This window comes from Perca fluviatilis, chromosome 20 (assembly GCF_010015445.1).
Source record: "Perca fluviatilis chromosome 20, GENO_Pfluv_1.0, whole genome shotgun sequence".
Lineage (NCBI taxonomy): Eukaryota > Metazoa > Chordata > Actinopteri > Perciformes > Percidae > Perca > Perca fluviatilis.
The window spans coordinates 27,274,320-27,418,498 of record NC_053131.1 but is presented as its reverse complement, the minus strand read 5'-3'; the positions used below and the strand labels follow the sequence as shown (position 1 = coordinate 27,418,498).

General features: G+C 38.9%; 5 protein-coding genes across 12 annotated transcripts in view; 3 read left to right on the top strand and 2 right to left on the bottom strand.

Moving 5' to 3' along the window:
* Positions 1-21,647, top strand: part of alk (ALK receptor tyrosine kinase) — a 396,857-nt gene extending 375,210 nt beyond the window's left edge. For both annotated transcript variants that reach the window (XM_039787011.1, XM_039787012.1), the window contains exons 18-29: positions 2,668-2,823; positions 3,895-4,008; positions 6,103-6,289; positions 7,089-7,179; positions 7,343-7,407; positions 7,495-7,624; positions 7,857-7,954; positions 10,930-11,022; positions 15,918-16,019; positions 16,289-16,423; positions 17,407-17,497; positions 18,651-21,647. In XM_039787011.1, coding sequence (XP_039642945.1) covers positions 2,668-2,823; positions 3,895-4,008; positions 6,103-6,289; positions 7,089-7,179; positions 7,343-7,407; positions 7,495-7,624; positions 7,857-7,954; positions 10,930-11,022; positions 15,918-16,019; positions 16,289-16,423; positions 17,407-17,497; positions 18,651-19,712 — 2,324 coding nt within the window. In that variant the 3' untranslated portion in view covers positions 19,713-21,647. The remainder of the gene's footprint in view (positions 1-2,667; positions 2,824-3,894; positions 4,009-6,102; positions 6,290-7,088; positions 7,180-7,342; positions 7,408-7,494; positions 7,625-7,856; positions 7,955-10,929; positions 11,023-15,917; positions 16,020-16,288; positions 16,424-17,406; positions 17,498-18,650) is intronic.
* Positions 21,648-46,555: 24,908 nt separating this feature from the next.
* Positions 46,556-80,322, bottom strand: LOC120549426 (CAP-Gly domain-containing linker protein 4-like). Of its 5 annotated transcripts, none has more exons than XM_039786336.1 (16): positions 80,212-80,322; positions 78,294-78,337; positions 76,518-76,649; positions 74,187-74,326; positions 73,553-73,646; positions 72,682-72,843; positions 70,811-70,929; positions 67,973-68,221; positions 63,064-63,199; positions 62,645-62,776; positions 57,358-57,543; positions 57,048-57,182; positions 54,955-55,078; positions 49,524-49,588; positions 49,302-49,380; positions 46,556-48,977 (listed from the first exon to the last, which is right to left on the bottom strand). In XM_039786336.1, exons 1-16 carry the CDS (start codon positions 80,241-80,243, stop codon positions 48,611-48,613), a joined length of 2,196 nt encoding a protein of 731 aa, XP_039642270.1. In that variant the 5' UTR covers positions 80,244-80,322; the 3' UTR covers positions 46,556-48,610. The 5 variants fall into 5 exon arrangements, with proteins under 5 accessions (XP_039642270.1, XP_039642272.1, XP_039642271.1 ...); XM_039786338.1 differs by lacking the exon at positions 80,212-80,322 and adding an exon at positions 79,216-79,288; XM_039786337.1 differs by lacking the exon at positions 78,294-78,337.
* Positions 80,323-81,455: 1,133 nt separating this feature from the next.
* c20h2orf50 (chromosome 20 C2orf50 homolog) lies at positions 81,456-84,095 on the top strand. Its single transcript, XM_039785266.1, has 3 exons — positions 81,456-81,770; positions 82,308-82,347; positions 82,838-84,095. Exons 1-3 carry the CDS (start codon positions 81,541-81,543, stop codon positions 83,033-83,035), a joined length of 468 nt encoding a protein of 155 aa, XP_039641200.1. The 5' UTR covers positions 81,456-81,540; the 3' UTR covers positions 83,036-84,095.
* Positions 84,096-85,115: 1,020 nt separating this feature from the next.
* slc66a3 (solute carrier family 66 member 3) lies at positions 85,116-94,631 on the top strand. The gene is made up of 7 exons (XM_039785891.1): positions 85,116-85,398; positions 88,155-88,237; positions 90,030-90,099; positions 90,208-90,265; positions 90,975-91,095; positions 92,926-92,967; positions 94,176-94,631. The coding sequence occupies exons 1-7, from the start codon at positions 85,253-85,255 to the stop codon at positions 94,274-94,276; spliced, it is 621 nt and encodes a 206-aa protein (XP_039641825.1). The 5' UTR covers positions 85,116-85,252; the 3' UTR covers positions 94,277-94,631.
* A 125-nt stretch (positions 94,632-94,756) lies between these two features.
* Positions 94,757-140,889, bottom strand: rock2a (rho-associated, coiled-coil containing protein kinase 2a). 3 transcript variants are annotated; one of them, XM_039785888.1, is made up of 33 exons: positions 140,089-140,889; positions 122,476-122,557; positions 121,539-121,639; positions 120,981-121,118; positions 120,381-120,641; positions 118,757-118,901; positions 118,431-118,569; positions 117,972-118,063; positions 117,575-117,734; positions 117,401-117,455; positions 116,270-116,358; positions 116,107-116,155; positions 115,517-115,652; positions 114,278-114,369; positions 113,632-113,878; positions 111,046-111,152; positions 108,415-108,574; positions 107,961-108,121; positions 106,374-106,558; positions 106,186-106,255; positions 105,620-105,723; positions 104,509-104,695; positions 104,122-104,215; positions 103,939-104,033; positions 103,519-103,710; positions 103,138-103,306; positions 102,200-102,270; positions 102,017-102,105; positions 101,803-101,881; positions 101,044-101,302; positions 100,126-100,339; positions 98,830-98,877; positions 94,757-96,876 (listed from the first exon to the last, which is right to left on the bottom strand). In XM_039785888.1, exons 1-33 carry the CDS (start codon positions 140,185-140,187, stop codon positions 96,873-96,875), a joined length of 4,173 nt encoding a protein of 1,390 aa, XP_039641822.1. In that variant the 5' UTR covers positions 140,188-140,889; the 3' UTR covers positions 94,757-96,872. The 3 variants fall into 3 exon arrangements, with proteins under 3 accessions (XP_039641822.1, XP_039641823.1, XP_039641824.1); XM_039785889.1 differs by lacking the exon at positions 98,830-98,877; XM_039785890.1 differs by lacking the exons at positions 94,757-96,876; positions 98,830-98,877 and adding an exon at positions 98,885-99,360.
* Positions 140,890-144,179: the final 3,290 nt, after the last annotated feature.

The following is a 144,179-nucleotide window of genomic DNA, read 5'->3' as shown; positions in this document are numbered from 1 at the left end:
AAGAGATGTGTGTTGTTGATTTAATAGTGTGGTTGTCACGATCAAACTCTGTAATTACATTTCAGCCCCACATATACCGGTAGATGCACTGTATGTTGGCAAGGGGTTTAATGCTTTTTGGTGTCTAAATATTTTGGCATATAATTACTGCAAGCCACACAGCTAAACTACAAGGCATGGTGAAATGAGTATGGTTAAATCAGGTGCATGCAGAGGCAAAGCACAGCGCAGGTATACGTCATCATTGCTTCTAGCTATGTTACATACAGCTGTTATCTCATTCAGTGTTTCCCACAGAATTAGATTCTATTTGTGGTGGTAGCTGACTCAGGGGTGGGGGGTCCACGCACGGAAAGAGGTGCAGAATTCTTATATTAATTGTACTGCAAATATTTTTGGCAACTTTGTATAACAGCTTAAATAGACAATCTACCCACAATCCCATCCTCAAGGCTATAAGGGTACAGGGGCAGTTACAGCACACAATGTAATGTTTCAACAAACAAAAGAAAAAAACATAAATTTGCTCTTTGACGAAACAAAAGATAGCTCTTCACCTCATTGTGACCTTCTGCATGCAAGACAAAAAAATACAAACTTAAATGTTACTGTATATGTTGTTAACTTGTTGAGCACTTGAACAAAATTGAAAACAAAATGTTTGCAATTTACCAAATTACCCTAGAGGGGATTGTTTTGTGTCTTTTACACATAAGTCGATATTGACTAGCAGGTAATGTTAACGTTACAGCATGGTAGCCTCGACAACGCAGCTGATAACATGTGCTAATGTTATATCCTTACTAGCTAACGTTGGGCGTCTTACATTACTAATAACATGCAGGCATGTGAACCGCGGATTCATAACCATCATAGTGTGAAATACAGTTTAACTGATCGTGTTACTCAGCAGAGAGGTGGAGCGAGACGACGTCTCTGCAACTTATTCTGGGGGGGGGTCAAGTCAATGCCGCTAAAGCATTCAAAACTTTGAGTTTCATGCGTAGGCTACTCCCATATGGCTCGCATCACCTGTGTTAAAGGTGCTCTAAGCGATGTTGGGTGACGTTACTTGTTGACGTTCAAAGTATTGTCAAACAAAACGAGGGCTAGCTTGCCCCTCCCTCCTCCTCATCCCTTCCCCTCCCTTCCGTGCTTCCACGCACTAACCCCCCAATCCCCACCCCAAATCCTTCTTGTCGGTTATAGGCTGGAACACTGTTTGTTATGTTTCGTGATGCAGGTTGGCGGAGTTTGTTTTTGTTGCCATTTGTGGAGCCTGGGCTATCTACAGAGACCGCGGCTTTTTACAGTGTGTTCAGGGGACAGGCAGCTAGCGGATAGTGAGGAGATGTTTGCTGTATGTGACAAAAAATTGTGTAGCCTAAAAAATGCGTGACATCGCTTAGAGCACCTTTAAAATGAACTGTACTAAAACACGGAAAAAAGGACTTAACGCCACGTTTTCATTTTTACAGGTTATGAAACTGTCTCAATTTAATACTGATAGATTAAGAGGACAGCGTAGCCCACCGTGCAGACAGACAGCAGTCGGAGCTCCTGCGGACAGAGAGCTCTGCGTCCAACAGCAGCGGTTTCTCGCGGTTTTCTCTCAGCTAACCATTAAACTCCGGATGGAAAAAGCGTGTGTGTGTTAAGTGTGTTAATTTGAATAAATAAGGTTTAAGGTTCATACCGCCATCTACATTACTGTATTGGAGTGTGTAGAATAATCAATGGCATTAATGAATCTGCACGTAGGAGCTATTCACAGTCGGGTCTGTTGTGTTTGTGAGAGAGAGAGAGAGAGAGAATACGGCAGTATGGTGGTCAACATTGATTGTGTGGTGGGCCACCACAAATATATCAATGTATGGGAAACACTGTCGTTGGTTGAGATTTGAAAGGTCGGTGGCAACTGAGGTCATAGTTAAAATAATTTGAACTTTGAGCGCAGTGCTTGGTTGCAATTCCTCTTAGTGGTGTGCTACTGCTCTCCCCATTGGAAAACAATGGCACAGCCAGCACAGAGCAGTTTTACCGCTGATTATGTCTGGGCAGTGTAAGGGTTTGTTGTGTCTCTTTTAATTGGTTTTAAGCTTTCATGGGCAAGCACTTCTGAACAAATAACACACTGTGGATATTCCACAATGTTTTTGGCTATGAATGTAATTCTATATTACAGAAAGTCCAGCTGATATTTCCAAAGCTTGTTGGGAGCTCAGGGTTCTGTTTGTCAGTCATGTCCATGCACACTTTGACTCTCACAAACGCACTCAAATAAAATCTAAGGCAAATTGTATCACTGGTAGAGGTGATCTAATGTAAAACCCATTGCCCAGTTAAAAATGTTAATTTAGTGTATTGTTTTCTCCACAACCATCTGGCAACCCCCAGAAATTGTCTTGTGAATCTCTTAGTTGAGAACCACTGATCTACTATATGGTTCATGTAACTGGCTGTAAACTTGGTGATTATGCTGGTGAGAATTAAACCTAGAAAAGCCATCCTCGTGCATTCATTAATTAAGTTTATTTCTAGTAAATTACATGTGTACATTTTAACATCCTGGAGATCAAATCAAAACTCTGTTCATTGTGTGTGTGTGTGTGTGTGTGTGTGTGTGTGTGTGTGTGTGTGTGTGTGTGTGTGTGTGTGTGTGTGAAGCTATGGAGGGGGATGGTGAGGTGATCATCAGTCCAGTGCAGAACTGCAGCCACTGTGAGAGCGGCGAATGCCACGAGACCAAGGACAGTATCGTCTGCTACTGTGATGATGACCTGATCCTGGCACCAGACCGGGTGTCCTGCATCAACGCTACAGGTCTGACGTATAGTACTGTACATGCACACACATACTTTACAATCTGTAATGAAGAACCTTAGTCGTTTTCTCCACACAAGTATATGACATTAATCCAAAATGAGTTAAGCTGAATGTAATTGTACCTGTAATAGACTGTGACTCAGTGAATGGATAATGAATTAATCTGCAGATGTAATTAAGCCTGGGAGGCTCTGTACTTTATTGAATCTTTATCTAAGGAAATGCTTTTTTTTAATAGGTCCTTAATCATTCATAATAATAATCAATCTGTAGGATAACCTAACCTGTTAATGAAAATGAATATACCTATTGCAATGTCAGCTGGTTGAGTCCTGCTCTGTGATTTATCTCTGTGCCACAGTCAGATAAAAGCTCTTTATCCTATCATGTCAAGGACGTAGGTTAAAATACTTAACCTGTATACTCATGTAGTGATATTGTACAATGGATTCTGAATCATCCTAAATTCTTGTGACTGGCAATAGATTAAGTCAACCTTGTCTAAAAATCAGTTTTCACGTGTGCCGTGTCTTCTTCTTGAGTTAAACTGCAACAAAGGAATGTAGACAACCTCCTCTGGACCTAGAATTTCCTCCTTAATAATGATTAGTAATCTCAGATGAATCATGAGTATATGAATGTAGATCTGAAATGAATTAATATGGCAGGATGTCACTTTATAATTTGAAGCAAAATAACAGGGCTATTACCATTTCAATGCTATCTTAATGACCTAGAGTGTCTCCTTGCCCTATGATTTGCAAATCTGCTCTCCGTAATGACAAGCAGTAGATAATTCTATGATGCTAGGTCATAAAAGGTCACCATCTCAATATGGTCTCTCTCGGTGTGCAGATTTGTTCCTCAGCTTAGACAAGTGAAATGAGATCTTCCCTTGCCATTGAAAAGGGAATTGACATGCACCGGTCGTCGCTGCTCCTAAGCTCTGTTGTGTCATCGCTTTCACATCATTAATTAAGTGGGGGATCAGAGTGGCGAAGTGAATGTTAATACTCCTCTGGGGAAGATAACAACTGTGCAACGCTGTTGTTTCCCCTTGTCTTGCAGAGGTGTCCCTGCTACCTCCCCAGCCGTCTCTCCCCAACCTGGCACTGGGTCTGTCTGTGGGCACCTCGGCCCTCATCGCCGCCCTGCTGCTGGCTGTGTCAGGAGTCATGATAAGTAAGTCAGTAAATTATTATTCGCACTGGATTAGTATTACCTGGTGACTTCTAGTCATTTGTAATAATTACGGAGGTTGTCTGTGACCTTAATCCTGTTCAAATTGGTCATAATCGGTCTGTAATTTGTCAAGTAAAAATTTGAACATTGACAACATGATACCAATCCTGTGCGAATAGGGTTTAAGGATAGTTAAATCACAATTGGTGCGAATTAACCATTGTACCTCACTGTAAAAGTTGATCTGATGTCCTTAGAGGACAAAAATGTCTGTATAAAAAAAAAAATTATATATTAATATTATTTTACCAATTTCACTGAGTTAAATCTTTTAACCAACTTCAATCCTGATCATAACTACCAAATATTCATTCATTTTCAGAATTCCAACACATTAAATGCTAGTTTATACATAATGCCACTGTTGCAGGCATTGATTTTGATGCACTGCATCAACAGTGCTCCATAATACAGCAGCAATGCCCCTGGTAGAAACCGGGAAAATGGCACATATTTTCCCCATAGGGCAAACATGAGAAAATGGCTCAATCTGGTGGAAAATAGTAAAAACTACAATTTTGAAGCCAGGAATCTAGATTGAAAGCCTGATATAATAATGCATGTTTTTATGTTGTAATGGCATTTTGTCCTTAAGGGTTTTGTCTCTATGTCTATTTTAGCTACACAGTTTATTATAGACTTATTATAAGAGCTGAGGTTAAACTTCCAAAATTTTAAAATCAATCTCACAAAACGTGAAAAAAAGAAAAATGTGTTCTGTTGTATAAACTATTTCTTTTTTTCTACTGAAATCTTTTTTTTTTTCTTGTATACTTGATAGTTTTACGGCTTCAGATCACTAACAATTACTGAGATTAAACAATTGGAGATTGGAGGTGAATATCACTTACTTTGTGTTTACAACTCAAATACATATGCAAATTGTGACAAATGGTCATAAGTATCCACTGAGAGTAACTGGCTCAGGAGAACAAACACATATAACATGCAGTAACTTAACACAATGAAGTTGACAACTACCAAAATAAACATGGAGAAAGCGAACTAGTTGTTACTGAAACTAAAGAGCCAAACTGTGCTGCTTAATGCCTGAGAGGTTCACATTACACTAGTTTTTGTATTTTCTGCTTTTGTCTTCTGTTTGCACAATAGACACAACCCTCTCTCTCTCTCTCTCTCTCTCTCTCTCTCTCTCTCTTTCTTTCTCTTTCTCACACACACACAGTTCTCCAGTGTCTGTCCCGGTCCCTCTCAGACGGCCCTTAGCAGGTTGTTGTCAGAGTGGGAAGTGAACCTCGCGGCCAGTGCAGACATCCGTCTGCTTGACTGCTTTCAGGCTATTACAGCCAGACAAATGCACTCATTGAGCCATCATCTCCTCCACACATACCCACGCTCACTCTCACACTCTGAGACATCCAGATTCCCACCTACACTCTTGCAGACACGGCGGGAGCTGAAGGGGTGTGGGACTACCTCTGTGATGAATGAAATGTGCTAATGATGGATGAATGCTTAGCTGGCGGCTGACAGCACTCGTACATTAGAAAGCACTTGGTAAATAAATAACTCCCTTACACACACATAAGCATACACACATAAACAATTCTCCCCGCAACTAATGTGTTCCCAGCTCAGGTCGAGGCTTTGAGAACTATAAAGTATGTGGTTTTGTGTTTGTGTGAAAAAGAGAAAAGGCAAGTGTCCTATGCAGTGAAATGCATTTATTTGCAATATGAAGGGAATAAGCTGTCTTGGTTTTGTGCATTCTCTTGCCATACATGTGTGATTGTGTCTAACATGTACACATCATTCTGAAACATTATGTATCTAAATATTTTAGAAAAACAAATCTGGCATCAGATAGAGAGGAACCAATATTTCACAGACACAAAGGATTTTTTTTTTTTTTTTAAGTTCTTTAGAGAAATAATAACTGTAGACACTTTCCATTTGGTATGCTTTGGCTGACAGCAGTAATTATCGACAAGAAGATGGGTCCAAGGTTTTGTTCGCTTTTTAAATTGTGGATACCTCAGTAGTGGAATGAAACTTTCATTTTCATCTCACCAGTGTACCGACGTAAACACACAGAGCTGCAGTCTATTCAGCTGGAGCTGCAGAGTCCAGACTGCAAGCTCAGTAAGCTGCGGGCATCCACCATCATGACCGACTACAACCCCAACTACTGCTTCGCCGGCAAAACGGCGTCGGTCAACGACCTGAAGGAAGTACCGCGCCGCAATATCTCCCTCACCAGGTAAAAGAGCCTGGATCCAAGGTCCACAACCAACATTCTTGTTACTTGGGACATTTTGATCTCATCATGAACAAATTCAGTATGAGTTGAATACACCTGTCTACATCTGTGGTGAGATGTGAAATGTCTGACTCAAGGATAACAGTATCTGAGCATACATGACATATAAAGCAGTTCTGTAACTAATGAAAGTCCACTTGTACAAACTGTTAAAATGGGCTGGACTCATAAATACAGCACGGTGTGAAAAGTAGCAGTTTAAATAAAGCCTGAAATAATAAAGTGGGAGGTCTCAGTGGGTGTACTGTGGGAAATAATTTTTTTGCAGGGCTCAATTTTGAATAAATCTTTCATGTGTTTATAGTTCACCAGTTTATCATTCTGGTTCTTAATCTTTGTGAGTCATTATTTTTTTGTGGACCCATGAATATATTCCACCATCTAGATTTAAGTCATGAATCTATGCATTTGCTGAAAGGATGCTGCAAAATCTAAACTATAATTTTGTGTCAAAGTACACCACTTTGATATTTGCAGCAGGATGTCACACGGAGACAGTTATTTGCATTTGTGGGCTGAAAAAAAAACTGACTACAGTAGCATCTCATTTCTTTAGTACTTAGCTCCATAGGTGATCATTCTTTAGACACAGAGGGTTTATTGTTCTACTGCTGGCTGCTTCTAATGTCTTCAGTCTAGATATCTCAGGTATTGGATGTCCCCCCTGTGTGAAAGTTTCAGCTTAATGTCTAAAATATAAATGTAATTGTAAATAATAAATGCGTTTGTGTGCCTTCAGGGGTCTGGGTCATGGTGCTTTCGGTGAAGTCTATGAAGGGCTGGCAGTGGGAATACCGGGTGAACCGAGTCCACTGCAGGTGGCAGTGAAGGTAAGTTCTCACCCAGTGTTTTTTAAAGGTCAGACTTCTATAGGGGCTTCTAAACTAATAACACATCATCCACTTTAATACTAAGAATAGTAAAAATAAATATTATAACTACTTTATATCAAACGTATAACAATTCATTTATTTTAATTTTAATTTAAAATAGACCCTTCCTGAGGTTTGCTCTGAGCAAGACGAATTGGACTTCCTCATGGAGGCTCTAATCATCAGGTATGAGCCACTTGGACAATTGACTAAATTAAAAAATAAAGCCATTTAATAATACACATTTCCCATGCTGTGTTTCTGTCCCTGCAGTAAGTTCAGCCACCAGAACATTGTGCGTTGTATTGGGGTCAGTCTGCAGGCCATGCCCAGGTTCATCTTGCTGGAGCTGATGACCGGAGGAGACCTCAAGTCTTTCCTGAGGGAGACCAGACCCCGGCTGGTGAGACACGCTGCTGTATCACGCTCAAGTGCCTGACTAGTGCTTTTCTTTTTTTAACACTTTAAGCTACAACTGCTGTTCTTGAACACACTATGATCCAAGTTAGATCAGTCAGACTTTCATCTACATGTTTTTCTTTCCAACCACAATGGGTACTACCTCAGGCTTTTTCCAAATCTGCCTCTGATATATTCATTAATATTGCATTCTGGGTATTTCTCTGTTTGATTAGGAGCACCCGTCCAGCCTGACCATGGTGGACCTTCTCAATGTGGCCAGAGACATCGCCAAGGGCTGCCAGTATCTGGAGGAGAACCAATTTATACACAGGTACTTCACCAGATGATCATATATTTTTGCATATGCAAAACCACCAGTGTGTTGGCATAAACGAATACAGCACATGAAAGGATGTATTATATTCTGCTGCACTATATTCATCCTACCTAAACAGATTAGCGAAACAGAGGAAAACAAACAATATGCAATACATATGGTTATGCATAAACATATGGATTGCAAATGTGCAATGGAACAAACTGACAGTCCACATTTATTTGCCGACTTCTACTCAGAATTATTAACTGACTGCATTTGTCCAAGCGTAACATATGGACTCTGCATGCCTTTTTTTTTTTTTTTTTCTTATGATAGCAGAAAGGACAAGTGACGGGTTTAGCATCAGAGCAGCCAGATGGGGTAGCCGGCTTGCCTTTTTACGGTCTGTATCCAAGGCACAAATGCCCTTCTGTATCCATATTCACAGCGGTTGGTGAACCGGAGGATGTGACTAAAGAAATCCTTCTTTTGAATCTGTCTTGCAAAGATCCCCTTCATGGATGTCTGTGAGGAAAGTCAAGTACATGTCAAAAAAGGATCAGGTCAAAATTGCTCTCACAATTACATCAAGACAATTACAGTGCATCCCTCTTCCTTCATGTCTCTCTTTGACTTCCTAGGAATTGGCCAATGACAAACGAGGCCTATTAAACCTTGTTTGCCCCAACGTACAGTAAAGCCCCATCAATCCATCTAATGGCTGACTCTTCTCCAGAGGCTCATGAGCTTCTACACAGCCTGTTTTTCTGCCTTCAAACCTGTATTAAAATTCATCCTAACACTGTCCTTGAGGCTAATTTCAATTTTTATGGAGGTGTTTTTACTCTAGGTTGAGTAAAGGGCAGCTGAATGAGGTAGGGTGGAAAAGTAGCCGCTACTCAGAAAATGCAGCTTTTTTTCAGGTATTACAGGGTTGAATGATGAGCTGTGGTGTTCTTCAACATGTTAAATCACAGCTTTAATGAAGAATGTACTCTGGCTTTTTTGAGTTTCTATGCTTTTCTGTGGTGGTATTCATCCGTTTTTTTCTGGCCAGTGGATCAAGTAATGTTAATCTTACATTACTGTATTTAACAACAAGCTTTTTACTCACATTGGAATTGTAGCCACCTGAAAAGAAACGCTGTGCTGAGGAGAGTCGGGTAGTTTACTGCAACCTCAGGTGTTAAAATAGACTAATAACAGAGATAGTTCTTTAAGTGCTGCAGTAAAATGGGTCTTTAAGCTGCTGCAGTTAAGATTTGCTGTAAATAAGGTCTACAGTATGAAGCCAGTTAATAACAGCCTGCTCTCACATTACTGCGCTGCATGTACAATAGCACTGTGTCCTTCCCTTAAGCCCTCAGCCAGTAGTCTGTGACAGCTACTGCTGCATTTCTCGTTGTTGCCTACAAGCAAAAGCAAATCATTTGCATGGATTCTTTTAAGCCATTTAACTTAAGGACTTCTTGGATTTACCAATAGCACCTCATGAGAACGGAACTTGTTAAAGTATGCTGATTGTAGTCATACCATGATAGAAATGATTTAGATTTTTTGAGATGCCCCCAAATAGATTAATTCATTCACTTCTTGAATAGAAAGTGTTGTGGTGTGATACCACAATTTAGGAAACTCTCTGTAGCTGGTTTGATAACTCAGTTTACTCATTTAACTGATTTTGTCTAAATTTGATTCAAACTGAGAAGCAAATGGATGCCCTAGACACAATGTTGACTTTATTTCATACTAAATTATTTAATATCAAACTTGGAGTAGTACTTTAATATTACAAGTTGAATAGTTCCAAACACTTCTGGCACATTGAAGTGGGGCAACCATGCATCGTGTATTCCCTGCCTTAGAAAGCTCTCAGTTTGAATCAGTCTTAACTTTTACTTTATCCTCGTTGTGTCGTTTCACATCCCCAGTTCATCAGAGTGTGGAGGCTAAAAATCAAAACAATGTGTTGCTGTTTACACACATTCAGACTTTAGTTTTTCATTTCCAGCCTTGCCCCTATCTCATGATCTAGTTTTAAGCACAGTGTCACTTTATGTTATTTTAATGTTATATTTGGGGTTTTTATTGTCCAGAGTGCACACTTGTCTTTAGTGTGATGAGGAGCAATGTGCTCACAACGTTTGATGCTTGGGGAGCAGAGTACAGTGTGTGTACTCTATTTTCTTTTCCCCAGACAGGAGCAGAAAATCCTGTGGGAACTACTGCATTTTTCTCAAAGAATAACCAACCCCACTACAGTCCATATATGGTTGTTATGAACTTTCTCTAACACACTCTGCCTGCAAATACTGTGGAACATTCCAATTTTTCCTCTGAATGCACCATGTGGGCAGAGCTATAAAGGCACTGTAGGAATCTATACACTTTACCAGCTTGCCCAGTGCAACTTGGTTGTTACACTGAACTTCAGATCCCACAGGGGTCTGTAGGAGTTTCACACATGGAGCTCTCTTATAGATGCAAAGATATGAAACTAGTCAAGAGACATGAATGTCATGTTCAGTAACTCTTATATACAATGTTCTAGGGTTTAATCCTTAGAATACACATCTAAACTATTTCCTGTTTCCTGAGACATATAACAACAGGAAAAAGGGAAAAACGTGTTACTTTCAGGCGTAAACCAAATAGGCTAATACATACAAAATATACGTATTAATACAGGAAGTCCTTTACGTACTCCAGCTTAATAGAATGGCTTTTAAAAAGTGCCAAATGACTTGCTTTACCGAATTTTGTTTGTTTATAGTATGAAACTTTGTCAAATATCACTTCTATTCTCAGCAGACAGATCTGAAGCAACTACCTTGGCATTTCATATTCCTGCAGCTATGACAAAGTTCAGCTGCATGCGAAGTTTACTGTATATTATGTTCAGTGTAATGTTGATTTACATAAATGGTGTCAATCCAAGCAGTAAGTACATGCAGTGACCTGACCGATGTGTTGTTTTCATCTTTCAGGGACATTGCAGCTCGGAATTGCCTACTGACCTGCAAAGGACCAGGCCGTGTGGCCAAGATTGGAGACTTTGGAATGGCTCGAGACATTTACAGGTACAGTTGACTGACTGATGTATGACCAACTTGGCTGGCTCAAAATCAAGACCAGGCTCAGTTGAACTTGAATCTAAATAAGTTCTAAAGGGGGTGGAGACCAAGTAACAGAAATAAGAAAAAGAAGGCATGAATATTCGTAAAAACAAATATGTGGGGGAACATAGAGTGAGCATGCACTAGAAAACCAGTTCTATGGGCTGAACAATGGCAGTTGTATTCAAACCTTATAGTAAAGGTATCAGAATCAAATCAGTTGTGTTCAACATTTACACTGAATACCCAGGAATAGTATTATTATTGAGGAATAGTATTATTATTGTGTTGCAGAGATATACTGTATCAACACCTAATGAGCCTTATTGCTGCACTAAGGAAGATATCTTTGTGAAAATGCAGCATTGCCATTACAATGTTTGGCCGCAACAGAGAGAACTATCCCAGCCTTCCTAACCAACAATTATTAATCAATGCATACAAAAAACACACATTAATTAACACCCACGAGTATTATCTAACCTGGCAATCTTATGGTTAAAGTGTAACCTAATCGCAGGCTTTCACTGCCCTCTCTGGTTAAGTCTGTTGCACCTCTGAGAACGCCAGCATCACTCCTGGATGTAGTTTGGCTGAGGTCAGAAGTGTGTGTGTTTGGTTAAAGTTATGAGAAGATCTCCTTATTGGTCACAGGAAACAAATGGTGACTGCTGTGGTGAGATGGAAAGTGAAAGTGTCCAGTAACAGTCTCCCTTCACATTTTCTGCTTTGGCACTGAACATCAACATAGCTCGTCTTAAGCCGTTTGAACAAATAACTACTGTTGTTGTTTTCTGAACAGTTTCACCTTAACTAAGACCAACCCCAATAGTTTTGAGTGTGACATTCTGGGTATTCAGATGTTAAAAAACTCTAGTGTCTGTCATGACAGAAAATCGTCTTAGACGTGGCTCACAATGGACAATTCTCCAACCAGAGGACACTGAGAAAGAGAAAGCTGGACTCAGTGCCGGAGACAATGTTAGATCTTTTTCACTTTATTCCCTGTTGTATTATTTGGTATAAAGACAACTGGCTAGTCTGATTAACATGAGCATGCAGTGTGCAATATATTTGAATGGCATGGACATAAAACTTACTATATATATATATATATATAGACTTTTAAACTGCTGAATCACAGCTGTGAAAGTGCTTTTATTCATCATCACACTGTCATACCGATGCCTTCCGTTAATCTACATCAGCTAATCTGTAGCCCCAACGGCACCTCATTATTCTTAGCTGAAACTTTTTAATATAGCTACCACAATTTCACGTGACACCGTTTAAATGAATGCACAATCCAGCAGGGAAATCTCCCAAGCCTTTCATCTGGTAAGAAAATAGAGTAAGGGAAATATGTCACAGCATTCAGCCATATCAACGCAGCACTTTCGAATTATCCGATGGAAAGTCACACGAGAGCAAAGTCACTCTCAGAGCATCCGGAAAAGACTGTTGCACAATACCCCTGGGGAGCCGCATTAGGAGCGCTTGATTTAATTGCCGATGTCAGTTTTGCAGGTGCCTCGATGTGATTTTGTTTTTATCTCTCAGCCTGGAGCCGTGGTGCCGGGACTTTTTTTATTATCATTGTTATTATTTTCAGAGGGAGGGATGGTTGTATTGTGCGCTATGCCGTCGGTGTGTTATTTTTGCTGTTTCATGATTTGGCCCTCCTGCTATGTGACAAGGGACACAGGAGTTTCTTTGAGGCCATCGCAGGGGATGCGCGTCACAGTGAGGGACCAGGACAAGGCTTAATGTCAGCTTTTTATATTCTGGGAGCAGAGCCACAGGCATACTTGCACATGGTATTCTATGGACTTCCTCTAACACGCATGCTTGCACACCAGTAATGCAGCGGTAGATAAAAAGCTGGGTAAACAAAAGTTTCCAGTCAGTAATCATCCCGAGGTAAACAGCTGCTGAGAAATTAACTTTCAGAAAAGAATTGGTATTTTGCCTCAAATGACCATATTCTCATAGGACCTATTAACAATGATGTATAGCATGACTTTAGGTTGTATTTATTAATGTCTGGTGTGCACACACAGTAAATGCAGAACAAATACATTCAACTCAATGAACAGACAGACAGACAGTATTAGGCTCCACATTGTGTCTTCAAGTGCATGTTTTTCTATCTTCCTCTCCATTCAACACAGTCTGCTCAACACCTCGGTCGCTTACTGTTAGTTTTTGCCTCTAATGCTCTCTATCTTCCAGCTTCCCTTCTGCACACTGAATTGCTCACACAGGAAAAGACACACACATATATAAAACACCTCCATTTGTGCTATAGATTTCCTGGGACTGTATTTAAGCCTTCCTAATCTGCAGCTCAGCTTTCAGTCTGTGTTGGTGCTGTTAGCAGTAGTAATGAATATGTCCATAAACCCCAATGCTAAAAATAAGAGATTGATCCAGTGATAGGAGGATTATCAGTCTTATGGTCTCCATTTTACCATCCCTCAATCTTTTCAAAATATCCCAGTATTTTCTAATGGGCAGATAACGGAATGAATAGCAATGTACAAAAGTTTCATGTGTCATGGTCATCTTTTTTTTAAAGATGTGTTTCACTTGAAGAGGTCAGAAAAGATGGCGGCTGTAAATGTATTACAACAAAGAAGTCTGGTTTTTGTGGACTCCTTAACACAGAAATCAGCCTTTTAACAGCAACAAAAGCAGGATCAATTGAGAGCACACTGCCACAGCTGTTTGATCTAACGGCATCTTTTTGAGGATAGCCCACTATTTATTTTATTGGGATAGACAGGAGGGATTATTAGATTAAAAAAAAATAGAGGGATACTGGTAAAGTAACACAGTAAAGAAGATAGTGGCAGGATTAAATCCTGTAATTGTAGGCCTAAAAATGGAGGAGGTAACGGATTCCCATCACTGAATTGATTGTGTTATTCTAAGTGATAGATTAGGGCACTGGGTGGGAATCTGTGTGACTGCCCTGCAGGGGTTCTTAGCTATTCTGTCAAGCAAACACTCAACTAGTGATGGTTTTTTTCGTCTTCATTGATTATGTGTAATTTTTTTTTCAAGGCTAACTTCTTATGCCAATAGTTAAGCTAAGTATATATTTCCCTTTTAGCCATATTATCTGACAGCATATCATCTATATTAATCTCTGCTTACTGCTCCCCTGAAGACACACAACTGTAGCCTTGACCAAATGATGAGTGCTGGCTCTTATTTGCTTTGAGTCGATACTGTGGAAAATGCAGTTGTTTCTTCTCTATTTGACCTTCAAACCTGACTTTCCATGATAGTAAATATCACACCAAAAAGCTGGTTTAAGCAAGTAACAAACATATCAAAATGAAGCTTTGTTTTGTCTTTTGTCTTCTTAACCTGGCTCAGTTAAGAAACTGAGGCTCGGTTACATCTGTTTTAGCTTCCTGGCACTAGTTGCATATTATTTTTGGATTTCACTTTTACAGATTACTTTTAAGGCGTAGCTCTGGCTTTTAAAAGTAGTTCAGACATTTTTGCCCCTGGTGAGCGAGAGCACAGCTTGAAATCAGCTTGAAATCCTCCTAAAAACACAAAATATGTGATGGGTCATGCAGCCCAAGCCCATAGGCTTTGGATGCCATATCTGAGGAGCTCAGGCTGCCAAAACCACTATCTTTTTTTTGCTTGTTGTCCCATATTTTATCCAAGCTGTTTTCTCCTCTGCAACTCCGTTTTTGATGTGTTTGCTATTCTTTTCTTTTCTGTATTTTTTGTTTTTAGCTTTTATTTGTCCAGGGATCGCCAACTGAGCAACACAATGCTCTTTTCTCATCCCGCTTCACATTCCCACCTGGGAGCTGCCCACTGTAATTGCAATCCTTTCCTGTGCAGCCATTTTCAGCTCCAGCAGAGAAGATGGTGCTTCACTTACTTGTCTAGTTTTTAGTTTTTGAGGGCGAAGAGAAAGAGTCTGTTACTGCTACTGCTTTACTTTCCCAAAAGACCCAGGGATTGGAACTGGCAACCTTCCAGTCACAAGCCTGCTATTGCAGTCCTATTTATTATAAATCACTTACCATGTTTACAAACAGCTGCTAAGGGGGAAAAAGTGTCATTTTTATGACTAAAGCACTTAGGGCAAACAGATTTACTCCTCTGCAACAACAAACGATGCCAAATGATGCTTTTTCCCATCCAAACACACCACTTAACTCTGCTCTTGATGTGTGTCCACTTTTCTGTGTGGACGCCTTAATGTACGGGGAGCCAAGCAGCACCCGGTTCATGTCTGTCCTCGCTGTGTGTCTAGAGCAGGGTGAGATGAACCAGGCAGTGACCTCCATCAGCACCAGCATTCAGATACATCAGATAATTTTCTCTGCCAACGCCAAGCACAAGACAGCCTTAAAAATGGCTCAGACAGGGCTCGGCTTGGCGAAAAATCTCCCTCTTCCCTCTCGGCAAGATAAGGATTTCTCTCACACCAACGTGTTAGGAAGCTGAGAGTACGATTGGATCGGAGTGCTGATAAAGCCACGGACTATCAGTGAATTAATTGCTGGATATTAGATTTTTTGTCTCCTGTTTTTGTTTTTTTTACACTCTGCTATTGAGGGCAGTGGTGTTGCCATGGTGATGGTGCTGCAAACTACAGATGCTGGTTTTCATTTTACAATTGTTCCCTTTTTAATTATTAGTGGGCTAAAATATATTTATTATTAGCCACATCAAGTATTTTACTATTCAATGTGTGTGTGTGTGTGTGTGTGTGTGTGTGTGTGTGTGTGTGTGTGTGTGTGTGTGTGTGTGTGTGTGTGTGGTGCGTCGTGTGGCGCGTGTGTCGCGCGTGTGTGTGTGTGTGTGTGTGTGTGTGTGTGTAGGGCAAGCTATTACAGGAAGGGTGGGCGTGCCATGCTGCCAGTGAAGTGGATGCCACCTGAAGCCTTCATGGAGGGCATCTTCACATCCAAAACAGACACATGGTGAGAACCCCTCACCATGAGATGTCCCTACCTGCCCCCTACCTGTCTTTTTTATTTATTTTTTTACCTTCCTGTGTCCTTAAACGTCTTTGATCCTGAGCCACATATTTTTTTTAATTCCCTGTCTTGTCTCTACTCATTCTTGTCCTCTGCTCTCGTCTTTTGCAGCTTCAGCTCTGATGAGGCTTATAATTTATGACTTGATTGTCCTTACTCTCACCCTCTGTCTTTCTCTCCCTGTAAATAATCTGTCCTCTCATCATCTGCAGGTCATTTGGGGTTCTGCTGTGGGAGATCTTCTCATTGGGCTACATGCCATATCCAAGTCGCAGTAACCAGGAAGTGTTGGAGTTTGTAACCAATGGTGGAAGAATGGACCCACCTAAAAACTGCCCTGGGCCAGTGTAAGTGCAGATCCACACACAGATGCTGAATGCATTCATATGCTTCTTATGACCACACAATAATAATGTGATCCCATGAGGTCTAATTAAGTTTCTCTATAGCATAAACAAAACCGAAGGATGCTTAGTTGTTGATGCATACACAGTATACACATAGGCAGCATAAAAAAACTGAAAAACAAACAGAGGCATCAAAGGCTCTGATGATTCGCTGATATTGACACGTAAACGAGTTGTGACCGAGTAGGCGTCAGAACATTTTATGGGAGATGGCTCTCAGTGCTATATGGAAACCTCATAAACAGTTTTCTTTCATGTTTGCCTCCCAATTTGGAAGAAGTCATGGGTTGCTGATAGAGAGCTTAAAAACTATTTACATATCACGCTGTATTTTTCACTCACTTTTCAGATACCGCCTCTCATGCCAACTCTATTATAATACATATATTAGAAGATGCACACTCACACACATTTTCTCTCTCTCTCTCTCTCATATACATATTCGAGCCACACTTTGGCTTCTCTGTGATTTCACAGCTTTTTCCTTCACATCTGTTGGCCACAGCTTTGCAGATTACTACTCATTACTAACCCTAACACATTGCAACCTGCCTTGCAAGGTTCTATTTTTGTCTTTGGAAAAAAAACACATGGCCCTGTGGTGTTCTATTCATTTGAAGTGAAACAGTCACACAACAGGGTACACGGATTACTGAAAGCAAGCAGCTACAGTTGAAATCATCTTGGCAATTAAACCCATATCTCAGGATTTAACTTCACTGTTAGTTTCTCCTCTTCTCTGCATCACCCATTTAACACAATCACTCAAACTGGTGGGAGACAAATATGAAGAATATTTTGGATCGAATGCCAGATCAATCTGGCATTTGTGGGGGAAATGCTGCTGGTCAGCCTCTGTTTTCTCTACATAATTTCAGCTTGTGTGTGTGTGTGTGTGTCTACCCATTCATGTGTAACTTTAGGTACCGTATAATGACTCAGAGTTGGCAGCATCAGCCTGAAGACAGGCCTAACTTCTCAACTATCCTGGAGAGAATTGACTACTGCTTACAGGTAACTGAACAGAGATGAATATTGCTTGAATTCCTTTCTATAAATTAAACTCCAAGCCTGTATTGGTTGTCTATGAAGGATAACACAAGATAGGTTTGTATTAAGCATAATCAAAACCTTGTTATCTTCTAGAGCCATAGAAGAGTCAACATCAAATTACTACATTTATTTTTCCAAAGAAAAAACTATATTTTGCTCACATTGTGAAATATATTACATAATTTGGCCTTTATTATACTTTATATTTCCTATATTATAATGACTTTAAAAGTGGGATTACATTTATCAATAACAGCTTTGTAGGTGTCCACCTGTGAAGGATTTTTTGTCTGACAACCCTTAATGACATAGTTGACAACTCGACACTGTAGCTAATTGAGCTAGCTTTAGCTTCACTGCCTGACTGCTTATCCACCCGTTGCAGAGCTTTTAAAGTGATAAACTTAAACCTGCAGTGTGGAACTTCTGTCTCCCCCCCTCTGGTAGTTAGTGTCATTACACAAATCAGTGTTTCCCACAGATTAGAAAGCAATTTGGTGTGTGTGTGTGTGTGTGTGTGTGTGTGTGTGTGTGTGTGTGTGTGTGTGTGTGTGTGTGTGTGTGTGTGTGTGTGTGTGTGTGTGTGTGTGTGTGTGTGTGTGTGTGTGTGTGTGTGTGTGTGTGTGTGTGTGTGTGTGTGTGTGTGTGTGTGTGTGTGTGTGTGTGTCGGAGCGCCGCTCTCTGTCAACATGCAGAGAGGACAGATACGCGCTCTCAGGTACCGAAATTTGACACCGTTTGATTTTACATGAACCAATACTCTGTAATACCGACGTGATTCGGTCGGTACCGGTAACAGTACAGGGTTCGGTACCCAACCCTAAACATGATACAGAGTGGTGGTTGTTACTTTAGGAAACCTTCTTTGATCAAGCATAAATAGAACCGACATTTAGATAAAGAAGGAAGTTTTCATTATAGCCGAAGACAGTGGTGACTACATTTTCTCACCTCATACTTGCAGCTTAATTATAAATGGTGCAAGATTCAACTTTTTTGTGGCTCTTGCGATTTCAGTCTTTTAAATCAAACATTTGATTTATTCCCTAACATGATTGACAATACTAACACTGAAAAATATAACTTTGATCTCTCGATGGTCTACCCATTTTAGGACCCTGATGTGGTGACCATGCCCCTGCCTATAGAGTATGGACCCATCCCGGAAGAGGAGGAGCGTGTACCCATGCACCCTGACGACCCCTCAGCTCCAACCGTACTGGTGAATGCCCAGGTGCCTGATGGGGAGGTTCCGCAGCCGCCCCTATCCTATCCTACAGAGGACAACCGGAGAGGTGGGGAGCACAGTGTCGAGACTAGCACAGCATCAGAGGCCAATGCACAGACGTTAGCCCAGCCCAAGCCATACCTCCACCAGCAGCCTCGCACACCGACCTCCATCGCTACGACAACCACTAACACAGTCACCTCCACAGCCACCTCTACACTCACTGCCAAGGGACCTCATGCCACCACCCAGCCCAGCCTTGAGGGGGGCCACATCAACCTAGCGTTCACCCAGGGACACCCACTGGAGAAGGACGGCCACGGCGGGAAGAGCACCAGTCTCTGGAACCCAACATACGGCTCGTGGTTCCTGCAGCAGAGGAAGCAGCAGCAGCAGCAGAGACAGGGAGGGGTGGGGGGAGCAGGAGGGAGCAGTGGTAGGGTGCCTGGGGAGGGCCAGGAGCATGTGGGCCGGACTGTGGCGGAGATGGCTGGGGCGCTGGGTCTTCAGCACCAGCACAAGCAGTTCCAGCACCAGCTCCAGCTGCTGCACCATCAGCAGCAGCAGCAGGGTCTTTGCAGACCTCTGTTACCCCCACCACCACCTCCTGCTGCCCAGTCACCTCTGCTTTTAGATTCAGCCGCCTTGCCCCCGGTTCCCCTCTACAGACTGAGACGTTTCCCCTGTGGGAACATCGGCTACGGCTACCAGGAGCAGGGCCTGCCCCTGGAGGCCGCCCATGGTAACCCCAACCCCACTCCTGCACCCCAGCAGGGCATTTCCATGCCCTCCTCAGCAGCCCACCAGAGGGGAGTCTCCATTCCCACCTCAGGGTCCCTGGGTCGGTCAGGTATCTCTGAGGACAGCCGCCCACTGCTAGTCACCATGGGGACAGTACAGGATCCCAGGCTGCCCAGGATGGAGGGCCACAACGCCACCGTGCTTTAGCCCAACTGCCTGAACCGCTGGTCTTTTCAGGCCTTTCAGGTCTTTGGAGACTGTGTGATCCGGACACAGCAGGAAACACTGTGTCGGGACTGAGACCGTTTTACACCACCCCAACCCTCCCACCATTTTGGTTTCTTCCTCCAGTTCTCACTGAAACAGAGCCAGAAGAGTCCGTCATGCTTTTTCCATGAGAACCCTAGAAGGGTGTTGAAATGCCCAATGGATGCTAAAGCACATCAGAGAACTTAAAAAGGCTTTTGGGAGGCAACATTTAGAGTAAAGGCTAGTTTTAAGAGTTAAAAAACAATGTATTTTTTTCAACGCTGGAGGGATAATGACTGAATACTGAGAAAGAATCAAATGAAGAATTTATGGCACAGGAGGACACACCTTTCTATGTGGTAGTGACCAGGAGCGAGCACATTTGCCATGTGTTCATTGACAGCTTGTTTATGAATAGACTATTAGGTGGATTCAAATCTCTATATTTTGCCAAACTTTCATTCACAAACTTTGGTGACCAGTTTGACTGCAGCAATTGCAAAGTTGTCTACAGCTGCAAGCCACATGTGTCAGTTCTACTGCAGAAGCCTCACGCTGTTCCTTATCCACATCCTTTTGGAAAACAACAGTGTGGTAAATAACTTGTATCAGACTATTTTTCAAGAATATCACAGAATTGGACACTGGATTACAAGAGACATTTATACAAAAAAAAAACTGGGGAAAATGTGTTTGTTGATGTTTGCTTGCCTGCTTGTTTATTTATTTATTCATTTGTTTATTTATTATTTGGAAGTGTCTCTATAAATTATTCATGAACATGCTTCATCAAATCCAAACTAATTCATTTCACATTAACTGGTTTTCACTTTAGGTTTTTTAAGATGCAGTAATTTGTTTTTGGTAATAAGAAAAAAAGTGAGTTTGAACAATACCAAAAATTGATCAAGCCTTTGAGGTGAAGTAGATAAATAGAGCCCTGATGCAGGTTGATTTTACAAAAGAATATAACGGGATTAACGGCAACATTCAAGTGTTCAACTTTTTACTAATGCTGAAGATTTGTAATAAGTCGTTGCCCCTGGTACTATTAAAATCACTGCTGTGCGGACTCTCCTTTTGTTCACTCCAAACTCCATTCTGTTGAAAGAGTGCTTGAGACTGTGAAGTTAAGGCGTTCCTTTTCTTATGGCTTTTTCAGTAACCTTTTATCATTTATTTCGTGTTACAAAAATGTTTCTTTCCCTTTCCCTGAATCAATCTTAACCTTCAAATTGCCATCTCGAAGCACTCTACCTTCCTAAATTTGCATATTTTCTCTTTTCTATTATAGGATGACTGTTGTGGAATACAAATGAGTCTGAATGAAAAGTTTGAATACAAACTGCTTTTGCTCCACATGTGAATGAAAGCTGAGATCAGTTTGAGTTTCATTCTACTTTTTTCGTGTTCCCACTGTGTAAAGTCTGCTTTTTTCAGTTAAAGGACAGTTAACATGCAGTATATCTATTGGATAGCACCATGAGTGTATGGTGGTGTTTATATTTAGGTGAATGACGACAACATGCGTCAGTTTTTAAAGCTTTTTCTTGACTGTATTTGGCAATCCTGTCGGTCCCGCTGTAAAGCGCAATGAGCTGTCGTGTGTGTCATGAAGCTCGCTGACTGATTAAGACAAATGCTTTCATTTAGGCCAAATCAATGAGCAAGTTAAATATTGGCCTATACGTATTTTGCTTTGTCTCCGGTACCAGTGTTAAATGCATTCTGTGTTCCGCTCACAGCTCATGTCCATTGTTTGATGTAAAAAGACAAACTGAACTGCACCTGTAAATGTTGTAATTATAAAGTATTGTACTATGGCTCTGGTAAAAGCTGTACATTGCCCTTCAGAAGACATTCGCCAAAATTAATAAATTACTATATAATAACTGTTTTGTATTAGTCTGCCTACTGCATTCTTTGGGATTGGGGCCATGCTAATTAGATTAATTGAAATAGGACTAGTGATTACATTATAATTCAGTCATTACATTTTTACATCCACCACAGACACGGCAGTTTGTTCAGTGTAACATCCCTTAACTGCTAACATTAGTAATGTTTTTTTATAACTGTACCGTAATAGCTATGCAGAAACAGGGCTGTAAAAAAGCAAAATAAAATTTTAATTTGCCATGTCTGTATTACTTTAGGACGGTAGTAGCTTTAAATGTTATTGGCAGCACAAATGATTGTTGACACAAAGCGGTATTGGTAAAAGATGGCAGTAATGGATTGAAGAGGTGGGGCTCATTAAAGCAATGAGTCTTCTGTGCACCAGCTAAACTACCAGCATCATAAACCCTATGTTAAACCTCAAAGTTTAACATAATGTTATTTAAGATCAGTAAAGGTTCGGTTTATCATTGGGATCCATCAGCCTTTACAGAAAACCCTATTTAAATTCAGCAGACAGATCATTTTAAGAGGAAACCATAGTCTGATTCCCCTGACATCCTCAAATTGTCTCATTTACGCAAGTTAATTATTTGACAAATTCCATCTCCTTGTGCCAAAAAAATAATAATTAAGGGGAAATTTGTTACAGACGGTAATTGTGTTACAAATGAGGCAAAGTGAGTGGACTGTAATCAGGATGATTGGAGTCCTCCTGATTTTACACACTACCATTAGTCTCAGCTATTGACCTCATGCCATCAGCCTATAGGGCAAAATACCTCCCATCAGCTCTCACGGGGGCCAAAGCAGAGGTAGATTAAAAGCTTTTTGAAACTATTATGTTAGCTACCCTGCCATGTTTGACCTCAGTGGATTTATTCCTGAGGAGCCTCAGTTTTCCTTTTTAATAGTACGAGTTTTACTACCCTTGACTCTGTTGCCCCTTACAGGAATAAAGTAAGAAAAAATACTCAGATATATCCAACTAAAACATAACAAACATACAGTACAAATAAACATGATAAAATAAATACATTTTGTATTTTGATTGACTCATTTTACAAATACAAACGCAGTGCCTTGCCTCGATGAGAACCCTGACTTTAACCCTTGTGTTGTCCTTCGGGTCCCAGTGACCCGAAGGACAACACAAGGATTATGTACTTCCGTTTACTTTGTTGAGAATTGCTCTCTAAACAAGGGTTAATACAGCACCTTAGTTCTTGTTTGTACAGCATTTTGGTCAGCTTAAACTGTGTTTAAATGTGTTCTAGAAATAAACTTTACTTACTTACTTTAAAAGAAACCGGTTTTAGAGAGCAATTCTCAACAAAGTAAACGGAAGTACATAATCCTTGTGTTGTCCTTCGGGTCACTGGGACCCGAAGGACAACACAAGGGTTAAGAGAGTACAGGAGAGCTAAAAAAGAACATATAACTTTTTTCGACATACTATATCATGACTTTATAGACATTCTCCACTATGACTTTTTTTTGTTGTAAGTTAAATAAACTTATGAACTAAAAAATTCTGTAAATGCGCCAGTGTTAGCCAGTTGGCTACTTTTCAACTGTAGTCCTAGTATGCATGTCTTTATGGTGGGAAGAAAGGAAACCCACACAAGCACGAGGAGAATATGTAAACTCCACACATTATTGACATACTATGACATACTATGACTTATTTAGACTTTTTTTCAACATACTATACTATGATTTTTTTTCGACAGACTATACTATGACTTTTTGTCGACTTTTTTCGACATGCTATAACATACTATGACTTTTTTCGACTTTTTTTCAACATACTATACTATGATTTTTTTTCGACAGACTATACTATGACTTTTTGTCGACTTTTTTCGACATGCTATAACTATGACTTTTTTCGACTTTTCGACATACTATACTTTGACTTTTTTTCGACATACTATACGACTTTTTTCAACAAACTATACTGCAACTTTTTGTCGACTTTCTTCGACATACTATACTGACTGTCTTTCGACTTTTTTCGACATACTATGGCTTTTTTTGACATACTGTACATTCATTATTTTTGCGCCATACTATGACTTTTTTCGACATACTATACATACATTTTATTTCTACATACTATGACTTTTTTTGACATGAATTTTTTCCAACTTTTTTTGACATACTGCGACTTAAGTCTTTCGACTCTATATTATGACATTTTTCGACATACTATACTATTTATTTTTGTCGACTTTTTTCTACATACGACTTTTTTCAACTTACTATACTATAACTTTTTTGACATAATGTTAAGGTTCAGGGAAGTTGAGGACCCAAAGGCAGAGAGCAGGCAGGCAGGCGGGAGAAAGTTTGAGGTCGAAGATTTATTAGTCCTTTAAACAAAGTACAAATAAACAAAGGGAGTCCTGAAAGCAGCAGGCAAAAAACTAATCCAGAGTGTAGAAAACAAAAACAGGGAATCCAAAAAACAAGAGCAGAAACAAACCAGAAACTTCAGAACAAAGGAAATCCAAGGAGCAAAGAACCAGACACGAACTGACACTGGGAGACACGACAGGTATGAGCAAACACAAAAACACACCAAATGATCTGACACTGGACAGGGGGAAGACGAAGACTAAATACACAGGGTAACGAGGAAACACAAGACAGGTGACACAAGGCTGGGATCAGGTGAAAAACATCAGGCAATCACAAGAACGTGAAAAACCAAAAGACAGGAAGTAAAACAAGACAAGACAAGACAGAAAACCAGACCATCAAAATAAAACAGGAAACGGAGCAAAAATACAAAACATAAATAAGACAAAACACACCAAACCAATAACATATAATATGTTATGACTTTTTTTCGACATAATATACTATGACTTTTTTCGACATACTTATAGTATATATATATATATATATATATATATATATATATATATATATATATATATATATATATATAGTATACATACTAGCAAAAGAAGAAACGCCCTGTCACTTTCAACTGCTTTTATATTTTAAGCTAACTTAACATATGCAAATATTTGCATGAACATTAAAAGATTTAAAAACTAAGACATAAACTGAACAATTTTCACAGACATGTGACTAACAGAAATGGAATAATGTGTCCCTGAACAAAGGAGGAGTCAAAATCAAAAGTAGCCTACTCTAGCTTTACCAACGTTTTAGACACAGATATGGTGATGAAATTGCATTTTAGTTATTGACAATGGTAAAAAATGTTGAGGAAGGACCCCTAAACCTAGCCTGGTTCTACCAGACTCTCGTACATAAATACAAATGTAGCGTAAGTAAGTAGGAGGGCGGAGCCAGGCTACCCTAAACCCCCCCTTGTGTTACGGTAAAAAAAAAGCATGTTGAAAAAAAGTCATAGTATAGCATGCCGAAAAAAGTCATAGTATAGCATGCCGAAAAAAAGTCATAGTATAGCATGCCGAAAAAAGTCATAGTATAGCATGCCGAAAAAAAGTCATAGTATAATGTTGAAAAATGTCATAGTATAGTATGTCGAACATTTAAAAAAAAGGTCATAGTATAGCATGTCGAAAAAAAGTCATAGTATATATATGTTGAAAAAAAGTCATCCATCAATCCATCCATCTTCGTCCACTTATCCGGGGTCGGTCGCGGGGGCAGCAGCTCATATTATATATATAGTTTGAAAAAAAGTCATGGTATATATGTTGAAAAAAAGTCATAGTATAGTTATGCTGAAAAAAAGTCATAGTAGAGTAGGTCAAAAGAGTCATAGTATAGTATGTTGAAAAAAGTCATAGAATATATGATGAAAAAAGTCATAGTATAGCGTGTCGAAAAAAAGCCATAGTATAGTATGTCGAATATTTAGAAAAAAAGTCATAGTATATATGTTGAAAAAAAGTCATAGTATAGTATGCTGAAAAAAAGTCATAGTAGAGTAGGTCAAAAGAGTCATAGTATAGTATGTTGAAAAAAGTCATAGTATAGCGTGTCGAAAAAAAGCCATAGTATAGTATGTCGAATATTTAGAAAAGGTTTAGTATTATTTAGTATAGTATGTTGAAAAAAGTCATATTATAGTATATTGATAAAATATCATAGTATAGTATGTCGAAAAAAAGTCATAGTATAGTATGTCGTAAAAAGTCAAAGTGTAGTATGTCAAAAAAGTCATACTATAGTATGTCGAAAAAAGTCATAAAAAAGTTATAGTATAGTATGTCGTAAAACGTCATAGTATAGTATGTCAAAGAAAAGTCATAGTATAGTATATCAAATATTTTGAAAAAAAGTCATAGTATAGCATGTTGAAAAAAAGTCATAGTATATACATTGAAAAAAAGTCATAGTATAGTATGCTGAAAAAAGTCATAAAAAAGTCATAGTATAGTATGTCGTAAAACGTCATAGTATAGTATGTCGATAAATGTCATAGTATAGTATGTTGAAAACAGTCATAGTATATATGTTGAAAAAAGTCATTAAAAAGTCATAGTATAGTATGTCGAAAAAAGTCATGTCAAATATTAAAAAAAAAGTCATATTATAGCATGTCGAAAAAAAGTCATAGTATATACGTAGAAAAAAAGTCATAGTATAGTATGTCGAAAAAAAGTCATAGTATATCACATTAGAAAAAAAGTCATGAGTATAATTGTAGAAGAAAACGTCATAGTATGGTATGTAAGTAAAAGATCAAAGTGTAGTATGTCAAAAAGTCATAGTATGAGTATGTCGAAAAAGTCATAAAAAAGTTATAGTATGAGTATGTAGCTTAAAAGCATCGTGAGTATGGTATGTCAAAGAAAAAGTCATAGTATAAGTATATCAAATTTTTGAAAAAAGTCATAGTATAGCATGTTGAAAAAAAAGTCATAGTATATACATTGAAAAAAGTCATAGTATAGTATGCTGAAAAAAGTCATAGTATAGTATGTCGAAAAAAGTCATAAAAAAGTCATAGTATAGTATGTCGTAAAACGTCATAGTATAGTATGTCAAAAAATGTCATAGTATAGTATGTTGAAAACAGTCATAGTATATATGTTGAAAAAAGTCATTAAAAAGTCATAGTATAGTATGTCGAAAAAAGTCATAGTATATATGTTGAAAAAAGACATAAAAAGTCATAGTATAGTATGTCGAACATAAAAAGTCATAATATAGCATGTCGAAAATAAGTCATAGTATAGTATGTCGAAAAAAAGTCATAGTATAGAATGTCGAACATTTAAAAAAAAATCATAGTATAGTATCTCGTAAAAAGTCAAAGTATAGTATGTCAAAAAAGTCATAGTATAGTATGTCGAAGAAAAGTCATAGTATAGTATGTCAAAAAAGTCATAGTATAGTATGTCGAAAAACGTAATAGTATAGTATGTCGACAAAAGTCGTAGTATAGTATGTCCAAAATAGTCGAAAAAAGTCAGTATGTCGAAAAAAGTCATAAAAGTCATACAAGTCATTAGAATGTCGTAAAATGTCATAGTATATATGTTGAAAAAGTCATTAAAAAGTCATGTCAAATATTAAAAAAAAAGTCATATTATAGCATGTCGAAAAAAAGTCATAGTATATACGTAGAAAAAAAGTCATAGTATAGTATGTCGAAAAAAAGTCATAGTATATACGTAGAAAAAAAGTCATAGTATAGTATGTCGAAAAAAAGTCATAGTATAGTATGTCGTAAAACGTCATAGTATAGTATGTTGAAAAATGTCATAGTATAGTATGTTGAAAACAGTCATAGTATATATGTTGAAAAAAGTCATTAAAAAGTCATAGTATGAGTATGTCAAAAAAAGTCATAGTATAGTATGTCTAACATTAAAAAAGTCATAGTATAGTATGTGCGAAAAAAAGTCATAAAAAAGTCATAGTATAGTATGTTGAAAACAGTCATAGTATATATGTTGAAAAAGTCATTAAAAGTCATAGTATAGTATGTCGAAAAAGTCATAGTATATATATCTTGAAAAAGTCATTAAAAAGTCATAGTATAGTATGTCAAAAAAGTCATAGTATAGTATGTGTCCGAACATTTAAAAAGTCATAGTATAGTATGGCGAAAAAAGTCATAGTATATGTTGAAAAAAGTCATTAAAAAGTCATAGTATATTATGTGAAAAAAGTCATGAGTATGAGTAGTCGTAAAAAAAGTCATGAATATATACATTGAAAAAAGTCATAGATATAGCATGTTGAAAAAAAGAGTCATAGTATATACATTGAAAAAGAGTCATGAGTATAAGGTATGCTGAAAAAAGTCATAGTATGAGTATGTTGAAAAAGTCATAAAAGGTCATGGTATAGTATGTCGAAAACGTCATAGTATAGTATGGCCGAAAAATGTCATAGTATAGTATGTTGAAAACAGTCATAAGGTATATATGTTGAAAAGTCATTAAAAGTCATGAGTATAGTATGTCAAAAAAAGTCATAGTATAATTATGTCGAAAAAAGTCATAGTATATATGTTGAAAAAGTCATTAAAAAGGTCATATTATAGTATGTCAAAAAAAGTCATAGTATAGTTCCTCGAACATAAAAAAAAAAAGACATAGTATATTACGTTGAAAAAAGTCATAGTATAGTATGTCAAAAAAAGTCATAAAAAGTCATAGTATAGTATGTGAACATTTAAAAAGAGTCATAGTATAATTGTAATAGAAAAGTCAAAAGTATAGTATGTCAAAAAAGTCAAAGTGTAGAATGTCAGAAGAAAAGTCATAGTATAGTATGTCAAAAAGTCATAGTATAGTATGTCAAAAAGAGTCATAGTATGAGTATGTCGACAAAGTGATGAGGTATAGTATGTCAAAAGTAATCGAAAAAAAGTCGGTATGTCGAAAAAGTCATAAAAGTACACAAGTCATTAGAATGTCCGAAAAATGTCATAGTATGGTATGTCGAAAAAAGTCATAGTATGGTATGTGAAAAAAGTCATAGTATATTATGTCGAAGAAAAGTCATAGTATAGTATGTTCAAAAGCATAGTATATATGTTGAAAAAAGTCATAAAAGATCATAGTATAGCGTAATGAACATTTAAAAAAGTCATAGTATAATTATGTCGAGAAAATAGTCAAAAAATGCATGAGTATGGTATGTTGAAAAAGTCATAAAAAGTCATAGTATGAGTATGTACCGTAAAGCGTCATGAGTATAGTATGTCCGTTTTATTAAAAAGTCATAGTATAGTATGTCGTAAAAAGTCAAAGTGTAAAATTATGTCAAAAAAGTCATAGTATGGTATGTCGAGAAAGTCCATAGTATATAATTATGTCGAGATATTTTGAAAAAGTCATAGAATAGTATGTTCGAAAAAGTCATAAAATGATTACATTGAGAAAAAGGTATAGTAGTGTCAAAGAGTCATTATATGTATGTTGAAAAAGTCATAAAAAGTCATAGTATAGTATGTACGTAAAAAGCGTCATAGTATTAGGTATGTTGAAAAAGGTCATAGTATGGTATGTTGAAAACAGTCATCGATATATGTTGAAAAAGTCATAAAAAGAGTCATAGTATAGGTATTATGTCAAAAAAGTCATAGTATATGTATGTTGAACATAAAAAGTCATAGTATATACGTTGAAAAAAAAAGAGTCATAGTATAGTATGTGAAAAAAAGTCATAAAAAGTTATAGTATAGTATGTCGGTAAAACGTCATAGTATAGTATGTCAAAAGAAAAGTCATAGTATAGTATATCAAATATTTTGAGAAAAAAGTCATGAGTATAGCATGTTGAAAAAAAAGTCATAGGTATATACATTGAAAAAAAGTCATAGTATAAGTATGCTACGAAAAAAGTCATAAAAAGTCATAGTATAGTATGTTCGTAAAAGCGTCATAAGTATAGTATGTCGATAAATGTCATAGTATAGTATGTTGAAAACAGTCATAGTATATATGTTGAAAAAAGTCATTAAAAGTCATAGTATAGTATGTCGAAAAAAGTCATAGTATATATGTTGAAAAAAAGACATAAAAGTCCAAAGTATAGTATGGCCGAACAAAAAGTCATAATATAGCATGCCGAAAATAAGTCATAGTATAGTATGTCGAAAAAAGTCATAGTATAGAATGTCGAACATTTAAAAAAATCATAGTATAGTATGTTGTAAAAAGTCAAAGTATAGTATGTAAAAAAGTCAAGTATAGTTATGTCGAAGAAAAGTCATAGTATAGTATGTCAAAAAAAGTCTATAGTATAGTATGTGCGAAAAGCAGTAATAGTATAATTATGACGACAAAAAGTCGTAGTATAGTTATGTCCAAAATAGTTGCGAAAAAAGTCGAGTATGTCGAAAAAAAGTCATAAAAGTCCGCCAAGGTCATTAGAATGTCGAAAAATGTCATAGTATATATGTTGAAAAAAAGTCATTAAAAAGTCATGTCAAATATTAAAAAAAGTCATATTATAGCATGTCGAAAAAAGTCATAGTATATACATTAGAAAAAAGTCATAGTATAGTATGTCGAAAAAAGTCATAGTATATGCAGTAGAAAAAAAAGAGTCATAGTATGGTATGTGCGAAAAAAGTCATAGTATAATTGTGTAAGTAAAAGTCAAAGTGTAGTATGTCAAAAAGTCATAGTATAGTATGTCGAAAAAAGTCATAAAAAAGTTATAGTATAAGTATGTCGTAAAAGCGTCATAGTATGAGTATGTCAAAAAGAAAAAGTCATAGTATGGTATATCAAATATTTTTGGAAAAAAAGTCATAGTATAGCATGTTGAAAAAAGTCATAGGTATACATTGGAAAAAAAGTCATGAGTATGAGTATGCTGAAAAAAAGTCATAGTATAATTATCGTCGAAAAAAAGTCATCAAAAAAGTCATAGTATGGTATGTCGTAAAAAGCGTCATAGTATAGTATGTCAAAAATGTCATAGTATATTATGTTGAAAACAGTCATAGTATATATGTTGAAAAAAGTCATTAAAAAGTCATAGTATAGTATGTCGAAAAAAGTCATAAGGTATATGTTGAAAAAAAGAACAAAAGTCATAATTATAGTGTGCGAACATAAAAAGTCATAATATAGGCACGCGAAAATAAGTCATAGTATGAGTATGTGAAAAAAAAGTCATAGTATAAGTATGTCGAAAATAGTCAAAAAGTCATAGTATAGTATGTTGAAAAAAGTCATAAAAGTCATAGTATAGTATGTCGAAAAGCGTCATAAGTATAATTATGCGAACATTAAAAAGTCATAGTATAGTATGTACGTAAAAAGTCAAAGTGTAGTATGTCAAAAAAGTCATAAGTATAGTATGTGAAGAAAAAGTCATAGTATAGTATGTCGAATATTTTGAAAAAAAAGTCATAGAATAGCATGTTGAAAAAAGTCATAAGTATATACATTGAAAAAAGTCATGAGTACAGTATGCTGAAAAAAAGTCATAATATAGTATGTTGAAAAAAAAGTCTAAAAAGTCATGAGTATAGGTATGTCGTAAAAGCGTCATAAGTATATTATGTTGAAAAATAGTCATAGTATAGTATGTTGAAAACAGTCATAAGGTATATATGTTGAAAAAAGTCATAAAAAAGTCATAAGTATAATTATGTCAAAAAAGTCATAGTATATTATGTTGAACATAAAAAAGTCATAGTATAGTATGTTGAACATAAAAAAAAAAAGAGTCATAGTATGCGTTGAAAAAAAGTCATAGTATAGTATAGCCGAAAAGTTTAAAAAAGTTATGAGTATAGGTATGTCGTAAAAGACGTCATGGTATAATATGTCAAAGAAAAGTCATAGTATAAGTATATCAAATATTTTTGAAAAAAGTCATAGTATAGCATGTTGAAAAAAGTCATAGGTATATACATTTGAAAAAAGTCATGAGTATATGGTATGCTGAAAAAAAGAGTCATAAAAAGTCCAGTATAGTATGTGCTAAAAAAGCGTCATAAGTATAGTATGTCTCGAAAAAAGTCATAAAAAGTCATTAAGGTATAGTATGTATTAAAACAGTCATAAGTATATATGTTGAAAAAAGTCATTAAAAAGTCATAGTATGAGTATGTCGAAAAAAGTCATAGTATATATGTTGAAAAAAAGACATAAAAAGTCATAGTATGATGTATGCTGAAAAAAAGAGTCATAAAAAAGTCATAGTATAGTATGTGTCAAAACAGTCATAGTATATCGGTTGAAAAAAGTCATAAAAGTCATAGTATAGTGGTGGGAAAAAAGTCATAGTATATATGTTGAAAAAAGACATAAAAGTCATAGTATAGTATGTCTAGTATAAAAAAAAGTCATAATATAGCATGTCGAAAATAAGTCATAGTATAGTATGTCGAAAAAAAGTCATAGTATAGAATGTCGAACATTTAAAAAAAAATCATAGTATAGTATGTTGTAAAAAGTCAAAGTATAGTATGTAAAAAATGTCATAGTATAGTATGTCGAAGAAAAGTCATAGTATAGTATGTCAAAAAGTCATAGTATAATATGTCGGAAAAAGCGGAATAGTATAGTATGTGCGACAAAGATAAAGTCGTATATTATGTCCAAAATAGTGCGAAAAAAGTCAGTATGTGGAAAAAAAGTCATAAAGTCATACAAAGTCATTAGAATGTCGAAAAATGTCAAGAGTATATATGTTTGAAAAAGTCATTAAAAAGTCATGTCAAATATGTAAAAAAAGTCATATTATAGCATGTCGAAAAAAAGTCATAGTATATACGTAGAAAAAAAGTCATAGTATAGTATGTCGAAAAAAAGTCATAGTATAGTATGTCGAAAAAAAGTCATAGTATATACGTAGAAAAAAAGTCATAGTATAGTATGTCGAAAAAAAGTCATAGTATAGTATGTCGTAAAAAGTCAAAGTGTAGTATGTCAAAAAAGTCATAGTATAGTATGTCAAAAAAAGTCATAAAAAAGTTATAGTATAGTATGTCGTAAAACGTCATAGTATAGTATGTCAAAGAAAAGTCATAGTATAGTATATCAAATATTTTGAAAAAAAGTCATAGTATAGCATGTTGAAAAAAAGTCATAGTATATACATTGAAAAAAAGTCATAGTATAGTATGCTGAAAAAAGTCATAGTATAGTATGTCGAAAAAAGTCATAAAAAAGTCATAGTATAGTATGTCGTAAAACGTCATAGTATAGTATGTCAAAAAATGTCATAGTATAGTATGTTGAAAACAGTCATAGTATATATGTTGAAAAAAGTCATTAAAAAGTCATAGTATAGTATGTCGAAAAAAGTCATAGTATATATGTTGAAAAAAGACATAAAAAGTCATAGTATAGTATGTCGAACATAAAAAGTCATAATATAGCATGTCGAAAATAAGTCATAGTATAGTATGTCGAAAAAAAGTCATAGTATAGAATGTCGAACATTTAAAAAAATCATAGTATAGTATCTCGTAAAAAGTCAAAGTATAGTATGTCAAAAAAGTCATTAAGTATAGTTAGTCGAAGAAAAGTCATGAGTATAGTATGTCAAAAAGTCATAGTATAGTGCTGTAAAGCAATAGTAATAGTATAGTATGACGACAAAAGTAAGTAGTATAGTATGTCAAAATAGTTGAAAAAAAGTCAATTATGTCGAAAAAAAGTCATAAAAGTCATACAAGTCATTAGAATGTCGAAAAATGTCATAGTATATATGTTGAAAAAGTCATTAAAAAGTCATGTCAAATATTTAAAAAAAAGTCATATTATAGCATGTCGAAAAAAAGTCATAGTATATACGTAGAAAAAAAGTCATAGTATAGTATGTCGAAAAAAAGTCATAGTATATACGTAGAAAAAAAGTCATAGTATAGTATGTCGAAAAAAAGTCATAGTATAGTATGTCGAACATTTAAAAAAAAGTCATAGTATAGTAAGTCGTAAAAAGTCAAAGTGTAGTATGTAAAAAAAGTCATAGTATAGTATGTCGATGAAAAGTCATAGTATAGTATGTCGAATATTTTGAAAAAAAGTCATAGAATAGCATGTTGAAAAAAAGTCATAGTATATACATTGAAAAAAAGTCATAGTATAGTATGCTGAAAAAAGTCATAGTATAGTATGTTGAAAAAAGTCTTAAAAAAGTCATAGTATAGTATGTCGTAAAACGTCATAGTATAGTATGTCGAACATTTAAAAAAAGTCATAGTATAGTATGTCGTAAAAAGTCAAAGTGTAGTATGTCAAAAAAGTCATAGTATAGTATGTCGAAGAAAAGTCATAGTATAGTATGTCGAATATTTTGAAAAAAAGTCATAGAATAGCATGTTGAAAAAAAGTCATAGTATATACATTGAAAAAAAGTCATAGTATAGTATGCTGAAAAAAGTCATAATATAGTATGTTGAAAAAAGTCATAAAAAAGTCATAGTATAGTATGTCGTAAAACGTCATAGTATAGTATGTTGAAAAATGTCATAGTATAGTATGTTGAAAACAGTCATAGTATATATGTTGAAAAAAGTCATTAAAAAGTCATAGTATAGTATGTCAAAAAAAGTCATAGTATAGTATGTCTAACATAAAAAAAAAGTCATAGTATAGTATGTCGACAAAAGTCATAAAAAAGTCATAGTATAGTATGTTGAAAACAGTCATAGTATATATGTTGAAAAAAGTCATTAAAAAGTCATAGTATAGTATGTCGACAAAAGTCATAGTATATATCTTGAAAAAAGTCATTAAAAAGTCATAGTATAGTATGTCAAAAAAAGTCATAGTATAGTATGTCGAACATTTAAAAAAAGTCATAGTATAGTATGTCGAAAAAAGTCATAGTATATATGTTGAAAAAAGTCATTAAAAAGTCATAGTATAGTATGTCGAAAAAAGTCATAGTATAGTATGTCGAAAAAAGTCATAGTATATACATTGAAAAAAAGTCATAGAACAGCATGTTGAAAAAAAGTCATAGTATATACATTGAAAAAAAGTCATAGTATAGTATGCTGAAAAAAGTCATAGTATAGTATGTTGAAAAAAGTCATAAAAAAGTCATAGTATAGTATGTCGTAAAACGTCATAGTATAGTATGTCGAAAAATGTCATAGTATAGTATGTTGAAAACAGTCATAGTATATATGTTGAAAAAAGTCATTAAAAAGTCATAGTATAGTATGTCAAAAAAAGTCATAGTATAGTATGTCGAAAAAAGTCATAGTATATATGTTGAAAAAAGTCATTAAAAAGTCATAGTATAGTATGTCAAAAAAAGTCATAGTATAGTCTGTCGAACATAAAAAAAAAGACATAGTATATACGTTGAAAAAAAGTCATAGTATAGTATGTCGAAAAAAGTCATAAAAAAGTCATAGTATAGTATGTCAAACATTTAAAAAAAAGTCATAGTATAGTATGTCGTAAAAAGTCAAAGTATAGTATGTCAAAAAAGTCAAAGTATAGAATGTCGAAGAAAAGTCATAGTATAGTATGTCAAAAAAGTCATAGTATAGTATGTCAAAAAAGTCATACTATAGTATGTCGAAAAAAGTCATAAAAAAGTTATAGTATAGTATGTCGTAAAACGTCATAGTATAGTATGTCAAAGAAAAGTCATAGTATAGTATATCAAATATTTTGAAAAAAAGTCATAGTATAGCATGTTGAAAAAAAGTCATAGTATATACATTGAAAAAAAGTCATAGTACAGTATGCTGAAAAAAGTCATAATATAGTATGTTGAAAAAAGTCATAAAAAAGTCATAGTATAGTATGTCGTAAAACGTCATAGTATAGTATGTTGAAAAATGTCATAGTATAGTATGTTGAAAACAGTCATAGTATATATGTTGAAAAAAGTCATAGTATAGTATGTCAAAAAAAGTCATAGTATAGTATGTTGAACATAAAAAAAAAGTCATAGTATAGTATGTCGAAAAAAGTCATAAAAAAGTCATAGTATAGTATGTTGAAAACAGTCATAGTATATATGTTGAAAAAAGTCATTAAAAAGTCATAGTATAGTATGTCGACAAAAGTCATAGTATATATCTTGAAAAAAGTCATTAAAAAGTCATAGTATAGTATGTCAAAAAAAGTCATAGTATAGTATGTCGAACATTTAAAAAAAAGTCATAGTATAGTATGTCGAAGAAAAGTCATAAAAAAGTCATAGTATAGTATGTCGAAAAAAGTCATAGTATAGTATGTCGAACATTTAAAAAAAAGTCATAGTATAGTATGTCGAACATTTAAAAAAAAAGTCATAGTATAGTATGTCGAAGAAAAGTCATAGTATAGTATGTCGAAAAAAGTCAAAGTATAGTATGTCAAAAAAGTCATAGTATAGTATGTCGAAGAAAAGTCATAGTATAGTATGTCAAAAAAGTCATAGTATAGTATGTCGACAAAAGTCGTAGTATAGTATGTCCAAAATAGTCGAAAAAAGTCAGTATGTCGAAAAAAGTCATAGTATAGTATGTCGAAAAAAGTCATAAAAAAGTCATAGTATAGTATGTCGAAAAAAGTCATAAAAAAGTCATAGTATAGTATGTCGAAAAAAGTCATAGTATAGTATGTCGAAGAAAAGTCATAGTATATATGTTCAAAAATAGTATATATGTTGAAAAAAGTCATAAAAAGTCATAGTATAGCATGTCGAACATTTAAAAAAAGTCATAGTATAGTATGTCGAAAATAGTCAAAAAAAGTCATAGTATAGTATATCGAAAAATGTCATAGTATATATGTTGAAAAAAGTCATAAAAAGTCATAGTATAGTATGTCATATATTTAAAAAAAGTCATAGTATAGTATGTTGAAGAAAAGTCATAGTATAGTATGTCGAAAAAAGTCATAGTATATATGTTGAAAAAAGTCATTAAAAAGTCATAGTATAGTATGTCGAAAAAAGTCATAGTATAGTATGTCGAAAAAAGTCATAGTATATACATTGAAAAAAAGTCATAGAATAGCATGTTGAAAAAAAGTCATAGTATATACATTGAAAAAAGGTCATAGTATAGTATGCTGAAAAAAGTCATAGTATAGTATGTTGAAAAAAGTCATAAAAAAGTCATAGTAGGTATGAGTATGTGCTTAAAACCGGTTACGGGTATAGTATTAGTATAGTTGAAAACAGTCATAGTATATATGTTGAAAAAAGTCATTAAAAAGTCATAGTATAGTATGTCGAAAAAAGTCATAGTATATATGTTGAAAAAAGTCATTAAAAAGTCATAGTATAGTATGTCAAAAAAAGTCATAGTATAGTATGTCGAACATAAAAAAAAAAGTCATAGTATATACGTTGAAAAAAAGTCATAGTATAGTATGTCGAAAAAAGTCATAAAAAAGTCATAGTATAGTATGTCGAAAAAAAGTCATAGTATAGTATGTCGAACATTTAAAAAAAGTCATAGTATAGTATGTCGAAGAAAAGTCATAGTATAGTATGTCGAAAAAAGTCATAAAAAAGTCATAGTACAGTATGTCGAACATTTAAAAAAAAGTCATAGTATATACGTAGAAAAAAAGTCATAGTATAGTATGTCGAAAAAAAAGTCATAGTATAGTATGTCGAACATTTAAAAAAAAGTCATAGTATAGTATGTCGTAAAAGTCAAAGTATAGTATGTCAAAAAAGTCATAGTATAGAATGTCGAAGAAAAGTCATAGTATAGTATGTCAAAAAAGTCATAGTATAGTATGTCAAAAAAGTCATAGTATAGTATGTCGACAAAAGTCGTAGTATAGTATGTCCAAAATAGTCGAAAAAAGTCAGTATGTCGAAAAAAGTCATAAAAGTCATTAGAATGTCGAAAAATGTCATAGTATAGTATGTCGAAAAAAATCATAAAAAAGTCATAGTATAGTATGTCGAAAAAAGTCATAGTATATTATGTCGAAAAAAGTCATAGTATAGTATGTCGAAGAAAAGTCATAGTATATATGTTCAAAAATAGTATATATGTTGAAAAAAGTCATAAAAAGTCATAGTATAGCATGTCGAACATTTAAAAAAAGTCATAGTATAGTATGTCGAAAATAGTCAAAAAAAGTCATAGTATAGTATGTTGAAAAAAGTCATAAAAAGTCATAGTATAATATGTCATATATTTAAAAAAAAAGTCATAGTATAGTATGTTGAAGAAAAGTCATAGTATAGTATGTCGAAAAAAGTCATAGTATATATGTTGAAAAAAGTCATTAAAAAGTCATAGTATAGTATGTCGAAAAAAGTCATAGTATAGTATGTCGAAAAAAGTCATAGTATATACATTGAAAAAATGTCATAGTATAGTATGTTGAAAACAGTCATAGTATATATGTTGAAAAAGTCATTAAAAAGTCATAGTATAGTATGTCGAAAAAAGTCATTGTATAGTATTTAGAACATTTAAAAAAAAAAGTCATAGTATAGTATGTCGAAAAAAGTCATAGTATGTCGAACATTAAAAAAAAAGTCATAGTATAGTATGTCGAAAAATGTCATAGTATATATGTTGAAAAAAGTCATAAAAAGTCATAGTATAGTATGTCAAACATTAAAAAAAAAGTCATAGTATATACATTGAAAAAAAGTCATAGTATAGTATGTCGAAAAAAGTCATAAAAAAGTCATAGTATATACATTGAAAAAAAGTCATAGTATAGTATGTCGAAAAAAGTCATAAAAAAGTCATAGTATAGTATGTCGAATATTTAAAAAAAAGTCATAGTATAGTATGTCGAAGAAAAGTCATAGTATAGTATGTCGTAGAAAAGTCATAGTATAGTATGTCGAAGAAAAGTCATAGTATAGTATGTCGAAAAATGTCATAGTATAGTATGTTGAAAAAAGTCATAGCATAGTATGTCGAAAAAAGTCATTAAAAAGTCATAGTATAGTATGTCGAAAAAAAGTCATAGTATAGTATTTCGAACATTTAAAAAAAAGTCATAGTATAGTATGTCGAAAAAAAGTCATAGCATAGTATGTCGAACATTTAAAAAAAAGTCATAGTATAGTATGTCGAAAAAAGTCATAAAAAAGTCAGTATAGTATGTCGAAAAATGTCATAGTATAGTATGTTGAAAACAGTCATAGTATATATGTTGAAAAAAGTAATTAAAAAGTCATAGTATAGTATGTCGACAAAAGTCATAGTATATATCTTGAAAAAAGTCATTAAAAAGTCATAGTATAGTATGTCAAAAAAAGTCATAGTATAGTATGTCGAACATTTAAAAAAAAAGTCATAGTATAGTATGTCGAACATTTAAAAAAAAGTCATAGTATAGTATGTCGAAAAAAGTCATAAAAAAGTCATAGTATAGCTTGTCGTAAAAAGTCATAGTATAGTATGTCGAACATTTAATAAAAAGTCATATTATAGCATGTCGAAAATAAGTCATAGTATAGCATGTCGAAAAAAGTCATAGTATAGCATGTCGAAAAAAGTCATAAAAAAGTCGTAGTATAGTATGTCGAACATTTAAAAAAAGTCATAGTATAGTATGTCGAAAAAAGTCATAGTATAGTATGTCGAAAATAGTCGAAAAAGGTCATAGTATAGTATGTCAAAGAAAGTCGTAAAAAAGTCAGTATGTCGAAAAAAGTCATAAAAGTCATACAAAAGTCATTAGTATGTTGAAAAAAGTCATAGTATATATGTTGAAAAAAGTCATAAAAAGTCATAGTATAGTATGTCGAAAAAAGTCATAGTATAGTATGTCGAACATTTAAAAAAAAGTCATAGCATAGTATATCGAAAAAAGTCGTAGTATAGTATGTCGAAAATAGTCAAAAAAAGTCAGTGTGTTGAAAAAAGTCATAAAAGTCATACAAGTCATTAGTATGTCGAAAAAAGTTATAGTATAGAATGTCGAAAAAATAGTTAAACACCAAGGTGGTTTATATTTCTTTACTTTATCATTTCAAGTATTCATGTTAAGAAAATGTGTTTCATCATTTATTAAACAGATGTTTTCATTTGTCTTCAGGGTCACATCAACCACATCCTGGGCCTCTGAGCAGCCGCCCAATCACAGTCCTCTCCTGCAGGACGACGTTCTGCTGATCAAGCCAGTTCTCAGATGTCCACGCGTCCTTTAACACACCAACGGTTTTATATCAGCTAATCAATGCTAACACTAAAGGGCTTTTACACTGTTTTTAATGTTGTCTCCTCTAGACTCTCAGCGTTAAGCTGGATTTATTTGTGTTGAGAACATTAAATAATGAATCATTAGATTGTTTCCAGAAACAAAATGTTGTTTCTGGTTAATGGTGATTGTAACTTGTGTTTGCAAAATCTTTGCACTCACATCTTTTGTTACTATATTGGAGATACACTTATGTCAACAACCAGTCAAGAAACCAAGATGTTAACAAGTGAAAAGTGACAGACAAATCCTCTTCTTCATTTCAATCAGGAGAGACTTCCTTGCAAATGTGAACATGTTTATTGTACAGGACAAAATATGAAAAATGAAATGTGCAAAGTCTCTGGAGATTAGACTCCATTGAATCCATATGTTATAAAAGGGGTAGTGAACCCAAACATATCCCCCGATGGAGTCCAGACACTGGTGGTGGTGATGAAGGTGCCCAGGAACCAATCAAGATTGCCATTCAGCTGATGATCCCCGGAGTACGTGGGTGAGACGACCGGTGGTTGAAGGGGAGGAGGCGGGACGCACTCTATTCCTGAAACGACAGCTGACAACCGCAGAGGAGAGAACAGATTTAAAACAGGATGTCATGCTGTGATTGGCTTGTGATACATGGCTGAATCGGATTGGTTTAACTAACAATGAAACAGCTGAATCTGATTGTCTGTCAGCAGACTGAATGCCATAGAACAGCTGATCAATTAGGAGTGATGAAAAAAGAAATTTGAAGTCCTGTAAGAACTTACGCTGAGCTTAATTTCTACTCTGTTCAACAAAAGTTACTGTAATATTAGCTTTAAGACACATCAAAGCTGCATGGGGGATGTACTTAGGCCAGAGTTTGCTCCTGATGAGTTCTTCTGTAAGCAAAGACTTAAATGCGATCTGTCTGCTCATGTAAATGTGTGATAAAGTAATAGCATACTATATCTATTTCCTCTCTCTATAAGATGAGTTGTCCAAAGAATGCTATTTAATTACACTAATTACTGTAACTGCGCTGTAGATTGGTTCAATCAGTGTCGTTTTGCTGTGTAGTTTGGCTTGCATACAGTATAACCCAAGAACCAGAATTTTAAGGTCATAGTGAATTTTGACAACACAAGTTTGAGCGTTTCTCAAATAAAGATAATTTATTCTGCCAAATGATGTATACAATGTATGACTTAAATCAACAATTATTGATATTTATAAAGCTATTGATAAGGATCCTATTTAAAGTGGCTACTGTCTAAATATAATAACCTAATGGGGGAAGGAATAAAATATTTGGAGTAACGATTACTGTATGTAGGATTGCTTTCATTTTATTTTTCATGTGTATCTGTGGGCATATGCTCATGTTTGGCCTAGCCTACATTTAAGCAACAGCTACATATTTATTTAATTTATCACAGCCAATGAATGCAGAAAGTTAAGATGGTCAGAATATAGCTAGCATATATAATAAATATAATGAAATGATTTAGTTTAGGCTATGCCTCAGTGCTTAGACCTACCAACAAATGCTTATTGTTAGAAGAAAACAAAACAACTGAAAGTTGTAAGTCTTCTGGTAGCTGTGCCAAGAGAAATCTCAATCATTCCCAATCTTACAGAGAAGGAGAGTGTAGGTATATGTAAGGAGATAACATAGGCACAGATACTATGACTTATTTTTGACTCTTTTCGACATACTATATACATGACTTTTTTTTGACATACTATACTATGACTTTTTTCAACATACTATATATCAATTACTATATTATGACTTTTTTTTACATACTATACTATGACTTTTTTCTACATACATACTGCAACTTTTTGTCGCCTGTTCGACATACTATACTATGACCTTTTTTAGACTTTTTTGACATACTATACTATGACCTTTTTTGACATACTATAAATCAATTTTTTTCGACATATGACTTTTTTTCCAACATACTGTAATGACCTTTTTAGACTTTTTTTGCGATACTATGACTTTTTTTGACATACTATAAATAAAAAAAATAATTCGACATACTATACTGTGGCTTTTTTTGATGTGCTATACTATTACTTTTTTTCGACATACTACTATGGGGTTTTTTCGACTTTTTTCGACATACTATACTGCAACTTTTTGTCGCCTTTTCGACATACTATACTATGACCTTTTTTAGACTTTTTTTGACGTACTATACTATGACCTTCTTTAGACTTTTTTCGACATACTATACTATGACCTTTTTTGACATACTATAAATCAATTAATTTAATGCGCCATCTACCTGCCCAGGGACTACGGGCGGAAATTAGCAATTTGCTACAACCTGGCACAAGACATCTATTAATGTTCTTTGTGCACTGTCCCTGTTCAAATAAATAAATTACAATTACAATTTTTTTTGACATATGACTTTTTTTCCAACATACTGTAATGACCTTTTTAGACTTTTTTTGCGATACTATGACTTTTTTAGACATATTATAAATAAAAAAAATTCGACATACTATACTATGGCTTTTTTTGATGTGCTATACTATTACTTTTCTTCAACATACTACTATGGGGTTTTTTCGACTTTTTTCTACATACTATACTGCAACTTTTTTATGACTTTTTTATGACTTTTTTTGACATACTATAATATGACCTTTTTTCAACTTTTTTTGACAGAAATCAATTTTTTTTGACATACTATACTATGACTATACTATGACTTTTTTTCCAACATACTATACTATGACTATACTATGACTTTTTTTCCAACATACTATACTATGACTTTTTTATGACTTTTTTTGACATACTATACTATGACTTTTTTATGACTTTTTTTGACATACTATACTATGACTTTTTTATGACTTTTTTTGACATACTATACTATGACCTTTTTTCGACTTTTTTTGACAGAAATCTATTTTTTTCGACATAGTATACAACTACTTTTTTTTTGACATACTACTATGGTTTTTTTTCCGACTATTTCCTACATACTATACTATGACTTTATTTCCAACATACTATGACTTTTTTCGACATACCGGTACTATACTATGACTTTTTTCGACATACTATACTATGACTTTTTGGAAAATGGCTCAATATGGTGGAAAATAGTAAAAACTACTAATTTGAAGCCATGGCTTTAGATTGAAAGCAGATATAATAGAATGCAGGATTTTATTCTGCATTGACCATGGGATCAAAAAATGTGGTTTTAATGGGACATTTTTGTCCTCTAAAGGTTTGAGTGTCTATATTTTGATTACACTATTTATTTCTTTAACTTTTTTTAGGATCTGAGGTTGAACTTTCAAACTTCAAGTAAAATCTCACACCCTTACCAAAAATCATGTTATAATCATTAACACAGCCAAAATGATCAACAAAAACAAAAGCGAAAAGGACAAAAATGTCCCTAGTGAGGCACAAGGCTTAAGCTGTATTATTTTACTAAACATGCTGCATTAAGAGCAGAGAGAAGAGGAGAGGGAAAGAGGACACACTGGAGTTTATATTTCTCACTGTAGGAGAGAACAACCTTAACCGTGGTAATTTGAGGTTGAGAGCCCTGAATTACAGGCTACAGACGTTTCAACATACAGATTTTTTTTCAGTTTTTCGTGACTAAGTTAGTTACTACCGTACATTCATGTTTTGGATCTTGCTAATAAGTGGAAAGCTTTGAATTGGCTGGCAATGAAATCATTTTAAATCAATATTTTGTGTCAAACCATTACAGCTCACATTTGTAAAGTAGTTGTATTATAAGGAGGATTATGTACAGTGAGCTGGTCATTATTGCACATAAGCCCTGACAGAGTAAATGGAGACCCCAGCAGGATTATCCCTGTACTGTAAACATGTCAACATGTAGAGGATTGTGTAGCTGAGCTGCCAGTATGTATTTGCTAGCTATAGCAAACTGTATCCCTTGGGTGCCAGCCGTGCCAGTACTGCTCTCCATCACGTTAATAAAAAACAGACTGGAGTCTTTCTTCATGGTCTTACTAAGATCATTTGTCTCCCATCAGGGATCAGCTCTACACTTGGTACAAAGTGCTGATGGTGCAACTAAGCACTTACCACACTCTGTTTCAGCTTTCTTTTACTTCATCTCATTTTATACTACTAAAAAGAAACCATTTTATTACAAGATACAATGGTAATGGAGTCAAATAGCAAAATCGTGTGTCACAGGGAAGCTCATGTGTCAACCACCCATTATTCCAAAAGCCACAAATAAAAAAAATAAAAAAACATAGCATTTGTCCTGCTATGATGGTCAGACAACAAAGATGTCACCATGCAGAGAGCCTGAATTCAAAAGCATCACTGTGTTTCCAACAACTTTGTTCATCAGCTGGAGCTCTCTGCAAGCTGCTTTCAGTGTCTTCATTTACATACAAGTCATTTACATAAGCGTTCACACTATTAGCCAGTATGTGAACAGTTTTTCCTTTTTTAGAATCGCTCTCTCAAAGAATCAAATAAAGGTAGCGTTCAAAATATTAAAGGGTAACTATGGTATTTTTTCAACCTGGACAACTATTTTCCTTTGTTTTAAGTGATTGATGGGAACAACAATTTTTGAAATTGGTCCAGTATTAAGCAAGACTGCAGCGGCAAAACAAGCTGCAATGTAACATTAATGGGCAATTGCGCACCTTCAATTTCTGTCTAATAAAATTGCTTGTTTTACCACTGACGAGCTCTGATTATTATTCTAAGTGTCCGACAACATTATGGAAAGGATCTCGGATTAAAACAAAGGACATGTAGGCTGCATGTGCAAACAAATCCCCAGCATCCCCACAAGAATAAAAGCTGATCCACTGTTCCACGAGCACAATGGGATGTGCAGTGCCCTGCCTCCTCAACAGCAGGCGTGATTGTTGGGTTCAGGTGTGAGGTCAGCACTTCTCCTCTGCTGTGATCAAACTGGGCATATGTTGTAGGAGACAGATGGTAGCGATGGGAAATATTCCCATGTTAACATACAAACATTCTAATCAAGAAGGTTTTTGTATGATAACAAAGCTTGGCATAATATAAATACCTTGATACAACACTATATTCAATCAATAACTATTTGATTGATAAATACTATAACAATTTATTTACATTGAATGACAGTCTTTGGATGTTTCCATGTTTGTTGGGTAGTTGATATGAGCAATATATAAGAATAAAAACTGAGTTTAGGTAAAAGTTTGTCATCTATCTTATCCATTGTTATTAATAAAAGGGATGTTCTAGAAGAAAAGATGCTTGCGCATCGGGGCAAGCTCTAGCTCACCCAGTAGTAAAAATAAGTAATAATTATAGCATTATAAGCATTTCAAATTCACAGGGAAGGTGTGGAAAGGAAAGTACAATGACTGATTTTGCGTAAAATGTGACATTGTGACCATTCAGCTTTGAACTCACAATCTTCAAGTCCGAAAGCAAATGTTGATCCCAGTGAGCTATTATCCAGTTATAATTCCTCTAGCTATTTGGGCTATATCTTATTAAGTCAGCCTGGGTTGACTCAATAACATGACTTTCCTAAACTGGACTGATTGTTAATCAGGTGTGTTAATGCAGTCACACATTTAAAATACGTAGGGCAGTTGTCCACAGCACAATGCCTGATTAGATATACGTATAATGATCTTGCATCACCAGGTACTCAAACTCAGGACCTTTGAGGCCGTAGGTAGTTCCTGATCTCAGGGAGCTACTATCTATGGGTGATGTCAAGGTAACATCGCAACGGCTAGTAGACAAGGAGCAGGCTTGTATGAAAATGCTGAATTGTAAACTGCTGTAAAAAATTGATTTCTCATTAGAAAATTCTGAGAATGTGTACTTGGTTAAGACAACATACTGTCATTTATTTTCACAAAGCTCAATAAATGCCAAACTGATGCTCCATTTTGCATTGACTGCAAAGTGTAGATGAGGACACAATTCAAAATAAATAAATTAAAATTCACTTTTTGAGATAAAACTGAAATTGTGCACACCAAATCTACAGTGATCTTTGAATGTTGTGATTTTTTTTCCATTAACATCAAAGATTTAGTTTGGAAGAAATTGCAGGATTTGTTTATACAACTGTATGCAGTGAAATGTTTTAATGGACTGTGGGCTCAATTTTTGCTAAATCAAAAATTTGAATGGGAAACTTGTGGAGGACAGTCTGGAGATGAAGTTCCCCAAATTTGGTGTCAATTGAAACAAAAATGTGGGAGTTGATAGGTTTAAGAAGTTTTGCAGTTTTTGCAAAAAGTAGAGTGATGGACTTCAAAATTGCTATTAGGTAACAGCGGAGCATAGTTTCTGTTCTATTGGGGCTAGAGTTTGGCATAAATTGCGACGTTGTAGCATGTACAGGCGATTTGTTATGAATGTTTTAAGTTTAGAATTTTAGATGGCTATAGCCATCAACATCATCGTAGCGCCACAACTTTGCTGCTCGGCCCCCAATAAGCATAGAAAACAATTTAAAGCAACCATGCAAACATCTATTTATTCCACAATCAGGGCATATAGGGGTATGTCCCCCTCACTCAAACTTGAATTTGTGTGCCCAGGCTGGCACAGTAAGCAAACAATGCCAGTCCAGTAGCAGGCTGTTTCAGCTTCGGCTGAGATGAGCCCCAGAGAAATCAGATGGTAAGTGAACAGACGTGTAACCATTTAAAAGTGCTTGTGCCATTTCCTTTTCATTCCCTGAAGGCAACACTCCTCTGCACTTTATGAACAGTCCAAGAAAGTCAAGCATACATCTTTTTCATTAGTGCAACCATACTTGATAAAGGCACAGAGCCAAAGAAGAAACAGACTCCTGGAGGTAAGAAGTCAAATTAGAATAGAATCTTTTATTTCTTTTACAAATACTTTTCCACAACATGTAAAAGCATCAGACCAAATCCCTTTCTCACACACTCACACTTCGAATATACATCAGGAATTTTATGAAAAACAATTACTCACAAGAACACAGCGCAAAACGACTTTCATACAAAATCAGTGAAATTTGAAATCACTCATGCTGTAATACAATTGGGATTGCAAATACACCAAAATGTGAGTTTATCCAAAGATGAGATTTGAAATGTGGACCACCACAGAAATGATCACAGGGCCATCCCTAATGCAAATTACACTATTTTTTTTATTTTTATTTTAAAAGAAGAGTGTTGACTTCGGGTCAAACATTGACCCGTTTTCAATTTTTGTTTTATATCAGAAAATATGGGACGTAGAAATAAGCGCTGAAAATGTGTAGAAGAAAAAAACGTTGGAAAAAGCAAAAGCAAACTGAAAAAAAAGGCGTCAAAAATGTAGAAAAAAAACAAAACAAAAAAAAACAGGAAGACAACACCAGGGTTAAAATGCTCCAATAGGAATTCGGAAAGACTGTGCTTTTAAAGCGCTCACTCATTTCAGTATCTGTGGCAGATATTACAGACAACCTTGGGCTCTGACCACCACTGCTTTTCAATCACAGGGGGGTCTGGCCAGACAGATCAATGAGAGAAGGCCATTGGAGATTCTACGGCTCTTGTCGTGGCCTACACACCACCTTAATTGGATGGTACATGAGAGTTTTGCTGAATAGTGGGCACGTTTTCCCCATGCACAATCGTTGGCTTGTTCTCTGCGGAGCTGCCCAGACGGCTCTAATCAAATGGCAAACTCCATCCTTGAAACTTCTGGATTATTGAATATTTCCTGCTATGAAATGTGGTCTTCAAATGTAAAGATATACGGTTCTGAAAAGCTGTCAGGTCTGATATTATACACATTCAGATTTTTCCACATTCAGGGTGTAAAAATGGAAAACGTTAACATTATTGTGACAGCGCTGATGCTTAGTCAGAAGGAAAAAAGGTTTGAATCCAGACGCAAGTCTGGTTTATAATCAGGCTTTCAATTGTCAAAATTCAACCTTCAATGTGTTGTTTAACAGACTAACTAAATGACATTACTGCCTTAATAATCTGTCACCAACTATAACAGAATCATAGCCAAAAGAAGCAATAGGTAGGAATTTGCTGCCCATAGCACAAACTAACCATCATTTATCGGTGTAGGGTTAATGGACAGTCTTTGGCAGAGACTGATGTACTGTATGTAGAGGAAACAACTTCTGTTGATGCAGTTGTGTTCTGATGGAGGTTGATCGAGGTCTCTGCTTAATTAAATCCTGTTTAATTCAAATAGATATTAAAGTAAAAATCCAGTTTTTACTCAACTTCCATCAATTATCTGTAAGCCATATTACAACCTTGGAAAAATCAATCCATCTCTTGTTTCAAAGTGCTCTTAATTAATACACACTTGCACACACAGACGCACACATTCGAAATACATGCACACTTTTGGTTAGTTTGGAGTAGGCTACATTACCACCTAAATTATCCGATAAAAATCTCTACTTGATGTGATGAAAATTATAAATAGTTTTTCATGTGTGCACATCCATACCATCCACTGTATCTTATTCTGATCTATCATCTTAATTGATATTGTTTCTCAGTGCAATCAGATTAAAAGTAGTGCAGTGTTTGTCTTCTTAAGACTTTCTTCCCCTGTATCCTGCCGAGACAAATTCTAATATGAATTTTTTTAAAGTGCTTTCTTTGCATCCTATATTTTGTTCCAAAAATGTAATCTAGTATTTTAAATTCAAACTATTAAAAAGGTGGTTTTATTACTGTACTGTAACTAGAGGACAATATAATAATAATAATAATAATAATAATAATAATAATAATAAAAAATAATGCGCAATGCAAAAAAGGCAAAGTTTAAACTTTAAACTTTTGTTTTGAATAGATCATAAAGAGAAAGTTGAAACAAATGTTTCCTCCCAACCCACCCCTCTCTGGTTTCTACAGTCCTTAGCTGTTTTCATTCACTAAGCGTGAACCGTTGATGCCACGGTAGGTGACTCTGCTGGGACGCACCAGCACACCGTGGCCAGGTCGACAGGTGAAGTAACGGCGGCCACCCACAGAGCCGTCATTCTTGCCCTTGGGGCTTCGGAGCTCCAGACCCAGCCAAAGGCCCGGGGCAAAGTCTGCTGTGCCCAGGTAACGTATGAATGCCATGTCATTGGCACTACTGAGCAGGACCTGCATGCCCACGTGGAGGCAGACCTGTCCGTCCGAGCTGGGCAAGGGGCCGGACCCTGCTGTGCTCCTGAGAACACCGCCGATACCACCAGTTAGGGTGTTCCAGCGCCGACGGTGAGGGTTGGAGCGACTTCTTTTTTGGTATTTTGTTTTGGATGAATTGTGGCAACACAGAGAAAAATACAGCAAGGAAGATTTATGAAAAAAGGTATACAGTGTGAGAGGGCATCTCCAAAGTAAGTGGAAGATTGATGGAAGCTTAATATTGGAGAGATTGATCCTCAATTCCCTTTTCACTCTCATTCTGACCACAATCATGCATTGGCCATTTAAAAGAGGAACCTTTGCTGACTAATACCACTGCTTCTTATCAGTATGTATTCTACCACTGCCTAGGATAAAGTTGAAAAACTTTGGGAGGATGAAATGTGAGGGCTGAGAGGAAAGAGAGCCACACCTGGTAACAGGACTTCTTCTGCTCGTCTCCTTCGGGGTGGCGATGGCCGATGATGTGCTGAAACTGCGACGGATTGTCCCTGCACGGCAATCACAAGAGTTAAGTACTCCCACATAGATTCTTGTATAAGAATGACTTCACAAGCACTCACAGCACAATATATGCAAAGACACATCTCAAATAAAGGTCAGTCGAAGCTTGCAATGAAGGCAGAACTCTCACCGCTGAAAGGATGACTGAGGCGAGAGGAGGAGAGCTCTGAAAGGCAATCAACAGATCCATGGATCCTGTGAGTCAAAAGAGAGAAAGAAACATGCAAGTGACATACGGTGATATATCTCTATGAACATTTAGTAACAATTCAGTGTCTTCATTGGGTTTTATGAGACAACCTACTGTACAAGTTGACTTAAAGTGATGGTTCGGAGTAATTCACCCTAGGGTCCTTTGCACCATGACCTCGAGCCAAACACCCCCCCAGAAGCTTTTTTCACCTGGGTCTAACATTGGGCGAGTTAGCGTAGAGTAGCGTTAGCCACTGAATAGCTTAGCGCGGGGCTAATGGACCCACGTTTGTATCTCTTAAATGACCCCACTAATAATGCCCGAAATGATACCAAAGGTCTACACTAGTATATATAGGTTATGCACTCATAAAACAATGGATTGGAAAGTTTGTAAGTACACCAGAAGTTTATGTAAATAACACTTGCCTGCTGGCTTCTGCTCTCTGCTGTTGTTGTTGCTGCTGTGAGACGAGTGCTTAGGGACATCTACAAATTACAACACCGAAAAGAGATGCAACAAAAATATTTTTTAATTTAACTTATTTTTTAAAGTAAGTGCTGTAGTATAACTAGCAGGAGACAAGTAATAATTGAGGTAAGTTTGGAGACATTACCTTATTTAATCATTAAATTAATACATATTTTTGTTGTATCTCTTTTCGGTGTAGTAATTTATAGACAGCCCTAAGCACTCTTCCAACTGCAGGTAGCAGCAGCAGCAGCAACAGCAACAGAGAGCAGAAGAGAGCAGGCAAGTGTTCATAAACTTCTGGTGTACTTACAAACTTTCCAATCCATCGTTTTATGAGAGCATAACCTATATATACACACTAGTGTAGACCTTTGGTATCATTTCAGGCATTATTAGTGGGGTCATTTAAGAGATAAGCAGCGGGTCCATTAGGCCCGCCGCTAACTCAGCGGCTAACGCTACTCCGTTAACTTTCGCCCAGTGTTAGACCCAGGTGAAAAAAAGGGTGTTTGGCTCGAGGTCATGGTGCAAAGGACCCTAGGGTAAATTAGTCCGAACCATCACTTTAAGCTCAATCATACTTAACTTAATATAATCAACAGAGAATTAATGTAGAATAAAATGCATTAGATTTGAAAAATAATTCAATAATGCCACCTATCTGTAACATTTTAAAGTTAAAACAGTGAGTTAAATGGGCCTGAATCTGATGATGGCCCCCCTCTGATAACAGCAACAAGGGGGTGTGGGGGAAGAACCTTTCTGCTGCTTGCACAAGAGTGCCTGTCTTGTTATTGATGTTTTCCTAAGCCACTATGTGACTATAAACCTGTTAGAGTTATGAAACCCATAAAGAGGGAGGCTGCCAATGTCGAGGAATGAGCAAAAGAGGAAAAAGGCATTTTCTGGTTTTCTAAAAGGGAGAAATGGAGAAACAAAAAAGGCGGGGGCATAAGAAAAACTGTTTTCCTAATGTGTTATGATAGCTACTGACAAAAGAAAAGAGAAGGAGAAACAAGTTGCTGGATGGAAGGAAGGAAACCATGTGCTGAGAGGATCACACCATGTGCCCTGGGGTTATTTAGGAAAAAAAGGAAAGGGGCATGCATAGGGCATGGCAAGAAAACCCAGAAGCTGACTTTCTAAAAAGCAGATTTTATCTTGTGGAAGACAAAAACAGTGGGATAAAAGAAAGACGGGAAGAGAAGAGGAAATCTCTCCTCTGAATAGTGCATCTGCATCGAGATGAAGCACATGCAGCAGTGGAAGGTGAAGAGACTAATTATACCTAGGTATAAAAGGTGGAATGTGTTAATTTACCCAGCAATCCCTCTAATCTGAAGAACCTCGCTCCTTTGAAATAAAACACAACCCATATTGATGTCAACTGCTTTGTAAACTGTAATGGCTTTTATTCAGTTATGAAACACATTTTACACTTGAGGCATTGTGCTGTTAATGTGCCCTCCAATAAAAAAACTCTGTTTTTATTCACTTGTAGCAAATGTGGGCAAAAACAATGTCTGGCAGTGAATAACTGTGGCTTGTGAATTTGTATGTCAGACAAGGGTTTCCATATGCCCAGGATTAAATGATCTCCATAAATAGTCATATTGGCAATTGATACATCTGTTGAGTCAAGACTTTGTAGTGTGCAAGCCCAATCTGATGTACAGAAATATTATGGCCTCTTATGCAATTTGCCTTTGTTAATGCACTATTTGAACAGGTGAAAATGGGTGCCATGTGGGAGTAATTTCTCATGTTTGCATGACATACGTGACAACAGGGCAAATACAGTAGATGTAAAACAGAACTGTAAGAAGAAGAAAAAGGTTTAACAACCCACTGCACGCCTACATCCAAACACCACGGTCCAAATTTAAGTTATGTTAAGTACATCATTTAGCAAACCATGAAAACTCCTTTAATCTGAATCTTGAATGAAAGAGAAAACATATTTGGCACCAAAGATGGCCCCATGTTGTTGATCTACTGATTCAGCTATCCACATGGCCCTGATAGTTTTGGTTCAGGATACTTAAAGGTTCTTTGTCCTAACACTGCCTCGGCTGAGTAATGCCACACAACAGTTAGACATTTGTGTATATTGACTGATGTTTATATAATGCATTATTATGCCGTTTGTACTGGAAAAACAGATTGGACTACAACAGGTTTGTATGTATGAGGCAACTCGGGAGTGTTGAGGTTTACTTTATCAGGACAGTTTATTTTGGCTTTTCCTTTAATGTGTCTCCCATCTGTATTTCTGACACAACCAGTCCAGCTGACAACAGGTAATGGTGGCCCAAATCTATACAACAGTGTGATTAATAGGAAAGGAAAGTAGGCAAAGTGCCAACTGTAGATTTATTTAATTGGCTGGTTTTACATTACTAAAATAGGGCTCCAATATTGCCCACTGCATCTTTGTTTTTTTTAAGAATCGACAGCACAATATGTCAATACACTGAAGCAGGAATTCACACACACACACACACACACACACACACACACACACACACACACACACACACACACACACACACACACACACACACACACACACACACACACACACACACACACACACACACACACACACACACACACACACACACACACACACACACACACACACACACACACACACAGCCATTAAGTACGGCTCATTTCTTTGCAATTTGTGATAGTCACTGGAAATAATTTCTGTGGGAAATACAAGCAAAATAGCAACTGATGTGCAAAATCTAGCAAACATCTGCTTGGATATAAAAAAATGAATGAGAAAACATTTCCGTTTTAATTTGTAATTACAATTTTTCAACAGTATTTGACAATTGTGAAATGTATTCACAAATCCATAAATATTTCCACATCACTGAACCATCACATTTTTCTAAAACTCAAGTTTTAAGACAGATTTTTATTGTACATAATTACAGACATCTCAGCTGTGTTCAAAAACACACAAAAGTGTATAATTCAGGTTATCCTGCATTCTGGTTCTGCATGCCAATGTTTACTGTAATTATATGTTTAGCCAAGAAATACTTGCATGACCAGACCAGAATGCATACATCAGAGAGCTTATAAGAGGCTGATTAAACACCTCAAGAGACAAGTGTATTTTAGCTGAGAGGATCTTTTCAATAGAGCTCCCACTAGTGTAAGATTGACGGGTCCCTATCTCAAACACAAAACACTGCTTCAGTATCACTTTCTCACAGAGAAGATTACTAATCAAAATTTCACAGACTTGGCTTGAACTGGCACTAGTTCTACAAAAGAAAATATTCAGTGGTTCCATTTAGCCACTCCACACAGTATAACACTAGACAGTATTTTGACCAGATGAAACATTATGGCTACTTTAACATCAGATCTGTGGTCCGACCCTTTGAACAATGCCACTAAGGCCTTACACCCACTTACACAATGTCTACACAGGCTACATAGTGAAAGCAGCACATTAGCAGAGCAGCAGCTACAGTCCTCTGTCAGGGTCTATACAAGATGCATTCAGGCACAGTACTGCTGTATAGGTCACCTGCGTTTTGGCAGCACTCAGAGCTGAACACACAATCACTGTAGTTATGTGTGGAAAAAGGAAGAAAAGTATGGAAGCCGAAAAGATGGCCAGCCTGTGTAGACAGCTGTATTGAGTAAAATATACTTAGTATATCTGTTCTGTCAGACAAGCGCAAGATGGACAACTGTGTAGACGAGCCACTGGTTGCCTATTAGACATCAGAGTGGCTTTTTCATAAAAGCCACTCCACTTACATGTCTTTGTTTCACCTGACAGATAAAATCTCAGCAGCACTTGATAATAATGGCATTTAATTAGTCTCTAAACCGATGCACATCATATAGTACATGCCACTGTCAGTGTAAACACAAAAAGCCTTCTCCCATTGCTTCGCACGCCCATTCTCTGACACTGATTTTCTGGTTACACCTTCTTAACTCTAAATGCAGTCTGCACAAGCGAAACCCAAAGCCGAAACAGAGTAGACATTTAGAGCGGTTTATTGTTTGAATAATCAATGGAACAGGACACACCTTGGCAAAAAGAAACATCCATCAGTCACATGTTCCAATAATTTTGCTCACTTGAAAAATGGGTGGTTTCAAACGAAAAGGTGCCAAGTTGTTTACAGATCTAGATGTAAATATCTGGAAATAAAAGCTGAAATGCTGATCTCTTGTCTCATATTCATATTTTGATGTCAAACCCAAATGTTTTCAGGAGAGCAAAAATAACAGAATTGACCTCACTCTTCTAATACTTGTAATTACTAATACTGTGCCTCCCCCTTCACATCAATATATTTGTATCAATAAAAATAATGCTTCATGTACTTAGGTTAAGGAATGCAACATCTTGAAGGTATTCTATTATATATTCCGAACTCTTTTGTGAAAATAGAACCTCTTTAAAAATCTCACTAAACCAATGACATACATATTCATTATCCATAATGCATATGTAAAAGGCAGGGACGATGGCGTTTGGCTCATAACTAGGTGCCACATTAAAATGACGAGTCGTGCTGGGCTAGGGCCCCAGGTTTCACGTTTGACAACTCGGACTAACTTTAATCACAAGCACAGAGGACTGTTTGCCACACAGAGGGCAAAAAGAAATAGGTCAACACTGGCACAAATGACACTGTCAAAAGAGCTCAGTGTCATCGGATGTATTGATGAGGGAAATGAAACAAACTCTGGGTTTTTAGGGCATATTGCCAAATTCTTTAAAAATCTGCTCTGAACATACCAAATCCGTTTTTGCTTCTGTGGGTTACCACTTGCAAAAATCCATTACCAGGGATCATAAGTCACCATTAGTGAAAATACAAGCTACTTGAAAAGGTTCTGCACTCACCTTTGCACACGAGACGGAGGAGCAAAGACGCCATGTTTTGGTGGGCAGCTGAAGTACCTCACTCCTCCCACTGATCCATCATTCTTACCACTTGGCTTGTCCAGTTCAATGCCCAACCAGAGGCCTGCATGGACAGAAAGACAGACCAGAAATCAAAACAACTTTCAAGGGACCATTGACAGATAATCGCATATCTCCTACTAGAAGAGAGCCACATTAAAAAAGATTTAAGTCTTCAATGTTGGCAGCTGTAAAAATTAGGTGTTTTAAGACAATTACGTTTTCTGCACTGTAGTAACCAAACTGTACACAGAAAAGCAATCAGCTGTTGCATGAAAATATAGCTTCCAAGTGGGTGTTGCATCATTAGATGCATGTGCCACATTAGGAAATAGACAAAATGTAAAAAATAAATCAATTTACTGTGAATTGTTCAGCAAGAAGAGCTGCTTTTGATATAAAGACACCATCCTCAACACACTGAGGCTGAGATAACAGGGGATTGCTAGCACTGATTTAAGAGTATCAAAGGAAACCTACAACTGAAATCCCCTTAAACAATATCCTGGGGTGTGAGATACGTTAGTACTTATTCAAACATGAATGACGCCTGGGCCGAACTACTGCCTAAAAGTACTGTGAGCGGTTTTCTGTCTGGGCTCTTACTCAGCAGCAGCGTTCTCATCTTATTTAGTATCTACTGTCCAACTCAAGGTTTGCCACTGCAATGACTTGTGACTGAGTTTGCAATGCAGCTTATGCATGTTAAAAAAAGAGCTTAATAGAGCTTTCTTGTATACATTTCTCCCCTTTAAACTCATTCTACAATAATTATACTGCACAAAAGTTTTCATAATTATGCAAACTATTTTAACATTTCTTGCTACAAAAAGATAGAATAGAAATTGTATATTGTAAATAGAGCATGATGTACAGTATCAACCTGAGGCAACAATGCAAGTTCTACATTTGGAGACAAAACTGGCAATCCCTGATCCTGATCATTCCTTCATTCATGTCACAACACTGAATATAAACATGTCCACTAAGTCTTTATTCTATAGGTGTTTAAGTTAATAGTCAGCCATATTAACTTTCTTTGGTTATGTTAAAGGAGAGACCATCCTTGGTTTGATTATCTAAATAAATAAAGATACCTCACTTATTTTAACCCTTTAATGGCAACAAGGTAAGTTAAGCTGTGCAATCACCATCATTTTTTCAGAAACCACCAGCTCACCAGTTTGCCATCCAATTTAAAAGTCCAGGATGCATTTAGGGAAAGTGCAGTAATTGTAATTATTTATGTCGGTCCTGAAAACCGAAAGGACAGCCATGATTTATTAAAATCGACCACAAATATTTGATATGCCATGAAGGTTTTCAAGTACTGTATACCCAACACTGATAACCTTTTCCAGAGAGTAGTTTGGTCTTCTTGGACATGTTCTTTATTGTGTGAATGCTGATTCAGCAGCATTCACAGTATTATTATTCCATTCTTTGTTATTATTATATTCTTTTTCCATATTTGGAAACTGTGATTTCAGAGTCATTTTTAATTTTTATCTACACAAATGATATATCAATATGTTCGCAAAGGCCTTCTGGCGCTCACGGTAAGGTCATTTCACTGAAGCCACTTATAGTTTGGGCTTTTTAAACCTTCTTTTCACAGGTCTGTCCCTCGCTGGCAGAGCAGTCAGACACAGGTTACATAGTCAATAGCTGACTAGAAAGATCAAAGCCTCAGAGGTCAAAAGGGGTCTTCTCTCCATTTACAAACTGACTAGACAGACAGCTCGTGCAGTTCTCATAACCATGATGCAGCAGTTTTGCCTTCTGATGTCAAAAGCTGCATGTCACATTTTACTTCTGCTTAACTAACAAAACAGAGATCCTGTAATATTATATACTATGGCAACCATCACACACACACACACACACACACACACACACACACACACACACACACACACACACACACACACACACACACACACACACACACACACACAGTCATAATAATATTAATTTTAAGGTGATTTCAACGGTCAAATCTTTACAGGGAGAACAGTAATTTAACAACTGACCTGGAGCAAAGCTGGTTTTTCCATAGAATTTGACTACACCAGTTCTCTGGCCTACCACCAGCACCCTCTCCCCCAGGCGCACCTCAGGGCCCCCACACACAGAGCTATTAGCTGAGGGGGTTCGGCTTCGAAGACCTGGGAAAGATGAACAAAAAGTGTTTCGCTTCTTACTGCCCTCAATTCGATTCCATTGGATTTGTATAATCATGAAAATCCTATAAAAAAAATAAATAAAAAAATAAAAAAAATAGGGATCTTAATTAAAGTCAGTGTAAATACAACACAGTATATAATGTATAATAATACAGACCTGCAGTAAGTGCAGCGGTGTCAGGAGAAGAGTGCAGGGCCGGTGTGGTCCTGGGACTCAGGGAAGCACGCTCCCTTCGCTGCCTGGCAGAAGGACGTTGCCTTGGCAGTGGACGAGGTCGGGCACCTGGCCCATGCCGAGAGTCCAGTGAAGAGGACGAAGAGGAGAGAGAGCGGGAGAGAACACCTGTGGTGAAAACAAGACAGAGGAATGAGTGACAACAAACACAGGAGACCGGTAATTAAAAGAAAGAACCGTTCAAAACAAGTGTCTCAAACGGAACACGCGGTCGAAAGTGAATTAATAAAAGCTATTTCTGTGAAGACAGCTACTTGACCAGTGATATACTACAAATCATTCAAAAAGGTGCATAAACCGTTGAATCTAGGCTCCACTGGAACACTAGCTGTAAATGTTTGTTATCCATTCTGCCGTCTCAAATCACACGGCACAAACCGTGTGCCTTCCCTCTTAACACTGAACCCACCATCCATCCATTCAGGCTTATATCAGTGACTTTTGTAATTCAATGAAAATAATGAATCTCAGCCCATTATTCATTTTTCCATTTTGTTCTTCTGAATGTGACTGTGCCTACAGCACTCAGATCCAGACAATTACCACTGTTCTTGTTCAGAAATCCAAGCAGCTGTGTCACATGATTCTATGGCAGCACAAATCAACGGAGCTCAATCTTTTACAGTTGCTAGTCTGTTATCAACGTCCAATTACGTTCCAACATACTAATCCCCTCCGAAAACTTGAAGGAATGAGATGGGGGAGGGGGATGCCCAATTTCACTCTCAAGCCATTTGGATGCAGGACCTCATTAAGCTTTTAACTTCCACAGTGCCCAACTCTTAGAGGCTAATTGATTAAATTGGTGCCCAAGTGCTGTAAGACAAAAGGGATGATTCAGCTGCAAACACATTGGAACCCAGACAGTGATGGGCAAAAAACTTCTCAACCTTTGCTAAAAATTGTTTTCAATAGTAAGTATTAGCTAACAAACAGAATTAACAGTTGAATCTGCTGATTCTGTCATTTCTGTTAAATTAATCAATCCCTCATTGCTTTAACTGATCACTGGATTTGTGCTCATTTCTCATGAAACCAAAAGCATATAACTGCAAGCACATTGTATTTTCAGGTTGAGGAAAATATCTGGAATTCAGATTATTTGTTTCAACACCCAATCAGATCAGATTATGGAGCAGGTCAGAGATATAAACAGGCGCCTGACCATGCAATGCTTTATATGTAAGAACAAAAACTTTAAATTGGATACTGAACTTGATCAGAAGCCAATGTAACAAGGATAAAACAGGAGTGATGTGCGACATCCTGCTGGACCTGGTCAACAGCCTTGCAGCAGAGTTCTGGACTAGTAGACGGTCCTGGGACAACTTGCTGAGTAAAGTGCTCAGATTGGAAGATGACATAAATAATGTAACATTAAAGTTTTATGTTTGGACTATTTGACAACTTAAATTACAAAAACCTATATATATTTTCTTTAGTTTGACGTTGATATAGGCTGAACTAGGACCCTTACGATAGATAGATAGATAGATAGATAGATAGATTATTTTATGAAGCCTATGAACATAGATGGAGTTGTTTGCATGTTAATACAATATGCAGAAAGGAAGTTTATAAAGTTTGAAGAAATAACAAACGAGTAACTAAAAAGACACAGTGAAGCATTCCATGAAAGTTAAAGGCAGAGACAAAAAAGCTAGACTGAAAAGATAACACGAGCAGGAGAGTGAAGAAATGCAAATAAAAGCATGACATTGTAGAGTAGCGATGAAACAAGAATTACTGACACAATAAAAACACTTAAATATGCTGAGACAAACAGTTACACCCACACCAAAGCCCTAATGCATACAACAACAAAAAAAATGTTGGTATAGACTCAAATAGCACAAACTGAGGAAAAAACATTTCTTGCAAAAGTAAACATAATTATGTTGTAGCACCAAAAATTAAAAAATTTAAACTTTTTATATCGGTTGTTGCCTTGAATCAAATCTACCATAAAACTGACAAAAGCCTTTTAGAGTATTTGCTTCAACAAGCAATACAATCAACATCCACATATCTAAACAAAAATAATCATCTCTACTGAGGATTTAATACATACATAAATCTACCACATAAACTGTCTCACATTACTCTCAACTTATTAACGAGTCACCTATGTTTAAACTTTATATTGCGCTTTGAAAAGAAAAATCTCAAATCAGCCTGGTATTTATTGATTGCCATTTCAGTTCACATTTAGAGAGAGCTGGGAAACATTCCCCTCAGAGGCAGAGTTGTGTCTTTCCTTTGAACTCCAAAGACTACATTTCAGCTCAGAATACCAAACATTTCTTGTCACTTGACCTTTAGCTTGCAGGGACCTCCTGGCTCTATCTATCCCTTCCACATACTGACATTCGCTTCAAGTGACAGACTGAAGCACATACTGAGGCTTTATGAATCAAGCAGTGGTGCTTTGGTGGTGAGCGTTGTCTGTGCCCACCATCCTTTGAGGCCTGAGCTACAGTTGACACACTCTAATAGGGGCCAGTCTGGCATTCTGCTGTGTTGGTCTCCGCTGGTTAGCCAGACGAGACAGTTCCACAATGACCCATCCAATTTAAAGATACAATGGGACACTAAAATACAGGTGGCTCCGAGAGTTTGCACTGTAAATGGCTGACAAAGGCCCTGAAAAGTGTTTGGCCATAAATTATCTGGTTCCTGGGTTGTATGGAGGTGCTGACACAAATGCCCTCACATGCATTGCATGCCACACATACACACTCACCTTGTGATGAATGGCTGCCAGTTTATTCAGCCTGTCTATGCCCTAGTTATTAAATCCTGCTTAATTGGACTATCAATCACAGAATTCTGCAGGCCACTCTGAGGTACGCTATTCCAGTCACATCCACATCAATTGGCCTTCAAATCACCACAATACAGCTGTAAACCCGAGGGGGCGTAAGAACCACAAAAACCTACCAGGTAAATGAACATGAAAGCCCAGATGCAAGAAATCCTGCTATACAGTGTGACATGGCTTATACCTGCTAGGAAAGTTGAGAAAGCCTCTTTTTGGCACAAGCCTCATCTGGACACCGTGGAGTGATTCAATCCCTACATAGTAGGCTAAAAGCCCTACTGTGTCAGCATTAAAACTGTCAGTACAGGGATCCATTTTGGTATCTTTAATGACTTTGCTCCCTCAACTACTAGGCTATTAATACAGCAACAAAGACTTTTTTTAAATTACATCAAACACATTTCCTTTTACTAGACTTAATACTGCTTATGTTGACGAAATACATAGTTCATCCATATTTAAGAGATTCTGTTGCTTACTGATATACTTATTGTAATACTGTTACAATGATGAATAGACATTCCGTTCTTGTTTATCTAACTGACTAATTAGGAGATGATAATGTAAGGTCAAAGTGAAGCGACATGAAAAAATTGAATAAGACAACACAGCATAGGTTTCCATGCTTACTACTGAATATGACTGCTGTCACAGTATGCCCCCTCATCTAAGTTATTAGTCAATGGCTGTGTCTCAAACATCCTACTTGCACACTTCAAACACTTTGTTTTAAGTATATAGCGTAGATAACGCAAAAAGTCAGTGCACTGAAAGTACCCGGATGACCCACTGAAAACGGTCAAAAAATTCAGTGTGGAACGATGGACACTACGCGCACTAAATGGGCGCCATCTTGACTACGCAGCGGAAAGGGGAGGGACCAGGGACGTCGACCGGCAGCTGATTGGACGAACGCGTGACATGGGTCTGGCTTCTCCCGGATTTCACAACAGAGCATAATGGCGGCTCGTTCAGAATACGATCTCGTATTTTACGAAAATAGTTAACCGAAACATGTTTCTGAAAACATTTTAAGCGAGAAATAGGCCATGCAGTTGCTGAATCTGTCTTCATTTCAGATCAACAAAGGTCAGTTTAATAGATTTTCGCCAGATTTTCAGAGGCGGCGGGGCGAGCCGACCGCTCGTCATTTTCGGTAAGTGTTTAAACATAAGTGTTCCGTTTGGGACAACACTAACCATCCAAAGTGGGCACTATGGCAGTAAGTGGTCAGTGCACATTAGCAGTATACTCAGAAGTGTGCAGTTTGAGACACAGCCGTGTGCAGACAATTACATCTCAATAACCTACAATGACCTGGTTTCACTAGCAGGGATGACCTCCATCATAAGCTGGTCGCCAAAACACATTTAGTTTGAGCAATCACTAATTACATTACTTAGAGAAGTAGATTGTAATATTTGAGACTCCCCAAAATTTTTTATCTTTATGGCTTTTTGAAGTGATTGTCTCCACCTGGATCCTCCAAACTGTGCCAATAAAAGTTTAGAATCAATCAAGGATGAATTCTACTGACAATTCACATGGTGCTTGTGGAGAATGCTAAAACTCCTAGTTTAGCCTTTTGCTAATAATATATTTGACTGTATGAATAATGATGACTACATTAGTTATATAGCAGAGGGATGGTTGAGGATCATCACAATATCACACAGGATGTGGACACTGTTGTAATCCTGTTAGTGGAGAATGGGAAGCCATTACCACCAACACCTTTCAGCACATCTTCCCCAAGGTAATGACAAAATGGACAAGCATGGGCCATGGTTTCTATTGATCCTAGTACTCTAAGCTTATGTCCCGACCAATCTTAAGTGAGCGTACTTGAAGAATTATTTCTTCTATTAACAGGCAATATTGGGAGGCCATTCATCGGGCTAATATCGTTACTCCAAAATGTTTGTGTTTCTATGAGGTTGGTGCAGTTCTTCCCTTATCATATGATATGCGGTCTCTAATATTGTATCCACTGGTCCCCTCCAGGGAACAGTACATAAGATTACCGGTGATATGAAGAAACAGTTGCCACTAGTAAAAAACAAAACTTCACACGTCTTTGCCCTCAGGGCCCTACAGGCTGTTCAGTTTCACTGCCTTTGTAGTTTATGTTCTGACTTGATAATTAAAGTATTTTTTAATTTACAGTACTTTGTGCCAAAACTCTGCAGGCAAGCTCATTCTTACAAAAACCTGTGAGCCTCGCGCTGACGCAGATGGAGCAGTGCTCAATCATCCATGGCTTTATGACACTTGACACCTCTTACAATTCCTGTATGATGTATCATATGTATCCTTTTTACATCCTCATCGAATACCAAACGCGTCAAAGGCAGAAGTTTTATGAGCCGTTTGCAACTTGTTCCTTACCTGTGCTTATCTTGGAGGGGATGCGGGACAGGTCAATGCGACGAGGGGGGCGTACGGGTGTAGACGTCTTTCTGGTGCTGGTTTTATGTCTTTCCAAAGGCTTGCTTATCTTAGATAGGGGTGCAAAGATTCCTGTGGAAAAAGATAGATTTTAACTATAGTCAGATGATTATTGGTGAGTCTAGATACACAGTGATAAGACCCATAAAAAAAATAAAATAAATAAAAAAAAAACATCGCAAGTGCTAACTTAACAAAAAGGCCAAATCTCCTGTATTTGTTTCCCTAATTTTCCTGTTAGATAAGATACCGCTGAAAACCTAATTGGACCAATTAAGTCCTATAAAGTCAATAATGGTAGAAGTAATTGATGGAGCGAGTGGGTTGATCTTTAAGTGCTATGCTGTGGCATGACCTACCATGTTTGATTCGACAGGTGAAATACTGAACCCCTGCTACTGAGCCATCGTTCTTCCCCTCCGGTTTGTCTAGTTCTACTCCAGCCCAGAGGCCTCCAGAGAACTCCGTGCTACCACAGAATCGCAGGCTTCCAACCTGTGTACACACAATTTTATACCACAGAGAGTCAAAACAAATATGAACACAGTGTGCAAAGCAAATCCAAACAAAAACAAGACGTGCAGCAAAAGAACTGGCCACTGCATCGAGCAGTGAAATAACATTTTCATGTGGTGCATTATTTCAAGGGAAGAATCCCTATCAGAAACTCAAAAACATTTGATATGTCGATGTTAACTAAAGCAGCAGAAGAGACAAACAATTAAAAGGGAAAATATAGATCAAAGCATGACACTGTGCCAGAAAGAACAGGGAAGATAAGAGTTTTAATTAGCCAATGTATACAACTTGGCACACTGTAATGTGGTTCTCAATCAGTACGTTTACACGCACACCAATATTCCACTATTATTCCGAATATGACAATATTTCAAATTTGATACAGGTCATGTAAACAGCATATTCCGGTTGGATATTCCAAATAAGGCCTTATTCCGAATATAGCATTTTCCGATTAAGACGTGGGATATTCCGGTATTATTCAGGTTATAGAGGCATTCTTTGGACGTGTATACAGCGCATTCGGAATATGCGCCTCAATCGGGGTTTTTACCACAGGCTTATGGTCAGCTCTGTGCGTTGCTACGGTTTCTGTACACAAACCAACCAGCCAAAAGTTTGCAAGGCTGGAGACCCGATAAGAAGGAGAAACACAGCTATTTTTAAACATTATCAAAGACTTGGATATCAACAGTTTTTTGGATATGTGCACACATCGCTACACCGAGCTTTTCAAGAAGCTGGTTGAAGGAATGAAAGAGGGACACTGTGTGTTCGCACAGTCCAACAAGTCCGCCGCCGCTGGTAAACTTTGAAAAAATCCTGTTTTGCACGGCTACGTGTAAACGAATATCATCTTTTTCGGAATTAGGGCAAAAAACGGAAAATTATGTGCATGTAAACGTAGTGAGTGTGGCACAGAAATCTATTTATGGCTCATTCTTTCAGAGCAAATGTCCAACTGGGTTAGAATTAGTATTTTCTTATCGTCTACTCGTTTTACTTCTACGTGTGTGCAGTTTAGATGGCCATTCAAGAAGAACACTGCAGACTAATGCCTAGGGACCCTGATTAGAAAGCAAAACTGGTAATGGTGGCCAGTGATTTTCTTTCAGTCACTGTTACTCTGAACAAAAGATGATGCTGCACCTCAATGATGAGGGTTGTTTTGTCCGACAAGTATTCATCAAAATCCTTTTTGTTCCTGGGTCCATGTTAAGCTCCTGATGTCTACACTAAGATAAATAGAGGACTACCAGGCTGCCATACAGTAGCCTACATCATGGCTTTTCCATAGAGATGCTGGCAATGATAGACAGAAAAATGGTTCAACAGATGTGAAACGAAACTCACGTCGGTAATGCTAGTTAGGGCTTGCAATGTGAAAGGCAGATGTGTTTGAAGATTATTAAAGCTTAAATTCTTGCTGCTCTCAATTTATCCTCAACTATTTTCACCATGAAGCATTTCCTTCAAAATGTGTACAGTAAACTGCTGCCCAAGTCTTTCTGTAGCAGTTAGGCTAATGCAAAAATAATGGCGAGAAAAAGGCCAACTCTACTGTACCACTTTGCACTTACCAACACTATCAACATGTGTGTAAACAGTTCACCCTCTACCCACACTGACTCTCTTGATTTGTCTGCAACCTTTAAGTACAGCACCTGTATGGTAAATCTGAAAAGCCTTAAAGCCAGTGTTTACTTTGACAAACAGGTGGAGAAAATTCAGTTGGGGTTCCCTGAGCCAGGGACGTTGTTTTCAACTGCTGTCAAAACTCACACTTTCTTAAAAGCATAAAAACGTGGCGACACCAACCATTTCACCATGTTATTATTTCTTATGGCCCTAAACTCAATGATATTGTACAAATTTAAGGCTCCATTGAAATTTAATAAACTCCTCAGCCCCAAGAGTACAAAAAGGCACTCCCTGATCTAATAAGCAACATTTGTCAGGATTGCCGTCAAAGATTTTTTACAATCATTACAATTTTGTTTTTATGCTACAGGGTTCAAGAAAATCAAAACACTGTTCTACAGTAGCACTGTGCAGTAACTGTACCCAATTTGTTTTTTTCGGTGACCTTGCAGGAATAAGAGCACACTTAAATGGCATTGACAATACTTGTAAAATGGTGTCACAGCAAAATGGATGTTTAGCTTTCAGAGGCTGATCAAGTTGACTTTTTCAATGTGGTAGCACTGAGGTAAGGTTAAAAAAAAAAAAAGGAAAAAAAAGGGTATTAGTACTGGTAAAGGACTGCAAGAAGTAACTGAACACATCAATGAACATTTGAACTTAAGACTTCAAAAATCATGTAACAATGTCAACTACAAGTTTATCTTTTACAACATGTATGGTTTGTGATCACTGTATAATAGGGGTCTTCTGTCCAGTCCACGAGATGACAAAGTGCATTTCCTTTTGGTTTATTTACTAATTATTTGCCATTTTTTCATTACTCTGGTAGTTATGTTGCAAGCTTACAGCACAGGCACAAACTAATTTAGTGAACATGCCAGCAGTGTGCAAAAAAAACGGTGCCAGTATCAAAAGAAATGGTTACTGTATGTATGTATGTATGTATGTATGTATGTATGTATATGTATGTATGTATGTATGTATGTATGTATGTATGTATTTGGGGGTACCATGGTAAGCAGAGACTGTAAATGTCAACCTTAATTGCAAAGTCAGCTGTAAGTGATGAGAGAAAGGCTGTCACGGATATTGCTCAACTGGGCATCCGAGTTGAAGCACCAATGACTGCGACAGAGATGTGTGTTGATTTTGTGTCAATGGCACAACAGGGGATGTCTCTTTCACCTTTTTGTTGGATCACTAGGCAAATTCAGGGTGAACTGGGGACATGCTTTCAGCATGATGACTAAAGGCAGACATCAGTCATTGTAAAAAAAAATAAAATAAAATAAAAAAAGGCCAGTTTGGCAAAGTTTTGCACAGATTTCTGGGGTTTTCACTTCATTTTGGAGCAGGAGCACTGCGTAGCAAATAGTCAAAATTGGACTGTGCCATGAACAAAGTTAAAAAACTAAATTATTTGACCTATGGGGCTAAACTTCCACCGCTTTCGAAGAGCGCTTCTTGTCAAAAGTATTACACATGGCTTCCACCACCACGCTGAAGTTGGGTGGTTAGGTTGAGCAGCCACACTATAGTATTTATTTGCATTCCATGAAGTAATTGGTTGTTGGATGGATTTCTTTGACTAAATTCATAGGTAAGGACTGGTTTAATTAACTGAAAGGAAGGTTAATGCAATAAAACAAACTAAAGAGCAACAGAGCTGAAAAAAAAAAAAAACGAGTAAAGAGTAAACTACATGCTTTAAAGAACATGTTATATACATACACTACAATTACATTGTGACTGGTCAAGAGACTTAAATAAATGCTTATAACAGGTATGTGACAACTTCAGTGTATCCCTTTGTTTACACTTTATTTATCAATGTTCTAACACTTGAGTTCATTATCAATGCCAGCTGTGCACACCATGGTACAGCCAAAGAATAAAGGCTCGAGAATAGAGATATACGTAAGAGAAGAGGATGATCCATAGGCAAAGAGTATAAGCATTTTAACACTGTTACCAGACATTTGACACAATCGGAGTTAGATGAACTTAAACATGTTTAGATGAATGTTGATGATATGCCAGAATTAACTGTCAAACATAACCCTGAACGCTGGAAGGATGCCAAAAGGGTGTTGCTTAGCAACTGGAAACTTTTTTTTTTCTTGGTTGAGGGCTGAAATAATTGAAAAATTAACCAAAGCTTCTGTGTTTGTTTAGGATGAACCGCGACACAGCTGCATGGCACTGATGGGATGTGGCTACAGGAAAAGGCGGTTTGTATATCAATCCCTTTTATACGTTATTGCTTTACTGGCCATTTATGCTGTGCACTTTAATTTTATGTGCAGTTGTTAAAGGAGTAGGTTTATGTAGGCTATATCAATTCAATCAATAATCCCATGGAAAAAGATCAGTGCATTCTCTTCCAATTTAAAAAAGGGCATGGCAGGAATTCAACCATTTTATGCACATAAGCGAATATAAATCTGCTTAGTGTCACCGAGTACCTATGTGCTGTGTGTGCATTAATGAGTCTGCTCCCCCTCCTGTAATGCCTCTGTAGTGATCCACAGAGAAAAACATTGATAATGTGAACATTTGGATAACTGCAGGGACTGGAGTTCAAACCCCAGTCTGGTTGCTTCCAACTTAGCCTGGTGCTCCCAATTTGTAGGATGGGATGTTCTTGTCACTGCACTAGTGACTCATGCTGGCTGTTCTGACTACTGTACAAAGGGGGGTGGATTGGAATTGTGTGAACCTCCCCACATTTAGGCCCTCCTGGTGAAAATGCAGGTATCACTGCTACAAATGTATAAGGTTAGTGCGGAGCTCTGTTGAGATTAGCAATACGTTTTCACTGTCAGTAGATGCAATAATCACAGCACTCACTCAATGCTGCCAGGAGTCTGTTTACTCCACAGAGGTTCTCCCTGTAACTGGAGAAGTGTGCACTGATTTGAATTCAGCTAATCAGGTTGGGAAGCTTCTCTCTATTGTACCCAGAGATATGGCAAATGATAAAAGGTGAATATTTCAAAAATAAATCTTGGCACAGCTTTAGGTAAAACTGAAAATGCTGCAATCAAAGGATTAATGAAGATACTTATAATTGTTCTTGCCTTTTAATAGTGACCTACCACACACCTTCTGTCCAGCTATCACCACACGGTCCCCTAGTCGGATTCCCATGGTGGCGAGCTGTATCCTGGCCTTATCGGAGAGAACAGGAAGGGACTGGGCTTGCAGAGTGAGGGGCAGAGGGGAGCTGGGTCTGGGTAAAGGCTGTCTCAGCAAAGCCCGGAGTTCTTTGGCCACGGTGGCTGCATCTGCCATCTCCAAGGGCATGTCAAGGGGGTCAGGCACCATGTCTGCTGGGCACTGCCCTTTTTCATTCTGTAGGTACAGACAAGATAAAAGCACAGAAGATAAATGCTAAAATGATGAATAAGAAGTGAATTTCATTCAACATTCTCTTTTAATTTGCCAGCATGCCAATTAAATGGAATATAAATTATATCACTTGCGGTATCAACCTCACTAAGGACAGGGCTGTACGGACATCAAAAAGTAAAATTTAGATTTTTGCTTCCATTATCCAAAGGTTCAGTTTTCATTTCTTGTGATAAGGATGCTGGGCTTTAAAGAATCTTTAATATTAGCTCTGCTCACAGAACAGAATGTCCCCTCTGTGTGTTTCAAAGCAGCTGATCAGCAGGCAGATGACATGGAAATTTAGTCAGGTGGCTGAAAGAGACTGTCTCACAGAGTCAGCAAGACCAAGTGGCTGTGAAGGCATGACAGACGAGGGGACGTCTTTCAGCACTACTGTGCTGGAGTAACTGGGGCAAACTTGTGCACACTTGTGTTCGCCATCCCCTCCAGCAAAAATACAAGTGGTCTGTTAACATCAAAAAGGAGCTTGCCTTTCATTGCCATGGTCTGTTGTATCACATGTTCTCTAACACTGAGCCTATGTACACACCACTTCATCTGCAACAGTGGCTTGAACGAATGTGTTTTGTGTGCTGTCTTTGGAGACACCATTTCACCGCACTGGTTCAAGAAAAGAAATGTTCAGTTAATTGTGGTTGTTTATAATAAAATAAAAAAACTATAAATAAAATGTAATTAAAATTAAAATGACCAACTAGCAAGTATATAGCTATTAAGCCATAAGACATGTTTGCCATAAGAAGTTTGTTGTGACTAACCTCTGCTGAGCCAGAGAAGAGAAATATCAAACTAAACCACTTCCAAGTCTGACCTTTACTCAAAAGGGAAAGAGATTTTAAACTGAATTTCTTGGCTCTGGTATCATGCCTGATACTCCACTGCTAGCCCCCACTGACATTTTTCAAATGAAAGTGACACAATCTGGAAGGTAGTGCATTCAAGTACATCACAAATCAATGCCTATACCTATGCTATACGGTTCTGACAAAAAACAAATTGTCTATCGAATCACTATCAGCCACGATAGTGATTCGATAAACCTTTTTTCCACTAAACTACATTTTCTCCTGAACTTGACAAAGACTGGTTTTACATGTTCCAGGCAACATAAAATGAAAGTGGCTTTTCTTTGTGTGTCTGTGCATTTTGCAGTGTACTCTCTTGGGTAATAATCAAATTAGTATACACAATGTTATGACGTGATACACCCACATGAGTGGTCTATCCAACTAAAATGGGTTGACTCACAGTAAACATATTGGTCCTTTCAAACCATACAGAGGATTACTTGTATAACAGATCTAACATTTCTCTAGGGCTAATTGGAAGCAAATACTTGATACATCTTAAATAATAATGCAGAGAGAGAAAAAAACTCCCAACAGTAGAGTGTAAACTTCTGCTTGGCAAGATAAAGAACACACATTAATTTCTCTGACCCAGAAAATCTCAAAATAAAAAGGGTTAAAAAGTGGCTTAATATCAACCAGTCTTTACATGCTCTCCAAGCTTGGCATTCACACACTAAAAAATAGAGACAGAGCCTCTGCACTCGTCTTTGAGCATTGGAAAGTATTGGATTATGGTGCGTAGTGCTTTGGTGACCTCCAGTGGGAAAACAGAACATACAAAGAAAAGGCACCATTTCTGTTTAATGAATCTGAAAAAAAAGGATAATAATCACATTGTCACATTGATACATGTACATTTTAGTATGGGTAGAAACTTTCAATAGAATGTATATATGCTATGACAAACCGTGATGCCAAACGGGCCACAAGGGCTGTTCAACAAACCCCTCAACCAAGGCTTTAAATGACTGTAACTGAGAGGCACAAGGCAGACAGACTGAGCACTGAGAGATGTTCAAGTGGTACAGTAGATCCATGCAAAACATGTCTTGGAAATCTGTATTCAAACACTGCCTTTTTGGGTGTTATCTGCCAGCAGAGTCAGAAAATGCCAAACAGGAAATGTGCAAAATATAAAAAGACTGTATATCTGAAATGGAATAAATGTGAGGCCCGAGAAAGTAACTAAAAGATACCAATCGGTTATATTTTTTAATCGAGCATGGGACTCATTTTGCAAAGTTCTCCCATCAAATTAATGCAATTTGTAAAGCAGTAAATAAAGGAGCCAGGATTACATTACATAAGAAAGGTGGGAAAATTGTGGGAGTGAATTTTCTATTTCCATCATGATTGATGACGTGCGTCTGTGAGCAAATATAGATAGATAGATAGAATAGATATAATGAAATAATCAAGCAATATCTTAAATGGGATTGTGTGTCACAAGTGATGAATGAACAAAAGCAACCTGAATACGTTTTATTGAACTGAAATCCAATGAAAGGGTTTCAAAAAAGAAAAACCAAGGCTAAGATGAAGTCTGAACAGATGAGTTTTCAGTCTGCAACATAAGATGTGTAGAGTTTCTGATCTCCTGATGTCATTGGGGAGTTCGTCAAATAGTCGTGATTGTCACACTTGAATGTGAGTGTTTGGAGAGAACAATGTAACTTACTCTGAAAGCAGGGTTGGCTCCCAGCTCCAAGAGACATTTGACAGCTGACATGCACAGGTTGGATGCAGCGATGTGCAGGGCGGTGCCAAAGTCAAAGTCACTACAGGTGGCATCTACCTCTACAAAAAAAAAAAAAAAAAGCAATCAGAAGGACTTTTTTGTGGGATTGTTGTGCATTTTTTGACACTTTGATGTTGTCTCCTATCCTTTTCTAATAGTAACCGCAAATTTAAATAATACATTTAGTAACCAAAAATCATTTACAGTCAGTCACCAGAAAAATTTTAATCCTGTAAGTATTGCTACATTAACATCAACTTTGTGTACTTTGTGTTTGAACATATTACTAAGAATAGACTTAAAGCAAGATTTGCCAGACTTGATTTGAGTTTAAGTTCCACCGCATATTAACAGAACGTGAAGTTGAATGAAGATGAATCAGGTTTACAGAGTTCACAGAGGTATCTTAGATTTGCTCACTAAAACCCAGAACCTCCTTAACATTGCAACATGGACTGATGGGGAAAAAAAAGATATCAGTTATCCAGATAGCTTTGAACTGGCCCCAGGTCCATTGTTGAGTAATTGCTGCAGCAGCTGTTATTAGGGCCAAAGGTGGTCCATGACTGTAGTGAAAAATGCCTTTAATTTTCTGGTATCTTGGGGTATTTATATATGCATGCTTTGACCACTCAGTGTCTGTGATGTTACCCTATCTCAACAGTTTAGTACAATACTCATTTGCAATGTAACCAGCTCCTGTTGTTCAGTAGCCATATTCATTTTCTATATTTATGATACAGATAGTAAAATCTGGAGTGTGCACTTTGACACTACTGCTTTCAAAGCTGCATATGTATACTCAATATTACCATTTTCACAGTCAAGCTACCTAATAATCACTGGCATATAACCACAAGGAAATCATTTGATCTCCCTAAGAACACGTTATATTGTTATAAAAGGCAGATTTCTGATACACAATGCAAAATTGTGGTAAAATAAATATGTTTCTGTAATCATGACCATGTTTACACACATACTGTAAAACAGGGATTGTCATTTATAAATGTGTGTAACACATGACTTAGTCAATTCTGTAGAGGCTGTTTTTAGGTTTGTCTCTACTCACTACATGTCAATGTCAGCTGTTTGGCCAGAGGTGATGAACATCAGGCTGTATCGCAGGCACAGTTGGAACCTCACATGCTCAGTGAAATGTGTGAAAGACTCACCAAAGCTGGACTTGAGACAGCCATAGATCATCATTTTTATGTAAGCTATTTAAATAATAAATACACTGGACTGAACACCAACTTAGCGCATTACAGTATCCAAAATATAAATTATGACAAAAAGGTACCCGAGCAGCAGCTTAAAAACTGGCTACTAAAACTAAATTATTGAAAACTGGCTACTAAAACTAAATTACATAAAACTAAATTTTTTACTGAGGTAAGCTTTCAGTCAGGGACCTTCTTCAAGACAGATGTGGTGCACAATGCTTTCCCCGTTATTCTTTGTTCCACCTTAGCTCCAGCACCATCAACCACGATTTATCTGCTGAGTGGTGCTTTTTATAAATTGGACTTGTGTGAAATCAGTGATAATTAAAAGAGACGTAATCAATCTGCAGTGAACTTTTGCTGCCACTGTCCAAGTCCGTCCACACTGCATCATAGAATTTAGAAAAACCTTACCACCTAATGCACCACAAACTACAGCCTCCAAAGAACAGAATCGCACCTCACTGACACCAACAACAAAAACTGAATCTGAAAATGTTCCTAGATTCTTCACTGCAGTTGGTTATGAAATTAGAAACGTCTGCCCTGCAATGACTGCGGAGGGGACCTTCCCCCTGCTCTCACCTCCAGGCTGGGAGGCCTGCAACACCACTCGGATAAGCTGGGGCACGTCGAAGTAGGCTGCATAGTGCAGGGCCCTCATGTTAGTCCAACGTGAGCGAAGGTTGGGATCAGCGCCCATGGCAAGGAGCTGGCGGGCAAAGCCAGCTGCAGTCTCTGCATCACCTGAGAAACACAGGAGGGTTACAAGGATTCTGTGTGTGTGTGTGTGTGTGTGTGTGTGTGTGTGTGTGTGTGTGTGGGGGGCAGTGGGCCTGTTTTGACCTGGTATTAAAATCCGATCTAAGTGATCCAATCACAAGTGGACAGCTTTAAGGACAGGTGTGTTTAAATCTGGCAGTAGAATGTGCCTCCAAATGCATAAGTGACCACTTCAGATCAGATCTCACTTCCCGGCTCCATTTGGAAATAAACACATACATCATTTCCGTAACGAGAAATACTTAGGAGTACGTAGTTCCGCTCACAGTTGAGTTGCTGGTCCTTAATGTGTGCCAGGAGAAATACGCGTACACATTACTATAAGAATGTGGCCATATGTGGTCTAAACCACCTCCTCCAAATGTGGTCAGAGTGATCGGATCTCAATGAGTCCTCAATGCATCCTGGGTGCATTCACACCTCTACAAAGAGCTATCAGATCACTCAGATAGGATTCCAATACCAGGTCAAAACGGGGCCACTATGTCAGCTCTAGAGACTGTTTGAGGAGAAGGAATGATGAGTAGCAGTGCTCACCGAGTCATACAGGATTATGTTCAGTGGTGGGAGTAACAGAACAAACTAACACACAGAGAAGAACAGAATAGAATAGATGTGCGTACACTTTTACAATCCAGCTGAGTGTTTATTCAACACCCCTGTAAATACTAACCGATGCCCGGGGCCCCGGCCTTGCAGCAGTAGTGCAGGAGGCTCATATCTGTCAGACCGTCTCGGTCATTCACACCACAGCCTCTCTTTAGTATCTGTGCAAAGACAAGATGTGCAGTGTGTCACTAAGGACCGCTAGTGTCAATGTGCAGATATATTACGTGATAAGCTATAAAGTGAAACTCTGGGGCACTGTTCTGATGAATGAGAAGTAAGCTGGGCCTCTCATAACTCCACTTATCTTTAAATTTGGACGAGAATTGTTGTGCAAACTAACATCGAAATGAGGCGTTTATTTCTCAAGGGTAACAGTTATTTAATGAGAGAGTCAGAGAAAATAATGTCCTGCTTTTACCCTTGAGACAAGCACTTCCCTGCGCAAATTTACTGCATTGCAGCTATTTTCTGTAACTCCGAGTGGAGGTGGTTTGGGGGTGGATTGACAGGCCCTATACCAACAACCAGAAAACAGGTTTATTTTATTTTAAAGTATTCTGGTGTTTTCAGTTATTATATTTTGCATGGTTTTGTCATGATTTGTGAATAATCAATGAGTAGAGTTATGAGTTGTAACTTTTACACACAGAAGAGTTTGTATCAAAGCACAGACAGGGAAAAACGCTAAATGGCGTCACCTCATTGCCGATGAGGTCGATGTACTTCTGAACCTGGGGCACCCACTGCCTGAGGACAGCGAACAGCTCTGGTATGGTTGTGTTGGGATCCAGAAGAACCTCTTTGCACTGCGGCTCACTGGGGTCAAAGAAGGAGAACTCTGGAGGAGGTGAGATGTCAAAAACAACAGAGATACAGTTTAACTTTTAGGTAATGTAATTCACCTTGAACCTTGAAACTAGGAATCCAAAGCTTTATGTTCCTTTTTCACCTGTATATGCATGTGAAGAGAGCATGTGTGAAACTCTGCAGTACAGACTTACATTAACTTTCTGCAACACACCGTTCAATCGATTCAATCAAATTTGCAATCTTGGGAAATGCCCTTGCTGTGCTTGCAGAGGCGAATGAAAATCAGATGTGACAACGGATGGCATGCCGTGAACCAAATGAAGCATTACAGAGCCCGACTGAGGCTGAAAACAAACAGGCTTGGCCTTTCACAGTGAATACCAACGCTTATAATTTAACCAGTGTCAAACCTTCTGAATTTGCTTTACTGACTGTATTACACATAAGAGAGCTCGATTTAAGAGCCGTGTATGCTGACCATGATATTCATGGTATTTGAAAACCGATTGTATGTCAGCACTCCACTCCATTTCAAACTCAACTGATATGCCTATTACCTGTTTAGGAATAGAGCAATCATTTTGTTATGTGCTGTGGTGTTTTGTTTGTGTTTTGCTGTGTTTTCCACTTGTGTGGGATTCTCTTCAGGTGTGTTCTGGTGACGTCACTCCCACACCTGAAGCTAGTCAGCTGCAATCAGGAAGAGCCATTAAGTGGCTATGCACAGCCATTGGCCCAATCCCAAAGTCCGGACTCACAGACTCACGGCCTTTGGTGTGCGTTCTCGCGAAATTCGTAGGGCTTAGGGTTGTCCCAATGTCAAATTTCAAAGGCTGTGAGGGGTTGAGTACCCTCTTACCGAGCCCTTTCCGTGAGTCTGCATCGATGCAGACTTCACCAAAGGGAATTACCCACAGTTCAAAGCGTTGTGACGTTTATCGCGGAGACCATAGCTTAAATCCGGAAATTACAAAAAGGTAAACAACAGTATGACACACAACCACCGAACACAGACCAACCTGTTGTCCAGCTTGTAAAACAAGAGTTTGGAATCAGGCAGCCGTCTCCTGGGCCTTGGCCGTGTGGAAAGCAACAAACTTAAAACAACAAAAAAAAAAAAAACGGCAAGTGTCAGCAACATCTTTGTTATTAAACGTCGCCATGGTAACATGTGATCTCGTGAAGTGCTGTCCCAATCCCATTTATACCTATCTGAGCCCATGTGGCCTCACACACTCACTCACTTAGCACCTGAGATCAATTAAGTCTGTGAGTCTTTAGTCCTTAGGCCTCAGGGCTCACTTTGGAATTGGGCTAGTGATTGCCAGTGTGAGCTGGAGAGCGCTTCAGTGGAAGCCGGTGTGATCCTGTGAGAGAGCAAGAATCGAGCCAGAGGGAACCAAACCAGTGTGTCCAGTGTGGAAGCAGCTTGTGTGTTGCTTCAGACGCATGCAGTAAAGCTAGTGTTAGTTTGTTTGTTTAAAACTTTGCACTTTAGTTTTCCTTTTGTGATTTATTCGTTTTCCTTTTGTGATTTATTCGTCTTCCTTTTGTGAAGACAGTTTTCTGTTGGTTAGTTCAACAATAAATTATTTGATTCATCTTGAACTGTTTCTGCCTTTCCCTTGTTTTTTTCCCAGGGTTTATTTAATTGTTAGGGTCCTCTGCCCCTAGACACGATAGGGACATAACATTTAAGTTGTATACTTTCTGTCAAACACACTGGACTGCATTAAATGACAAAATGTAAAATTAACAAATGAAATTACTATTTGAAATTCAATCTGACTCTCACTTTGTGTTAGCTTAAGCCATGAAAAGTGTGTAAAACTATTCACAAAATTAAAAATGATGCCAGGATATATTAAAATAATAAATGAGGAGCAAGAAATGATATCTGCCACCTGTCATCGGTCAGCATATTCGAGTGCGGTTTGAGAACTTTGATATCTCACTCAATCATCATCACTGAATATTACCGATCGATGAGTCACGCCTAGTAATGCACTGATTAAATGATAAATAATCATAACTCGATAACGTTTTTAGTATTCATCAGCTGATCATTCTTTCAACTGCATGATCAAAAATGTTTTTAAAATTCCAGCCATATATCTGTTTATATCCCATCTTTGCAGTGAGAGAGTTAATTAACTTAAAATGTCACACAGCTCCACTGTGCATATGTACTGAATGTGTGCATGTGTGTGGATCCTCACCACAGTCACTGGGCATGGGTGCAGAGGCCACCTGGTGGATAACCGGCCGCTGATAGGAAGAGGCCCGGCCCAGCACAGTGTCTCCCTCAACAGGCTCTGAAACATCCTCCTTTGTCATCTCCCCCTCAGGGCCTGTGGCAAGAACAATATTAGAAGACTTATTCTTAGAACACAAGTAGGTCTAATTTCAACAAAGCAGTGTGAACTCAAAAAATAAAAAAATATCTTAAAAAAGGTCCCATGGCGTGAAAATTTCACTTTGAGGTTTTTTTAACATTAATATGCGTTCCCCCAGCCTGCCTATGGTCCCCCAGTGGCTAGAAATGTCGATAGGCGTAAACCGAGCCCTGGGTATCCTGCTCTGCCTTTGAGAAAATGAAAGCTCAGATGGACCGATCTGGAATCTTCTCCTTATGGAGGTCATAAGGAGAAAGGTTACCTCTCCTTTCTCTGCTTTTCCCACCAAGAGAATTTGGCCCACCCATGAGAATAAGAGAGACATCATGGCTTTCATACGAGCAAAGAGACAGGTCAAGGCCACACCCCCCACTCTCCACCTTGCCCCCCCTCCTGGCACATACTAAGGAAAGCTCATTGTGGGACTGGCTCTAGTGGCTGTAATTCTGCACCAAGGAATTTCGGGACTTCAGGGGACCACTAAGGCCTATATAAAAGCATCCAAAAAGCAGCATGTCATAGGACCGTTAGGACCACAGATGTAAGTTAGCTGTATAGCTAACTCTGGTACAGGGCTTGAACTGTGCATGGTCCCTGACAAATAAACTAATACAATAAAATAAATAATATTGTTAGTGTGATATTCCTCTCATCCTCCTCTGATTCTGTAATATATTGCAGAATCCAAGTGCAACACGAAACTATTACACATAGTACAGGACAATTAGTACTTATTAATAATCATAATATGATGGTGACATACATACTGAGGTAAAATGTAATATGCTGTATGGTAAATGCACGAGGATTATAAATCGGCCAAACCATCAAAATCATCTGATATTTAGGCCTAAGGATTAGAGAGCGAGAAAGTCTGCATTTGAGTTAAAGAAACTTTCTACTGCCATAAAACAAAGCTTGAGTGATGATTTTAGTTTTCCTAAAGACTTTTAAACAAATAGGTTTATAGTGAACATATGCTTAACTACTAGCCTTATCTTGAAACTGACAATATAAAAAGGCTGGGGAAAAGGACAGAAACCCCACACACACCCACACACACACACACCTTCTCCTTTATCCTCTTTCTTGTTGGTCTCCTTGAGAGATTCCAAATCCAGCTAAGCTAAAATCAAGAGACACAGACTGGGTCCAGCCATAGACTGTTAGTCTATGGGTCCAGCAGAACATCTAACCAAGTTGCTTTTCAAAATAACCCCGAAGTACATAGACAGTCCCCTCCTCAACCGCCATGAAACGCCCCCTTGCTCTGATTATACCCCAATGATCCCCTCACTCCCAGGTCTAGTGGCTATTTACAGCCAGTTCTCACTTCTGACTCTCCCCAGGATGGAATGTCACTCTCACTTTCCAGTCGTGTGCACTGCTGACCCCACTGCCACCTAATCTAACTAGTCAACCAGAAGACCAACAATCCAAAGAATGTGTCTGTAGGGTGACAGTGCAAACAAACACAGCATAAAAGGGCAGCAAAGTAGTGGTTGTGATTAGGAAGACTGTCCTTCACCGAAAAGACCAGTGTCCAATTCCCCTTTACAGCAAGCATCCACTGGCATTAGCCAAAGACTGAATCCTTACCAGCTCCAGAAGAGAGGTCTAGCTGAACCTCACCTGTGACCTCTCTAAAAAAAAAAAAAAGTTTTCTCCATAACGGGGTTTCAATATGACAAATTTCAAGCTTAACAACAGTAGAATGAGCAGATTGCACACACTCAAACAGAACAACGCATTATATTGTTGAAAATATTGTAAGAAGAGTAATGAGGACGGTAATAGGCATTTTTCACAGTAGACATCTTGAATATGTTACTAATTAATGATGGCTCTGTTCTATTTAAGTGACCGAGAAAGCCATGGAAGCATGCACACCATAACCCTGAAACAGCTAAATGGAAGTATTATTTTTCTCATTTACACCTGTGCTTTTCCTATTGTGACATGTCAAAATACCTTCAGTGAAAGAAAGAAAAAAAAACTATTGTACTTCTCACTTCTTATCGGACTGTTTGATTGACCTGAGCTGATCCATGTGAAACACAGAATACAAATTGTCATTTGGTCAGCATCAACTTTCATGTTGCTCAAGAGATGAGAGCCTTTTCCTGAATTCTCTCTGAGGTCACGAAACTGGCTGTCTGGAGATTAGACTTTACAGTGTAGCCTGGGACAATGCCCTAGTTTTGCAACAAGCCTCTCCTTGTTTGTCTGTCTGACCGATGATTTCTCCCTGCCACAGCTAAGACAGAGACAATACTGACATTGTACTGTGGAGTCTTGGGTTTGTTTCAGCATTTTGGAGCTGTTCAAGTTCACTAAATAGGACTTTTTTACAGAAACATTTTGAGTTGTAATATTAGCCAGAAAAGCACAGGTGAAACAAATTTGGTTAATGATGGCTCAGTTCCATTAAGTGTCAACATAACAGGGCCATGGAACTAGCTCACCTAAGTTGAATACAGTCAGTTTGCAGTCATGTTATCAAATACAACTGTGCATTTACCTTCTATGACGAGCCAAAATGTGACTTTCTGCTGTGAAAAAGGTCTATGGAATATCATAACCTCAGAGCCCCAATACACAAATGGTCCACCAACACAGGTGTTTTCAGTTGGCCTAATTAGGCAGCCCTGTCATTTTTATTCGTACATGTACTGTAACATCCTGCAATTCCCAGCATAGCTCCACCTAACGTTACCTTTAACCTGAGGGTAGGTCTAATTTCCCCAGGGCGGAATTAATAAAGTCTGTCTTATTTTATCTAATCAACCTGAATAATGAAAACACCTGTGTGCATCCAACGAATTTACTGCCACAAAAGTCTTCCAAGTTATTAAAAAATACGTTTCCACAGTTGTTTGATAGTGGATTTATATTGGGCTGCTTATTAACTGGCTGTTACCTGTATCAACCAATGACTGGCAGTCTATGCTATCAATCTAGATTTAGCTAGCTAGCGTTAATACTACTTATTACAGCCGGACAGGTCAAGCTAACTTATCCAGTAGTGACCACTCCCTCGTATCACAGGTTTGTAGAGCTGAGGGTAGCTAATGTAGCTGCTGTGTTAGCTAATCAAATGCCCTTACACTTATATCACTGATTCCCCATCAACTTCAGCTCCCAGCACATCTTTTATTTATCCTAACATTAGATAGCTGACAGTAAACGGTTTACGTTAGCCGACTAGCATATGTTAAAAAGCCGACTGAGACCTATAGCTACACTATATCGTATTTATTTTAGTGAATGCTTAATATAAGCAGTTATGAGCCACGTAGCTATTTTATGTTCATGCATTGGGAAAAAAGTTGCCAAGTAAGATGCTAGTGCCTTTCCTCTGATGTTCACTCACGTTAGCTCCTCAGAGGTAACGTTAACGTACGTTAGCACATATACTGGGCCATCCATTCTACACGCTTTAAATTCACTTTACGACTAGACATATAAATAAATGTCATGTATAGCTAGCTAACAGTCCACAAAACACTTGCGTTACCTTGACCTCCAGGCTCGTTTCAATTCGCTCATGGGGAAATGACTTTAACCTGCGAAGCGGATTTAATTTCCATCAATTCCCACTGTGTTCTACATAGCTACCTAAGGTACATCCTGTTCAGTATTCATTTTTCAGAATAAAGTAGTGTTTTTTATTTTACTTTTCCGGTTTTCAAAATATATGTAATAAAACTACAACGCACACCCTTTATAAACCTCAGGTAATACAAATAAGGATGACAGTTTGAACAGCATGGTGAAGTTCTGATGAAAATACAATTTTCTGAATAAATGTGATTTCAAACATTTTGAAAATGTCCAAACATTGAAAATAATAATTTCCCAAATCCTAAAATGTATGTTATCTTTACACGGAAACCATTTAAGTACATTTCTTATTTTAATTTTTGAATTCACAATTACTCATCTCAGACAAATGCACAATGGTAGATTAATCTTTAGCATATGTTCCCAAATAACAAACAGAAACTATACTCTGAAACTGAAAATGCAATGTCATATTTTCAAGTATAGCAACGTGAAACAGAGGTGATGGGGATACTTTTAAGTCCAGCACCTCCTTTATCAGTTACTGCAACAGTCTGTGTAGGGCTAAGTCCATAGATATATACATGGGCTAAGTCCATACACAGGACATTACCCATCTTCCCATTCAGCAGATGGTCATTTTGCAGGGGCAGCAGTGCCCCTGGACACAATCCCTTAAATGCCCATTTAGAAAGAACACATTCAGTGTGGTTTCTCCGACTTGAAGAGGTCTCAGCACATGTAGCTGCCTCTTTCTAAATCTCTGTCTATAGGCTACCTGTCAGTATGAGTGATGGAGGGAGATAAAAAGCTGTTAACTGTTTTTTTGTGTGTGTGTTTGTAGGTGGTGAAAATAGCTTTTAAAATTATGTAAACCAGAACCTCTGGACATTGGCAACAAAAATAATTACAGCAAGCACAATATGCTACAAATAATTAAGCTAATAATATCATAATCAATGCCTATAACATATATAGCCTATATATTTATATTCTATTTAAATTGTCTTTATTTTTTACTTTTTAACATAGTCTAAAGAAATAGTGCTTTGTATGACCGTTTCTTACCTGCTGTAAATTACCTGTGTTGATTGTGTAGCCTATAAGCAAAGAAGTAGAATGTTATTTATGGACTGTTTACATTTTATTGTGAAAGTATTGTTTATTTGCCGGAACACCGTTTCCATGGAAACGAAAACAAAACGGCTGGCAGTGATTTCTCTACACGCACTCGGCCCACTTGCGCATAAAGCACGATTTTTAATCTGTTATAGCTACCAGAATGGACTTAAACAATGTTAGGCGCGTATCCTCTGCAGGCTACCGGTTACGGGAACAAGCCAACGGTAACGGGACCAGGCCGATATCAAGCCAGCCACCGGCGGACAGGACGCGCTACGCTAAAGGAGACGCGGTTACCGTAGAGCTGAATCCAGACAGGCGTGATCCCGTTAAACAGGACCAGGTGCGGAAAGAGATGGTATGGAGTGAGAGGAGAGGAGTGCGGGAATGGTGAGTGTGACTTTGGTAGCTATCATAGACTGTATAATATTAATATGATAGATATTCAAACTTTTCTGACTTTAAATCAGTGGTGTAGTCTACGTGATACGCAGTATACCCACTAAGAAAGCTCCAGGATTTCCATATACCCACTTCAAAATGCGCAATGACAACGTACTTTGCATTATTATTTTGATATATTTTGAATTGTTATCTGTTTTTTTTTCTTCACATAGGCTAATTAAAGGTATTTCCAACGTAAATTGGTGCATAAAAGTGTGTCAGAATGCAGGAAATGAAGTCTTTGACGCTCAAAATTTTCCTCGGGGAGGACACCCAGACCCCCCCACTATGATATGGCCCTCCATCCTGGCCCATACATATACAGTACAGTATACCCACTACAATACATTAGACTACACCACTGCTTTAAATATGACTTTATTTTTATGATTGTCGATTACAAACTAAAATCTTGAAATATAGCTAGTGAAGTTGTGGCAGTTCATATTAGTTTCTAGGTCATGAATACGTTGTGGTCCACAGGGAGAAGAACTGGAACTTCCTCAGGAACTATGATCAAATGGTAAGTCTAAATGTCTATGTACATTTCACAAATTATGTTGAGATTCCTGTGAAATTGAAACACATTTTCCGGCGCTAAACCTCTGAATAAATTCAAATGAATATGCTCTAATATGTTTCATTTGATTCAACAGCCTGACACTCAATAATGCTGAAATGCACATGGGAAATTAGAAATAGTGCCCATTCTTATCATATTCTACAGCACCGCAATATTTGACTTTTGAACGTTTTCACATCATTGTTCTTTTTCATCAAATTTGATTACTGTAAATTCTTTAGAATGGTTCATCCACTTGAAGTAAACATGTCTAAATACTCAGTAGAATGTCATTGACAGTATTGTAAAATTCATCCTATGTGGTAACTGATGACAGGATTACTAAGTCTCATTTGTCCCTGATGGATTTAATGTCAGCTTTATTTCTGCAAGCCATTATACTGTACAGCTAAATGTTGCCCACAAACATCGGACCTCTGTGTGTATGTAGGGGCAGCCGAAGTCAGAGGAGCCTTTACCCACCCATGTGTCGCTCTTCTCTAATGACGTCCCCAACACCACCAACCAGATGTTTGGCAGCAGACTGTCCACTCCACTGGGGAGTGAACTGGTCAGACTGGACAGGCTCTTATTCTGGTCTGGAGGCCATCACAAGCGCAAGCAGGACCAAGAGATGCTGCCCTGCTAGGCCGCTGTGAAGACGAGTCACTTGTCATCCGGACCTCTGCGTATCAGGTCTTTCTTCTTTTCTTTTTTACCCTGGACTCTACAAAGCTGGGACTGCACTGTCCTTATATGGAGCTTAGATGGGTTTGACATGGTGTGGCACTCACCATAGCTCAGCCTAGAGTTTAGAGTTAGTAATTATTAAGTAAAATACAGACATCTACTTTCGAAGCCATATCAGGGAGGGAGTCAGGACTAATAAGAACATGTTTGCTGTCCTACATCTGCTAGTTTCCCAGATATGCAATCATTTATTGATTATATTGAACTTTATGTCCAGCATTGTACTCATTTAGTCATAGATGAAGATAGATCTGAGTATCGTTGACCGTGGCAAAAACATTTTTTGTACATATGCAAAAAGTACAAAAGTGGACGTTGAAGAAATTTGGTCACCAATAAAGACAGGTGAGAAGGGATGACACCAGTAGATCAGATTCACGTCATCCGAGCTCCATCGGGTGTTTAATCAGATAGCCTGCTTGATAATCTAACAAGATACCTGATCAAATTTGGATGAGTGAAAGGTTGTATCACCACTACACATTTCTGCACACTCAAATAGCGCTACGGCAACAAACAACAAACTAACTAGCATACAGTTTAAATCTGAGAATAATACTTGCTGATGCTATTAGAATCTTATTTTGGTGTTAAATTGTGTTAAAAATTTTTCTTCATTTTAAAATGCCTAAAATTGCTGTTACATTTATTACATGTTTTGCCAGGACCTCTAAGCCATTGTTCCATGGTGGAGACATGGAATTACAGTCATTTTCATTTGTGTGATCCTCACAATAATATAGCTTACACTCATCTGCACTTTATGTGAGCGGCAGCATATCTCAGGTTGTTGTTGCTGTTGCAGCTGCTTCAAAATGCCATTCCGTATATCGTTATGTTGTTATAAACCACTGCCCCTTTTGTCTGAATTTGAAGGAAAAAATGTTGATCCCCGTTGAATTTGAAAAAACTTGTACGATCTGGATCGAAGTCAATGTCTCATTTCAATAAAGATTTTTAATTTTAAAGTCTGGGTGTACTGAACTGATTTGGTTATGTTAAAAGTTATAGATGATACCTCCTGTTTAATCAGTACAGCAGACAAGAGTTTGCTTAGATAGCATAGTATTTGTGTAACAGTGCATGGATGCTTCCCATCATGTGATTGGCTGAGGATGTGTCCTGGGTGTCAAACTCCTTTTCACTAAGGGCCACACTGGAAAAAGAGAATCACACCAAGTGCCAGACATGTAGAGTTTATTTGTTTTTGTTCAGACTTTTTTGTGGCTTTCTCAGACATTTGTCACCTTTTTGTAAATTTAGTTGCTTTTTCAGACATTTTTATACACTTTTTGTCGTATTTTTATAACAACAACCTGTTTCACAGCCTGAATATGAAATCTCTGCTGCTTCTGGGGGAATTCTCAGAGTCGGCAAATCTGCCAAATTCTGCTTTGAATGACACCTAATGGCATTTCAAAAACACTTTCCTGTGTTTTTGGTTTGGCGTACAACTAGGCGGGCCAAAATGTATTGTGAACCCAAATTGATATACGGCCGGATCTAAATCTGCAAGGGGCCGGATTTGGCCCGCGGGCCTTGAGTTTGACACGTGTTGTAGAGTAGTTTCCAACATGTTGAAATGCAGAATCATTTAAACGAAGGAGACAGGAAGAGAGAAAACACCGCATGTTCTGAAATGAGGACTTGAAAGAGCTTCGAATACTTTGGTCTAACTGGCGAGCACAACCAGCCAATCAGGTTTCAGTGGATGTATGCGGAAGTGAGAAAAAGATACAAAATACCGCTACCAGGAAACTTCACAGAATAATAACTTTGCCTTCAAAATAAAAGTCTATCCATCTTTCTGAGAAACAGTTGAGGAAAAGAAGCTCTTTTTAGACTTGCAATAAATTCAAAGTCCTTGGTTATTTTTTATCGTTTGAACCTTTACGACAAACAAATATTTGGCCACCATTTCAAAATACGATTTACTTTATTTTATTTGGAAAATAAACAACGGAAAAAGCTTTCTAAATGCATCTACCTTCAGTACCTTGACTCTGGTGAGAGCGCATCAGCAGCAGCAGCAGCAGCATCAGTTTGCAACTTTTAGCAAAATTCTGTGAGATCTGACAATCTAAAGCTCGCAGTGAGTTCTTTCCATCTCCAGACAATGCCGTCCGATATGTTGTTGCATACCGCCAATTTCAGCACACTGTTTGTGTGCATGGTGCTGAAGTTCCCGCAGATTTTTGTACTGATGCGAGCCAAATCAACGGCTGGAGTCAGCCTCAACAGTCTTCTCCTAGAGTTGATCGGGTATGTGAGTTTTTGCTAAATACTGTTATTGATCTTTAAAATGTGCAACTTATGGTGAAAGGGAAATTCATTGTGACATACTAAGGTCATGGCACGCAGTGCTTTACTTACTATTATTCAAAGCTGGTGTTGATGTGATGTTGTCTTCCTGTTTCTCACCGGGTACAACCCCACCTCCGAACTCCACAAAATGTTTGTAATGTATCATGGCCTTGGTTATAGGTAAAGACGCACATATCCTTAAACGGGAGCGTGCCTATGTTCCCAAATTTCTAAGATTTTATTTCAAAATGAGGCCCTATGTTCCCACAGTTCCCACATTTCTAAGATTTATTTTCTTCCAAAATTAGGCCTTATGTTCCCACATTTACTTTTTCATAAATTTGTATCAGATTTTATCACCCCAACCCTAACCCTAAAAAATCTTGTGGGAGGATAGGGCTTACATTTTAGGGAAATGTAGGAACACAAGACCTAATTTTGAAAATGTCCTAGAAATGTGGGAATATAGGGCTGTGGGAACATAGGGCCTAAAAAAATCTTAGAAATGTGGGAACATAGGGCTGTGGGACCATTGGGCTGTGGGAACATCCCCCCCCCTCTTAAATGTGATAAACCACTGCTGAATCCCTAATTAATAATGGTGAATTCAGCTAAACTTCTTAACCAACTTTAATATAAATTAAACCTTTATTGCTCCACCATCCTCACTACCCCACTGTTTGCCTTCGTAGAGGGAAATGAAAGAACGAGAACAGCCTTAATACTGAGAGCTCATTATTGGTGCGAGCACGAAGATGTAAAGCCAGTTTTTTTTCTGGCTGAAGCGTACACTGTAAAATATTTCCAGGATTTCACAAGATATAACTGTAATATTTCACAATAAATTACATTATTACCACTTCACAGGCTTTAACTGTGATATTTGAAAATATAATACCGTATTTAGACTTTTACTGTGAAAATAATGCAAGGCGGGACTATTACGTTAAGAAACTACTGTGAAATCCTTCTTTTTCGAGCAGCAACTATAAATAAGACCTGTACAAACTTTGGCCTTTAGATTTGTCTCCAGGGATCCCTGACTGAGTCCAGAGGCACACAACTGAAGCTATCTCTCCTAACAAATAATCCCACTGTGAAGGCTTAACCCTAAATGATTGTGTGTTGTTTACAGAGCTGGGGACAAGGAAATGTGGCCCCAGTTAGGTCTGTTTGTTTGTCCTGTTTGTGTGAAACGGTGTAATGTCTGAGGTTAAATCAACGCTGCAGGCTAGTTTGTGTCTGGAACAGGAAGTATTGACACAAACAAAACCCTAGGAATAAATCTGCCTTCAAATTTACAGCCAGTATGGCTGCTATTTTACATTTTGTAGGTTTTATAAAAGTTTCACTAGAATCATTTTTAGTTTGTGTCTGTGAGGCTGTATAATTTGTCAGTGTCCTGTCTCTCCCTGGTGCCTGGCAGTATCCGTGTCCTAAATGTCTCTACTGTGCTGGTGAGCAATAGCCTGCGTGGTCTCGTGCATGTATTTGCATTTCTTTAAACCAATCACAATCGTCATGGGCGGTGCTAAGCGCAGAGTGGAGCCACAGTGCCTCTGCAAAATCGCCTCGGGAAGGAACTTGTTTTGGTGGAACGTGTACGTTCAAAAGTTGTTTTAGTCGTGCAACAGAAAACTCAGATTGGACAGATAGTCTAGCTAGCTGTCTGGATTTACCCTGCAGAGATCTGAGGAGCAGGTAACCATAGTCTTCATAAATTGACCGGAGTTTAAAACACAAAGAAAGCGGAAGGTAACGGCACACCCGAAAACGGACATCCAAAAAGAGCGACATCCGGCGGAATTTCCGGCAGACCGAGTGCAATCCCGGAAGTGGAACGTCGTGGCTATATACTACACAATAAGTAATATTTTATTGCTCCATGGTATAAAATGTCTTGGTTAAATCTGTGGCCACTGATTGTGGGATCCCTTTGCCAGTTGCTGAGATTTCAGATTTTAAAAACTCCATTTGCAGCCTGTTGGGGAACAAACACTTCTCAAACATGATCAAAGCTGCATGTGAAAATGAATTAGCTCTTCATGTAAACTACAAGCCACTATAAGTTGTACATCTGATGATGTGGCAAATCAGATAGACCTTGGATGAAATGACATTATGGCCTTTGTAAGTGTAACATTCTAATCTGTCTCCTCAACTGCAGTCAGCTATTTATTGTATAAAACATCCCATATTGGCCTGGTGGGTGAACGTCAGCATGCTGTGTGCAGTTTACTGACACACACTGCCTTCCAGGAGTTTGGTGGTATTGTCAAATAGCTACCAGCCATTTGGCACCACAAGCTATGGAAATGCCTTGTGCAGCTTTAAATTGAATTTCGTTTTGATTGTTTATCATTACGGCAACGTCAGCTGCTCGCATCAGTTTCTCAGCCGTCACCGTGCCTGCACGTAGACACCTGTGCACACCAGCAGCCTGTAAACCTGTGCACCCAGCTGCATGTAAGCTTGGTAAGCAGGGTCTCCAGCTGTAGACACTCAGAAATTATTTCGCTAATGACCACAAATAATTGGAGGCTGAGTTTGTTGAATCCCATCCCGCTACATCGGCCGTTGCCTGATCCGTTTTTTCTTTGCCACTCACCCCGGTCTCTGCCTTGTTTTCTTTTGAACATTGCTTCAATGTTTCATCTAAATCAGTCCTTAACATTATAATACAATGCAATAACCTGACACCATCTGCTTTACAGGTATATTGTTTTTGTAACGTACCAGATGTACTATGACTACCCACCTCCAACATACCTGGAATATCCAATCCTTATTGCTCAAGGTGAGTTGTCTGAAGTTGCATGAGGGGTCATGTATTCAAATGTTGTGTAGTTATAATTTTGTAGGCAAATGTGTATTCTCTTCAGGTATTCTGTTGTATGTCTCTTTTTGAATTTAAACTCCTCAATTAGTGTATGTTCCAATGCCTCCACGATCCCTGTCTAGAAAAATAATTAAAGTAAGAGCTCAGATACAGTAACTTACCTTGTTATAGCAAAGCAGACCATCAACTTGGCAGTTGTATGTGTATGGTTTAATATTACACAGGTTTGACAGAAAACCAAAAGGTCATCCTCATGGTTGATGTGGGAAATAATCAATGTCATGTTCAGGTTTGACAGTAACCACATGCAGTGTAGGAACAAATGACTTGACATAGGTCTCAATGGAGAGGGGGGGGCATTAAGTCACCTATGACATTTTATTGATCCATTTGTAACCTGCGGCAACCACCACAACAGATCACTCTGTACCACTACTACTGTAGTCAAGCCTCTAGAGCAGCACCTGTCCAAGCCTGTTACTGGCATCTTAACAATAGAGGAGTCCGATATCGTATGTGTCTTTAGAAGCAAGTTTGTAAACCAGAGATGTTAGTTTCTGGGTGAGTTAATGAGATGGTAAAAACGTCAGCGGGCAAGAGGTAGAGCGGTCGTCCACTAAGCAGAAGATTGGTGGTTCAATCCCTGCGGTCTATATGTTCGAGTGTCCTTGGCAAGATACGGAACCCCAAGTTGCTCCCAAATGTTTATTTCTCCTAATGAGCAGGTGGCACTTTGCATGGTAGCCTCTGCCACCAGTGTATTTACAATGTGTACGGTGAACGTTTGCTAGTGTTGTAAAGAGCTTTGAGTGGTTGATAAAACTAGAAAAGTGCCAGAATTTCTGCAGGTTTCACCAAGTCAAATTTAGGACTTTTTAATGAATGAAATGTAAGACCTATATCACAACATCAACTTTTTTTCATGCCAAGTATTACTAAACTTGCACTTCCCCATAGCCGAAGAATAAAATACGTTTTGTCTGTGGTACACTCCGAAAGAGACTCGCGCCATTAACATGAAAGCTGATTGGCTGAAATACAAGTTGCAAGTTGGTCTCATTTGTAGTCGTAAAACAGTGAAATTATATTTTGACTAGCGAAGAAAGAACTACAACACTACGGAATAAATAAAAAAAAGAGCATTAGAGGTAGCATTGCATGGACGTAGGAAAATTAAAGGTGCACTAGGTAAGCCTTATAAAACTAACTTTCTGTCATATTTGCTGAAACTGACCCTATGTTCCAGTAGAACTTCAAAATCTGTCTCCTCTGGCACCACCAACAGCCTGTAGTGTGATTTGCAAAAATCCACAACTCTCTGTTCAGATGCACCAATCAGGGCCGGGTGTCTAACTGCATGTCAGTCACTGCTCATGCACACACATTTATTCTCCCTTGTGGGGGGAGGGGCTTAGGAGACCGTTTTGGTCTTTAGCGGAGAGGGGGGGAGGGACTGAGAAGTTGTCGATGTTCACATTTTTGGGCTAAGTCCTGGATCTTCCCAATCCTATCTACAGCACATTTTTAAGACCAGTTTAAAATGATTTAAGACCTGGAACCCATTACTTCAGCGAATTTAAGACTTTTTAATGCCTAAAATTTTGATTTTGAAATTTTAGACTTTAAGATCTCGCAGAAACCCTGTATATAAATGCAGTAAATTTACCATCGAGTGTCCCTTGGAATGATAACCCAGCCCTGTGAAACATGCAGCCCACTGATCAAGGTATAACCTGCCCCGTGTCCTCAGATGCCATTCTTCTGCTCCTGATCCTTCACTACGACGGCAGCCTGCGGCACATCCTCATCTACACCTTGCTGTATCCTTTCCAATAGAAAGTGTTCATTCAATGTTGAAGAAAACCAATGACCCATTGGCCTTTTGTTGATAACCGTCACGTGTTATTGCCTTAACGTAATGTGTTCAGGTTTGTTGGGGGTTGGAGGCTCCTCACTGTGGAGAAGTGGATCATAGATTTGGCTATGGTAAGAAATCCGTTTCACATCAATCCTGTCACAGTATGTTACAAAGTGAACAAAGGGAAGGCATGCCATCAGTCAGGAGTAATGAGCTAGAGATTTGAACAGACCTCATTGCACCTGGTGTACTGTATCTCACGGAGGCACCCAGACCTTATGGATGCCAAATGGTCTTGTTGGTTAATGAGATGAATGTGTCTGAAGTTGCGTTCGCATTTAAATAGGTGAGAGCGGTGATCCTGCAACTGCTTTCCACCAAAAAGTTAAAGCTTTAGTGCGTAACTTTTTGATATTAATGAACGTCCGTTACATTCAAGCCATTGCCAAATGAGTTGCTACAAAGCTAATTAAGACCATCAGCTCCAACTGGTGTCATCCGGCCACTTTCACGCGCAGAAACTCGAGTGAAGATAATGACCTCTTCTGAAGAGTCCATCATGTTTTTTTTTAATCCTCCGTGTCCTCCTTGACTACATAGCAGCTGCGTGGAGGAGGGGTTTTTGATGAAGCACGATCGCGGAAGGCTTGGATCATGTGGATGCACCGACAGAATTGTTGTCATTACTTAGAATTCCTCATGGGGGAGAAAGGAAACTACGCACTATAGCTTTAAAGTTCTCGCAGGCTGCAGAAAGTGAAACTTTTAAGCTGAATAGTAGTTCCACTGGTCATGGTGTTAGTCTGTATTCAGTCTGACTGTCCACTCTCTTCTCAGAGCCTGTGCACATTCATCAGTGCAGCCAGTAAATTAGCCCAACTGCAATGCCTGTGGAGGTCTAAAGATGCTGGACAGGTTAGCGCCCTCTCCTGGGCTATGGCTACCTACACATGTATGGGTGAGTATCACTTACTGGATATGACAGTTAGTTCTTTGTGTGTTGCACCTTCCCCTTTCCCACTTTCCCAATACTGACAGAATGTCAGAACAAGAATAACTTAATTTTTTTTTAATCTAATGTCCTCTTATTTTATTTCTGTATATCTCTCCACCAGCTCCTAGGGGGAAATATCTGGCTCTAATTAGCAACTGCTTCACTTTGTTCACCAGCAACTTTGTCTGCTGTTGATGGTGGGAAGATAGCAATTCAGTGGGAGTTTTAACACTGAAAACAGCTGAAAATGACGCTAATACAAGCGGTGAGAGTGAACCAAAAGAGTAGTCGCGGCTGTAACACCAAAACAATGAGCTGAAACATGTTAAAAAGCTACTTAGACCAGGGGAACCTCAGAGTAGGGTGATGATTCTCTGAGGACTCAGACTCCATTCACATGTACACTTTAATTAAAGCTTTAGTGCATAACTTTTTAATATAAATGAACGTCTGTTACATTCAAGCCATTGCCAAATGAGTTGCTAAAAAGCTAATTAAGACTATCAGCTTCACACAACTCATTCTGTATTTCTCAGTATGGCTGTGTTCAGAAGATTTTGTCGTCCGGTGACTTTCCAGCGCAGAAGCTCGAATTAAAGGACAAATTCGGCGCAAAATGAACCTAGGGGTTGATAACACGTGTACCGAGTCGACCGTTTTCTGGGATGTTTTCATGCTAATCGAATGTTCCAGTTTTAGCGCAAAACGCTAATTAGCTTACAACGCTAGTCGTCGGGGCACTGGTAAAGTAAAAATAAATTGCTATTTCTATACCACTAACGAGGCTCAAAATAGCACCACACTTCCACGGTAGCATAATGAGGGTCCCTACATGTAAATCGAAGCATTGAGAACTTTGTGTACAGACTGTTTATTAAAAAGATAGTTTATAAAGACAGTACCGTTCACGTATACAGGCAGGCGCCATCTTGGGAAAACAGTCACGACTCAGTCGAAGACGGTGTAACGCCGGTAACCGGTAACCAGTTACATAGCTCAACCCCCACGTTCGACTGGTCGTGACTGTTTTCCCAAGATGGCGCCTGCCTGTATACGTGAACGGTGGACGCGCTGACAGTGTTGCTGTCATTACTTAGAATTCCTCATGGGGGCGACAGAAACTACGTACGATAGCTTTAATATATACACGTAGGTATGGAAAGCTTGTGGGGCGGCCTCTGGCTCACCCAGTAAGCGGGTGAGTCCTACAGCGGCACAGGGTTCGGATCCGACCTGCTGCCCTTTGCCGTGTGTCATTCCCCCATCTCTCTCTCCCCCTTTCATATCTATTCACTTTCTAATAAAGGGAAAAGCCCCCAAAAAATTATCTTTAAAAAAAAAAAAAAAAAAGGTATGGAAAGCTTGTGCTGTCACTGACAAAGTCATGTATGAACCAAACAATCAGTAGCTTAGTAATTGATTGATAACTTTGGAAAATGTCCCATTAGAATCAATTAGCTCAGGGTAATAAAGTCTTATAAATATCCAGAGTAGACTGGATTACAGTAAATGTGTCAAAAAGGCTGCTCTCTACTTTTCAGATATCGTCCTCTTATCTGTCTAAACCTCATGTTTAGCATTCGTAATAGATTCAGAAATGCTAAATCAATTTCTGAGATTTTTTTCTTCTCCCTAAAGCACTGTTACTCTAATGCTTCAGTTCAATAATATGCATAATACTATTTACTCTGCTCCAAATTTGACAAATCAGCAATTCCACGCTTCATTAATTAAATATTAGATGCTGGCTTTGATAACGAGCATGTCATTAACTCGGCTTCCTCTTTGTTTCAGCACGGATTTACACCACCACTGTGACAACTGGAGACATGCAGGGTAAGTCCAAGTGATTTACAAATGACTGTGGGATATGTAGTATCCCAGATAGGAATGTTTTGTGAACTCTATAAACATTTCAGAAGCAACTCTTTAAAAAAGATTTGTTTTCTAACTAACTATCATCATATCGCATGTAACAAGAAGGACGTAGTGTCATAGACATGGAGGAGTTTAAAATGTGTTTGCATGGTCCAAATAAGTGATTTCAACAGTTCGGGGCCTCTACTTTTTTGTCTTTTTCCATCTGAAAAAAAGCTACATTTTCTGAAGAGGAGGGAAGTGTCTCACAAATATATTTTTTTTAGAGAATGAAACTGTCAATAAACGTTAAGAGAAAAAAAAAAAGAAGTGATTATTGTAAGCTCCCGGCACACCGAGTGACATTCACTATAGCACCTTTTTAACTTGCACATCCTCAACTCATCACTTTGTGATGTCAAAAAACTACATCTTGATGTTTAAAGGTCCCATGACATGGTGCTATTTGGATGCTTTTATATAGACCTTAGTGGTCCCCTAATACTGTATCTGAAGTCTCTTTTATATAGACCTTAGTGGTCCCCTAATACTGTATCTGAAGTCTCTTTTATATAGGCCTTAGTGGTCCCCTAATACTGTATCTGAAGTCTCTTTTATATAGGCCTTAGTGGTCCCCTAATACTGTATCTGAAGTCTCTTTTATATAGGCCTTAGTGGTCCCCTAATACTGTATCTGAAGTCTCTTTACCGAAATTCAGCCTTGGTGCAGAATTATAGCCACTAGAGCCAGTCCCACAATGAGCTTTCCTTAGGATGTGCCATTTCTGTGTCTGTAGCTATTGAGAAGGAGAGAGGGGGGGGGCAAGGTGGAGGGTGGGGGTGTGGCCTTGACCAACTGCCACTTTGCTTGTTTGCAAGTCATGATGTCTCTCTCATGGGTGGGCCAAATTCTCTGGGCGGGCAAAGCAGAGAAAGGGGAGGTAACCTTGGTCCTTATGACCTCATAAGGAGAAGATTCCAGATTGGTCCATCTGAGCTTTTATTTTCTCAAAGGCAGAGCAGGATACCCAGGGCTCGGTTTACACCTATCACCATTTCTAGCCACTGGGGGACCATAGGCAGGCTGGGGGAACTCAATGTGAAATTTTTGTGTCAGAATCCTCAGTAAGTTCTTATACATACTGTAGGTCTCTTGAATTTTAATCAAATGTGTCTCTTTGTCACAGTTCTGGTGCGGTTCATCGCCATGACTTTGCTCAACATGTGGGTGCTGCTCACTGTGCTCTACTACCAGAGACACAGCGGCAGGTCCAAGAAAGAGGACTAAGCTTTAAGAGTTGGATCCTGAGACTGGCTGTCCTGTAAACCTGCAGTTCACTCCCATGTCACCCAGCTCTGTTCACAACCATGACTAAAAAGAAAACTGTCATGTAAGCAGCTTTTGTAATACTGACCCGTAAAATGTGTTTTTTGTATCATTACCACCATATTGAACCCAGATATTTTTCTTTAACATTCCAATGCTTTTTCACACTGTATGTGACCAAATGCATTGTTACTTGATAGAGCAGCACAAACAATATCTGAGATCTTACAACTCAGAATGAGAAATACTGTATTTTGAAAGCGTTTATAAGTCCTTATCTGAACTATTTTAATAAAGCGAACATTCTATCTTCTTACATTGAGGTCATTTCAGTCTCATGCATTAAAAACTCACCAAGAAAATGAGCATAGTTCTTATGCACCTTTACAGAATTACAGCTTCCAAGATATTTCTTTTTAAGACAGAAAAATAATCCAAAACCAAAAGGCACATCCATGTCTTTATTGTTGACGTAGTTATTATATAGCCGTTTGGTAGCAAACATGCAATCTGGATGTAGAGCCCTTAAATACAAAGTGGACAAGGCTGTATAAATAATATAATGTGCACTGTATGGCATGTAAAATATATACTGTGTATATTTATATGTATAAAACATGCTTCTTAGTTAAAGGAGAGTACTCAGTACACACACTCACACGCACACGCACACAAATAGTTACTCTCCACCTGCTATTTAAGCCACATACACAGCAATGTGCCCAAACTCAGAGTTTGGTTACTTTTAATACAAAAATATCAGGACAAACACCTTTTTAGAAAGAAAAAAAAAAAACGTTCAATGGAATAGTGCTGCTCAGTATTTTGACCCTTGGGATATGATTGCATACCTTCATTTTTCCTGCTTCTTATTGGTAAATTATCCTCAATGACTACAAACTACATTCCTGACAGGTGAAGGCCTGTGGGTGACAGCACTTAAAAAGGTCCAATGTGTAGGAATTTCTCCCATCTAGCGTTGAGATCGTACATCGCATATCGTATATCTCGCACCACGCAGTTCAAATTACGTATTTTTATATTAGCTACGGTAGCCTTCACGCTACAAAAAGCTGGTCTTTAGCTTTTTTTCCCAATATCCTTTTTCTTGGCGTAAGAAGAAGACTCCTGTTCCTGAAACTTGGATTTTGAATACGTGCATGAGGCGCAGTGGCAATCGGGAGAGTGGGAATTTTCCCGGTGGGCCGGTAGTGTTTGGAGGCCGCTCCGGCCGGTCTGATTGCGATAGGACATGTTTGTGAACGGGCGACACAGATTTTGATAATAAACTAAACACGTTACACACTGGACCTTTTAAAGTGTGAGGCCTGAAAAGGCAAACGCATGCAAGTCCACTCAGAGTAGTTGGTGATGAAAGGGGGCTTCAGTCAAGTATATTTGGATAGAAGTAATACAATGCCTGCGTGTTGTCTCTGGTAAAGCCCAGATGTACATTCAAACAAAAGGAGCATAGCTCGGATCAGAAAAGCATTAACGGTTGCACCCCTTGAATTCAGTAAACATTAACCCTCATAACTGACAGTGCAGGTTTGAAAGATTATGGGATTGTGATAATCTCATGTCTGGGTCCCCATCTAATGCCATTCAGAGCAGGATTATGTTCACTTGTAACCGTTACTGTAGTCATACAACGACAAACTGGTGATTCAGAGCGTGCCGGAGTCAGAAATCTGAATAAGAGGCACTCAAGGAATTATTTGCTCAAATTCCCCCCACCCACTCCCCCGCCTTGCAGACTTTCCCAGAAGTCACAGCTGGCTTGCTTAAGTACCTTATTCAAGTTTCTGTGACCCGTGTGGACATGCACCTGAAAGCGGAATCGTAGGAAGCAAGAAGCTACAATCAATATGTTAGAGAGTCTGAATAAGCCAAAGTACAGATACTGTATCTGGGATCAAGTTCAACAATCTTAGCTGTATACAGCCAACAAATTACAGATTTTACTATCTTCTGAGTGTAGTGTTCCCCATTAAACCCTTCATATTGTTCACAATCATTAAACACAAGGATGCCTTTTTTCTTTATTTGGCCACGAGAATCCCCAGAGGTGGTGTGGAGGAATTGAGAGTTTTCCTGTTGGGTCCTTCAATCAGACAGTGTGTCCTGGTGAGAAGTGTTGAGGTAAGTGTATCCCCTTAATGCCAGCCCTGGGCGAGCTTATAAGAGCTCTCTTCTGTTCCGTAGGAGCCGAACGAGCAGCTCCAGCCCCCCAGAGACGCTTAATTGCTCTAGTCGAGGGCCCAAGCGAAGACTCCGGCTAATATGCTTACAAGCCATCCAGCTTGGTGAAAAGATCACAGGTGTTCAGGTGATCTCCGTAGTCGTCGCCGCTTTGAGTGCCTGGGAAGGAAGTTCGACAAAAAAAGGATAAAACAGACTTTGTAACTCTCACAGGCTGAAGCACGACACAGGGTGGGCTGTGGAGAAGTGATGTGGAGTTCAGTGTGCTGATCTGCAAACGAAGCTTTGTGTGGTCTTTGATTTAGGAGGACACACACTCCATCACCATGACGATGCGCCACATTCTCAAGCAAGGTTAACTGGGGGAAGAGAGAGAAAAAGATGCAAGATTAGTCTCAGCAAACACCTCGACTATCAGAAGATTACAACAGGTCATGTCCTCATGGAACATACTAAATCGATAATCCTGTACAAATCACTTGTACTCACTTATTTCACAAGGTTTCGGTCTTCAGACCTTCACCGAGAAAAGTTTCTGAATTTCTGGTTTCTTCACAGTCGAGATCACAGACAATCTTTGACATTGGTCCAGTATTAAGCGAGATCACTGCAGTCGGCAGCAGCGAAACAAGCTACAATGTAACTTATGGGGCAATTGTCCAGCTTGCATTTACCTTCACAAAAGTGCTCGTTTTGCAGCTGACAGGTTCAGATTAATATTCTAAGTGTCTGACAACAATATGGAAAGGATTTCTAAGGAGGTCGACCTTTCTGTTAAAAAATAAGATCCTTTTTTTAAACATAAAAACATCTGTGAAATTGTGTTCGCTAAACTCACCAGACTCCATGTAAATAAACAGTCATTTTAGCAACGTGAAATACACTTCATTCAAAGTCGACAAACCAAATAAAACTATGAAAAAAGCTGTTTTGAGTCGTCTTTCCACTTTCCCAACCATCATAACTCTAGTTTTGCTTGAAATAACCACATAGTTTACCGATTGACGTGAAAATATGTTGGCTCTATACACGCTAAAAGTAATGCTTTTTTAAAATGGAGTCTGGTGGGTTTAGCGCTAGCGACTACAGAGCTGTTTCTGGTTAAACAGAAAGGTCTCAAAGAGGTTTTAAAAGGTCTATCTCTGACGGGATCCTTTCCATATTGTTGTCAGACACTTAGAATATTAATCTGAGCCTGTTAGCGGCAAAACAAGCACTTTTGTGAAGGTAAATACAAGCTGGACAATTGCCCCATAAGTTATATTGTAGCTTGTTTCGCCGCTGCCGACTGCAGCGATCTCGCTTAATACTGGACCAATGTCAAAGATTGTTGTTCCCCATCAGTTCCCCACTTAGACCCAAAAACATAGGAACATAGGGTTGGGTCCAGGTTGAAAAAAGAACGGTAGTTAACCTTTAACTAATTTTGTTGCAAACAATGATAAAGTAACAGAATTTTAAAAACAGAGGAGATATTTTTTTACTTAAGAGAAAAAGGGTATATAACCAGACATTTGTTAATGTTCAGACTGTAAATAAATTAGGGCTGCACGATATGAGGTAAATATGCGATAATGTTGTCGAATATCGCGATCACGATATTACTTGCGATAAATAAAACAGATATTAAAGTGTCCTCAGCTCTGCTGCTTTCAGTATTCTGCTAAAATACAACAGATTGCATGTTGAAGTTAAAACAAATAAAAGGAAATAATTTCCAAAATTATTTTCTTGAACAAATAGGAAGATTAAATTGAATATAAAAAGCACCACTAAAAAAATTATGACTTTAAAGTGCACTTTACTACGGATATTTTCTTTAAACTAACACAAAAAAAAACTCATTCTTTCGTGATATGTTGCAGCCTTTTGTGTTGCGTTTATTGTGCGAGTTGATATTGCGGATAAAACAAAAAAAAACAAAAAAACGATATATTGTGCAGCCCTTAAATAAATTATAAAAAATAAAAAAAATGGAATACATTTCTGTTTCAACACAGAAGACAATGTATCTGCCTTTTATTTTTTATTTATTTTTTTAACACCCAGTGGGGTAAGGTGATCCAAGCTATCAGGTGAGCAGCCGGAGAACCCCAACAAGCACATGCACTAGTACCGACATACAGTATGTGGACATAGCCCGCCACCACCACTACCACCAACAACTGACAACCAGGGCTGTGTCTGAACATCAAGTGCAAAAAGACACTTTTTGGTTGTTAAGCACACATACACACACGTCGTTTACAGAGAAACATCTGGGCAAAGGAAGAAGAAGAAGAAGAAAGGCTGGGAGAAGTCGTCATTTGTACCAGAGTTCACTGTGGGATTCTTCTCGCCGCGTTTTGAAGCCATTTGACCTGCGAGGGCCGAGGCCAGAGGACATAAGGTCACGATGGGTGAGACATGTTTAAGGACGTTAACAGCATTAAGTGAACAGAGAACAGCATCTCTTTATCCTCAGCAGCTTCAGAGATAGAGTTTCGTCTCATGTAGCTGTGGTCGGCTACCGCTCAAAAAACATTATGGGTCTCAAGTTTTTTTTTTTTCCAAGAAAACAGAGAATAAGCAGCACGGGGTCTTGATTCACTGAGATTTGATTAATCAATATTCAGACTGGATTTCTTTCCATTTTCTAAAAATCACAGCAAATTGGGACAGTAGCTGTGTAAATTGATGCCCTGTGGAAACTCTGTGTTCCAATGCCACTGAAACCAATGCACTGCACAGCACACACTGCACACAGTGTTACCATATGCGGTCCTCAGAAATGAATAGAGGAACAATCATCATCAACATCATCCAATGCCCAGTGCCAGTCCTGAAGACCAAAGTCCTCCAATCTGAAAGGGGAGATTAGTTTTGATGGCCAGGTAACAATTACTGCACATACAAACTGGTGTCCGGAAATAGAGTCTATTCAAGTGTAGGGTTGGCTACTGTTCTCATTTAAAGAGACTGTGGTGTTATGTACGATATCCTGAGACGCACAACGAGACTGAGCAGTGGGAAACGGGCTCTCATTCTCCGCAGGCTCATCATGTATACAGAGAACAAAGCGCCACAGCCGCTTACTTTCTCACACTTCAGAAACACCTCTGAATTCTAGATACAAGGACAGGTTTTATTCTCCTCTACAGGAACAGCTCCACTGCATAAATATAAACTGTGGGGTTCAAAACCATTAGCTTTCACACAGGTTGACTATAGAAATAGCAATGCTGCTTTTGTTAGATTTGGTGACTCAGGGAGCACAATAGATGAGAACGATACCATCATTTTTGGACTAAATTAGCCAGGAGCAGTGTCAGGCCAAAAGATTATTTTGCAATATGTTTTTTTTTTTTGCATTTCCTCTGATCCATAGGAGCCAACCAGTGTAAAACGGATCACTTAATGTTGCATACAGTACGTAATGTGTATAGTTTGACCCATTATACCATTCCAACTCTAGCCTATTCTTTGCCTCACTGGAGACCTCCTTCATATCCCAACATTTCAGACAAACTGGAACACATCGAATCTAATGGGTGCCAAGACTTTCTTTTAAGCTTGTCCAAAAAGCAGAAACTGTTCAGACATGATCTCTTGTCTGTTTTTTTTGCTACCTGCTCTTGCTGGTGGGGAGCTGTCGACTGGGCCTCCTCATGGACTGGCTGGGCTGGACCTTCATGGAAGCGCGAGGCGAGGAGCGTGCAAACTGCTCCGGCGGTGGAGGCTTCTTGGGAATCTTCTTGACCAGTCGGTTCACCCACTTCTGCTGCTCCTCCTGAGACACGGCCAGCAGCAGCAGGTTCTTTGCCGAAGACACGTCGTAGTTCACTGGTAGTGGGAGAGACGTGCAGCTTTCAGTTATAGTCTTTAGTTGTCTTTGTTAGCAACATTGGTATTTGGTAATTCACAATATTAATATCTTTCACATCCTAAAGTGTCATTTATGGTTCTGCGGAGGCTCCACGCAGAGCTTTCGCCGTAGCCTACGTAAGTGGCCTGAAGTTTATACTTGTGCGCTGGTGTCTGCGTCGATCTCTTTTAAGAGAATAGCAGGGCCGGCATTTGTGTGTGTGTGTGTGTGTGTGTGTGTGTGCGTTGGGAGTGTGTGCGTTGGGAGTGTGTGGTAGAGCGAGTGAGAGAGTGACGGCGATTAGCTTCGGCGCGAGGGCCGACTCTTGAGTCATAGTGGGAGAAACAAAGTGTCTCCCCTGTGTTTTCTGACCACGGTGGGAAATCTGTAGCAGGAAAAGTTAACCCTCTCCTTGAGGTCAGGTTGTTTATGGAGAACGAGAAACAGGAAATGAGTCGGGGGAAATGCAACGCTACCAAGCCATGGCCGAGCGACGCGCGTCGGCGCAATGTGTAGGCTACGTCAGGCTACGGCGTAGGGTCCGTGTCTCCGCGTACCTACGTACGTACGTAGCCACGGCGTAGATGTTACGCAGAAGCATACATTTAAGCTCAAAGCTGCACATAAGCTACATCAATGGACTTGTTTGTTCATAGACCAGTCGCTATGTGAAGCATCCTACCTTTGCATGGAGCGATGATCTCCTCCTTCTTGTCCATGTGGTCCTTGTGGCACTTGATGTGACAGCGCCGGCACTCCAGGGCGGGCGGCGGCTTGAACATGTTCCACAGTGGCTTGGTGCACGCCTCGCAGTTGGTGGGGAAATGGTAGAGCGTGGGGATGAACTCGTGGCCCTTGTGGCAGATGTAGCTGGACTTCTCTCCGATGGGCAGCGGGTCCTCTGGCTCCTTCTTGCTCTCGCCTTCATTGGCATAAAGAATCTGGAAAAGAGAATGAGGGGAGTGAGGATTTTTTTGTCCAAATGGGTGCTCAAACAAAAAGCATATAATGATCATTCAGAACTCCATTTCTTTATTAAAAGGTCCCATGGCATGAAAATGTCACTTTATGAGGTTTTTTAACATTAATATGCAGGCTGCCTATGGGGGACCATAGGCACCGGCTAGGAATGGCGATAGGTGTAAACCGAGCCCTGGGTATCCTGCTCTGCCTTTGAGAAAATGAAAGCTCAGATGGGCCGATCTGGAATCTTCTCCTTATGAGGTCATAAGGAGCAAGGTTACCTCCCCTTTCTCTGCTTTGCCCGCCCAGAGAATTTGGCCCACCCATGAGAAAGTGAGAGACATCATGGCTTTCAAAAGAGCAAAGTGGCAGTTGGTCAAGGCCACACCCCCACCCTCCACCTTTAAACAAATTCAAGACATCACAGTACAATTCAGAATTTCAATAATAAGACGGTTGAAGTGATTCCGAGACAGACCTGGAATATCCTGGGGATTTCTTTGGCGTCAGCACGGTACACATCTGTTTGAGTGACGGGCCTCACATGGAAGAGTTTGCTGTGTGAAGAAAATAAGTTAGTGTCAACAAGTCAGCTGCACCTTAATAACCAACAAGAAATTCCCCTACAGTAACAAACTAAACTGAGTCCTGGGTTGCCTTCTCTGCAGAGGTGGATTCGGTGGTATACTCACTCTATATCAAGCACCATGTAGGGAATGGACTGCTCTTTGTCTTGCTCGTTGTTGTAGAAGAGAATCTTCTTGCTGCTCACTACAACATACTACAGGAACAGAACACACATGGGAAGGTGATGTTAGGTCAAGGAGAGACTTATAAAAAAAAAAAAATCATCGAAGCAGCTTCACTCTCTCTACCTTTTTCTCCCATCCAAACTTCTTGGTGTTGTTTCTTACAGGGAGAGAGAGCCAGCCCTCCAGCCTTGTTTCTGAGTGGGAGAAAGACACCAAAAGAGGATACAGTATGTAAGCAAAAGGATCATCTGTCAGTGTTAACATAAAATACATTTTCAGACTACCTTTATTTGAATCTTCCGAAATAAAAAGCTGCTTGTAGCTAACGCCACACGGCAATATTGACACAAACCGTAATACGAACACCAGTTCTGGTACAAGGTCTAATCCAGGTCTTTTTTTATAACTTTATTTATTGACTGACAGTGCATTTTCATTTTTCTGCAACAGGATTAATAATACTTTTTAAAAGTATTTTTAATAAGACTTTTTTCCCCTTCTTTATTTTATTTCCTTCAAAACCCAAATCCTCATATAACACGCCATTTAAAATAGTTGTTCACATAAATGTATATACTAAATATCGTAAGTACAGTATAATGACAAGGAATATCAGGGTTTCTGCATGTTTCAACAAGTCACATTTATGACATTTCAAGACCTTTCTAAGACCTTTAAGAATTATATGTAAGACCTATATCACAACATAGTGAGACCAACATAGAGTAACCAAAAGTACTTGCAGAGTAAATAAATGTATTCAAATTGAATAAAAGTGATACAGAGTAATAATAATAATCTGTACATATACAACGAATTATATCTGGACTAGCGAAAGAAAGAACTACACCACCACCACTGAATAAAAGAAAACATTTCAATGAGCATTAGAGGTAGCATTACAAAGAGGTAGGAAAATTAAGACCTAGAGCACAATACTTCAGCGAATTTAAGACTTTTTAAGGCCTACATTTTTCTATTTCGAAATTTCAGACTTTTTAAGACCCAGCGGAAACCCTGAACATGAAGGTGGATAAGAGTTCACATTTACGAGCTCTCACCTGCGTATGCATCATCAGCATCAAACTCTGGCCCACTGCTGACGCTGGCAGAGTCCATCGATTGAACACTGAGCGTCTGCAGGAGGTTCCTCAGCTGCTCGATGTCACTGTCCTTACTGTCCAGGGCCATCTGCAGCTCAATACGCATCTGGCTCTCATCAGACAGTTGCTGCAAATAAAAAGGTCAAAGAGGAAACAAGGTCCAGTCAAAGACACTGCGACACATGCTCGTCCGGCCTATAGAAACTGCTGCTACTTAATGAGAACTGACAGGCCTGGGAAATTATCTTCCACATTTGCAGAAAATCATCGACGGTTATCCGTGAGATCAGAGACACGAGAAGTCAGAATACTGCTGTAAAAGGAAAGTGGTCTACTGACCGCCTGCATTTCGTTGATCTCTCTCTGGTATTTGATGATGCTGCTGTTGAGTTTTTCCTTCTCCGACCTCAGCTCCAACTGCAGCTTCCGGTTCTCCTTCTCCTTTCGCCGCATGTCTGTGTCGTTCCCGCGGCGACTGCCGACGCCGCGAACCTCCTTCCTGTTCATGATCTCTGCCAGCTTATTGACGGCCTGCGGACGGACACAAGCACCACAGTTCATGCTTTGGCTTGTTTTCAGAGGAGGTTTAGTTGTAGGAAAGCCTCAGGATCTGATGGATCCAGATCCAGAAACTTTGATTCTTCCCTCACATTTAGCTCTTTCCATTTTAAAACCAAAGCTCTCAAGCTGTTGCACAAGGGTGTAACTGACTAAAAATGAAGCACTTGTGTGGTATTATTTAATAGTGCGGTTTAAAACCTGAGTTTTCAGCGTCCTCTCTGACTGCAGCTGCTTCTCAAATGCCTGCTTCATCTGGCTGATCTGCTGCTCCCAATCCTTTGACTTCTCGGATTCTGAAACCGAAGAGATGATAAATGTCAACCCTGACAAGATTTAGCTTCAAATAAAATGTAACGTTACATTCTGAAACATTTTAATTACCTTCTATTGCCTCCTTCAGTTTGTTGTTCAGCTCCTCCTTCTCATTGGCTAGGTTGGCGACATCACTGGTCAGGGTCCTATTGGCTTCCTCCAGCTGCATGGGGCAGGAAATACAGTCGTATTCACTATATTATAGGTAATTATGAGCACCGTCTGTCTAAGATGTCTGCCACTACCACCTGAACTTCTTCTGTTTTCGTGGTGTCTTTTGTACAGCTTGAGAATGCACTGAGTTTACACTTTATTGTTGTACATCATATTGCAAGACTTCATAAATAAAGGCAGGCTTTAGAGTTTTTGAAACTGCCTACAATACAAAACCCTTTTCAGATCATACAGATTGATCATACAACTGGGAAGACAGAGACAGGGGTTGATGCAACTCACCGAACTGATGGTGATGTCCTTCTCCGATAGCTCCTGGCGATGGCGGGCCATCATTTCCTTCAGTTCCAGCTCCTTCATGATCTTCTCCTTCTCCAGGTCAGAGTACTGCTCCTCAGCGATGGAGCGCGCCAGCTGCTCCGAGTCAGCCTTTGTCAGCGTGATCTCCAGCTGAGCTGCCAACGAATCCCTGAAAGATATTTAAAAGTAAAACATGAAAGGCTGAACAACTATTGATCACAAAATACACATGTATCATTCACAGATGTAAATTAACTGACTGGTAAAATTAATAAAACACTTAAATATATATATATGTGTGTGTGTGTGTGTGTGCACGTGTGTATTAAAAAGGAACACGCCGACATATTGGGACTTTGGCTTATTCACCGTATCCCCCAGAGTTAGATAAGTCCATACATACCCTTCTCCTCTCCGTGCGTGTCGTAACTCTGTCTGACGCACCCTCCGCTAGCCTAGCTTAGCCCAGATCCTGGAGGTAACCGGCTCCAACTAGCCTACTGCTCCCAATAAGCGACAAAATAACGCCAACATTTTCCTATTTACATGTTGTGATTTGTATAGTCGCAGCGTGTACAAATAACAAGGTCACATGATGAGACACAGCCATCTTCTAACCGTATACATACTGGGAACTATATTCTCAGAAGGCGAAGCACTGCTACTTGGGTGGAGTGATTTGCTCGAAGCACCTGAGAAGCCCCGTGGTGAGGAGCAGAAAGTTCGCCTGGAGTTCGCTCAGTTAAAGTTATTTTGTCACTTATTGGGAGCAGTAGGCTTGATGGAGCCGGTTACCTCCAGGATCTGTGCTAAGCTAGGCTAGCGGAGGGTGCTTCCGACAGGGTTACGACACGCACAGAGATGAGAGGGTATGTATGGACTTATCTAACTCTGGGGGATACGGTGAGTAAGCTAAAGTCCCAATAAGTCGGCGTGTTCCTTTAACTGACTGCTACTTCCTTGCTACTACTGTAACTTCCTTATTTGTTCTTGTTTCAAAGAAGAAAAAAAAAACTGTTGAAGCTGTTGAATTTTGTCTATGACGTTTAAAGTGGATACATTACGCAATACATTTTCAAACAGACAAACCAACCTCTCCTCCTGTAGCTCCTGCAGAGACTGCTGCACATCTTTGTAGAGTTTGTTCCTCTCCTCACACTCCTCCTTTAGTTCACGAACCTGGGTCTTATACAGCGTCTGGAACACAGCAAACAGTTGAGATACACCTCGCAATCACAATACATTAACACACGTTGTGATGCAACTCAACGCCTCCATGCACCTCATGAATTCAGCAGCCTACTGCTGTGCATTTCCACTGGGAAGACCACAATCAACAACGAATGCAAACAGATAAGCCATCAAATAAAAAAAAAACTATGATAAAGGGAAACCCATCACTTGGGCTTTGTTAAGCATTAGATTATTCCGTTTACACAGATCGTGCAAGGTTTATTATAGAAATACATTTGAAAAATCATTAGAGATTCAATACACATAACACGCATTAGCTACTGAAATAAAAGCAGTGCTGTTCTGACGGCACATTACAGCCCACACACACATACACACACTCAGCAAGAGAGATGCAGAACCATAATTTGTTGCTTAGTCATTCCACATCCACATTTGTAATTACAGAGCAGAATAAAGACTCACAGAGAAATACTGTTCAGCTTCTAACTGGTCCTGTAATTCCTTCATTTGCCCGTCCGTGTCCTGTCTTTCTCTGCAGTCAGAAATAAATGAAACATTCCATTATCCATCATCCTCTTTGCGTCAAAAATATGAAGCCTTGGGTATTACGGTAATGCTAGAAAAGAGGTAAACCGAAAATGTAAACTGACTTGCGCAGCTCTTGGTTCTGTTTCTCAAGGCTGCGTTTAATGTCAAGCAGGTGATTCGTTTCCTGCTTGAGTTGCTTCTCGGAGGTTCGCAGAGAACTGAGCTGCTGGTTCTGGGCCTTCAGGTCGTTCTGAGTCAGGTTACGCTTCTGGGTCTCCTGCTCGATCTTAAGCGTTAGGTTTTTCACCTGAAAGAATGAACAGAGTACAGCGGGACATTCATGTCATTATTTCCGGGTTTCTGTAGGTTTCACCAAGTCAAATTTAAGACTTTTTAAGACCATTATGAATTCAATTTAAGACCCACTGTATATCACAACATAAAAAAAGAAAAAGGTAATACAGTCACAAAATGAATTGCTTTCTTGTATACAAGCAGTAGGCTTCAAATACGTTATTAGTAACCGACTTAAACCAAACCCTAAATTCCGTTTTTTCAAGCCAAGGATCCCTAAACTTGCACTTGGCTGCAATATAAGAGTTGGGCTCATTTGTAGTCGTAATACTGCAAATTATATTTGGACTAGCGAAAGAAAACATTCACTTTGGCTACATGGAGCGGATGTGCCGCGGAATGTATCTTTTAACAGGCTACACTTGCTGCGCACACACGGTGTAGGATTGTGCGAGTCACAGGCGAGACGGTGGGCTTTTGCATGTGTTTGTTGTTGTTTCTTCAGTTTTTGGAGCCGGCACAGCGCTGTGAAACATCAATCTACTGTACTGTCAGCTGTTATCAGAGGAAGCAGGTGAGGCAAACAAGAATTAAAAACAGAAACTCTCAAAATGAAACTGCCAATACACAATAGTAGTTTAATTTAAAAGAAATATAGACACTTTATGATCCATTTCTGTGTAAAGAAACACACCTCGAGTATAAAATATTTTTTACACTTGTAGAACAGATCTCCGCAGACCATACGCACCACTTACGTGCCGCTCTCGTGTCCAGTGTAGCCAGTTTCATCGATTGTAGTGGAAGTGTAGTTTTGGAACGTCCGCTACACGTACGTTACGCGTGCAATGTAGCCGGCCCGTAAGCGTTAGAATGAACATTAGAGGGAGGGTTACATGGACGTAGGAAAACCAAGACCTGTTTCTAAATATGTAAGACCTAGAACACACAACTTCAGCAAATTTAAGACTTTTTTTTTTTAAGATTATCTTTTTGGCCATTTTTAGGCCATTATTTTAACAGGACAGACGAAGACATGAAAGGGGAGAGAGAGGCAAAGGGCCGCAGGTCGGAGTCGAACCTGCGGTGTCGAGCAGTAAAGCTCTATATATGTGCACCTGTTCTACCAACTGAGCTAACCCGGGCCACAAATTTAAGACTTTTTAAGGCCTAAAATTGTGATTTTGAAATTTGAGACTATTTTAGACTTTTTAAGATCCCGCGGAAACCCTGTACTATTTAGATGTCTGTACTTTCTGTTTTTGTATTAGCTGAATGACTGCTCGTCCTCTACAGCTCAGAACTGACATATTATTACACAAGTTGCAAGATTGGTTTCTGTAGGTGCCGTTTAATAACTAAACACAACTAAACTAACACTTCACTGTTTTCCTGCACAGAATGTAAACCCTCACCTCTTCAGTTAGCCGGTCCTTGTGTCTGCGCAGCTCATCTAGTTTCTGCAGAGCCTGTTTATAGTCACAGTCCATCATGCTGCTGTGCTTCTCCAGATCCAGTATTCGGTTCTCCAGCCGAAGTTTGGCCCCTCGCTCCTCCACCAGCTTCTGCTCCATCTCTGGATGTGATATTACACGTTAAAGTCATGTTCACCAATACTGATGGGTATGTAAAGCTGTTAACAATAAATGTAAAATGTGTGCGTGTAGCGTAGCAATGGATTTAGCGCTGAACGTGGAGTCAGAGATGTCCAGTGGTGCTTCACAGCATCTCATGTGCGATGGTTCAAACAGACAGTTACAAGTGGGTAGTCAGTACCAGTCAAAAGTTTGGACACGCTTTCTCCAAACCTTCGAATGGTAGTGTATGTGAGAAAGCAACTTCCACTAAAGAAAATGTCGGTGCCCTCACCCTTCATGGATTCGGACTTGGCGCCCTCGATGGTTACTTTGATCTTGCTCTTGTCTGCCAGCAGCGCCCTGGTGCTCCTATGAGCCGTCTCCTCCTGCTCCAGCTCCTGCTGCAGCACCTTCAGCTTGTAGGTCAAATCAATCTCCTTGTTGCTCTTCTCCTGCACAAAGAAAAAGAGGGCAGAGATGTTGGGACACACTCTACGTCCAGTAACATAATGACTTGATGGTAGGGCTGGACGATATGAGAAAAATATGCCGTAACCTTGTTGAATAATGCGATAACGTTGTTACTTGCGATAAATAAACTGATGTTAAAGTGTACTCAGTTCTGCGGCTTTCCGTATTCTGCTAAAATACAACAAATTGCTTGTTGAATTTAAAACAAATGAAATCGTTTCCAACATTCTTCAATTGAACAAATTAACACACTGAATATAAAAAGGCACCATTAAAAACGCAACAGTTTTAAAGTAGTTTTCTAGTGATATTTTCTTTCGCAGCCTTTCACGATGTGTTAATTGCCCCAGTTGATATTGCAATAATAATAATGAAAACAAAAAAGTGATACATTTTGCAGCCCTACTTGATGGCAAATGCTGCACTCGTTCTACTTCAGACTTCCTGCAGCAGAATGCAGCTCAGAAGGGCATCACTAAATTATCCCTAATCTAAAATCACTATCAAAGATTTAAAGCACTGAATGATGACTCTAGTACATCACTAACTTCCTGTCCTATATGGACAGTCTAAGTCCTTAAAGTTGCAGCTTCAGGATCAATATGCTCTTTGAATTATTTAGTCAACCAAATAAAGCTATCAAGTTTTGTGGAGTTATTTTGTGGAATGAAAATTAACATTTAATGGATTCCTCGGTGTCATTATCTAGGGATAGATAGACTTAGAAAGGCCCTGCTGTGTAAACCATGTGATTTAGGAAAAAAGTAGTTAGTTAATTGTTGGTTTTATTGTAAACGTGGCAATTATTTATGTTTTTATTGTTTATATTTAATACATCTTTATGAACTTTTTGCACACTAACACTTAAAATGTATTTTAGATTTTGTACTTCTACACGTGCTTATGTACTTTGGTTGTGGTTTTTACATAAGCCGCTACAGGTTTCTACCACACCCTCACATGTATTTTTGTATTTATTCAACATAATTTGTTTTTTATGTTCTGTGAAACAAATAGAATAAACTAAACTAAGATCCCACCATCTGTGTAAGTACTTGGAAGATTACAATTGTATAAAGATGGTGGCCTTTACATTTTGTGTAATTAGCTAATCAGCAACTTATGTTTTTGTAAATTGTACAATAAGCTCTAAACAATAAGACTTTAAACCATTTATAGAGCCGGTCTCCTGAATTGGTTTGTAGATTATTTATCGGTTATGATGTTCCTACTGCAGCAAAGCATGTCATGAGAAAAACACTAGATAGATACTTTAATTAATGATGGCAATGGTTTACACTGCTGCCAGATAACACAAGGCAACATACTCTGGGGAAGAATCACTGGGCCCTATTTTAAGGATCTAAGCGCACGGCGTGAAGCGCATGGCGTAGCTGCGTTTAGGGCGTGTACGAATCCACTTCTGCTAGTTTGACGGCGGAAAAAAGGGTCCGTGCGCCGGGCGCATGGTTCAAAAGGGTTGTACTTAGTGTCTTTATTAATTCATAGGTGTGTTTTGGGCGTAACATGCAATAAACCAATCAGAGTGTCATCTCCCATTCCCTTTCAAAGCCAGGCGCGTTCGTACCTTGGCACATTGCTATTATGATGGCGGATTTGCACCGTAATATTTTTATTTGTAATCTTCTGCATGTGTGTGTGTGCTGCTGCGCGTCCCTGTGTGTGTAACAAGCATAGTGTCCACGCGCTGTGCACGAGCCTAGGAGCATTTTACTAATGCGCTGTTAAAATAACAATGAAATGCTGCGCTATTGACTTTGGACCAGGTTTTTGTTGGTCAATGACACGATGACTTCCAGCTGTCTCAAGATAGCAATACGCCAAGAATGCACCTGAACACACCTCCCTGTGAGACCAGCACGCCCATGGGCGCACAGATGGGCGCAGGCGCATTTGCTATCTAAATGACGCGGGCGCTGGACGGTCTTAAAATAGCAGACACTTGCGCCGGGCTTTGTGCCGCGCTGCGCCAGGTGCAAGATAGGGCCCATTATGTTTATTAAATCTTTTTAGTTCAAGATGTCTATATTAACTCCCAGTAGAGCTGCAAAGATTAACCGATTCATTGATCAACTTATAAATTAGTCGCCAACCATTTTGATAATAAATGGGTTTGAGTCATTTGAGGAGGTTATCTTGGGCTTTGGAAAGCACTGATCAACATTCACCATTTCCTGACATTTTAGAGACCAAACAATTAATGGAAAATATTAATCAATGGATTAATCGACAATGAAAATAATCATTCGTTGGAGCCCTAGTCCCCAGGTATTTATTTGACATCACATTCATTACGAGACTATCCTAATGGCAAAACATGGAGAAACATTTAAATACTAAGAAGTTAAGATGAAATAAACCGATGAAGAATATATTCCAGTAAGAGGTTTTAAAAAAATGAGTTATCATTTAGTCTGCTTTTCTGGTTTACCTTCTCCAGATCGGTGTGTTTTTCCTGAAGCTGTCTCTTCTCCGTCTCAGCTTTGGCCAGAGCCTGTCTCTGCTGGCGGACCTCCTCCTCCAGGCCGGAGATTCGTCCTGCAAACCAAAACCAAGAGAGTCCTTAGAGCATGTAACATACAACAAACTAAAAACACTTTTACTTTAATGGTTATTCCATGCTCACGAACAATTCCAGCTAGCATGTACAAGCATTACATGTAGGACCAGTAGGGTGCTTAACAGCTTCTTCCAGAATAATCAATGGACTGTGTCTCGTCCACACACACACACACACACACACACACACACACACACACACACACACACACACACACACACACACACACACACACACACACACACACACACACACACACACACACACACACACACACACACACACTTATGGACTTTTACTTCTAAAGTATTTATTTCTGTTTTATTAATTTGCACTGTGACTGATGAGAAACAACTTTTCTTTTCTTCTGAATATGTAAGTACTCCGTGTTGATAACAAATAAATTGAATTGAATTAAAGCAGATCTCTTTATTGTATACAAACACTGATCTGTGGCCAGTAAGACTGGAGCAGTACTGGGCAGCCCAGTGTGCCGTTTTTTTCACCCGTGACATGTGCCACAGTTTGTTTATATACACACACAATAGCCTGATTATTTAAAGTAATCAGCTTAAGGCAATATTTTGATTAATTTGATATTATTTACATGGTTCAAATGAATGCTATTTCTCCAATATCCCGGTAATTGGAGAAAAACTTTTCTTTGCAGATTCAGTTACATTGTGCTACATTGTTTGATTTGTAAATGCAACAACTGGTCACTACATCCGATGACCAACAACTGCAGTTTGACAAAAGCCACCCAAAAAAGGCGTTCACATGGTGAAACAAATGCAGGGACTGAGCAGAAAGCTGGGTGTGTAAACTGTCCTGTGTTTGCTTTCAGTATGACCTCACCTCAATTAAAGCGATCAGATAAAAGCTTTTATTTGACAGTTTAAATAGCCTGAGTACTGCCTTAATCACATGACGGTTAAATGATTAGCCTTGATGTTAACTAGGGTTGGGTATCGTTTTGGATTTTTACGATTCCGATGCTGAGCTGGTACTTCTAAAACGATTCCGATTCCTAAACCGATTCTTGAAAAACTGAAAAATTACATCAAAGATGTAATATGTTTACTAGCAATCACATGCAGTGAATGGTTAATATACTTTTACATCCGTTTTGGTGAGCCCAGAGGGAAAATATGGCATTTTAAAAGTAGCCTACATTTACGGTAGCTAGCTAACGGTAGACTACAGAGAAAGTGTGAAATTTTTACGTCCGTTTCAGAGCGACAGAGGGAAAATATTTCAGTCGACACATTAAGTTGGTGGAACCGAAATGAGGAACCGAAATTTTCGTTCAAATCCGGTCCGATTCCTACCGGTTGCGTAGGAACCGGTTCCATAGTGGACCCGGGTTTCGGTACCCGACCCCAATGTTAACATACTCCCACGTACAGTTTGCTACTGTTGCACACTGACCAGCTGCAATGGAGAAATTGGCTGTTGTTTTATTCAAGGCCAGAGAGAGGACAGTATTCCATTTGTTTCCTCTCTATACGTACTCAGCCTTATTCAACCAGTGTGACAAACGGGGCTCGAACCTTTAGTCACATTATTTTCTTTATGGTAAGGTCTTGTCTTCTCTAGAACAGAAGTGTTCAAAGTGGGAGGCTTTGACAACCTCCGCCATAAGCCCGCTAGGTTTCCCAAATCTCCCTGCACTGCATACTATTTTGTTAACTTTGTCATTTTGTGTATTTTAAATTGTGCAAAAATAGAAAAACAATCTCAATCTATTGATTGGTTCTTTTTCAGATCAAGGCTGTCGTGGCTCTGTAAAGCACCTCCAGACAAAACTGATTTACTGATCTTACGAATAAATTCAACACACACACACACACACACACACACACACACACACACACACACACACACACACACACACACACACACACACACACACACACACACACACACACACACACACACACACACACACACACACACACACACACACAGTGACTGTGCCGTTTGCTGAATGGATTCTGACTATAATGATGCTGCAGTACAAACTCCTTACTAAGGCCTCTTTGCTGCCCTCAGTATTGGTGTGTCACATTGCTCTTGCCCACCGAGTAAATCTGCAACGTAAGCTGCTGGGCAGACAGAAGTGACTGAGAGAACACATTTTTCATTCAAGGAGAGTAATAGAATTTCCCCTTCTAAAAACACAGGGAGCTATATTAGCAAATCCTTAAGGCAGAATTTCAAACACTTGCAGAAACACTCAATTGCATTTCACGGTTATCACACACACACCACATGGCTCTATACATTTATATAAATAAAATATATACAAAAATCAGGCTATAACTTGAAATCCTATCCTAAAACCAGATGACCACTGTTTACAGACTAGAAAACTTCCCAGGTCGTGAATTGAATACTGTGTGTGTGTGTGTGTGTGTGTGTGTGTGTGTGTGTGTGAGAGAGAGAGACACCCACCCATCAGGTCGCTGATGGTCTCTGAGCCCTGGCTGTGCTCCCTCCTCTCCGTCTCCAGTGCGGCCTGCAGGCTGATGCATTCCTTCTCCAGGCTCAGCTTGCTGCGCTCCAGCAGGCAGCATTTGTCCTGCAGCTCGCGCACGTTGGCCTCCAGCTGCTGCAGCTGCTTGCTGCTGTCCGTCTGGGTTTTACGGAGCCTCGTCGCCGCCTCGGACTCGGCCCGTAACAACGTGTTGGCTTCTTCCAGCTGATAGAAACAACACGGACAGAAATGTGGGAAAATCTGTCAGATCACTTATTTGGTGACTCAACACGTTTCTATGTGTTACAGTATGTCCTGAGTCCTGTTGCATACAAACTTTCCAATCAAGTACTTTATTTTGGGAAAATAATAGAAAGCGGTGCTAACCGGTGCAGTTTTCAAATACACAATTCAGTACTTCCTGTTAAGAGGCATTTTACATATTTCTACAATACATTTCTGTCCATATCAAGGTTTAATTTCATAAGGATATCTCATAAGTATCTTATAACATTCCTTTTGTTACTTACCTGTCAATCATTATTTCTGTATTTTCACAATAGTGGTCTTTTTAGACATTAAACGTCAGAGCCAACACATGAAATGTAACACTTCGGGACTGACCTGTTTCTGCAGGTGAATGTTCTTCTCATTGGATATGTGTGAATTCTGGTTTCTCCTCTTCATGTCATCCAGCTGGTCTCGAAGGCTGTTGACTGCACAACACATAAGAACGCAGACCAAAGTATCACGGTGAATATTTCAATGCACCAAGCCTCTGATGTACGCTGTATTACGATAATACTCAAGAATTAATCCTTCATTAAGTTTGAATGAGTGAGGAGTTGGGGCACAGAACGGAGTAACAGTTTGAGCAAAGGAAGAGAGAAGGCCTACAGACTTGGGTTCCTCTGGTGAGCAGGTTTCCAATCTGTATGAGAAGACCATTTGACCAGGTGATGGCAGTAACGTCCACATTATATCAGTCTGTCTGTAAACTTCCATCAAAACTCTTCCAGTTCAAATCAAAAGGGATTTAGTAAATTCATACAGAAGGTCATATCTCACTGGATTCCATATTTAATGTTATCTATTAACTATGATCACTTGGAGCCAAAAATAAAGTATGCCACATACTTTTTTTCCCCACATTTTTCAAAAGCTATCAAGTCAACTGTTGACCTGTGATGCCAAAACACACTTTTTGATGCATCAAATCGGATGCTATTACTTAAATAAAAGTTGTCAATGTCTCACTCGGTAAAAAGTAAAAGAAAATTATTTTATTAGGCAACAGGTAAATTAATATTCTTCTCGTCTTAAAGGTGCTCTAAGCGATGTCACACGTTGTTTAGGCTACAAAATTTTTTGTCACATACACCAAACATCTCCTCACTATCCGCGAGCTGCCTGTCCCCTTAACACACCGTAAAAAAAACGCGGCCTCTGTAGACAGCCCAGGCTCCACACACGGCAACCAAAACAAACTGCGCCAACCTGCACCACGAAACATAAACCGTGTTCCAGCCAATAACCGACAAGGAGGAGTTGGTTGAGCCACCGCAGCAGCGTTAGCACGTAGGCTACTTCCACAATGCGCGTTCATGACTGTTTCAGGAAGCACGGAAGGGAGGGGGAGAGGACGGGATGAGAATACTTCGAACGTCAACAAGAAGTAACGTCACCCAACATCGCTTAGAGCACCTTTAAAATAATCTCATTATGCAACAAAGTAAATCAAAGGACTCGTATTAGGAGCCTGATCTTCTATCCATACCATTTAAAGACTTTAAAATAATGCATCTCGCCATGCATATACAGAATCTACAATATACGTGTGATAAAATGCGTGTGTCATGTCACCTTCGTTCTCCAGGCAGCGCTTCCTGTCGGCCTCGCTCTCGGCCTTGCGGTGGCTCTCTAGGCTCTTGTGCTGCAGCAGGGCTTTCTCTCTCTCTAGCTGCCTCAGACTCGACTCCAGATTCTTTCTGCTGCTCACCTAAAATCAATCATTAAATACTTTGTTCAACATGTCCCATAGGGCTGGTTGCGTTTCACGGTGCTGATTCCATAACTCGCTTTTATGCGAAACGGTTCCTGAGTATCCAACCGGGGCTCGGCACAAATCCAATCCCTAAAGACATTTAAAAAGTGGTTATTAGAATCCGGCAAGCGCTCCGGGCTAAACCTCGCGGGATACGACACGTTGGCATTCAACCGAAACACGGTCAAGCGAAAAGTGAGAAATCATTATTCTGACTTCAATACAGTTTTTGGAAAAGGCCATAAAAAATGGGTGAAAAGGATGGAACTGGAACGATCCCGGAGGGGAAATTGGGTCGTGGCACCAGCAAATATTAAAACTAGGACGGAGCCAAAAATATGCAAGTGATCTCCAACACTAACAGGTGTCTGACTGTGTCTTCGCTGTTGTTTCAGGGGGCTTAGCTTACCTCTTCCTCAAGTTCTTTGGAGATTTTGTCTAGACGGCTAGTGACAGCTCTGCAAAAAGAAAACAGAACAACGTTTACAAAAGCTCTTGGCGGTGATGGTCAGTGTGCCCAAGTCTGCCAGTGGTGCAACATGAAGAAAAGCAACCATTCTCTGCTCCTGTACCTGTGTTTGTGCTCTAGATCAGATTTGGCCTGCTTCTCATTATTCAGCTGCACCTCCACTTGGTGCATTTTCTTCTGCAGTGCTGCTGACTGTGGAGAGAAAACAATCAACCAATCACACATGTCCTAGTGACTAATCAAATGCTCAGGTTCAAGAACTGTTTGCAACCTTTACTGCATGTCAACACACTTTCCTGTGTATTATGCAATGAAGCAATTACCATAACTGACACTCTCAGGACAGATGTAACATATGGATCTCTTGTTTGCTAAATATTCCACTATGTTCAGCAGCTAGTTGTTGTTTGGTGCTGGATAGGTAAAGTGAGTTTTCAGAGTTTTTTCGCCACTGATGAGAGCTGTGAGAGTAAACCAAAAGGGTTAAAAGGTCCCATATCGTAAAAATGCCTGTACCTTTTTTATTACAAAGCAGGTCGAGGTGTTGTATAAATACAGTGAAAGTATCAAAACGCTCAATCCACAGAGAAAAGCACACAGCCCGCAGACACTGTTCCTTTAAATGAGCAGTCAGGACTTCCATTCTAGACATTACAGAAGAAACTCATGAACCCTAAAAAATAACTACAATACTCTTATTTTGCACTCACATATTGCCAATTGTTGTAGTGCTAAAAACTTATAAGAATTTAATAAAATGTTTGAGTCCCATACATCATGTAATTAACAAAGCCAGTTTTGCAGTGACGGTGTATCAACAAGGGGATGTTAAAACTGATACTAAAACCTGGGGCTTTATTGTCTTCCTTCTGGTAGTTGATTGATTGATTAGGCTGCTCAGTTTGGTCTGAAGTTAATAAGAGATTAGCTTTTAAGGTCTGCTACTTACACTAAAAGCTGCTTAAGTCTTTCTGTGTGACTAAGAACATTGAAATTTGAACAAAGTACAAATAAATCATGGGATCAGACAAATGCAATCCTTTTCTGAGTCATTTCCATCCTAATCCTGAATGTTTTACAGTATGAAGCTGGACTGATCGCAATGTCAACAGGCTTGTGTGGTCATGTAAACTGACGCCTGGATTATTTATTTCCTGAGAAGCTTGGGACTGTTTTACTGGAGTCGCTCAAGGTGCCCCTGGCAGTTATAGTGTGTTGAAGGGAAAGAACCCACCTCTCCTTTTGAATTATCATGAGCCACCGAGATATTGTTGGAACCATTTAGTAACCTAAAGAAGGAAACGGACAAAAATCAACACAAAATCAAAGATCATAGCCAAGAATAAATCTCTCTAAGTGCTGAGATCCCTGAAATTATGAGCTACAGCTAGAAAAACCGACAGCTTACTGGTCTTCTTTGAAGTAAGTGAAGCCAACAAAGGGTAACTGGTTTCCAACAAAGGCCTTAGGTGTGGGGAAAGTTTCTACATCGCCTTTGTCATCTTCAATCTCATCAAAATTACTTGTGTCTATGTCACTGCTCAGCTCTGGGACCACGGGGGCAGCAGCTGAGGAAGGAGGGAGGGAGAGGGAGAGGGAGAGAGAGAGAGAGAGCATGTGTGAATTGCTGGAAAAAGGAAGTGCTGTGTAAACAAAACTTGGCATTTCAGTCTAATAAATAATTCTGTCTTGTACTGCAAGACAGCTGCTGTTCTGGATACATTCTTGTTTAAAGTTTGAGTCATGTAAAATGCTCATTTTACTGGCTCAGGTGAAGCTGCTTGTTAATGTGTAGCGATACTTACTGTCTCTGATGGTGTCAAAGGTCCACTGGTCGTTCTTGAAGAAAGGGTGTCGCTTGATTTCCTCCACGCCGTTTCTGCCCAATCGCACCTCCCTCAAAATAAAGAGTGTGAAAGAGTTGTAGAGCAATGACTAAATGTACTCATTGTCTTCAGTTCAACAGTATCAGTAGCAACAGGCAAACATGGCCTATTGATAAATATTCTTTTCTGGGAACCATTAGAATTGAATGAATTAAAGCCAGAATAAAATACACAGACTTTTGATTTCCTTTGGCCTGAAGCATCACAAACCAAATGCAGCGGTAAACATAAGAGATCTGCGCGCAGCTCAATAGCATCAACATGTTATGTGATGTCTGAGTATCGCAGAACATAAAAAGTAACCCTCTGAGTCCTTCTGGTGTAATCACCATCAACACTTGAACATTAAGAAATGTGAAAGACTGTAACTCTTTGTACCTGTCAGTCAGGAAGGCACAGATGATATTTTTGGCATCTTTGGAGATCTCCACATCATCAGGGAAGTTGAGGGAGTTTTTGTGGTCCATGATCTTACTGTAGGTTCCCACCAGAGAGTCAGCGTAGAACGGTGTGTCACCTAACAGCAAATACAGTAAGTTAGTTATAATAGAAAAGCAATGGAATGTTGGAATCAACCATCGTTTCTGGTACTGAGAGGATTCCAACGCTAGAAATACCATTCCTGACAATGCAAATATACTGGATTTTCAGAAAACACTTCACTCTTTTTGTAAAATCACTGACTTCATTAAATGTTCACTGACCGACAAGCATCTCGAAGATGAAGACCCCTACGGACCACCAGTCACACTCTCTCCCATAATACCCGTCTCCTCCTTGAGATTTCAGCACCTCGGGAGAGATGTAGTCTGGAGTCCCGACAGCTGTATCACAGTGCACCATGCCGGTCTGCAACACAAATACTGGAATCAATATCCTTCGTATGTTTTGACATCATAGCCTAAGGATCTGGTTTCATGTCTCAATGTAAAGGGTAACTATCGTTTTTGTTTTTCAACCTGGGCCCCATTTCCCCATGCATTTGTGTCTAATAGACTGATAGACATTCATGAAGTGTGTATGTATGTGTGTGTTTGTATTGGGAGAGGTAAGGATTTTATTGTTTCATTGACCTACCAAGGCACTACGGGCGGAAAATAGCACATGTGCTAAAACCCGGTACGATGCATCTCTCCTTGTACTTCTACAAGGACAATGTTAACTTGTGCATTGTCCCTGTTTAAATAAAATAAATTCAAATGTGACCAAAAATCTTTGAATTTGGTCCAATATTGAGAGAGATCGCAATGACGAGCCGGCGCGAACCGAGCTACAATGTAACCTAATGGGGAAATTGTGGAGCCTTGCTTTTGGTCCAATAAAAGTGATTTATTTTTTTTGTTTGCGACTGACAGGCTCAGATTGTTACTAAAAGTGTCTGACAACATTATTGATCTTGAAAAAAAAGAAGAAAAAAAAAAAACATTGTTACATTGTAGCTCGGTTTGCGCCGGCTCCTTGTTGTGATCTCGCTCAATACTGGACCAAATTCCAAGATTTTTTCTCACATCAGTCTATAGACCTTTTTCACGGCAGACATGTTGACATGTCATAGTAGGAAAAGCACAGGTGTATTCTAAACCATTACTGATGGCTGCATTCCACTTAGGAGAGGCCCTGGTATTGTGCATGCTGACTCATTGAAATAGCTTACTGGGACACTTGATGGAATTGAGCCATCGTTAGTTATCAATTTTAGCTGTGCTTCCTACTATACAGCATTAAATCTAATGAGGTTAAAATCAAACTATATTAATCTAAAATACCATTATAGTGTTCAGCAACACTATATCCCTCAACAATAAACTCTGCAGTTATATAGCATTTTTTTGATAAATAGGGCAGTATGTGTTGCTCATGCCAGAATATAAAGCAGCTTTGTACACTAGGCATTATATATGTAACCTAACGGCTGATATGGAAAAACAACACACACAAAACACAAAACACACAACACACACACACACACACACACACACACACACACACGAGAATTCAGAATCTCAGCAGGAGAAAACCTAATATTCCTGTAAGCTTCGCCATCAAGCAGCTCTTTACAGCAATATCACGTACACAGAGACCTTTACTGGAAATGTTTGGACCAACCAATTGGGATTTATAATAGTGTCCATAAGCTGGTGGCCACAGCTCAACAGCACTGTGTTCCCTACATTTCTTGCTTCTAATATAAAGATAAAAATGTATTCCTCTGACTTTTTCCCAGTAAAAACAAAAAACAAAATGGTGGCGGGAGAAATAAGCAAGTTCTCAGAAACACAGCATGCTGCTGCTGCACTGAAGTTTCAATGATGGGATGATACAACTCACAGAGTCCATCTTCATGCACGTGCCAAAGTCGGCCAGCTTGAGGTGTCCCAGTCTGTCCAGCAGCATGTTGTCCGGCTTGACGTCCCGATGGATGAAGCCCATGGAGTGAATGGCATCCAGGGCCATCACCACCTCTGCTGTGTAGAACTTGGCCCATTTCTCCGGCACGTCGTAGGTGCTGGTGAGGTTGACCAGGTCGCCTCCCGGCATGTACTCCATCACCATGTAGAGGTAGTGCTCATCTTGGAAGGCACAGCACAACTGAACGACCCAAACACAAGCTCTCATTACTAGAGGTTGGTAATTCTGGTATAAATGACACACCAAGAGATGAATCGATGCAGCATAGTAGCGCGATATTTTCCGTGGCAATAACGTATTGATACATGGACGCCAAGTAGCAATCTTTTATTATATAAATCACACATGAGAATTTAACCTTTTGATACTAAAATAATGAGATCAATTGCGTGGTGCACTAAATACAATCTCCCATCTGAAATTTGTGATCTGCCACCTTTAAACTTTGAGGATGTAACCGTGAAAGCACCAGAACAAAAAAAATTATCAGAAGCCGAGCAGTGAATTATATAGTCATACCTGCACAACCCAGGGGCTGTTGGCGAAGGCCATGATGTCCCTCTCTTCCCAGAAGAAAGCTGAGTCCGAGCGCTTGATCATCTCAAACTTGCTCAGTAGCTTCATGGCGTAGACCTTCTGAGAGGCTTTGTGCCGGACCTGAACGTCAATGGCAATATTCAGTTATTCAGAGTTTAAAAAGTAACGGAGAGTTTGAGATTCTTAACAGCCTCGCTTTTATTCTGAGTAACACTTTGGCCAAATGGTGTATTACAGCTTCCACAAAACTGCAAACTACATCAAATCACTGACAACCTTAAAATGTCAGCGAGTTCTATTATAACAGATGTGTCCAAATTGTCAATTCAATATGCAGTAACAGAACACTTTGAATGGGGAATTTACAGTTCCACCTAAACTTCAGGAATATTCACAAATATTCTCAAAGGCAGTGCATCATTGAGAAAAAAGGATTGTAATTGTGTTGAATTTATGTGTAGTCTCACAGAAAACCATGGCAGCGATTCTATTACTCTACAGAACACTTAGTGAGAGCTGAAAATGAAAACCAACACTCACTAGTTGAACTTCACCAAATGCCCCTCGACCGATGACTTTAACTCTGTCAAAGTCTTCAGACTTCATCTGGAGGTCTCGAGTCTGTGCTATGACTTTCTCATCTGAGAATAAAGAGAATAAAGAATCCCGTTAATACTGTTGTGAATTTACCACATCAACAAATTTTAAGCTTTAAAAGAAGGCAAATGTCATCCACCTGAGGCCCAAAATTGCAGGCCGAAACGTTGTGTGCCTTATTTGCACTATTAAAGTATTTTTCCGGAGCATTAAAAGGTCCCATGGCATGAAAATTTCCCTTTATGAGGTTTTTATAACATTAATGTGCGTTCCCCCAGCCTGCCTATGGTCCCCCAGTGGCTAGAAATGGTGATAGGTGTAAACCGAGCCCTGGGTATCCTGCTCTGCCTTTGAGAAAATGAAAGCTCAGATGGGCAGATCTGGACTCTTGCTCCTTATGAGGTCATAACGAGCAAGGTTACCTCCCCTTTCTCTGCTTTGCCCGCCCAGAGAATTTGGCCCACCCATGAGAGAGAGACATCATGGCTTTCAAACGAGCAAAGTGGCAGTTGGTCAAAGCCACACCCCCACCCTCCACCTTGCCCCCCCTCTCTCCTTCTCAATAGCTACAGACACAGAAATGGCACATCCTAAGGAAAGCTCATTGTGGGACTGGCTCTAGTGGCTGTAATTCTGCACCAAGGCTGAATTTCGGGAAAAAGACTTCAGATACAGTATTAGGGGACCACTAAGGTCTATATAAAAGCATCAAAAGAGCACCATGTCATGGGACCTTTAAGCTGTTGTGCTGACTTTACCTTCTTTGAACATTCACTTTTTGGTCCCGCACCAGCAACTACATGGATGTGCACAACATCGGCCCTTTTTCAAATGTCCTCCATCTCGCTCTTATTCTGACTGGCACACAAAAGCTACTTACATCGGTTTAAGAAGGTTTCGATGTTTTTGTTCTTGCGTAGTGCAGGGTAGTCCAAGTCTAAGACCAGGGCGTTTATGGAGTCCTGCACAGAAAGAAAGAAAAAAAAATTATTCATCAGTCATGATGACCGACAGAAACGACATAGGTGAAGTCATTAGAATGGGTCACATCACTCTCATTAAGCATGTACTGTATAAATTGGATAATTAACCGTGGGAATCAGGACCTTGTGTCCATCTTTCCCATCTAAGTGACATAATGTAAAAAAAAAAAAAAAAAACAGTTGCTATTTTTTTTACTTCTTTCAAGTATACAGAAAGCACAAGTTCTAACACCTTTTTTGCACAGCAGATTCAGTGGGTGTTGCTCATTAAAGGTTACGTCATACTGCAAGTCACTGTGTTGCAATTGATACATGACAACTACTCAAAGACCAAGATGTGTTTTCTCCATTCATTTGCATCAGCATTCATTTGCACACAAGGGGGATTGTGAGACTTTTGCAAAAAAAAATCCCAGCTCAAGTGTCAAAATATTTACTGTTAGATTTTAATCATTTAGCCCAACGCTGGACATGATACATTCATGATTTTGCATAGTGTGAACATCTGATACAGCCCAACTACAGAGGAAATGTGTCACGTCATACCTAACTTTGACTCCTGATGACGACTACACTGTAGCAACAGTGCCACTGAAGAAAGCAAATTGTTCCGGGCTCGTATTTACAAAACATGAGGCGAAACCAACTGGCGAACACTTTCTATTCAATAAAAGGCAGTGGAGTGCAGGACTGCCTGTGCTTCAATACAGCAGCAGGCCGACACTAAAACTTAACATTACTGACCACTGACTGCATTTCTAAAGAGGGATTTATTTTCTGTATATGTTGTCATCACTGCACAGACCAAAAACGGTTACATACCACTGCTGCCCAGCAAGTCTGAATAAAATCTAACAGCTTTGCCCCTGCGTTTCATTCAACAGTGGTCAACTTGATGGACTGGATACATAAACAGCAACTACATGCAAAGAAAATGGTTTAACTAAAGGCTTTGTTCTGAGAGAGAGAGAGAGAGAGAGAGAGAGAGAGAGAGAGAGAGAGAGAGAGAGAGAGAGAGAGAGAGAGAGAGAGAGAGAAAAAGGGGGGCGGGGGATGACTATTTTCAGTGATATTCATCTGCTGACAAACGATGAACACGTTGTTTCTATGACCATTATGAAAACAGTCTGTCTAAGGGAGACAAAGTCACCTCCACACAGTGTGATGGTATTATTAGTCAACAACATCAGTTTTCAACAACGTTTCTAAATGAATCCACTGAAAAGGCAAACTAATTTCTCACACACACACACACACACACACACACACACACACACACACACACACACACACACACACACACACACACACACACACACACACACACACACACACACACACACACCTATCTATTATCATTTGTTATTCTGGTGACTGACTATCATGAATAACTGTATGTGTGTAAATCAAGTCCGTAATAGAGGGCATATTTAGTGCAAAAGCTTTTAGTTTACATATCTGGCCACTTCGAAAAAGTAAGTTATAGTAATAGTTAATGAAAACCTTCTGTATCAACCTCAAAAATCCAGTATTGTTAGAGCCCAAGCAAGGCAGATCCCTGCTAAACCTTTGCTCTGATGGTTAGGGTTAGTAAAAGGTTTACGGAGAAAGTCAAAAACATAAATTACCTAACTGATAAATAAATGTTGGGAAATGATTGTGCTCCTTGATGAACACAAGAGACAAACATGCACTTGAAGATGTAGATAATGTTACAGAAGCATGGTGTCTGTGAACTAGCTAGCCAACATTGTTAATGTTAGCCTGCCAGCTAAAATGCTTTAGCCACTGTTACAAGAGTTTATACAGCGACGCTACAGCTTGTAGTAAAGTACGTAGTTAAGTTAATGGATGGTTAACATTATGTGCACTGGCTGGTGTACCTTTATGATAAAAGTTAGCTTAAGCTAGGTAGCATGCCGAAAAGGATGGTGCTCAGTGTGTTTAGCCACCAGTGATTTCACTTAAGTTAGCAAGCCACACAATCTTCTTCATACCTCCACTGACCACACACACACACACACACACACACACACACACACACACACACACACACACACACACACACACACACACACACACACAAAAAAACAACAAACAACACACACACACACACACACACACACACACACACACACCCCCATTGGAAATGTGGTGAGAAAAAGGAAAGGTTTCATTGGGAAAATAATTATAGGATTAAATGTGTGCCAGGATAAAAACATAGGAACATGAATTAAACAATAAAAGAGCAAGATAAATAGGAGTAAAATAAATTAGGTTTTTAATGATAAATATTGACCAACTGGAGGTCAAAGGGAAAGTAAGCTTTTTTTTTTAAACCCCATTCTAATAATTTAACTAACAATAGCAATAACTGATGCATTATATTTTTGACTTGTCTGATAAACTATTACTACATTTTGTCAGTTTCGGGATTCCATATCAATTTAAGAGTCCTTTTTGAAGTTATTCGAGGTCTTTCAGAAATATTGTTTAATCTTTACATGACTAATAATGCCCGAAATGATACCAAAGGTCTACACTAGTACATATAGGTTATGCACTCATAAAACGATGGATCACTGTTGTGAGTCTAACTGCTGGTAGCAGCAGCAGCAGCAGCAGAGAGCAGAAGAGAGCAGGCAAGTGTTATTTACATAAACTTCTGGTGTACTTACAAACTTTCCAATCCATCGTTTTATGAGTGCATAACCTATATGTACTAGTGTAGACCTTTGGTATCATTTCGGGCATTATTAGTCATTAAAGAGATACAAACGTGGGTCCATTAGCCCCGCGCTAAGCTATTCAGCGGCTAACGCTACTCTACGCTAACTCGCCCAATGTTAGACCCAGGTGAAAAAAGCTTCTGGGGGGGTGTTTGGCTCGAGGTCGTGGTGCAAAGGACCCTAGGGTAAATTACTCCGAACCATCACTTTAAGTGTTGTTATACATGTCTTTACACTCTGTCGTGTGTGTGTGTGTGTGTGTGTGTGTGTGTGTGTGTGTGTGTGTGTGTGTGTGTGTGTGTGTGTGTGTGCAGCCTGCGCAGAAACAGTAGCTGGGAACTGGACTGTAGCACTGCTGCAGCATGTTGGGTCAACTGAAAACAAGCTGACTATTTGTAGCATTCAGTCATTTTATAATAAATACAGTTTGACCCAGGGCAATGTAGGGAAACCATTAAAGAAGCAGAAGACAGACCGATGCAAACCCCTAATCGTTACAGTGTGTTACAATAAGGAAGTCCTCTATCAACTTTTGTCAGCTACACATTCCTGAACGGTCAACGCGGAGCTGTTTGAAACACTGGACCAAGCCAAATGTTATAACAAGAAGCCCACTCTGACCCAGTGGTCTAAATTGGTTTCTTTAAAACTTGTCTTCTACTTGTTTTGTTTTTTTCTTCCTCTCCTTTTTCTCCCATCATTGCAGTGCTATACAGGATGGCCCAATCTGTTTCGCTTCTCTCTTTTGCCCTTTTCTGCTGCACTCCCTCCGTCTTATCTGCCCATCCTCCTGCTCTCTGCATCGTTGTCCGCTCGGCTGCAGTCAGCCTGCAATGAGCCGCAAACTCGGTTTCATCATCTCAATTTCACTTCCCCTTTAAAGGACTGACCTCACACAAAACTACTATTTAAGGGAAAAAATACACACACGGGGGGGGGGGGGCATTGCCGAATGCGTGTGCACGTACACACACGAGGATCACCCTACGAGCACAGCAATACAGGAAATGATCCGCCCCACCCCAGGGCTGACAGATAATTTCACTGTGTCATGAAAGCCCGTCCCTGTGTGCAAGTTATTTCCTCTGAGGCAGTATTGCAGTCTGCTACTGCTGCTCTGCATTCGTCTGCAGCAAACATTTATTTTACACATGCATGCCTCATGGCAGCTACATGTATGACCACGTATAGAATGCATCGAATACATTATGTTGGGTGTGTTTAGACACACGCTTTACTTGCCAAAACATCTGCAACAGTAACCCCAAAGAGCATCACAGCACATAGCAGCAGTTGAAATCAACGCCCCAACTTGTTCTTGATCCATGCATACACATTGCAGGTCCATGATGTCTTCACATTTCACTGCGGTCAGTTTTAAAAGATGAAGCCGCTGTGGTATCTTCAGTACCGAAACACCGTGGTTGTGTCAAGCTACAGAGGAAACAAGAGAAACAACTGCACTAACCACAGGTGATACACGGTTTCCACTTTTCTCAATTTTATTTTTTAATTCACTTTGTCCTTTGTGTCAGATTTTGTAGTGGGATTTCGTATCAAAAAGGAGTCTCTTAAAACAAGTTACCACCATATATTGCATCTTGACTGGCGGTTATACAGCATCTCAGGAGCAGTAGGGCAACAAGTCACTGTGCATCAAGCAGCAATTATATAGCTCAGATATCATTTTCATAATGCAACAGGCCTCATATAAAATCATGCATTTCGTTTACAATGTTTAACCAGGAAACATTGAATTTTCATGTAGGTCTGCACTTTTATGACTAATGCATGCTTGTGTAATTGCTTTATTACTGTTGAGATTTAAACACATGGTTTCTTAGCAACTTATGATCCAATCTTAACCAAACCACAGCAGCCTAATTAAAGCTATAGTGTGTAGTTTCGGTCGCCCCCATGAGGAATTCTAAGTAATGACAACAAAACTGTCAGCGCGTCCACATGATTTACGCCCGAGCCGTTAAACAGTTAAAATCACGTTTTTTTCTCATACTAATGACACATGTACGCTTGTTTGTGTGGAAAGCCCGCTTTTATTAAGCAACTGTAGGAAGGCATTCGGAAAGGTCAACAGATGAGCGCCTCAGCGCACATGGGGCAACAAGCGCACGTTAACACAGGCGTGCACCTACATAATAATTCAATTCAATTTTATTTATAGTATCAAATCATAACAAAAGTTATCTCGAGACACTTTACAGATAGAGTAGGTCTAGACCACACTCTATAATTTCCAAAACCCCAACAATTACAGTAATTCCATCAAGAGCAAGCATTAGCAGTGGCTATCGCGACAGTGGCGAGGAAAAACTCCCTTTTAGGAAGAAACCTCGGCAGACCCAGACTCTTGGTAGGCGGTGTCTGACGGGCCGGTTGGGGGTGTGATGAACAGTAAGCTTTTATTAAATTTAAAATGTCCGATGCCTTATCGCGCTGATGTGACCGAGCACGACCCCAAACCCGAACCTCATTTCTAAATATCTGTCCGAACCCGGCCCGGCCCGTCGGGTACCGTCGGGTCTCGACGGGCTCGGTTCGGGTATCCATCCTCTAGTGACCACCCCCTCCTCCACGCAGTTGCTAGTAGCCAAGGAGGACACGGAGGATTAAAAGAACACGGACTCTTCAGAAGAGGTCATTTGCTTCACTTGATTTTCTGCGCGCGAAAGTCGCCAGAGAGAGTTGTGTGGAGCTGATGCCTAGCTTTGTAGCAACTCATTTGGCAATGGCTTGAATGTAACGGACGTTCATTAATATCAAAACGTTACGCACTAAAGCTAAAATATATTGAATGCTGGTGAAAATCAAGTATGATCATCGGCATGGCCGAGCTGATTTGTCACATGCAAATAAGTAAACCCTTGAAGTAAACCAACAGTGGCTGCTGCATACTTTCAATAGTAAAACATGCCTATTTGTCCCTAGGGCTGGGCAATATATCGATATTATATTGATATCGTGATAGGACACTAGATATCGTCTTAGATTTTGGATATTATAATATCGTAAATGGCTTAAGTGGTGTCTTTTCCTGGTTTTAAAGGCTGCATTACAATAAAGTGATGTCATTTTCTGTTAGCAGACTGTTCTAGCTCTTCTATTATTTTTACCTTTACCCACTTTAGTCATATCTACATTACTCAGAATTATTTATCTAAAATCGCATTGTGAAGACATTTTGTTAAAGCACCAATTGTCAACACTATAATATCACCACAATATCGACATTGAGGTATAAGGACAAGAATATCATGATATCTGATTTTCTCCGTATCGCCCAGCCCTATTTGTCCCTCAGCTCTGTGATCACAGGCAAAACGTTTGAACGTTAGCAGAGGCAGGACACAACTGGGACAGGTCACATGTGGAGCTCATGTACCTGAGGTGCGTCCGCTTTTCTGGCCAAGGCAATGGACGGAAACAATGCACTTTCAAAGCAAATAAAGATCAAGTGTCGCTGAATAGTTCAGAAGTCTTAAGTGTTTTGTGATGAAAAGGTCACTGCTCATCACAAAGATCCATTAATAATCAATCATGTACATACTAGGGGTGTCACGATTCCATTTGTGATTTAAACATTCAACATAGGGACGGCAATGCCACAATAAGAGCCATTAGATGGCAGAAGGGTACTTTGCAAGTTTGTCAGTGTTTACAAGGTGCAATTGAATGCACCATTAGCTTAACAAGATGCACGTGAATGCACCACGGAGTCCCTTCAGAGCCCACATGGTTTGCCTTCCTTGTTTGTTTATATAATAAAGCAGCATGGCAGTTAGCTCTGTACCAAAGTGTTCAAAGTAGAAAGACGCTGCAGCAGAGGGGGTACAGTTTCACAGATTTCCAACTTTGGACATGAAAAAAAGATGACAAACATTCGTCGACAGTTGCCACAAGGAATACAAAATAAACACTCTGTTGCAACGCTTGGACTCACTACAGGCATGTAGCAAACATTCCCTATCTACAAAATCTTGGTGACATATTATTCCTTTCTCTGTCATTTCTATATCTCCCTGTTAAACAAGATAAATCAAGTGTGGAGGAAGGATAAATAAATAAATACATGTTGCCCTGGTGATGGCAAGAGGCACCGGTGGCTCTGCAGTGAAGTAGTGAAATGATGTTAGTGGATGGGACAAAATAGTTTTTTTCTTTTGTAAATCAAACTGCACTTGAAACTGCTTGGCTAACTCGGCTCGGCTGGTGTCAGCTAGGCCTGTTTGTAGCGATGACATCTTTTGCTTTTAAAAATGGGTGAAATTCCCCTTTAAAAATGCTTTATTTAAAAGCATCAGCAGATATTTCAAGACCTCATGACTGACAGAGACCTTGTACGTCATACATAATAAGATGTTTAATGCATCGGAGTAACACAAGAGAAAGGGCTCTGTTGATTTGCTTCCATTAGTGTTACTGTAAAAATAACAAAATAAATGCCAACAAGCCTCTGGAGGACAATCCTCGGCTACTCAGTCGAAGCAGCTATTTATAAATATTAAATAACTTACAAGTGTCTGGGGAAGTGTGAAGCTGGATCATAATGCATCTGACATATCTGGGCCTGTTCCAGACAAACACAGATCCTCCCTTCCTTGTCCAAAGCAATGTTGGCTTTACTTACATTAAAAGGGAACCTTTTTTTTTTGGTAGCAATGAATCTAAATAATTACAAACCATGATGTCAGATCTTCTACCCGAGCTTGATAAACAGGACACTTCCCTGTACAACTTACAGTAATGTCTTCCTGAGCTGATAGGAGCATTATCCATCCAGTTAGGCTTATCAGTAGGAGTTGTTATGTATCTATTAGATAGCACTTCAGCATTCTATCGCTGCTATACTGTAATCCAGCAAATGGGTTATGGCCGGTTGCTTAGCAACTCCTGCAAAATACAAAGACGAGTCAAAGCTACAGAGAAGCAGCAGGCAGGAGTTTTATAAGCACTCTGTTACAGCACGTTCTCTTCTTTTCCATTTTATTTACCCAACTTGCTGTTGACATTACGGAGCTGTCGTTCTCCCTTCGCCTGCTTCCACTCTTTATCACCCTATAAAAAGCCACGTGGATCCACCACTCAGGAATGTGATGGCATCAACCTGAAAGAAGCTTAACCAAGAGAGAAATAACTAGAGCCCGACCGATATATCGGCGGGCCAATATTATCGGCCGATATTAGGCAGTTTCCAAACTATTGGCATTGGCATTTATAATGGCAGATAAATGAATATTTAAAAAATAAAATAAAAATGGACGAAACACCCTTCAACCATGTTCTGAGTGTTGGCGTTGCATAGTTTGTCCACCCGAGGGCGCTCTACAAACGTCCCCGTTGGCAACACTCGTGTTCAACCCTTTAAGTTTCATATCTTAAGTTTTTATTTTTATACATTTTATTTATCAGAACTTTAATATATTTTGATGTTCCTCTGTTCTGTTGTGACAATAAAACAAACAAAGTTTATTTTTAAACTGCATTATCATATTATTTTAGTGAGGACACAAATAACTAATGTTAGGGAAATCTTTTTTTTTTTTTTATATATATATATATCGGCCGATATCGGATTTTTAAATCACCAAATATTTGTATCGATATCGGCCTTAAAAATCCTTTATTGGTCAGGCTCTAGAAATAACCCAATTATTCAAAGCCTCTCACATCACAAACTCTCCCTGCTCAATTTGCAATTATCCCCCACTCTTAATAAAAAAAAAATTCCTCCGCTCAAACCCATCTCATCACTAGGCATGTGGAACAGAAAACAAGCAGCACTGCTCTGGGCTTTAAAAGGATTGAGCAGAAAGTTAATGTTTTGATTAAATTCCAGCCGTTTTAAAAATAGTTGTGGGGATAAACGGTGGGCCGGGCAGAGTGAGGGGACCGTGCCAGGCAGGGCCCGTAAACCCTCCAAGAAAGACACAACGGCAGGAATCCTGCGGAGGCTCACAAATAGCACAGCTAATGTCTCCACGGGGAATAACAACAGTATGTCTTACTCTTGCTTTTGACAGATTTCTGTCCCATGCTCCTGTGCCCTGTGCATTTTTGGCACCCACGCTTTATTATAAAGTATACGGAGGAATGTGCCAGGAAAAATGCGTAGCAAAGGCAGGACTGCATGTACATAAGGTCCTGCTGTATGTTAACCTTAAACATGGCTTTCTGAATTATCATAATGTTCCATAATGTGTTACGTTTCTTACTGCAAACCAAATTGTTGTCCAACATTTATGTCAATGTTCTATCAAACGATCACAGCAGAAATTTGTAAATTAAAAAGGGTGATTTGCCACAACCAAATTCATCATGAAATTTGACCACAACAAAGTTAAATAATGCTGTTTGGAAACTGCAAAATAAACACTCACGTACAAGTTCTGATTGACAATGTTAATATGGAAATAGTATATGAAGATACATTTCCGGGTGTGATATAAGACCACAAAATCTGCAGGAAACCTCATATAAAAAAAACAAAACCAACATGTGTGAGCAAAGTTGCCACGGAGCAAAAACAAGACACAAACTGGATCATTAAGCACTTCTATTACCATATCTGAATTATCATTTCTTCACTCTTGGACATTTCATAATTCATGTCCACACTTAGGCCATAACCTGTGATAAGGGGTATCATAAGCCAAGAGAGTTGGAAACCAATGGATTAATCTACGGATTATTTTTTCCAATTGATTGTTAGGTCTACAAAATGTCAGCAACTGGCACAAACTGGCCATCAAAAGTTCTCAGAGCCCATGAGGATATCTTCAAATGTCTTCTTTTGTCCAACCAACAGTACAAACCCAAAGAAATTCTGTTTACTATCATATAAGAGTTAAAGGTCCCATGACATGGTGCTTTTTGGAAGCTTTTATATAGGCCTTAGTGGTCCCCTAATACTGTATCTGAAGTCTCTTTTCCCTTTGACCAGCTGCCACTTTGCTCGTTTGAAAGCGTCTCTCTCTCTCTCTCTCTCTCTCTCTCTCTCTCTCTCTCTCTCTCTCTCTCTCTCTCTCTCTCTCTCTCTCTCTCTCTCTCTCTCTCTCTCTCTCTCTCTCTCTCTCTCTCTCTCTCTCTCTCTCTCTCTCTCTCTCTCTCTCTCTCTCTCTCTCTCTCTCTCTCTCTCTCTCTCTCTCTCTCTCTCTCTCTCTCTCTCTCTCTCTCTCTCTCTCTCTCTCTCTGGGCAAAGCAGAGAAAGGGGAGGTAACCTTGCTCCTTATGACCTCATAAGGAGAAAATTCCAGATCGGCCCATCTGAGCTTTCATTTTCCATCCTTATGTTTATTTTGAATTATTTAGTGTTTTTGTCACAGATCTCATCTAAGGCAGTAAAAAACCTCAGTTTCCCTGTCATTGAATAGCTTTAGTAGACCAACTTGCAATAAAAGGCAGCAACATTAGAATATTGTCGCTAGGCTGAGTTTCAGTTTCAACTCTTCATTTGTATATAAATATTTTTTAGTATCGCCACAAACTATTTGATTTATTTATAGCTTCGACACTAAAACACGACTGGACTAAAGCTCTACCAAACACAAACAAACTCTTGTTTGGGTTTGTTGAAGGAAATGAAAGCAGCATGGACACTGTCTATCCATAGCTGTTATGGGTTGCATTGTTCCGTCGTTGCTGCGGGCTGCACACAACGCAGCTTGTGCGTCGCTAAGATCAAGTGAATAAACGCGTCTGCTTGTGAAAATGAACGCAAATGTGTGTCCACGAGTACCCAAGTCTGTGCACATGCATGCACGCGCGTGCGTGAGAGAAAGTGCGTGTATGTGTGTAGGAGGTTGTGATGGAATGATAGCGCTGTGGCCAGATGGATGGGTTATGTATTGTGCGTGGGAAGACTCCTGCTCTCTTCTCTGCTCACTCACACCCTCAAACAAAAAATACAGAGATTCAGGTATCAAACTTTTTCACAGACACACACACAAACACACACACAACAGGGTGAAGATTTTTGCACAAGCCAACAACAGAATTTAACAACAAGATCTGTGAATACAGCAACTGTCAACTGCAAGCGTGCTTTGCAAAACATCGGTTCACGTCCCCCGTCGTCGGTGTGGAAAGTGAAAGTTCCTCAAAAGTCAAATCTTCCATCAGAGCTATTATTATCCAAAAATTGTTCACAAAGATTAGAGACTGGGCGCCGTTTTATTTATCTGCGTGCATCACAAGCTGCATTGTGCACCGCTGTGTGCACGGCCACATTATCTCAACCAAGGTCTTTACGTCTAGACAAGGAGATCCTCCAGATTAAAAGACAAATCTTAAGGGTGTATACATTTCCTTTCACATGAGAACCATATACTGTTGCAAACACCTCAAGACACCCTATTCCAGCTTTGTGTCTAGTCCAAATGTCAGATTACGAGAACAGATGAGATTCACCGCAGTTTATTTAAAGGTTTATCATACACCAGATGGGGAACTCAGCTGTAGCATAGTCGTCGTCGTAGTAGTAATAATAACAATAATAACAACAACAACAACTTGAGTTTAAGAAATATTTTAGCTTTTCTGGACATATAGCATACCCTTGCATTCCTTCTCACATCCCTGTAAGGTGGATAGTGAACCAGCTGATGTCTTGTTTTATTTTCCAAGGTATTATATAATGTGCTGTTAAGTATGTGTATATTTATTTGTGTGTGTGTGTGTGTGTGTGTCTCTGTGGGTGAGAGCATGAGTGTGTGTGTGTGTGGGTGCTGGATTTTTGCTCAGTTTGTAATGCATGTTGTACAGCAGGTTAGGGGAATCCATTTACCTTTTAAAGCAAAAATAACAAGACTCAAGATTCATCAGCCACTGTAATTTTTGTTCCAAATTCTTTACTTTTTAAGTCATTTTACCTGCCAGTAAGAAGTTAGTTTAAGGTCAACTGTAAACATCTGTCTGATGTATCACAGCAGCTGGGTCATCAACAACAATGCAGCCCATTCTATTAAAGTGCAGCCAGGGTCCCACAGATTTGTCTTTAAAATGGGATTCTCCACTAAGTATGGGAATTGATAAGATTTTCTTGATGCCAATGCCATTATCGATTCTGCTTATCGGTCCGATTCTTTATTGATTCCCTCATTAATTACCGACCAGTTTTCTGTGTAGAAAAAAGTAGGCCCACACAGGTTTTCTGCAACTGTTTTTATTATCTCCGCGTCTGGCTGTAGCCTGAGGGATGGCTGTAGCTGTACCAACAGTCTGTCATCATCTAATATGGATGAAATGCATTTGTTTTCATTTAGGTTTTCTTAGTCAAAGAATAGAAATCTGCTAAGCCCGCCTGCGCTTGTTGCGAGTTTCCAGCAGCATAGACACATGAGTTTGACATCTTTGTTTTGCAATGCGCCATGTGCAACTGAAAAATGTGTCTGCATCGATAGAAGGAATCGATAAGCTCTGAGGCATACGATTACAATGGATCGGAAAATTTGGAACCAATTCTCAACTGGAGCCATTACCATCTATACCAATTCAAATGTACTTACACCAAAATGTAACATACTACACCTTGGGCAAAGTGTGCTAAGTGTTAGGTTACTAACTTTGTATGATATTGCTAATAAAGAGATAAACAATGTGCTAAATAGCACCCTGTAAAACCACACAGTCACTTTTAAATTCACTAATTAAGTTATATCTCGTTTGTTTAATCTGTACTGTCGCCACAGTGACTTCAGGAAGTCATATGACCAAACAATGTTCGCATAACCCTACATAAGTCACTCCTGCCTTTTGTACAACATTAATCAAACAATATTTAGTTACCTTCAGACAGAGCCTGGCGAGAGGTTTTCACCGTTTCCAGTCTTTGTGCAAAGCTAAGCTAACCGGCTGCTGGCTGTAGCTACATATTTACCGTACAGACTGTGGTATCAAGCCTATCAACTCTTGGCGAGAAAGCAAATAAGCGTATTTTCAAACTGTCAAACTATTCCTTTGAGAAACAAAAAATTGAAACTCAAATGACATTACACAGACAAAATACGTAAGTGAAATAGGAGTATTTGTAGTTCAAACTAAAGCCTTGACACAAAACGTATCCTAGGTATTTAGAAAAACCTCTAGTGGACCGTCTATGGCTTTAATAAACAGGGAAAACCCTGATAAAGTTACTTAGTTCTGACCACTAAAGAAGACCAGATGATCCATAGCTGAAGTGAAGTGTAACATTTTAAAACCGCTGAGGGCTTGCACACCGGGAAGACGCCGGCCCGGGTCTTCTTCACTGAAGTGGAGCGAAAACCAAAAAAAGACTGCGGAGAGGCCCGACAGTCTCATCAGAGGAGGTGTGGAGCAGAGAGACTGGCTTGTTTTGCAGAGAAAAAAAAGAAAAAGAAATTGGCCGGGGCCACCGTCCCCAGTGCCTTATAAGGCAGTGTTTCTATCCAGCTAGCACATTGAAGCCGCTGACTGCTGCTGCTAGCCTGAGAGCAACTAAACTGCACTCCAGAGACAGAGCGGACGCTCAGGTTGACTATCAGGGTAAAGACAATGTACAAGACACACAGGGGTTATCCCCACCTCCCTAAAGGGTTTATTAAAGGAAGACGTTTCAGTGTGGGCGGGGGATGTGGGACAAGAAGATAAGAGAAATGGAAAAGACCAGAGAAGGTTGAGAAAAAGGGAGACAGGAGATGTTGGATGAGAAAGATAGTGATAAACATTAGGTTGGAAATGAAAGGACAACATAGGGAGAAAGGAACTAACTGAGAATAAGTGAATGGAAATAGAGGAGAGAAACAAACAAGGGAAAGCAACACTATATGCGAAACAAGTGCATTCTGTTATTAAATGGGTTGGTCACCTAATGCTGAGCAAGGAGGGGATCGCACTGATTGAACAGCAAAGAGACAGCCGGGGACTGGGACTGTCCCTGGGACTGTCCCTGGGACTGTCCCTGCCCCCCCCAAGACATGATCTGGAAGACATCAGACCAACTCTTAGCTATCCATATCTCATATCGTTCACACTTAAGTGCTGTGCATAAAGTTAAATGGCAGTACCAGGTCCGCAGCTGTATCACAAGGCTTTGGACTGGAGCTCCAGTTAAAATACCTGCAGTGTGTTTAACAAGCCTGAGAGGAGGGGCTGAGCTGCAGGCTGAGAGAGAAGCTGAGGCAGAGAAAAAGAGATAAGGCTGAAAAGTGAACGGAGGGGGAAAGTGCAGCCATTCGCAGGGACTTTGAGCCCCATATATAGCTGCTAACTATTTACTCAATGAGGTCATTTCCTTTAGGACGACCGAAAGGCAACTTATGTGACTTGCAATCAAGTGTCCATGTTTTTCCTTTATCTCGAGAAATGTCCTTTCTTTTGTTTACCCTCAACAATCACTCCCTGTGCTTGGAGCTGCCAAGTAAGTCCAGCACTTCATCAGCAACGGCGTGCTGCCAAATAATGATCAATGCAGTTTGCACGAAGGGAAGGTTGCTGAGACTTTAGGTTACATTTGATCGAATGCTGATAGAGGCAATATAGTGATTAACAGTTTATATGACCACAGTGGACGGTGCCATTAAAGCACCATTAATGTGATTTCTTTTTTGCTGAGTATTCTGTTCTTTTTGGAAGAAGGTGTGACTTAAGCGTTCATTACAAATGGCAGAATTGTTTACAGAGGAATCTCTGCTGCCTATTTGTAATGTCAGGGTACAATACTGTATATCACAGCTCATAAAAAGGGTCAGATTTCTTTACAGGAAGGTCACTGAGTTTACTTGACATATGCTGCAGATTCCTCACTGTCAGCTTTCCGTATCCTCAGGGTGGTCAGCCCTCTGCTCCCTGGCAAGTCCTAAATGCATCGGACTTCCAAGTTCAGAAAAGTACAGACCTGATATTACCAAGTTTATTTTACAAAGCTGTTATTTTGGGGACTACATAACAGTCAACAGAGCAGCTTCTTCTGAATAATTTTTTTTTTTGGTCTGTTGCTATGACACAATAGCAGGGGATGTGTGATTCATCGTTCACTGAATATACGCCTGTGAGCAATTATTAAGGCACTTCAATGATGCATGTTTTTATTCAACCTGAAAAAAAAAAGGACATTTCTGAGCACGTCAGTGTTTGTGTGTGTACGAGTGTGTGCTGGAATCCCACTGTGAGCAGCACAAAACGTCTTGATCCCTGCGACCGCTCCAAGGCTGCTAAAAATGGAAAACTGCAGCCTGTTCTCTCCTACGCATGCTTCCCACTCAACTTTTGTCTCAAACACTCAACACCTCTATCTCGCACGCTTGCATGCAGGAAGTAGACACCACCAGTGTTCAAGCAAGTATTCTGCTCAATGTTTTAAGGGAAGAGGGAGGGAATAGACCAGGAGTGTCTCAAGTAGTGTGGGGGGGGGACAGGGGAGGGTATGTACAGGGGGGCCCCAAGCTAGATGGGGCCCATTAACAGGGGCGAGGTGATGCTTTTTAAGATAGACCCGACAGTGTGTTTGTCCTCTGTCAGATCCAGTTAGGGGGCCCAGAAATCCAAACACCCCCACTAAAACGGATGTAACTTTACAGCCAAAGCAGGTCCTGTGACACAGCGCTGGCTCTGAATTACAGTTAGAGGTGAGGGTTTGAAAATAACGTTTTCGGGTCCAGACATTGACAGGGACTCCAGCTTTCTCATTCAAAGCGCTTTCCCTCAAGTTCCGATTTGTTAGTTCCTGTGGACCATAACCAACACCAGAATTTATTTTGGGAAAAACAGAAGACACACTTTCCTATTTCAGCCTAATGTCATTATATACACTGGTGTAATGGGAGTATTTTTCCACTGCCTTGTGCAACTTTAGGTCATCAGAAAACTTGCCAAAAGCATCTCTCAAGGGGTACACCACTTGTACTTCTTCACCAGACCCAGTTCAGAGTATTAAGTCTTCTCTCCACAGAGTATTATTTGCCCAAAAGTATAATTTTATTCTATAATTTCTGCTATTTGCCTAAGGGGACAATAATTTCCATTTGCCTCAGTATCTGACATGGTACATGCTGGCATCAGATCGTATCTGTATAGGAAATTTAAAATACTACTACCGTATTTTAACTTTGCATAAAATAATCAACATCTAGTAACAGTACTGGTCTATGCATAGCCTGATAAACAGACTAGCATGGATCAGACTAGTCCATCTTCTGATGGTCAAATAAATGTTTTAAATATTCAATCATGGCACATGCTGTATAAATAAAAAGGTGATTCAATCTTACAAGTGCAATCACAGGGACGTGAGAGTTTGCTGCTTAACAACTGAAAAATCTATGAAAAATCTCAAAAATTTCGGACCACGAAAACAGTGGTGGAAACGCACCAGCTTGTGTCCTAGATATTATGTGGGAAGTAAGACAGAAACAAGTGGAATCAGTAGGATTCACATGCTGCGTGTAAATGGTAATCAATTTGCACTCCTGTAATACACGGCTTTAATGTAACATTTAGAGATGGAATATAAGGACAATTTACTGAGCTGTAGAGTTTGGGGCATACAGTGTAGGGCTGACGGATACAAGGAAAATATGCAATATGCGATAAAGTTGTATATCGCGATAACGATATCACTTGCGATAAATAAACAGATTCAAACTGTACTCAGTTTTGCATTTCTGCTGCTTTCAGTATTCAGCTAAATACAACAAATCACATGTTGAATTTAAAACAAATAAAAGGAAATAATTTTCAACATTCTATTGAACAAATTCAAAATTGAATTGAATGTAGCAGCAGCACTTAAAAACAAAGAATGACAGTTACACTTATTATATTTTCTTTCAACTAACAAAAAAGTGTCTATCGCATATGTTGCAGCCTTTTGCGATGTGTATATTGCGCAAGTTGATATTGCGATGGCGATAAAGAAAAAAAACGATATATTTTGCAGCCCTAATGCAGGGGCAGGTGAAGGATTTAGTTTCACATATATGTATGCATATGAAAAGGAAATTTGATCAATGTATCATGCCAAAGATATCAAGTCCTGTAGTTGTGTTATTTTGGATTATTAAAGAATTCATATTTAGCTGGGAATCAAGCTGGAGCCTAATTGTAACATACTGGTTTCCTGAAGACCCTCTGAGCAGATTCATGAGTTTTGGCTCATGAAAAAAAGTGTGGTAGCCTACTGGGTGGACAACATCTTTCTAATCACATATCAGTGCAGGAAGACCAGAATAGATGTGTAGATCTCGTGGGTAGTAGGACAATCCTGGTCTGGTGGGCCGAACAGTGACCCAGGAGTGAGTTTCAGCCGGAAATATGAGTCTCCATAAACACACCAAGTGGGACATTCTCCACTAGTTAATCCTAATCTGTAGACACGCTTCACAGCGCCCCAAACTGCACTGTCTGCACTCAGTCTTAACTATTAATCAGGCCTATCTACTGTATATCCACCATGAGGCTCTTATTATAGCAACTTTTTCTACAAAGAAAAATGGGTGTTATGGCAAGGTAGGCTACCTGATTTCAGGACAGAATGGAAACTGTACAGTTTCATAACCGGTGGAGATGAGAAAAATAATAATAAATTGTCCTATGCAGCATACCAGTCTGCCTAATGTAAAAGCAATGCTAACAGTAGCAGGTTACAATTTGAGAATGAAAAGAAGAAAAATGAAGAGAGAGATATATATAAAAATGTGAAAAGCATACGTTAACAAAGTCTGTGCATAACGTATGTATGTGTCTAGCGTTTCAGCGATTAGACAACATGGCATCATTAATAATCTATGAGGTGTATCCCACTTGACTTACCAGCAAACTTTCCAGGTTTATGGCAGATCGGGGCTCTCTGATCATGTCCTCCAGCTTTTTCAGCCGGGTTTCCATCCTCCTCTCCGCGCCGAGCGACATGGCTGCAGGCAGCGTCGGTCGTTAAAAGTTGAGTAAAATATCAAGAGCTCTTCCAAACTGTTTTTAAGTTTACATGTGAAACCTCTTTGTTCCTGGCTAATGGCCGTGGGCCTAGCGGAGCAGCCTTGGGCTCTCAGCCCACCCAAATCGCTTCCAACAGGAATAGTGTGCACAATGAAGAGAAAAATATTCCCAAAGCAGAAACTCCCCGCGTCCGAAAAAAACTTGCCGAGTGAGCGGGCCTTCAGTTTGCTAGCTAGCTGTTTGGGGTTTTCAGCTAATAAAAGATAAACGTCACACTTGAATTATCACCTCCCGTTAACTGAAAGATGCATTTTTCCAACTCGGCGATAAAGTTTGAAATGTGGAGATACCAGCAACAGGCAGCAGGGCGTTTTCTTTGCCCCCCTCTCCTCCCCTTCCCTTTGGTTTTGGCCGCTTGGAAATGCTTTGGACTCGCTCTTTAGAGACAATTCCGCTTCGTTACACCCCATTCAAGAACGTGTGAAGCCCGTTAGTGTTGTAGTTTACCCTCGGTGCTGCCACAAGTCATCCGAAGGGGCGATAATGTCTGTTCTCCCGCGCTGAATTTTTAATAAGCAGACACTCTCTTCCTGGATTTCTTCTCGCATTTTCGCGAGTGTCCTCCTTGTCTTGTCCTTGTTATGGTGCTTAGTTTAAAAAAAAAAAAAAAAAAAAAAAAAAAAAAAAAAAGTAGTTTTACTCGTAAAGAAAAGTCCTCCAGCGGCTGAATTTTTCCTACTCAACTACTAGCTACACACACTATAACTTTTACACTGTCATTTTAGCTGTTATTATATTATACCACATTTTATTTTTTTTAAAAAAATATTCGACATGTATTGTAGTATCTTGAATAGAACTTTATGACAGACAAACAGACACTTCTCTGATTGGCTGTTACTCCTACAACATTCCTACAATAACAACATTTCAAAATAAAGTTAATTTCAGTATATCAAGTGTACCCTTGGGATTTGGAGATCCATGTTCCTTAAGTTTCAGATCACTAGCAAAATATAAGTAGTTATTCCAGGCCCAAGGTCAACCTGTCCACCGAATTTCATGAAAATCCATCATTGGGTTTCTGCAATATTCTCCCTACATATAACCTGTTCCTTGTGGTTGATAAAACTGTGGTTGATATTATCAAATCAACTATTAAGGATCATATGCACCCTTAAGGGGTCTCAGAAAAAATAACGAATAGTTGATTTTATTTAGGCGACATTATTATCCCAGCATACAGAAAGTGCGAGACTGATATATTTAATCGATTGCAATAAATAAATAAATAAATAATAAAGTGTGGGAGTTTGGGGTGTTGTCAGAAAATGTGATGTAATCTGTTTTCACACAACAGAGGGAGCAGTTGGACCACATATGCATCCCTTCACCTTGCTCCACCTTAATGGTCATAAAGCTCTATTAAAATGAATTGTGGCATTTTTACAGAAATAACTGTTTTGCTGCTGTCCCTTTCATTGATGCAGTACAACAGTCATTCTAATGCACTGTACATGCAGCAATGTACATGTTCTGTTCAATACACGGCTTGTGTGGGCTTGCTCTTTCCTGGGAAAAATCCTGTATCACCAACAGGAAGTGATGCATTTAAGATTTTCTTTATTTGGAACCACTGGTTAGTTTGCATGAAGCAACAGGCACACTGTTGTGGAACAGACAAACACACGAGCGCCACCTACAGAAAAACAAACTTTAATAACAGAAAATCCAAGGAAAAGCCCTCATACATAGCAGTTTGTTTGACAGGTGATATCTGGGATATCTAGTGTGAACTTTGTTAGACACAAGTTAAAGAAACTGCAGTTTGTTTGCAGATGTTTTCATAGTAACCATGCCTCATCACCATCAGTAGGATAGATAAAGTAGCATAATACACAACCACCCTATTGAACTCATATCACCTCTTGGTGAACCTTATTTAAAGGGACAGTTGTGATTATAAAAACAGTAATTTACCTCACGGAACACGGGAGTGGCTGGTCTAACGCTGCATCGATCTGTTGGTTATTTTGTGTTATTGTGTGACTTTGGTGAATCCGAACTAACTGTTTGCATTAAAAATAGATTACAATAAGATGTTTATGTCAGAGATAAAAAACACAATCACTCATTACTCCAGAGTGGGGTTGTCTCAGTTAAATGTTTTGGCTGGTAATCATATGCTACTTACTAATACCTTAATGATAAAAGAGAATATGATTGACCACACTAACGTTTGACATCACGTCACAGCGCAAAGTAAATTGAATTCTTGAATTAGTAGTAGTTCATTAATAGTTAACACAGCCTTTCCATAGCAGCAATCAGAGTTGAGAGAATGAAACAAACAACCCCCAGCTGACTGTGCTTGTGCCTGAGAAAACTCACATTACTTTCACACAGGCAAATGATCTTTGTCACAACATTTGTTTATTTGCTAGATCAGTCTAGTAAATATATCAGTTTAAATTTGAACAGGTTTAAATGTGTGGAATTGAATAGCTCATTTCCCAATTATTATGCACTGATGATGTTGCTCTACACTTGTCTAGCAAAAGCATGCTGTGCATCTGAACGTTTTATAGCCCTTTTTTCACAGCAGACATTTGGAGTTGTCACAGTAGGAAAAGCACAGGTGTTCCTAATAACCCTAACAATGGCTCTGTCCTATTCCAGTGTCCCAGTAAGACATGGCAGTGTGACAGTGAGCCAGCACGCACAATACCAGGACCCTGAAACTGAAGCACCTAAATGGAATTCAGCCATCATTCATTTTATCATCCACACCTGCTTTTCCTACTGTGACATGTCAAAATGCCTTCTGTGAAAAAGGCCTATTGATATATTAGGTATATTGTATTGTAGTGTATCTTATTTTGAATTGATGAACATGTCGAACCAATCAATAAATAATGCAATGTTGACAAACAGCTATTATGAACTCTAATAGCAATGTATCATTAGTTACTTTTATTATACTAAACATAGCTATAAGATGGTGTTCATGATGATGATGATAATTTATTTTCCTGAACTGCAGTATTTGGTCCGTGAAAACAGCCCGGAAAATGATTAAAATAAGTCCGGACTTTATATTATTTGTCTGTAATGTCTGATATGTTTTTTTTTTTTTTTTTAAGAATAGCTTATATTGTAATGTTGTCAATAAATCAATACAAATGTATTTGTTATATATTCCTCATACTTTGGCCACTGTATTTGTTGAGCAGTATTATGCAGTGCAATAATCTTCAACAAATCTTCAAAAATGTTTTTGTTAAGATATTAAATCAACTTAACACAGCTGTTGTGTTGGATGCATTTGATTGTTTGTTCATTAAATTGTGTCCACTTCTTGTTTATATCTTCCCCTACGACGAAATCAACCCTTTCCCATTACCTTCCTGTAGGAGCCATAAGATGGAGCTAGAGACCATTGAATCCGCAGTTGTCATCTGCAAAGCTGGGACCTAAAATCCTAAAGATATCCCTCCAACTGTACACCATAACAAATAAAGCATCTAGGGTTTGTTGTTTCACTGACAGTGGGTATATTTCTGAAATATTGTCCAATTGTTGCTATATCACTCTTATTTTAAATATTTTGTGACCTTTTATCAGTGCCATTTATAATTCATTACTAACTAGCATCTGGGGGGCCTTTATCACTAACAACAATTAGTGAGCTCATTATTTAGTGCTGTTTTTATTTCCAATCCACTCCATCTTAGTCATCAATATTTCAATGGTAGCCTATAACCAAAGCCTAAAGTTATGAATGATTCAATATTCAAAAATGGGGTTAAACACATACTCACTTGTGCATTCATTATTAATAACAACACTTTAGAGCATTTGTAGCCCATTGCCATTGAGTTCTAGATGCACTCTAGCGACAGCAAATTTTATTTGCAGCCAGGCAAATAAAGTGCCTATACCCCCCGTATAGGCACTCTCTGTTGACT

Excerpts from the sequence above, each read along its gene's own strand:
- LOC120549426 (XM_039786336.1), bottom strand. The coding sequence starts at position 80,243 with ATGAGCGAATTGAAACGAGCCTGGAGGTCAAG. Across the intron at positions 74,327-76,517 it reads ACCCATGCCCAGTGACTGTG|AGTTCTCCTTCTTTGACCCC; the intron begins GTGAGGATCCAC and ends CACCTCCTCCAG. Across the intron at positions 63,200-67,972 it reads TGGTGATAGCTGGACAGAAG|GTTGGAAGCCTGCGATTCTG; the intron begins GTGTGTGGTAGG and ends GTGTGTACACAG.
- slc66a3 (XM_039785891.1), top strand. The coding sequence starts at position 85,253 with ATGCCGTCCGATATGTTGTTGCATACCGCCAATTTCAGCACACTGTTT. Across the intron at positions 85,399-88,154 it reads CTTCTCCTAGAGTTGATCGG|GTATATTGTTTTTGTAACGT; the intron begins GTATGTGAGTTT and ends TCTGCTTTACAG. Across the intron at positions 92,968-94,175 it reads GACAACTGGAGACATGCAGG|TTCTGGTGCGGTTCATCGCC; the intron begins GTAAGTCCAAGT and ends TCTTTGTCACAG.
- rock2a (XM_039785890.1), bottom strand. The coding sequence starts at position 140,187 with ATGTCGCTCGGCGCGGAGAGGAGGATGGAAACCCGGCTGAAAAAGCTG. Across the intron at positions 113,879-114,277 it reads ACATTCACCTGCAGAAACAG|CTGGAAGAAGCCAACACGTT; the intron begins GTCAGTCCCGAA and ends TGTTTCTATCAG. Across the intron at positions 108,122-108,414 it reads CAAGTCCGAATCCATGAAGG|AGATGGAGCAGAAGCTGGTG; the intron begins GTGAGGGCACCG and ends TATCACATCCAG.
- c20h2orf50 (XM_039785266.1), top strand. The coding sequence starts at position 81,541 with ATGGACTTAAACAATGTTAGGCGCGTATCCTCTGCAGGCTACCGGTTA. Across the intron at positions 81,771-82,307 it reads AGGAGAGGAGTGCGGGAATG|GGAGAAGAACTGGAACTTCC; the intron begins GTGAGTGTGACT and ends TGTGGTCCACAG. Across the intron at positions 82,348-82,837 it reads TCAGGAACTATGATCAAATG|GGGCAGCCGAAGTCAGAGGA; the intron begins GTAAGTCTAAAT and ends GTGTGTATGTAG.